The sequence below is a fragment of the Salvelinus fontinalis genome, chromosome 22 (genome assembly GCF_029448725.1).
Source record: "Salvelinus fontinalis isolate EN_2023a chromosome 22, ASM2944872v1, whole genome shotgun sequence".
Taxonomy (NCBI): Eukaryota; Metazoa; Chordata; class Actinopteri; order Salmoniformes; family Salmonidae; genus Salvelinus; species Salvelinus fontinalis.
In genome coordinates, this window is record NC_074686.1 from 27,907,129 (window position 1) to 28,051,307 (window position 144,179).

The following is a 144,179-nucleotide window of genomic DNA, read 5'->3' on the forward strand; positions in this document are numbered from 1 at the left end:
TGCAGTACCTCGTTGACTGGGAGGGGTACGGTCCGGAGGAGAGGTGCTGGGTACCTGGGAAGGATATTTTAGATCCTTCCCTCTTGGCTGATTTCCACCGTCGCCACCCGGATTGTCCTGCGCCTCGCCCTCCGGGTCGTCCTCGAGGCCGGGGTCGGCGCGCTGCGGGAGCCGCGCGTCAGAGGGGGGGTACTGTCACGAATCCCGCCGAGGATGGTGCCTCTTCCTGTTCGGGCGGGGCTCGGCGGTCGTCGTCACCGGCCTACTAGCTGCCATCGTTTCTTTCTTTTTGGTTTCTGTTAATTTGGGCTGATTGGGTGCACCTGTTTTGAGTTTAGTTTGGTGGGTAGGCTATATAAGGTTAGGTAGCCCGCTGGCTGTTGTGCGGGCTTACTTTCTGTTATGTTGGTGTAGGATCTTGTAGTGGATTTTGTTATTTTCCTCGGAACAGTTTAGTCTGGTGTTATTGGACTTTTCTGATGTGCCCGTATGTGTTAGGGCATGATTTTCCCGTGCATTGGAAAATAAATCCACGTACCTTAACTTTGCTCTCTGCGTTTGACTCCATTCCACCCAGCACTCCTAGTAGCTCTGACATTACCCCCTTATCTGAGATATCTACTGCAGCCCTCATCCTCCACATACAACACCCATTCTGCCAGTCACGTTCTGTTAAAGGTCCCCAAAGCACACACATCCGTGGGTCACCCCTCTTTTCAGTTCGCTGCAGCTAGCGACTGGAACGAGCTGCAACAAATACTCAAACTGGACAGTTTTATCTCAAATCTCTTAATTCAAAGACTCAATCATGGATACTCTTACTGACAGTTGTGGTTGCTTTGTGTGATGTATTGTTTTCGCTATCTTTTTGCCCTTTGTGCTGCTGTCTGTGCCCAGTAATGTTTGTACCATGTTTTGTGCTGCTACCATGTTGTGTTGCTACCATGCTGTGTTGTCATGTGTTGCTGCCTTGCTATATTGTTGTCTTAGGTCTCTCTTTATGTAGTGTTGTGTTGTCTCTCTTGTTGTGATGTGTGGTTTGTCCTATTTTTATATTGTGTTTTTATTTATTTTTTATCCCAGGCCCCCGTCCCCGCAGGAGGCCTTTTGCCTTTTGGTAGGCCGTCATTGTAAATAAGAATTTGTTCTTCACTGACTTGCCTAGTTAAATAAAGGTTAAATAAATACTACAGTATAGTCCGCAAAAACACTAATGTAAATGCTTTATTTATACCATGGTATACTATAGTATTTTTTCATGTGGGAAGACACACACAAACACACACTCAGTTCATCTGTTCTGTACGTGAGGCCTGAGCTCTGACCCAGGTGAATTGGGTTCAGTGACCTGTCTCTGTTTGTCCCGTCTCTCTCACACATCTACAGGCAGGGTGATGCAGGGCCCACAGCAGGCGTCTAGGGGCAATAAAAAGACACCCTTGTGTCTGTTAAAAGCCCAGGCTGGCTGAAGATGGCAGATAGTAACGACTGATAGTAATGTCTGAGTTATGGCAGTGGTTCTAATGGAAGTGGCAGTGTCCCAAATGGAACCCTGCACTACTTTTGACCAGAGCCTTACAACCCCGGTCAAAAGTAGTGCACTATAAAGGGAATAGGGTGCCATTTGTGATATAACCAGTATCTGATCCGCAGGAGTCTCACTGTCTGCCTGAATACAGTTATTACAGCAAGATAACTTTTTATTTCCTCTTGGTGGTTCTTGACTCTGTTTCTGTCTTTCCCTTTCTTTCTCTCTCCAGCTCTCATTCTTTGTCTTGGTCTATCTCACTCTGAGTCATCCCCCCACACACACAAACACACATAGAGTGTCTTCTTGACCGGCCCACAAAGTTCCATATGAGGAATAGCAGCTCCAGTATGCAGCCCTGTGTCGTCATCCATACTTCCTGTTTTCATGGTTGCCACAGTCACCACTAGGACAATTAGCATATTTGATTTTGCTTTGAGGTGAGTCACAGAGTCAGAGGGTTCAGTTTGGTTTCACACTTCAGCCACAACAACACAACCTGGGCCCATAGTAATAAAGCCTCCTAGAGTAGGAGTGCTGTTCTGGGATAGGTTATGCCTTTTCAATCACAGTGAATACTATTGCATGGACTGGGGTGAACTGATCCTAGATCAGCACTCATACGAGACACATTATGAATACAGGCCCAAGTCACTCTCTGTCTCTACAGCCGCTGCAGGACATGCAGGAAGGCCTGACCAAATATGGCAAATTAATCCAATTCAAAGTTAGGGTTGAACAAAAATAAATAAATAGCTAATTTCCAGTGGTGTAAAGTACTTAAGTAAAAATACTTTAAAGTACTACTTAAGTCGTTTTCTGGGGGTATCTGTACTTTACTTTTTACATGTTTGACTACTTTTACTTTTACTCCACTACATTCCTAAAGAAAATAATGTACTTTTTACTACATACATTTTCCCTGGCACCCAAAAGTACTCTTTACATTTCGAATGCTGAGCAGGACAGGAAAATGGTCCAATTCATTCACTTATCAAGAGAACATCCCTAATGACTCTGATCTGGCGGACTCACTAAACACACATGCTTAGTTTGTAAATTATGTCTGAGTCTTGGAGTGTGCCCCTGGCTATCCGTAAATTTAAAAAACAAGAAAATCATGCAGTCTGGTTTGCTTAATATAAGGAATTTGAAATTATTTACTTTCATACTTGAGTATATTTTGGCAATTACATTTACTATTGATACTGAAGTATATTTAAATCCAAATACTTTTAGACTTTTACTGAAGTAATATTTTACTGGGTGACTTTCACTTTTACTTGAGTCATTTTCTATTAAGATATCTTTACTTTTACTCAAGTATGACAATTGGGTAATTTATCCACCATGGCTAATTTCCAGACAAGAGTCTTTGATTGGTGAAATCATTATGTTTTTTTTATTGTCGGTAAGGGCATGTTGCAGTTGGTGCCAATCACGAGCTGCCTGTGGCACCTTCATTGGGGAGGACAGGCTCATAATAATGGCTGGAACTGAATATATGGAATGATATCAAACACATCAAACACATGATTTCCAAATGTGTAGTCACGAGCTTGATGTAGTCATTGCATGCTATGAATATGGGACCAAATACTTACATTTGTACTACTTTAATACACATATACTGTACCAGTCAAAAGGTTGAGCACACCTACTCATTGATTCCATGTGTGTTATTTCATAGTTTTGATGTCTTCACTATTATTCTACAACGTAGAAAATAGTAAAAATAAAGAAAACCCTGGAATGAGTACTGTAGGTGTGTCCAAACTTTTGACTGGTAACGTAATTGAATTTGTCCCAATACTTTTGGTCCCCTGTAATGGGGGGATTATGTACAAAACCCACACATTAAAGCTGACAGTCTGCTGGTGTACAGAGCCAAAACAACAAAACTTTTGTCATTGTCTCAATACTTTTGTCTCAATACACTGTATTTATGGCAATCTGAGGTCGCTGTCATTACACCTAATGGAGTCCTGGTGTAATTGTCCCGGCTGCCCTGAGTGGCTCGAAACCTGGTCTGAAACTCTCTCTATTTTGTTTATTTTGTTTTAGAGACGTGGGGTCCTCTACTTTACCACTGGGCTCCGGAATCAATGTGGACTTGACTTCCTGTCTGTTTGATGTGTTTATTGACATAAAAAGCCATTATGGAACCACGAAAGTAACTCGAAATACAATATCTTACTCATTCACATAGCCTACAGCAAATCAACACATTCTGTACAGAGGTAGATCCCGCTGGGACGTCCTGTACGGCTCTGCGCAAAGGCTAGTGACAGATAGACCTCCCCTCCCATCTTCCTCCCCCTTCTCCCCTGATCTCCTTCTCAGCTCCCTCGATGCCTCTGTCCCCAAGGCCTGTCTGGCGTACCGTGGCGTCCCACGCACCCAGTCTCAGGCAGACAGACGGCTGTTGAAGGCGGTGGAGGTTTGAGCGAGATGCCAGCCTACTGTTGCCTATAACACGCATACAGTCGTTCCGAGCCCGGGCTAGTAGTTAACCACGCCCCCTCCGAAGCGGGACCGCAATGATTTAGAAGTTCAGGAATCCCACGTGACGTCACCCTAGGGGTGATGTAATGCTTCTGTAAATAGAATGTATTGTAATCCTGCCTCAGTCCAACGTGGTTCCTCTCAACTCAGTGCCGCTTGTCCGCTCCACTTGTTAGGTAAGTTTATCACAACGAACTTTCTATCGCTGACAACTGTTCGGCTGGATTCAAATCATTTTTAGACTTGAACGAGTTCAGTGTTTGGTAGATTTTGCGATACATTTTTTATTTTGCTTTCTTAAAGTTTGGTGTGTGCAGTGCTGGTCCCGCTTTGGTTCATCAAGGAGAGCTGCATGTCTATTGTGGGGGGTGACCGCAATCCCCAACGGTGTCGGCTTGTTTATGAGGGGCTCAGGTTCATCCATTTAACGCGGGTCATGTTCTTCACATTAGACTGAAGGCTGTCATATTTTTTTGTACGTGAAGTAGCAGTTTCTCCGTCGGGGATTTGAGTTAATTTAGGACTTGGTACAGACTACAGAAAAAGGGGAAGTTGGAAATTGATTGTTTCGAAAACAACTGCTGAATTTTTTGCGCACGACAAGCATTTTGGGCAATCAAACTGGCAGGTGAATTCAGAGTGTGTGTGTGTGTGTGTTTCCATATGATGCCGAGTGATTTGTTAAACGTTATTGTCTTTTGCATTAGTGCAATCATTGTTTAGCCCTAAAACATGACACATCATACTATAGCCCATATTTGAGTTTGTAATACAATTTCAGTAGCCTAGTAACCTAGTCAAAAATAGTATTCAGAATCATATTTCATGGTTGTAGTGATGAAGATTGTGGGGGTGATAATGATGATGATGATGAATGGGGTGGTTGATTTCTTTTTAACAGTGTCACACACATGTGCACACACACACACACCTATGAAGTCACCGCACATGTGGAGCAGGGCGGAATATGGTGACTGCTTCAGAGCAGGTTTCAGCCTGCCCTGCGCTGTTCCTCAGCACACTCCTTCCCTCCGTCTCTATGCGTCCCAGAAGGCAGCTATTCCCTACATAGTGTACTACTTTTGATCAAAACCCTGGTCAAAAGCAGTGCATTTAAGGAATAGGGTGTGTGTCCCCGCAACACTCCCTCCCTCGATCTCCCTCGTCCTCCCTTTCTTTACCACTACCTATTTCTCTCTCTCTTTCTCTCTCTGTCTCTGTCTGTGCTCTAATCCTGCTGTGCCTGTCTTCGCTTTTTTATGTTCCCTCCTATGTCAGTCACTCACGTTTAATATCTCTACACCTCCTCCTATCTCTGTCAGTCACTCACCTTTTATATCTCTACCCCTCCTCCTCTCTCTCTGTCAGTCAGTCACCTTTAATATCTCTACACCTCCTCCTCTCTGTCAGTCACTCACCTTTTATATCTCTACCCCTCCTCTCTCTCTGTCAGTCACTCACCTTTAATATCTCTACACCTCCTCCTCTCTCTCTGTCAGTCACTCACCTTTAATATCTCTACACCTCCTCTCTCTCTGTCAGTCACTCACATTTTATATCTCTACACCTCCTCCTCTCTCTCTGTCAGTCAGTCACCTTTTATATCTCTACACCTCCTCCTCTCTCTCTGTCAGTCACTCACCTTTTATATCTCTACACCTCCTCCTCTCTGTCAGTCACCTTTATATCTCTACCCCTTCTCCTCTCTCTCTGTCAGTCACTCACCTTTAATATCTCTACACCTCCTCCTCTCTGTCAGTCACTCACCTTTTATATCTCTACCCCTCCTCCTCTCTCTCTGTCAGTCACTCACCTTTTATATCTCTACACCTCCTCTCTGTCAGTCACTCACCTTTTACACTGAGTGTACAAAACATTAAGAACACCTTCCTTATATTGAATTGAGCCTCAATTCATCGGGGTATGGACTCACAAGGTGTCAAGTGTTCCACAGGGATGCTGGCCCATTTTGACTCCAATTTGTCCCACAGTTGTGTCAAGGTGGCTGGATGTCCTTTGGGTGGTGGACCATTCTTGATACACACGGAAACTGTTGAGCGTGAAAAACCCAGGAGTGTTGCAGTTCTTGACACCAACCGGTGCGCCTGGCATCTACTACCATACCCTGTTCAGATGCACTTAAATATTTTTTCTTGCCCATTCACGCTCTGAATGGCACACAACACAATCCATGTCCAATTGTTTCAAGGCTTAAAAATCCTTCTTTAACCTGTCTCCTCCCCTTCATCTACACTGATTGAAGTGAATTTAACAAGTGACATCAAAAAGTATCATAGCTTTCACCTGGTCAGTCTATATCATGTTCATAATGTTTTGTACACTCAGTGTAAATCTCTCTATACCCCTCATCCTCTTTCTGTCACTCACCTTTTATATCTCTCAACCCCTCCTCCTCATTTTCTCTTCTCTCCCTCATAACTTGAACATTAGTGTGTGTGTCCGTATATCCCCCCTCAACCAAAACGCCACTTGGGCTGCCAGCGGTCTAAGGCACTGCATCTCAGGGCTAGAGGCGTCACTACAGACCCTGGTCGATTCCAGGCTATATCACAACCGGCCGTGATTGGGAGTCCCATAGCGCGACGCACAATCGGCCCAGCGTCGTCCGGGTTAAGGTTTGACCGGGGTAGAACATCATTGTAAATAAGAATTTGTTCTTAACTAACTTGCCTAGTTAAAGGTTAAATAAAAAAATATCCCCACTCTCTCTCAGGGTAAACCTACCTAAGTGAAGTGTGTCCATGCCCCGACGAATTGAGGCTCAATTCAATTTATATACAAAAGTATGTGTACACCCCTTAAAATTAGTGGATTCGGCTATTTCAGCCAAACAATTGTTGCTGACAGGTGTATAAATTCGAGCACAGTGACTTTTTAATAAAAAATATAAAAAAATGTGCCCCCTTTTTCTCCCCAATCTCGTGGTATCCAATTGTTAGTAGTTACTGTCTTGTCTCATCGCTACAACTCCCGTACGGGCTCGGGAGAGACGAAGGTCGAGAGCCATGCATCCTCCGAAACACAACCCAACCAAGCCACACTGCTTCTTAACACAGCGCGCATCCAACCCGGAAGCCAGCCGCACCAATGTGTCGGAGGAAACACCGTCCACCTGGACACCTTGGTTAGCGTGCACTGCACCCGGCCCGCCACAGGAGTCACTAGTGCACAAGGATAAAACCTCCCTAACCCGGACGACGCTAGGCCAATTGTGCGTCGCCCCATGGACCTCCCGGTCGCGGCCGGCTGCGACAGAGCCTGGGCTCGAACCCAGAGTCTCTGGTGGCACAGCTAGCCTTAGACCACTGCGCCACCCGGGAGCTTAGTGACTTTTCACGTGGCACCGTCATAGGATGCCACCTTTCCAACAAGTCAGTTCGTCAAATTTCTGCCCCGCTAGAGCTGCCCCGGTCAACTGTAAGTGCTGTTATTGTGAAGTGGAAACTTCTAGTAGCAACAACGGCTCAGACGCGAAGTGGTAGGCCACACAAGCTCACAGAATGGGACCACCGAGTGCTGAAGCGCCTAAATCTCATCTGTCCTTCGTTGCAACACTGCCTAACGAGTACCAAACTACCTCTGGAACCAACGTCAGCACAAGAACTGTTCGTTGGGAGCTTAATGAAATAGGTTTCCATGGCCGAGCAGCCGCACACAAGCCTAAGATCACCATGCGCAATGCCAAGTGTCGGCCGGAGTGGTGTAAAGCTCGCCGACATTGGACTCTGGAGTAGTGGAAACACGTTCTCTGGTGATAAATCACATTTCACCATGGAAATAGTTGCCTTAGTGACCGCTGTAATGTGGCTGAATGACAAGTATGGTGGCTAACCTCTATGGCCAACCGATGACCGGTGTATTCTGCATCCATGCTCAGGGCTGGTCATCATGGTCACTGATGTTTAAAGGTGGAATCCACAGTAGGGGAAACAGCGCCACTGTCCGTCCCACAGCCAATTTTATTGTTTTGTTGATGAAGCAGAGCTGGGGAGCATCAAGGTTAAAAATTGCAGTACATATGCTGCTGTTCTATCACACATGCAATGATGTCAGAGGAAAAAAACAGAGTTGGTTGTTAGCAGTCTTTGTTGTTGTAATATCAGAAAGAGATGTAGCAGTTTGACCGTTAAGGACTCCATCTTCAAGGCTAGAGAGACTAAGGTCATAAAGAGCTCAAGCTGAAACCATAATTGCCTTGATATAAAGGGGCCTTACGAAGATCGTTGTGGATCAAAACATTGTCAATAAAGATGGCAATTGGCAGCATAATGTGTGGGTGTTTTTCTGTTATCTTTCTAAAGTTGACAGGAGCAGCCTTCACAGAGGACGCTGCCAGTTAAGAAATAAAACACCTTTGAAGAGTTTTCCAACCAACCAACCCAGCTCTCCTCATAAGACCCAGGCATCAGCTCTCCTGAAAATCTGTGTCCTGACTCAGACACACCTCTGACTGCATCCCAAATGGCACCCTATTACCTAAATAGTGCACAACGTTTGACCAGAGCCCTGGGCCGTGGGACGCATTCGACACGGCCATGGGGAATGTCTGGCGTGTCAGAGTTCACTAGATCCTGGTCTCAGTGGAAAATGAAGGGCTAGCACTTCTAATAGTTCATAATTACCCCCATCAACTCCCCTCCTCCTCCCTCCATCTTCATTTGACTGCTGTTGTAGGGGTCAGCTTGGGGTTGGCATGAACCCTCGGTCCCTCACTCTCAAATCTCTCACAAGTCTTTCTCAAGTCTCAATGCTTGTGTTGTTCAGAAATGGGACTTCTTGAGTGCTCTCTAACAAAGGGAATGACAGCATAGGCCTACAGTCTACTTAAGCTTAAATCACATCTCAAGTCAAGAGATGTGCTGTTCATATCATTACGATAAGTAGCCTATACTAGAAAAATGTGAAGTTTGAAATTAAATAAGTTTGCTAATATTGGTGATTGGCTACAACCATCAATCTAGTAGTAGTAGTTGAAAGTATCATTTAAAGGACAGTTGTGCACATTAATGTTATAAACTTATCCTTCAAGCATCAATTCAGGCAATTTATCGCAATATGAATGTTTGGTTAACACTTGACACCCAGCGTCGTAACACACTATGACATGGTCGTAACCATGTCATAATGTCAGAACAGCAGACATAACTTGTCATAACCTGTCATAACACTGTCATGACACATATTTACACCTGTTGTGACATGCATTGTGTTATTTTATGGCTGGTTATGACACCTAAATAAGTTTCAAAACCCACAAAACCTACCATACAAGGCAAAACATTCCAAAACTTTACACCATAGCCTATTTGTCAACAGTATATTTATGTTATATACCATTTTCTGAAATTGACCATATTAAATTACATTGTAATTGCACACACATTGATGTCAGACATGTACCTACCCCAATGTTCTGTAGCTGATGACTGGGATGAATGCAGGAGCAGATATCAGGAGCAGGACAAGACACACTCTTTTAGACTGATGACTGATATAATGGCATGTACGTAATAGGTTTATCTGGCTTGTATGATTATGATGTCATAATGCTTCTTGACAGTGTCATAAAGTGTATTTTCTACAAGTTATTTAAAATCTGAGGGGAAAAAATGTGACTGTAAAGAATTCATTACAAAAACAACAAAGGAATTAAGAAAAACACTTTCAAACGAAAGGAAACGTCTTGGCAGGGAAAAAACACATCTGAATATATATGGGTTTAAACACTCTTATGAATGTGTCATAATCAGCCATAAAATGACACAATACATGTCACAACAGGTGTAAATATATGGGTCATGACAGTGTTATGACCATGTTATGACAAGTTATGTCAGCTGTTATGACATTTTGACATGATTATGACCATGTCCTAGCGTGTTATGACGCTGGGTGTCAAGTAAAGTGTTACCAATTTTTGTCCATAACGCCCACCTCTACCTAAGAGTAGAGTGTCATTCAGTCAGGTCTAGTAGACATATTAACAGCCATTTGTGTCTGTTTATAAGGCACATTGTTGAAGAAAAGTTTCTAATTAAATCAAGCTGGCAGATTATAATGAGGTTTATGGTCATTTTTGCAGTTTGTACAATTCTTTTGCACTATGAAAATGATGCCCTGAATCTTCTCCATCACATACTGATTGGGAACAACTCAGGGCCCTACGGTGTGTCACACTCACAGTGACCCTGACTGGATCTTTGACTTTGAGATAAGGTTCCGTCCCAACAGTCATCCTTCATCAGTGGGTATGGACCACTAGTGCTAGAATTGAATTGGCTTGAAGTTGTAATAGTCGTGTAAACTGTATATACTGTATAGTCAGTGTTATTGGGATTTGATTATGTCAGATCGCATCTGACTTGATCTAAAACCAAAAGGATGTCCAGACTGTTGCTGACTTTAAGTCAATCTTAAAATGCTGACCATTTGTGTTTGTCTCTTCTTGACTTTCTGACTGTGGGTTTGTCTCTCCTCTTGACTTTCTGGCTGTGCGTTTGTCTCTCCTCTTGACTTTCTGGCTGTGCGTTTGTCTCTCCTCTTGACTTTCTGACTGTGGGTTTGTCTCTCCTCTTGTCTTTCTGACTGTGGGTTTGTCTCTCCTCTTGTCTTTCTGATTGTGGGTTTGTCTCTCCTCTTGTCTTTCTGACTGTGGGTTTGTCTCTCCTCTTGTCTTTCTCACTGTGGGTTTGTCTCTCCTCTTGACTTTCTGACTGTGGGTTTGTCTCTTCTCTTGACTTTCTGACTGTGGGTTTGTCTCTCCTCTTGTCTTTCTGACTGTGGGTTTGTCTCTCCTCTTGACTTTCTGACTGTGGGTTTGTCTCTCCTCTTGTCTTTCTGACTGTGGGTTTGTCTCTCCTCTTGACTTTCTGACTGTGGGTTTGTCTCTCCTCTTGTCTTTCTGACTGTGGGTTTGTCTCTCCTCTTGACTTTCTGACTGTGGGTTTGTCTCTCCTCTTGTTTTTCTGACTGTGGGTTTGTCTCGCCTCTTGACTTTCTGACTGTGGGTTTGTCTCTCCTCTTGACTTTCTGACTGTGGGTTTGTCTCTCCTCTTGACTTTCTGACTGTGGGTTTGTCTCTCCTCTTGTCTTTCTGACTGTGGGGTTGTCTCTCCTCTTGTCTTTCTGACTGTGGGTTTGTCTCTCCTCTTGTCTTTCTGACTGTGGGTTTGTCTCTCCTCTTGTTTGTCTGACTGTGGGTTTGTCTCTCCTCTTGTCTTTCTGACTGTGGGTTTGTCTCTCCTCTTGACTTTCTGACTGTGGGTTTGTCTCTCCTCTTGACTTTCTGACTGTGGGTTTGTCTCTCCTCTTGTCTTTCTGACTGTGGGTTTGTCTCTCCTCTTGACTTTCTGACTGTGGGTTTGTCTCTCCTCTTGTCTTTCTGACTGTGGGTTTGTCTCTCCTCTTGACTTTCTGACTGTGGGTTTGTCTCTCCTCTTGTTTTTCTGACTGTGGGTTTGTCTCGCCTCTTGACTTTCTGACTGTGGGTTTGTCTCTCCTCTTGACTTTCTGACTGTGGGTTTGTCTCTCCTCTTGACTTTCTGACTGTGGGTTTGTCTCTCCTCTTGTCTTTCTGACTGTGGGGTTGTCTCTCCTCTTGTCTTTCTGACTGTGGGTTTGTCTCTCCTCTTGTCTTTCTGACTGTGGGTTTGTCTCTCCTCTTGTTTGTCTGACTGTGGGTTTGTCTCTCCTCTTGTCTTTCTGACTGTGGGTTTGTCTCTCCTCTTGACTTTCTGACTGTGGGTTTGTCTCTCCTCTTGACTTTCTGACTGTGGGTTTGTCTCTCCTCTTGACTTTCTGACTGTGGGTTTGTCTCTCCTCTTGACTTTCTGACTGTGGGTTTGTCTCTCCTCTTGACTTTCTGACTGTGGGTTTGTCTCTCCTCTTGACTTTCTGACTGTGGGTTTGTCTCTCCTCTTGACTTTCTGACTGTGGGTTTGTCTCTCCTCTTGACTTTCTGACTGTGGGTTTGTCTCTCCTCTTGACTTTCTGACTGTGGGTTTGTCTCTCCTCTTGACTGTCTAACTGTGGGTTTGTCTCTCCTCTTGACTTTCTGACTGTGGGTTTGTCTCTCCTCTTGTCTTTCTGACTGTGGGTTTGTCTCTCCTCTTGACTTTCTGACTGTGGGTTTGTCTCTCCTCTTGTCTTTCTGACTGTGGGTTTGTCTCTCCTCTTGTCTGTCTGACTGTGGGTTTGTCTCTCCTCTTGTCTGTCTGACTGTGGGTTTGTCTCTCCTCTTGACTTTCTGACTGTGGGTTTGTCTCTCCTCTTGACTTTCTGACTGTGGGTTCGTCTCTCCTCTTGACTTTCTGACTGTGGGTTTGTCTCTCCTCTTGTCTTTCTGACTGTGGGTTTGTCTCTTCTCTTGTCTTTCTGACTGTGGGTTTGTCTCTTCTCTTGTCTTTCTGACTGTGGGTTTGTCTCTCCTCTTGACTTTCTGACTGGGGTTTGTCTCTCCTCTTGTCTTTCTGACTATGGGTTTGTCTCCCCTCTTGTCTTTCTGACTGTGGGTTTGTCTCTCCTCTTGACTTTCTGACTGTGGGTTTGTCTCTTCTCTTGTCTTTCTGACTGTGGGTTTGTCTCTCCTCTTGACTTTCTGACTGTGGGTTTGTCTCTCCTCTTGACCCTCTGACTGTGGGTTTGTCTCTCCTCTTGACTTTCTGACTGTGGGTTTGTCTTTCCACTTGTCACACTGACTGTGTGTTTGTCTCCCCTCTTGACTTTCTGACTGTGGGTTTGTCTCTCCTCTTGTCTCTCTGTCTGTGGGTTTGTCTCTCCTCTTGTCTCTCTGTCTGTGGGTTTGTCTCTCCTCTTGACTTTCTGACTGTGGGTTTGTCTCTCCTCTTGACTTTCTGACTGTGGGTTTGTCTCTCCTCTTGACTTTCTGACTGTGGGTTTGTCTCTCCTCTTGACTTTCTGACTGTGGGTTTGTCTCTCCTCTTGTCTTTCTGACTGTGGGTTTGTCTCTCCTCTTGACTTTCTTACTGTGGGTTTGTCTCTCCTCTTGACTTTCTGACTGTGGGTTTGTCTCTCCTCTTGTCTTTCTGACTATGGGTTTGTCTCTCCTCTTGTCTTTCTGACTGTAGGTTTGTCTCTCCTCTTGTCACACTGACTGTGGGTTTGTCTCTCCTCTTGTTTTTCTGACTGTGGGTTTGTCTCTCCTCTTGTCACACTGATTGTGGGTTTGTCTCTCCTCTTGTCACACTGACTGTGGGTTTGTCTCTCCTCTTGTTTTTCTGACTGTGGGTTTGTCTCTCCTCTTGTCACACTGACTGTGGGTTTGTCTCTCCTCTTGTTTTTCTGACTGTGGGTTTGTCTCTCCTCTTGTCACTCTGACTGTGGGTTTGTCTCTCCTCTTGTTTTTCTGACTGTGGGTTTGTCTCTCCTCTTGTTTTTCTGACTGTGGGTTTGTCTCTCCTCTTGTTTTTCTGACTGTGGGTTTGTCTCTCCCCTTGTCTTTCTGACTGTGGGGTTGTCTCTCCTCTTGTTTTTCTGACTGTGGGTTTGTCTCTCCTCTTGTTTTTCTGACTGTGGGTTTGTCTCTCCTCTTGTTTTTCTGACTGTGGGTTTGTCTCTCCCCTTGTCTTTCTGACTGTGGGGTTATCTCTCCTCTTGTCTCTCTGACTGTGGGTTTGTCTCTCCTCTTGTCACACTGATTGTGGGTTTGTCTCTCCTCTTGTCACACTGACTGTGGGTTTGTCTCTCCTCTTGTTTTTCTGACTGTGGGTTTGTCTCTCCTCTTGTCACACTGACTGTGGGTTTGTCTCTCCTCTTGTTTTTCTGACTGTGGGTTTGTCTCTCCTCTTGTCACTCTGACTGTGGGTTTGTCTCTCCTCTTGTTTTTCTGACTGTGGGTTTGTCTCTCCTCTTGTTTTTCTGACTGTGGGTTTGTCTCTCCTCTTGTTTTTCTGACTGTGGGTTTGTCTCTCCCCTTGTCTTTCTGACTGTGGGGTTATCTCTCCTCTTGTCTCTCTGACTGTGGGTTTGTCTCTCCTCTTGTCACACTGACTGTGGGTTTGTCTCTCCTCTTGTTTTTCTGACTGTGGGTTTGTCTCTCCTCTTGTCACACTGATTGTGGGTTTGTCTCTCCTCTTGTCACACTGACTGTGGGTTTGTCTCTCCTCTTGTCTGTATGTCTGTGGGTTTGTCTCTCCTCTTGTCTTTCTGACTGTGGGTTTGTCTCTCCTCTTGTCTCTCTGACTGTGGGTTTGTCTCTCCTCTTGTCTCTCTGACTGTGGGTTTGTCTCTCCTCTTGTCTCTCTGACTGTAGGTTTGTAATAGAGATGAATGATGAACAGGACCGGTCCTATAGATGCAGTGCTCCTGGCTGCTCGCAGGTGTGTGTGGACCTCTCGTAAAGAATCTCCTCACTGCATGATGATTTGATATCTAATATCTTATTTTATCATAAGTCAGATCTGATAAAAATCTATGCCACTTAACAAGTCATTCCATAAATCAATGTTTTAACGAGCATGCTAAGTTGATCTCTCTCTCTCTTCGCCCCATACAGCGGTTCCAAACAGAAGACCACCTGATGATCCACAGACACAAGCATGAGATGACCCTCAAGTTCTCCTCGACCAAGGCTGATCCCCTCGCAGGTGAGAATAACATGTATAGATGTAGACAGCATAGAGAGGACATTAGCTTTGTAATGATGATTATTTCTATTCCGTTTCCAGTCAAGGATAACCTCCACTGCCATAGATTGTCCCGCTTTTTCCTTTTCTGTTTCACCCTGACTCTTTCGTTCTCTCTTTCTCTGTCCACCTGTTTCACCCTGACTCCTTCGTTCTCTCTTTCTCTGTCCACCTGTTTCACCCTGACTCTTTCGTTCTCTCTTTCTCTGTCCACCTGTTTCACCCTGACTCCTTCGTTCTCTCTTTCTCTGTCTACCTGTTTCACCCTGACTCTTTCGTTCTCTCTTTCTCTGTCCACCTGTTTCACCCTGACTCTTTCGTTCTCTCTTTCTCTGTCCACCTGTTTCACCCTGACTCCTTCGTTCTCTCTTTCTCTGTCCACCTGTTTCACCCTGACTCTTTCGTTCTCTCTTTCTCTGTCCACCTGTTTCACCCTGACTCCTTTGTTCTCTCTTTCTCTGTCCACCTGTTTCACCCTGACTCTTTCGTTCTCTCTTTCTCTGTCCACTTGTTTCACCCTGACTCTTTCGTTCTCTCTTTCTCTGTCCACCTGTTTCACCCTGACTCCTTCGTTCTCTCTTTCTCTGTCCACCTGTTTCACCCTGACTCTTTCGTTCTCTCTTTCTCTGTCCACCTGTTTCACCCTGACTCCTTCGTTCTCTCTTTCTCTGTCCACCTGTTTCACCCAGACTCTTTCGTTCTCTCTTTCTCTGTCCACCTGTTTCACCCATCTTAACTTATTACCCAGAGTTCTTTATTTGTGTTTCACTAATGTTCTCAGTCTGTCAGGCTTTTTTAGTGTAGAGTTTGTGTGTATGACAATATTTCTCGTCCCTTCGATTGGTAAAATACAAGTGTCCTTATAAGTCTTATCCCTCCCGCTCTCCTCTCTCCTCCCTCCCTCCCCCTTCACCTCTCTGACCGACTGTCTGTCACTCAAGCATAGTGTTGTCTGGTTCAGGCATGTGTGCCTGTGTGTCCGTGTGTATATGTCCGTGTGTGTGTGTGTGTGTGTGTGTGTGCGTGTGTGCGCGTGTGTGTGTGTGTGTGTGTGTGTGTGTGTGTGTGTGTGTGTGTGTGTGTGTGTGTGTGTGTGTGTGTGTGTGTGTGTGCGTGCGTGCGTGCGTGCGTGCGTGCGTGCGTGCGTGCGTGCGTGCGTGTGTGTGTGTATGTGTGTATGCGTGTGTGTGTAACGCCCTGGGTGTCGGGGGGTGCGAAGTCAGACGCAGGAACATCAGAGTTTAAATATGTTGAGTCTTTAATACCCAACTAACAAACGAATATGTCCAACACGGACGTACTGGGTGTCATACACAACGGTCCAATGACACGGTCCAATGACACGCGAAACAAACCCAGTCCACAATAATCATAACCACTCCCGAAAACCCAAAAGCTACAATGAAACAATCCCGCACAATGAAGCGTACGGGCTGGCTGGCTAATAAAGCCACACTAATAAAACTAACTGAACACAGGTGATACAAATAAACAATTAAGGAGGGGGAGGAAAAAGAGTCAGTGGCAGCTAGTAGGCCGGTGACGACGACCGCCGAGCGCCACCCGAACGGGAAGGAGAGCCTGCCTCGGTTGGAGTCGTGACAGTACCCCCCCTCTGACGCGCGGCTCCCGCAGCGCGCCGACACCGGCCTCGAGGTCGACCCGGAGGACGAGGCGCAGGGCGATCTGGATGGAGGCGATGGAAATCCCTTAACATAGATGGATCCAAAATGTCCTCCACCAGTACCCAGCACCTCTCCTCCGGACCGTACCCCTCCCAGTCCACGAGGTACTGCAGGCCCCTCACCCGGCATCTCGAGTCCAGAATGGCCCGTATCGTGTACGCCGGGGACCCCTCGATGTCCAGCGGGGGGGGAGGGACCTCCGGCACCTCAACGTCCTGCAGGGGACCAGCTACCACCGGCCTGAGGAGAGACACATGAAACGAGGGGTTAATGCATTTACATTACATTTACATTTAAGTCATTTAGCAGACGCTCTTATCCAGAGCGACTTACAAATTGGTGCATTCACCTTATGACATCCAGTGGAACAGCCACTTTACAATAGTGCATCAAAATCTTTTAAGGGGGGGGGGTCAGAAGGATTGCTTTATCCTATCCTAGGTATTCCTTAAAGAGGTGGGGTTTCAGGTGTCTCCGGAAGGTGGTGATTGACTCCGCTGTCCTGGCGTCGTGAGGGAGTTTGTTCCACCATTGGGGTGCCAGAGCAGCGAACAGTTTTGACTGGGCTGAGCGGGAACTGTACTTCCTCAGTGGTAGGGAGGCGAGCAGGCCAGAGGTGGATGAACGCAGTGCCCTTGTTTGGGTGTAGGGCCTGATCAGAGCCTGAAGGTACTGAGGTGCCGTTCCCCTCACAGCTCCGTAGGCAAGCACCATGGTCTTGTAGCGGATGCGAGCTTCAACTGGAAGCCAGTGGAGAGAGCGGAGGAGCGGGGTGACGTGAGAGAACTTGGGAAGGTTGAACACCAGACGGGCTGCGGCGTTCTGGATGAGTTGTAGGGGTTTAATGGCACAGGCAGGGAGCCCAGCCAACAGCGAGTTGCAGTAATCCAGACGGGAGATGACAAGTGCCTGGATTAGGACCTGCGCCGCTTCCTGTGTGAGGCAGGGTCGTACTCTGCGGATGTTGTAGAGCATGAACCTACAGGAACGGGCCACCGCCTTGATGTTAGTTGAGAACGACAGGGTGTTGTCCAGGATCACGCCAAGGTTCTTAGCGCTCTGGGAGGAGGACACAATGGAGTTGTCAACCGTGATGGCGAGATCATGGAACGGGCAGTCCTTCCCCGGGAGGAAGAGCAGCTCCGTCTTGCCGAGGTTCAGCTTGAGGTGGTGATCCGTCATCCACACTGATATGTCTGCCAGACATGCAGAGATGCGATTCGCCAGCTGGTCATCAGAAGGGGGAAAGGAGAAGATTAATTGTGTGTCTGCATAGCAATGATAGGAGAGACCATGTGAGGTTATGACAGAGCCAAGTGACTTGGTGTATAGCGAGAATAGGAGAGGGCTTAGAACAGAGCCCTGGGGGACACCAGTGGTGAGAGCGCGTGGTGAGGAGACAGATTCTCGCCACGCCACCTGGTAGGAGCGACCTGTCAGGTAGGACGCAATCCAAGCGTGGGCCGCGCCGGAGATGCCCAACTCGGAGAGGGTGGAGAGGAGGATCTGATGGTTCACAGTATCGAAGGCAGCCGATAGGTCTAGAAGGATGAGAGCAGAGGAGAGAGAGTTAGCTTTAGCAGTGCGGAGCGCCTCCGTGATACAGAGAAGAGCAGTCTCAGTTGAGTGACTAGTCTTGAAACCTGACTGATTTGGATCAAGAAGGTCATTCTGAGAGAGATAGCAGGAGAGCTGGCCGAGGACGGCACGTTCAAGAGTTTTGGAGAGAAAAGAAAGAAGGGATACTGGTCTGTAGTTGTTGACATCGGCGGGATCGAGTGTAGGTTTTTTCAGAAGGGGTGCAACTCTCGCTCTCTTGAAGACGGAAGGGACGTAGCCAGCGGTCAAGGATGAGTTGATGAGGGAGGTGAGGTAAGGGAGAAGGTCTCCGGAAATGGTCTGGAGAAGAGAGGAGGGGATAGGGTCAAGCGGGCAGGTTGTTGGGCGGCCGGCCGTCACAAGACGCGAGATTTCATCTGGAGAGAGAGGGGAGAAAGAGGTCAGAGCACAGGGTAGGGCAGTGTGAGCAGAACCAGCGGTGTCGTTTGACTTAGCAAACGAGGATCAGATGTCGTCGACCTTCTTTTCGAAATGGTTGACGAAGTCGTCTGCAGAGAGGGAGGAGGGGGGGGAGGGGGAGGAGGATTCAGGAGGGAGGAGAAGGTGGCAAAGAGCTTCCTAGGGTTAGAGGCAGATGCTTGGAATTTAGAGTGGTAGAAAGTGGCTTTAGCAGCAGAGACAGAAGAGGAAAATGTAGAGAGGAGGGAGTGAAAGGATGCCAGGTCCACAGGGAGGCGAGTTTTCCTCCATTTCCGCTCGGCTGCCCGGAGCCCTCTTCTGTGAGCTCGCAATGAGTCGTCGAGCCACGGAGCGGGAGGGGAGGACCGAGCCGGCCTGGAGGATAGGGGACATAGAGAGTCAAAGGATGCAGAAAGGGAGGAGAGGAGGGTTGAGGAGGCAGAATCAGGAGATAGGTTGGAGAAGGTTTGAGCAGAGGGAAGAGATGATAGGATGGAAGAGGAGAGAGTAGCGGGGGAGAGAGAGCGAAGGTTGGGACGGCGCGATACCATCCGAGTAGGGGCAGTGTGGGAAGTGTTGGATGAGAGCGAGAGGGAAAAGGATACAAGGTAGTGGTCGGAGACTTGGAGGGGAGTTGCAATGAGGTTAGTGGAAGAACAGCATCTAGTAAAGATGAGGTCAAGCGTATTGCCTGCCTTGTGAGTAGGGGGGGAAGGTGAGAGGGTGAGGTCAAAAGAGGAGAGGAGTGGAAAGAAGGAGGCAGAGAGGAATGAGTCAAAGGTAGACGTGGGGAGGTTAAAGTCACCCAGAACTGTGAGAGGTGAGCCGTCCTCAGGAAAGGAGCTTATCAAGGCATCAAGCTCATTGATGAACTCTCCGAGGGAACCTGGAGGGCGATAAATGATAAGGATGTTAAGCTTGAAAGGGCTGGTAACTGTGACAGCATGGAATTCAAAGGAGGCGATAGACAGATGGGTAAGGGGAGAAAGAGAGAATGACCACTTGGGAGAGATGAGGATCCCGGTGCCACCACCCCGCTGACCAGAAGCTATCGGGGTGTGCGAGAACACGTGGGCAGACGAAGAGAGAGCAGTAGGAGTAGCAGTGTTATCTGTGGTGAGCCATGTTTCCGTCAGTGCCAAGAAGTCGAGGGACTGGAGGGAAGCATAGGCTGAGATGAGCTCTGCCTTGTTGGCCGCAGATCGGCAGTTCCAGAGGCTACCGGAGACCTGGAACTCCACGTGGGTCGTGCGGGCTGGGACCACCAGGTTAGGGTGGCCGCGGCCACGCGGTGTGAAGCGTTTGTATGGTCTGTGCAGAGAGGAGATAACAGGGATAGACAGACACATAGTTGACAGGCTACAGAAGAGGCTACGCTAATGCAAAGGAGATTAGAATGACAAGTGGACTACACGTCTCGAATGTTCAGAAAGTTAAGCTTACGTTGCAAAAAATAAAATAAAAAAATCTTATTGACTAAAATGATATAGTACTGCTGGCTGGTGAAGTAGGCTGGCTAGCAGTGGCTGCGTTGTTGAAAGTGTAGCTGGCTAGGTAACCTCGACAATTTCTCCAAATTTCTCTAAACTACACAATTATCTTGGATACAAGGACAGCAAAGACAACTATGTAGCTAGCTAACACTACGCTAATCAAGTCGTTCCGTTGTAATGTAAGTTTCTACAGTGCTGCTATTCGGTAGAAGTTGGCTAGCTAGCAGTGTTAGCTAGCAGTGTTGACTAGGTAGGAGAACGGCAGCGCGGCGGACGAAAATAGCTGGCTAGCTAACTGATAATTACTCAAAACTACACAATTATCTTAGATACAAAGATAGCAAAGACAACTATGTAGCTAGCTAACACTACACTAATCAAGTCGTTCCGTTGTAATGTAATCGTTTCTACAGTGCTGCTATTCGGTGGCTAGCTGGCTAGCTAGCAGGGTTGACTACGTTACGTTACGTTAGGACGAAAATAGCTGGCTAGCGAACCTCAATAACTACACAATTATCTTTGATACAAAGACGGCTATGCAGCTAGCTAAGTAGCTAGCTAAGATCAAACAAATCAAAGATAGCAAAGACAACTGTGTAGCTAGCTAACACTACACACTACACTAATCAAGTCGTTCCGTTGTAATGCAATCGTTTCTACAGTGCTGCTATTCGGTGGCTAGCTGGCTAGCTAGCAGTGTTGACTACGTTACGTTACGTTAGGACGAAGATAGCTGGCTAGCGAACCTCAATAACTACACAATTATGTTTGATACAAAGACGGCTATGTAGCTAGCTAAGATCAAACAAATCAAACCGTTGTAATTTAAATGACGTTTGGCAAACTCCAAGTGCTTGCGTCTGTGTCTTGGGGTCAGAAAGGGCTTTCTTCTGGCAACCCTTCCAAGAGCCAATTGCCAATAAATAGTAGCATCAGCAATGCAGGGTTTAAACCATTGGATAATGCGATAATAGGAAGGGAGTTTTAATCGATAACACACCTCGTTTATTCTCCTCAGGACTTTGAAGGGCCCTACACACTGCGGCCTCAGCTTCCGGCAGGGCAAGCGGACGGGTAGGTTTCGGGTCGAGAGCCAGACCCTTTCCCCCGGTACAAACACGGGAGCCTCACTGCGGTGGCGGTCAGCGCTCCTCTTCTGCCTACCAGTAGCTTGTTGGAGGGACTCCTGGACGGCCCTCCAGGTCTCTTTGGAGCGCTGTACCCACTCCTCCACCGCAGGAGCCTCGGTCTGGCTCGGATGCCATGGTGCCAGGACCGGCTGGTACCCCAACACACACTGAAAGGGGGACACATTAGTAGAGGAGTGGCGTAGTGAGTTCTGGGCCATCTCGGCCCAGGGAAGGTATCTCGCCCACTCCCCTGGCCGGTCCTGGCAATACGACCGCAGAAACCTACCCACCTCCTGGTTCACTCTCTCCACCTGCCCATTACTCTCGGGGTGAAAACCGGAAGTCAAACTGACCGTGACCCCCAGACGCTCCATGAACGCCCTCCATACTCGGGACGTGAACTGGGGGCCCCGATCAGAAACGATGTCCTCCGGCACCCCGTAGTGCCGGAAGACGTGAGTGAATAAGGCCTCCGCAGTCTGTAGGGCAATAGGGATACCGGGCAACGGGAGGAGACGACAGGACTTAGAAAACCGATCCACAATTACCAGAACCGTAGTGGGGAAGATCAGTCAGGAAGTCCACGGACAGATGAGACCATGGCCGTTGTGGAACGGGGAGGTGTTGCAACTTCCCTCTATGAAGGTGCCTAGGAGCCTTACTCTGAGCGCATACCGAACAGGAGGAGACATAAACCCTAACGTCCCGAGCTAAGGTAGGCCACCAATACCTACCCCGAAGGCTCCCCACTGTCCTCGTCACCCCAGGGTGACCCGAGGAGGGTAGGACATGAGCCCACCGAATCAGTCGGTCCCGAACACCAAGCGGTACGTACTTACGGCCCGCCGGACACTGAGGAGGCGCGGGTTCCGCCCGTAGCGCCCGCTCGATGTCCGAGTCCACCTCCCATACCACTGGCGCTATCAGCCTCGAGGCGGGGATGATGGGAGTGGGTTCGGTGGTCCTATCCTCCGTGTCGTAAAGGCGGGACAGTGCGTCAGCCTTTACGTTTTGGGAGCCGGGTCTGTAGGACAACGTGAACCTAAACCGGGTGAAAAACATGGGCCACCTTGCCTGACGCGGGTTCAGTCTCCGAGCTGCCCGAATATACTCCAGATTCTGGTGGTCGGTCCAGATGAGAAAGGGGTGCTTAGCCCCCTCAAGCCAGTGTCTCCACACCTTCAGAGCCCTGACCACTGCTAACAACTCCCGATCCCCCACGTCATAGTTACGCTCCGCTGCACTGAGCTTACTAGAGAAGAAAGCGCAGGGGCGGAGTTTTGGTGGCGTACCCGAGCGCTGTGATAGCACGGCACCCACCCCAGCCTCGGACGCGTCCACCTCCACTATGAATGCTAAAGAGGGATCCGGATGCGCCAACACGGGAGCATCCGTGAACAGAGCCTTCAACCTGTTGAAAGCTCTGTCCGCCGCCGCTGACCACCGCAACCGCACCGGGCCCCCCTTTAGCAGTGAGGTAATGGGAGCCGCTACCTGACCAAAACCCCGGATAAATCTCCGGTAGTAGTTGGCAAAACCCAAAAACCGCTGCACCTCTTTCACCGTGGTGGAGTCGGCCAATTACGCACGGCCTTTATGCGGTCACTCTCCACCACCACCCCCGAGGTGGAAATGCGGTAACCCAGGAAGGAGACGGCTTGTTTGGAGAACACACACTTCTCAGCCTTGACGTATAGGTCATGCTCCAGCAGTCGGCCAAGCACTTTGCGTACCAGAGATACATGCACGGCGTGAGTAGTTGAGTAGATCAGAATGTCATCGATATACACAACTACCCCCTGCACGTGCAGGTCTCTGAGAATGTCGTCTACAAAGGATTGAAAAACGGCTGGAGCATTCTTTAACCCATATGGCATGACGCAGTACTCATAGTGGCCCGATGTGGTACTAAATGCGGTTTTCCACTCGCCCCCTTTCCGAATACGCACCAGACTGTACGCGCTCCTGAGGTCCAGTTTTGTAAAGAACTGCGCTCCGTGAAATGATTCCACCGCCGAAGCAATGAGATGTAGTGGGTAACTAAACCCCACTGTGATGGCATTTAGACCTCTATAATCAATACACGGACGCAAGCCTCCCTCCTTCTTCTTCACAAAAAAGAAACTCGAGGAGACGGGTGAGATGGAGGGCCGAATGTACCCCTGTCCCAGAGACTCCGCGACATATGTCTCCATAGCCAACGTCTCCTCTTGGGACAAAGGGTACACGTGACTCTTGGGAAGCGCAGCGTTAACCTGGAGATCTATCGCACAATCCCTACCCGGTCGATGTGGTGGTAATTTTGTTGCTTTCTTTTTACAGAAAGCGATTGCCAAATCGGCATACTCGGGGGGAATGCGCACTGTGGAACCCTGGTCTGGACTCTCCACCGACATGGCACCAATGGAAACTCCCAGACACCTTCCAGAACACTCCTCTGACCACCCCTGGAGAACACCACTGGAAACGCAGGCGAATCAATAATAAAGAGACTGATACGTTCCCTATGATTCCCCTGCATCACCATGTCCAGGGGAACTGTGGCCTCCCTGACCACCCCTGACCCTAATGGCCGGCTATCTAGGGAGTGCACGGGAAAGGGAGAATCTAACGGCACAAGCGAAACGCCCAACTTACGGGCGAGTCCGCGATCCATAAAGTTCCCAGCTGCACCTGAATCGACTAGTGCCCTATGCTGGGAAGAGGGGAAAAAATAAAGGAAAAAAATTGAGACAAACATGTGACCAACAGGGGGTTCTGAGTGAGTTTGGTGCTGACTCACCTGGGGTGATCGAGAAGCGTTCCGCCTGACATCTCTACTCCCAGATAGACCCCCCCAGCACCGAACGGCCGTGTGTCCTCTCCGACCACAGCTGGTGCAGGGGAGGCCTCCTCCGATACCCCTAGGCGCAGCCCCTCCCAACTCCATAGGGATGGGAGCCGGGGCGCTGGGTGGTGGAACGCACAGGACCCTCTCCGAACGCCCGTGGGCAGCCAGCAGATTGTCCAGTCGGATGGACATGTCAATAAGCTCATCCAAAGAAAGAGCGATGTCCCGACACGCTAGCTCCCTGCGGACGTCCTCCCGGAGACTGCACCGGTAGTGGTCAATAAGGGCCCTGTCGTTCCACCCTGATCCCGTGGCCAAGGTCCGGAACTCCAGCGCGAAATCCTGTGCGCTCCTCTTCTCCTGCCTGAGATGAAATAGTCTCTCACCCGCCGCTCGGCCCTCTGGGGGGTGGTCAAACACGGCACGAAAACGACGGGTAAACTCCGGGTAGTGCTCCTTCGCTGAGTCCGGGCCATTCCAGACTGCGTTGGCCCACTCCAGAGCACGACCCATTAGGCAGGAGACGAGGACACTCACCCTCTCCGCTCCCGAGGGAGTGGGGCGAACAGTGGCCAGGTATAGCTCCAGTTGGAGTAAGAACCCCTGACACCCTGCCGCCGCTCCATCATAATCCCTCGGGAGCGTAAGACGGAGCGCGCTGGAGCCGGGGGATGGAGAGTCCTGAGGGAGGGGGGCCATTCTCTCCATCATCTGGTCCATGGCTGATCCGATCCGATGGAGGACGGTGGTGTGGTGGAGAACCCGTTCCTCCATCGATGGGAGAGGGTTGGCTGCTGCTCCTGCTGACTCCATTTTTGGTGGTGCGGGATTCTGTAACGCCCTGGGTGTCGGGGGGTGCGAAGTCAGACGCAGGAACAGCAGAGTTTAAATATGTTGAGTCTTTAATACCCAACTAACAAACGAATATGTCCAACACGGACGTACTGGGTGTCATACACAACGGTCCAATGACACGCGAAACAAACCCAGTCCACAATAATCATAACCACTCCCGAAAACCCAAAAGCTACAATGAAACAATCCCGCACAACGAAGCGTACGGGCTGGCTGGCTAATAAAGCCACACTAATAAAACTAACTGAACACAGGTGATACAAATAAACAATTAAGGAGGGGGAGGAAAAAGAGTCAGTGGCAGCTAGTAGGCCGGTGACGACGACCGCCGAGCGCCACCCGAACGGAACGTGACGGAGAGCCTGCCTCGGTTGGAGTCGTGACAGTGTGTGTGTGAGCATGTGTATGCATGTCCGTCTGTGTGTGTGTGTGTGTTTACGTCCTTGCATGCGCGTGTGACCTCTTCTCTGGTTGATGAAAAAACGATGACGTAGAGAACAGTACGGTATACTGATGACTTGTATTGATAACCAGTAGTGGTAAGATACAATAGTATTTGCAGCACATACAGAGACGAGAAGAGAACAGTCGATTCACAGCAGACTAGAGCACTGGTGGCCAAGGCTCAGCCTCAGACAAAACACACTCTCAATCGTGCAGGCCAGACGAAGACCCCGTCTGTCTGTTACCGTGGCAACAGCTGTCTGTCTCTCTGGGCTTAAACATCTCTGTTGACCTTTGACCCACACCAGTCAGGTTCTATCCTGTAGGGGCCTGTAGACACTCAGCCCTCCTGGAGGAAATCTCCTGTCAAAACAAAGGAGTGCCGAGCTTGTGACTCTTGATTCCTGACCTCGCGACCTTTCAACCTTGACAGTTTAGACTATAGGTGAGAGAATCAGTCTCTGTCTGATCGTATCTTGGTTACTATGGTGATCACTCTGGGGTGAAGTTTCCCCTAAGTACAGATATAGGATCAGCTTGCCCACCCCCAATCCTAACCTTAGCTATTAGTGAGGAAGATGCAAAACTGATCCAAGATCAGTGGCTAGGAGCAACATCACCCTACAGCATCGTGATCTGCTCCTGAGCCTGTGGCTGGGAAGGCTGTCATGGTGGTGTAGGGAAGGCTACACAAAACAAGTTGAACATAGTTCCAGTGATGTTGAAACCATGCCAGCTGTAAACTGCCTGAGGTGCTGGTTTAGATCTGTCTCTGACACAACCAAAACCTCTCTGTGTACTTCCATATGCCTAGTGGTTAAGAGCATTGGGCCAGAATCCCTGGACCAACTAGGTGAAAAATCTGTTGTTGTTCTGTTGGTTCAATCTGTTGACACTCAACCCTGATTTGCTCCGTAAATCGCTCAGGATAAATGACAACAATGTAAATGTAGCAATATCATGGTTGTTATGATATCTGTTTGATGCTTGATGTCTGTTTGCTCTCTCTGTGCTGTGTGTGATCAGACCAGACCCCAACGCCAACACGTTTCCTGCGTAACTGTGAGGAGGTGGGCCTCTTCAATGAGATCGAACAAGAGTTCCGCCAGGCACAGGAAGAGCAGAACATTAAACAGGTTACACACGAAAAAACTACATTTCCCATGAAATCTCAGACATATAGAGCCAGCAGATGAGACTTGAACATATGCTAGTTGGAACTAGGAAACTCCAAAATGTCCGACTTTCTGATTCGTTGAACGCGGTACGTGTATAACTACAAGCAGTTAAATGTTTCCGACATCGGAGTTTCCTATTTCCGACTTCCTATTTCCGACTAGCATAGACATTGCATCATTGTATCTGTCCAATTATGGCATTTGTGAGAGCACGGCCAGTGCCATTGAAGGCCATCTCCACTTCTACTACTTCTATGAGTTGGCAAACAAACTGAAAGGGTGCACACTGCCACCTAGAGTGTGTTGTTTGAACTGGTATAAAGCCAAGGTTGGCGATATACCTGCAGTAATGGAATATTTGCTCAAGAGTATAATTCATTGGCTCCTGGTGACCTGGATGGAATTATGTGATCCTTCCTTAACCCATAGCCAGTTGACTACTTCAAAATGGTGTGAGTCCTCAATGGCGCTGCCCATGCTAAAACAGGCTTTTGGGCAATAGAGTTTTTTATCTCTATGTACTTGAACTAACAAAACTGTAATTTATCATAATTTATCACATTAAACAAACACCGTATCCAGAGAGCATACTGATAGTCTTGCATGCTAGGTTTCAAATCAAATCATATTTATTTTTTCGAAAGCCCTTTTTACATCAGCAATTGTCAAAATGTGCTCTACAGATACCCAGAAAGAGCCACCCAAGTTTTGAGGCTGTTGTATGAAACTAGCAAATGGAACAGACAAACAAATAGGAGACCGTCACCAGGGCCAGTGGTGGAAAAAGTACCCAACAGTCCTACTTGAGTAAAAGTCTTAATACTTAAGTATCAAAATGAAATGTAATTGATAAAATATACTTAAGTATCAAAAGTAAAAATATAAATCATTTCAAATTCCTAATATTAAGCAAACCAGACGGCACAATCTTCTTGTTTTTTAAATTTACGGATAGCCAGGGGCACGCTCCAACACTCAGACATCCTTTACAAACGAAGAATGTGTGTTTAGTGAGTCCGCCAGATCAGAGGTAGCAGGGATGTTCTCTTGATAAGTGAGTGAATTGGACCATTTTCCTGTCCTGCTAAGCATTCGAAATGTAAAGAGTACTTTTGGGTGCCAGGGAAAATGTATGTAGTAAAAAGTACATTATTTTCTTTAGGAATGTAGTGGAGTAAAAGTAAATGTTGTCAAAAATATAAATAGTGAAGTAAAGTACAGATACCCCCCCCAAAAACTACTTAAGTAGTACTTAAAAGTATTTTTACTTAAGTACTTTACACCACTGCCAGGTTAGCAGGTATTTTGACTGACGGGGAAGTATTTAGTGACAGGTGAGTGAGAGTCAGATAGACAGACATTCAGGCAGGTTTAGATATCTGACCTGCGACAGGTAAGAAACACCAGGTGATCACGTTCTTATTGGCAGGGTAAGCATCCAGACAGACTGACACATAACGGCCAGACACACACACACATGCGTGCACACACACGCATTGACGCACACACACACTTTGCCGCAGACCCACAAAACACACTAACACACACACACACACACACAATGCCACACACTCCAATATGTAAAATTGGTATGTAGAAGTGTGTATTCATTCAAACAACAACAGAATGCATATTAAAACGAGTCTTCTCTTCCTTGTCTCTCAGACTCAGAGTCTCCCTCAGAATGGATCATCATGTGTGAACCAGCCCCAGCCCCACTCCCAACACCAACCACAGTCCCATGGTGGTATGAGGGGTCTAAGCTGCAGCATGGCTGGACAGCAAGCACTGCCCTCTGCCCAGTCCAACTCAGTCATCACCCAGGCCCACTCCATGCTCACACACTCAGGGTAAGCACACAGAGACAAAGATTCACACACACACACACACACACACACACACACACACACACACACACACACACACACACACACACACACACACACACACACACACACACACACACACACACACACACACACACACACACACACACACACACACACACACACACACACACACACACACACACATCTTGTCAACATGTTACTGTCCTCTACCTTTCACCCCTCTCTCTCACCTTTCTCTCTCTCTCCCTCCCTCCCTCCCTCCCTCCCTCCCTCCCTGTACCTCTCACCCCTCCCCCTCTGCTGTCCCTACCATAACTCATTCTGTCTGTAGCAGGCTGTCATTCCCCAGACAGTCTAATTTATTAGGCCTTAATGTATTAGAGAGAGTGAGAGAGAGGGGGGATGGGGAGATGGGGGAGAGGGAAAACAATTGAAGAGAGAGAGAGAGAGAGAGAGAGAGAGAGAGAGAGAGAGAAAGAAAGAGAGAGGGAGGGAGGGAGAGATGGGAGGGAGAGATGGGAGGGGCTACTGGCTATTACAATACACCATTGGTCCCATTCAACCTCCATCCCCCTTTCTATCCCTCTGTCTTTCCCTTTGCATCTCTTTCTTTCTCTCCATCTCTCCCCATATTTCCCCTCACCCGTCATCTCTCCCTCGGCCGTTGACACAAACCAGTCATATAGTCCCAAGCTCTAGACCCGGGCCCAACCCCGACCAGCCCCGGCCCCAACACCGACCAACTCCAGCCCCTTCTTCAGCCCGGGCCCAACCCCGACCAACTCCAGCCCCTGCTTCAGCCCGGGCCCCAACCCCGACCAACTCCAGCCCCTTCTTCAGCCCGGGCCCAACCCCGACCAACTTTAGACCCTGCTTCAGCCCGGGTCCCAACCCCGACCAACTCCAGCCCCTGCTTCAGCCCGGGCCCCAACCCCGACCAACTTTAGACCCTGCTTCAGCCCGGGTCCCAACCCCGACCAACTCCAGCCCCTGCTTCAGCCCGGGTCCCAACCCCGACCAACTCCAGCCCCTGCTTCAGCCCGGGCCCCAACCCCAACCAACTCCAGCCCCTGCTTCAGCCCGGGCCCAACCCCGACCAACTCCAGCCCCTGCTTCAGCCCGGGCCCCAACCCCGACCAACTTTAGACCCTGCTTCAGCCCGGGCCCAACCCCGACCAACTCCAGCCCCTGCTTCAGCCCGGGCCCAACCCCGACCAACTCCAGCCCCTGCTTCAGCCCGGGCCCAGGGCAGTGTAGTGGTGGTGTGGGTTACATGGCTGTGGTTATCACACTACAGCGCATGGAGATTAGGCATGGCTCTGTCTTTCTTCTCAACTCCAGACATCTGGCCCTGCTTTGTGAAACCTGTCACACATACAGCTACTAACTAGAGCTAGGTAGCTACATGAATCTCTGGTGTGTGAGGCAGCGAGTTGATTTATCTAGTCAGTCCATGTGCTGGAAAGATGGTGTGTTATGGATACCTTCTAACATACCTTTATGAGCCCTTACATTCTCTCTCTGGCCAATAGGTGACGTTCATTGATTGATTCAGAATAAATGTTTCAGAACTTCAAGACACTGCTGCTAGAGGTCTATTCTCAGTCCCTACTGGCACCCTATTCCCTTTAACCAGGGCCCATAGAGCTCTGGTTAAAAGTAGTGCACTATATAGGGAATAGGGTGCCATTTGGGACGCAAACCTAGAGTTTCAGAAGTTCTATGAGCCCTTCAGAAGAGTTAGAGTGGGCTTAGCTACAGCAGAGCACAACACAGCATAGTACAGTTGAGTAGTACAGTCCAGTTGATTACAACATAGTACTGCCTATTAGAGTACATTGACTAAGGAAGGGAAGGGACCATATCACATGGCCAGTTAAAGTCAGACAACGTCTTGCTCTGTAGCCCAGGCCAAGCTAGCAATGAGGTGATCCGTGTTGGATTCCGGGGATCTGACTGTTTCTCCCTGTGTTTACCACTGGTTTCTACGACGACCCCATCTCCGAGTGTCTGGCTGTTGGCCCGGGCGGACTGTTATGGTTACGTTAGGAGGCGTTGTTTTGGTTCGGTTCTTTCTTTTCTTTTTGCACGTTTATTTCGCTGCTTGCTACAGAGTCAGTGGTGACATCACCAGGGATGACCTCAGCGCAGCGAGGGAGGACCACGCAGTCTGATTGGCTGAGGGCCAAAAGCATTACATCATCACATCGCACCCCAGCCCCTTCTGTGGCGCATGTCTCTCCCTCTGCTCAATCTATTACTTTCCCCCTCTACTTTCCATCTTTCTGTCTCTGTCTCACTCTATCACTTTAATTGAACCTCCTCTCTTTCTATCGCTTTATCTCACCGTACTTTCCATCTCTTTCTCAGCTACATCAAACTTTCTCCCTTTACATCTCAATCGCTTTCTTCTCTCTCCCTCATCCTCTCCACTCTACCACTCTCCCATGTTTCTCTCTCCTTTCTCTGTCCCTGATCTGAGACCAGTGTAGAGGCTGGTTACTGAGGTTCTCTGACGTCTGAGTATTTCTTTCTCCCACTGATCTCAGACCTGTCCCTGGGCCCCTCTCCTCCCTACTGCACCTGAGGAACAACAGACAGAGACAGCCCCTGGCCGCCTCCATGCCTGGCACCCTGCCAGACCCAGCCATGCAGGGAGCATCTGCCCAGCATATGTCTGTGAGTACATACGACGTTACTTACACTGGCCTTCTTTAATGAGCCTATACTTGAGAAATACCTATTGCTTGTTACATTGCTATTACCAAGTCCTAGTATTACATTGTAATTATCTAGTAATTCTCATTTGGAACTGATTGAAACAGGAAGCATTTACAGGCTGTACAGATTTCAATAGATTTGACTTGTTTTCAAGGTTAAATTGTGTAGAAATAATAAGTCATTTGTTATGTTCCTCAGATGGAAAGACATATGTCTATGGGATCCAGTATGATGAGCATCCAAGGTCCCGCCCACAACTCTTCCTGCTCTTCACCTCAGGTACTGACCAATCAGAATACTCTTTCATGGTACCGACCTATTAGAAGGCTCTTTCTTGTTTCTAATGATGTTCATGTTTCTGCATGGTTCTCTATGATGACAGAGATTAGAGGAGCTGTTGTTTGGGCTTGTTATCCTGAACTTTTTCTTCCAATACAAACATGGAACAGCTACTCACCTCTTATGTATGTCATGTTTTTCATGCTGCCTATGCTCTTGCACACTCTCTCACCTTTTCCTTCTCACATATGTACGCACGCACACACACACGCACGCACGCACGCGCACGCGCACGCGCACACACACACACACACACACACACACACACACACACACACACACACACACACACACACACACACACACACACACACACACACACACACACACTCTCTCTCTTCTCTCTCTCTCTGTGGGGCCCCATTCACCCTCTGGCTATTCTCATTCCTCCTAGGCTGGAACAGAGAGGAAACGGAGTGTAACTCTACACCTTTACATACACTATCCCCAACCAGAGGAAGTCACAGTTTACATGTTCTCCCTCTAGCCCTCTTCATCCCTGTAATTCACTCAAAAGTTATATATCTCTGATTCTCTGTTTAACTTGACCTTTTTCTCACGTATTCACTTTTTTCGTTTTTAAAGGCTGTCTTGAAGAATTGAATCTAAGTAAAATCCAGCACACAAAACACTTCACAATCTACAACTTTAAACAGGCACTAGACTCTCCAAGACACTCCCCAGCCACACACATGCACAACACACACAGGAAATGGCCTCACGTGCTGACCCTGTGCTTGGGGACTATATGGTGTCATGTTTCTGAACCAGAAAGGTCTCTGGCTAACATCTGACCCACAGCCTGGGGCTGGTTGGCCTTTGTCTTCTAACACTCTCCTCCTCTCGTCTGAGTAGTAGCTCATATCTATACCTGTTTTGACCTGAGGACTTTGACATGGCCAACGTACAACTGTCGCTTGTCTAGGAATTTTATAATGAATTGAATGACTCGTTTCTGGACTTTGTATTGGGGAAAAATATATAGAAATAGTGTTTTCTAAAGTTGATGTATTTTAAACATGTTATTGTTTAGCTTGACAAATGGCTCAGCAGATTAGAGAATGAGACTTGTGGGTTTATTAATTGTATAGCATCTAGGTTAGCTTTACTGAAAGTAGGTCAAGTTAGCTCCGTTCTAGAATTCAAGAACTCTGCAAGTTAAATAAGTGAAATAGTGAGGCCTTCAGTAAGGGGATGTATGCATCCCAAATGGTACCCTTTTCCCTATAAAGTGCACTACATCATTTATGACCAGAGTAGTGCACTATAAAGGGAATTGGTTGCCATTTGGGACGTATGCCATGTGTGAAGCAGTGATGGATATCTGTTTGACTCTGTCACATGAGGTAGAGTACAGTACGGCGTGCTTTCAGGGTGATCAGCCAGACAGAAATATCAACCTGTTGGAGTAATGTACCAGTATAGAACTGTGACGGAATCATAGAACCAGTGTTACAGGGTTTCTATGTAGTAAACAGAACTCCAGGACTCTTATACTGTTGCTGCTGAGTGTGTGTGTGTGTGTGTGTGTGTGTGTGTGTGTGTGTGTGTGTGTGTGTGTGTGTGTGTGTGTGTGTGTGTGTGTGTGTGTGTGTGTGTGTGTGTGTGTGTGTGTGTGTGTGTGTGTGTGTGTGTGTGTGTGCGAGAGAGGAAAGAGAGAGAGAGTGTGTGTGTCTGTGTGGCTGGCAAAACTGGCATAGACAGCTACATGACCTCATCGTTGGCACTCTCTAAATGTACTCCATTTTTTCATTGGTGAATGGAACAGAAAAAATAAACTACTTCTCTTAAAGAAATATTGCATAACCGAGAGCAATAGTAATGTTGGATGATGTCATTCCCCAGAAACACTCTCTGTTTCTGTCCCAAATGGCACCCTATTCCCTACATTTGACCAGAGCCCTATGGCCTGTCTATAGGTTCTGGTCAAAAGTAGCGCACTATATAGGGTGCCAATTGGGACACAAGCTTTGCCCGGCCTCTCTTGCTGAGTGTGAGAGCTCACTGCTATAGCTGTGAACTGACTTGCCTAGTTAAATAAAGGTTAAATACATTTTTTTTTTTATGTGTTGGATTTGCCCTAAACACAAGGCTTTGCATTTTGGCCAAAAAGTGTATTCCTTTGCCGTGTTTTTTTGCAGTATTACTTTAGTGCCTTGTTGCAAACAAGATGCACGGTTGGGAATATTTTTATTCTGTATATTTGTATTGTTATTTTCACTGTGTCATTTAGGTAATTATTGTGGAGTCACTACAATGTTGTTGATCCATCCTCAGTTTTCTACCATCACAGACATTGAACTCCGTAGCTGTTTTAAAATCACCAATGGCCTCATGGTAACATCCCTGAGCAATTTCATTCCAATCCTGCAGCTCAGTTCAGAAGGACGACTGTATCTTTGATGTGTCTGGGTGGTTTAGCACATAATCCACAGCATAATTATTGACCATGCTTAAAGAGATATTCAATGTCTGATTTGTTATTGTACCCAACTACCAATCACTGCCCTTCTTTATAAGGCTTTCGAAAAGCTCCTTGGTTTTTGTAGTTAACTGTGCTTGAAATACAATACTTGACTGAGGGACCTTACAGATGTTGTATGTATGGGGGACAGAGGAAGGGTTAGTAATTCAAAAGTCATGTCAACCCCTATTATTTTACACACTGTGTGTCCATGTAATTTATTATGTGATTTGTTTAGCCAAATTTTAATCCTGAACTAATTCAGGGTTGCCTAAACAAAGGGGCTAAATACTTATGCAACGACAATATTTTATTTATGAATTTATTTATAAAAATATATAAATATCTTCCACTTTGACGTTACAGAGTATTTTGTGTAGATTGTTTCCCAAAAAAATATAATTAAATACATTTGAATCCCACTTTGTAAAACAATAAAATGTAAAATAGCTTGCCTATGTATTATTTATATTCTATTAATTAAGAGTTTCATTACAAATCGCTATATATTCATTTTCAGAAATGTTTGTCAATTTGCTTTTATTGTTTAATGGAATTGTGTGTTTTTATCTAATCATGGCATCATGGGGTTGTTCAATGACAGACATGTATTTGTTTCAAATGTATCACTTGATGGTTTCATTTCAGAGAGACCAATGATCATGTTTTTTTGCAAAATGCCAAATATCCGCCTCACTCTCAGGGAAAAAAGTATTACTATTATGTTTTACACAGTCAAATATAACAAATAACTACATTTTTTATAAAGAACTGTACAAATTATACATTTGTGACAATATATATTTTTTTTATTCAAAAAAATATTTCCAGAGTGACTTGCAGTAAGTGCATTCAGCTTAAGATAGCTAGGTGAGACAACCACATATCAATCACAAATACATGATACGAACTTTCCATTCCAGCTAAACAATGGATATATACAACATGCAACAATTTCAACGATTTTACTGCATTACAGTTCCTGTAAGGAAATCAGTCAGTTGAAATAAATTGGATTTCACATAGCTGGGAAAACAGATATGCATCTTTTGGTCACAGATACCTTTAAAAAAAAGTAGGGCGTGGATTAGAAAACCAGTCAGTATCTAGTGTGACCACCATTTGCCTCATGCAGCTCGACATATCTCCTTCGCATAGAGTTGATCAGCCTGTTGATTGTGACCCGTGGAAAGTTGTCCCACTCTTCTTCAATGGCTGTGCAAAGTTGCTTGATATTGGGTAGGAACTGGAACACGCTGTCGTACATGTCTATTCATGCTGAAACATGAGGTGATGGCGGTGGATGAATGGCACAATAATGGGCCTCAGGATCTTGTCACGGTATCTTTGTGCATTCAAATTGCCATCGATAAAATGCAATTGAGTTCATTGTCCGTAGCTTATGCCTGCGCATACCATAAACCCACAGGCACCATGGGCAATCTGTTCACAACCTTGACATCAGCAAACTACTTGCCCATATGACGCCATACACGCTGACTGCCATCTGCCCAATACAGTTGAAACCGGGATTCATCCATGACGAGCACACTTCTCCAGCGTGCTAGTGGCCATCGAAGGTGAGCTTTTACCCACTGAAGTCAGTTACGACACCGAAATGCTGTCAGGTCAAGACCCTGGTGAGGATGACTAGCACACAGATGAGCTTCCATGAGATGGTTTCTGACAGTTTGTGCAGAAATTCTTCGGTTGTACAAACCCACAGTTTCATCAGCTGTCTGGGTGGCTGTTCTCAGACAATCCCGCAGGTGAATTTTATTTATTTTTATTTAACCTTTATTTACCTAGGCAAATCAGTTAAGAACAAATTCTTATGTACAATGACGGACTACCCGGGCCAAACCCGGACGACGCTGGGCCAATTGTGCACTGCCCTATGGGACTCCCAATCACGACCGGTTGTGATACAGCCTGGAATCGAACCAGGGTCTGTAGTGAAGCCTCTAGCCCTGAGATTTGATATCAGCAACTGCTTGCTGGTATCCCTGCTTGCTAGCTCACTTTCCGTTCGAATCCCAGGTCTGTCGTTGGACCTGGGATTCTAACTCCGGTTTCTGGCTCACCTCTTTAACCGTTAGGCTAACTGCCGCCCCTATAAGGTGATACACACAAGTGATACACTTAACTTAAGATATAAAGTGATACACTGTTAACTTAAGATATGAAGTGTCATTGATGATTGGTACTTCTTGACCTCTTAACTGTTTTCACAGCTGTAAAAGACGAGAAAGAATAAGAAAAGCAATGACGACCTTCAGTTGTATTCCTTTGCTCAGTTCAGTGGTGATGTTTGTTGGAAATGCTTTAATGCCTTTAAACACCAAGTCTGTTTTTTAAGTCTGGATTTTGGACAAAAATAAAATCACTTGGGAGTTGGTAAGAAAGGGCCTGTAGAGATCAGTTTTAATTGTAATTTCTTGGTATTATGTTTTTATTCCTTAGAGAGCTAAAACCGTGGGTCACCACCACCAACACCAACACCCGGGAGCTGTCGCCAACGGCAACATGGGTCCCACCATGGGTAACATGATGGAGATGTCACCGCGCCAACGGCACACTCAACTGCAGCAGCAGCATCATCAGCAACTGCAGCAGGCTCCGCCCATCTCCTACCAGCAGCACTGCCACGCCCCTCCACATCACCTGGGAAACGCCCACAGCCTGGGCCACCAATCAGGGAACGTGCCGCATCATCCGGTTCACCAATCACCTCCCTCGCACCTGCAGGCCAGCCACACCCACCAGACCTCGCCTCACCTGCCCCTCCACTCCATAGCTGCTCAGGTACAGTATTACCTAGGTGTTGACATGACAACCACTCTATATCAAGCTTTGTTAGTTTAGCGTGAGGGTGGTTGCCAATTGCTGTAATCTGACATCTGTAAAATTGCCTGTCATCACCACTGTTGCATCAGCATTATGGCACTATTGCATAGACCTTCTGAGTCCCAAATGAACCCGTTTCCTATGTAGTGCACTCAAAAGTTAATTGGAATTCGGGTGCTATTTGGAAGACAGTCCTTATCACAGAGGATCCAAAGTTTGACAGGTTCTTAGTAAATAGTGTTTAATGACCCGTGTTTGTCTGTTGTGCAGTTGTCTCCAGCAGCACAGCAGATGCATTCATCCCAGCAGACACATTCCCTGCATGCAGGCCAGGCGACTGGAGGACGTCGCAGGAGGTCTGTGGACCAGGACCCAGACGAGCGCAGGCAGAAGTTCCTGGAACGCAACCGAGCTGCAGCCACGCGATGCAGACAGAAGAGGAAGGTCTGGGTGTCTGCTCTGGAGAAGAAGGCAGAGGAGCTGACGCACAACAATATGCAGCTGCAGGTAGGTTTATACGCGGGTTGTCACCATACCAGTACAGCGATACTACCATAACTGATTTTCCCTGGACAAAAGTAAAACTCAAAGCAGACTAAACTCTTTGGTCCTTTAAAAACCAATTGAATGTTAAATATTGTGTGCTAAACGTGATTCAGGGTGACATAAGGTTGTTTCTTTCTAACATTAGGACTTTTTTCCTCTGGTATCGTGGCGACATGAGTTTACACACACATACACACACACATTGTCACTAACGTTTCTGTCCCACATGCCATTCCAGAATGAGGTGACCACTCTGAGGTCAGAGGTTGGCCAGCTGAAGCAGATCCTGCTGACCCATAAAGACTGTCCTGTCTCCGCCCGCCAGAGAGAATCACAGGGGTACCTCAGTGAGTAACACCCCGACCCCGTCCATCCTCATAACACCCAGAGGTATACCCCTACCCCCTACAATACTCCTATCCCAAAACACAGAGTTATACCCCTACTCTCTACAATACTCCTATCCCAAAACACAGAGGTATACCTCTACCCTCTGCAATACTCCTATCCCAAAACACAGAGGTATACCTCTACCCTCTACAATACTCCTATCCCAAAACACCCAGAGGTATACCCCTACTCTCTACAATACTCCTATCCCAAAACACAGAGGTATACCCCTACCCTCTACAATACTCCTATCCCAAAACACAGAGGTATACCTTTACCCTCTACAATACTCCTATCCCAAAACACAGAGTTATACCCCTACCCTCTACAATACTCCTGTCCCAAAACACAGAGGTATACCTCTACCCTCTACAATACTCCTATCCCAAAACACAGAGGTATACCTCTACCCTCTACAATAATCCTATCCCAAAACACAGAGGTATACCCCTACCCTCTACAATACTCCTATCCCAAAACACAGAGTTATACCCCTACCCTCTACAATACTCCTATCCCAAAACACAGAGGTATACCTCTACCCTCTACAATAATCCTATCCCAAAACACAGAGGTATACCTCTACCCTCTACAATACTCCTATCCCAAAACACAGAGGTATACCTCTACCCTCTACAATACTCCTATCCCAAAACACAGAGTTATACCCCTACCCTCTACAATACTCCTATCCCAAAACACAGAGGTATACCTTTACCCTCTACAATAATCCTATCCCAAAACACAGAGTTATACCCCTACTCTCTACAATACTCCTATCCCAAAACACAGAGGTATACCTCTACCCTCTACAATAATCCTATCCCAAAACACAGAGTTATACCCCTACTCTCTACAATACTCCTATCCCAAAACACAGAGTTATACCCCTACTCTCTACAATAATCCTATCCCAAAACACAGAGGTATACCCCTACTCTCTACAACACTCCTATCCCAAAACACAGAGGTATACCTTTACCCTCTACAATAATCCTATCCCAAAACACAGAGGTATACCTTTACCCTCTACAATACTCCTATCCCAAAACACAGATGTATACCCCTACCCTCTACAATACTCCTATCCCAAAACACAGAGGTATACCCCTACTCTCTACAACACTCCTATCCCAAAACACAGAGGTATACCTTTACCCTCTACAATAATCCTATCCCAAAACACAGAGTTATACCCCTACTCTCTACAATACTCCTATCCCAAAACACAGAGGTATACCTCTACCCTCTACAATACTCCTATCCCAAAACACAGAGGTATACCTCTACCCTCTACAATAATCCTATCCCAAAACACAGAGTTATACCCCTACTCTCTACAATACTCCTATCCCAAAACACAGAGTTATACCCCTACTCTCTACAATAATCCTATCCCAAAACACAGAGGTATACCTTTACCCTCTACAATACTCCTATCCCAAAACACAGATGTATACCCCTACCCTCTACAATACTCCTATCCCAAAACACAGAGGTATACCTCTACCCTCTACAATACTCCTATCCCAAAACACAGAGGTATACCCCTACCCTCTACAATACTCCTATCCCAAAACACAGAGGTATACCTCTACCCTCTACAATAATCCTATCCCAAAACACAGAGTTATACCCCTACTCTCTACAATACTCCTATCCCAAAACACAGAGGTATACCTCTACCCTCTGCAATACTCCTATCCCAAAACACAGAGGTATACCTCTACCCTCTACAATACTCCTATCCCAAAACACCCAGAGGTATACCCCTACTCTCTACAATACTCCTATCCCAAAACACAGAGGTATACCTTTACCCTCTACAATACTCCTATCCCAAAACACAGAGTTATACCCCTACCCTCTACAATACTCCTATCCCAAAACACAGAGGTATACCTCTACCCTCTACAATACTCCTATCCCAAAACACAGAGGTATACCTCTACCCTCTACAATACTCCTATCCCAAAACACAGAGGTATACCCCTACCCTCTACAATACTCCTATCCCAAAACACCCAGAGGTATACCTCTACCCTCTACAATACTCCTATCCCAAAACACAGAGTTATACCTTTACCCTCTACAATACTCCTATCCCAAAACACAGAGTTATACCCCTACCCTCTACAATACTCCTATCCCAAAACACAGAGGTATACCTCTACCCTCTACAATACTCCTATCCCAAAACACAGAGGTATACCTCTACCCTCTACAATACTCCTATCCCAAAACACAGAGGTATACCCCTACCCTCTACAATACTCCTATCCCAAAACACCCAGAGGTATACCTCTACCCTCTACAATACTCCTATCCCAAAACACAGAGTTATACCTCTACCCTCTACAATACTCCTATCCCAAAACACAGAGGTATACCTCTACCCTCTACAATACTCCTATCCCAAAACACAGAGGTATACCTCTACCCTCTACAATAATCCTATCCCAAAACACAGAGGTATACCCCTACCCTCTACAATACTCCTATCCCAAAACACAGAGTTATACCCCTACCCTCTACAATACTCCTATCCCAAAACACAGAGGTATACCTCTACCCTCTACAATAATCCTATCCCAAAACACAGAGGTATACCTCTACCCTCTACAATAATCCTATCCCAAAACACAGAGTTATACCCCTACTCTCTACAATACTCCTATCCCAAAACACAGAGTTATACCCCTACTCTCTACAATAATCCTATCCCAAAACACAGAGGTATACCTTTACCCTCTACAATACTCCTATCCCAAAACACAGATGTATACCCCTACCCTCTACAATACTCCTATCCCAAAACACAGAGGTATACCCCTACTCTCTACAACACTCCTATCCCAAAACACAGAGGTATACCTTTACCCTCTACAATAATCCTATCCCAAAACACAGAGTTATACCCCTACTCTCTACAATACTCCTATCCCAAAACACAGAGGTATACCTCTACCCTCTACAATAATCCTATCCCAAAACACAGAGTTATACCCCTACTCTCTACAATACTCCTATCCCAAAACACAGAGTTATACCCCTACTCTCTACAATAATCCTATCCCAAAACACAGAGGTATACCTTTACCCTCTACAATACTCCTATCCCAAAACACAGATGTATACCCCTACCCTCTACAATACTCCTATCCCAAAACACAGAGGTATACCTCTACCCTCTACAATACTCCTATCCCAAAACACAGTGGTATACCCCTACCCTCTACAATACTCCTATCCCAAAACACAGAGGTATACCTCTACCCTCTACAATAATCCTATCCCAAAACACAGAGGTATACCTCTACCCTCTACAATACTCCTATCCCAAAACACAGAGGTATACCTCTACCCTCTACAATACTCCTATCCCAAAACACAGAGTTATACCCCTACCCTCTACAATACTCCTATCCCAAAACACAGAGGTATACCTCTACCCTCTACAATACTCCTATCCCAAAACACAGAGGTATACCCCTACTCTCTACAATACTCCTATCCCAAAACACAGAGGTATACCCCTACTCTCTACAATACTCCTATCCCAAAACACAGATGTATACCTCTACTCTCTACAATACTCCTATCCCAAAACACAGAGGTATACCCCTACCCTCTACAATACTCCTATCCCAAAACACCCAGAGGTATACCTTTACCCTCTACAATACTCCTATCCCAAAACACCCAGAGGTATACCTCTACCCTCTACAATACTCCTATCCCAAAACACAGAGTTATACCTCTACCCTCTACAATACTCCTATCCCAAAACACAGAGGTATACCCCTACTCTCTACAATACTCCTATCCCAAAACACAGAGTTATACCCCTACTCTCTACAATACTCCTATCCCAAAACACAGATGTATACCTCTACCCTCTACAATACTCCTATCCCAAAACACCCAGAGGTATACCTTTACCCTCTACAATACTCCTATCCCAAAACACCCAGAGGTATACCTCTACCCTCTACAATACTCCTATCCCAAAACACAGAGTTATACCTCTACCCTCTACAATACTCCTATCCCAAAACACAGAGGTATACCTCTACCCTCTACAATACTCCTATCCCAAAACACAGAGGTATACCCCTACCCTCTACAATACTCCTATCCCAAAACACAGAGGTATACCTCTACCCTCTACAATAATCCTATCCCAAAACACAGAGGTATACCCCTACTCTCTACAATACTCCTATCCCAAAACACAGATGTATACCTCTACTCTCTACAATACTCCTATCCCAAAACACAGAGGTATACCCCTACCCTCTACAATACTCCTATCCCAAAACACCCAGAGGTATACCTTTACCCTCTACAATACTCCTATCCCAAAACACCCAGAGGTATACCTCTACCCTCTACAATACTCCTATCCCAAAACACAGAGTTATACCTCTACTCTCTACAATACTCCTATCCCAAAACACAGAGGTATACCCCTACTCTCTACAATACTCCTATCCCAAAACACAGAGTTATACCCCTACTCTCTACAATACTCCTATCCCAAAACACAGAGGTATACCTCTACCCTCTACAATACTCCTATCCCAAAACACCCAGAGGTATACCTTTACCCTCTACAATACTCCTATCCCAAAACACCCAGAGGTATACCTCTACCCTCTACAATACTCCTATCCCAAAACACAGAGTTATACCTCTACTCTCTACAATACTCCTATCCCAAAACACAGAGGTATACCCCTACTCTCTACAATACTCCTATCCCAAAACACAGAGTTATACCCCTACTCTCTACAATACTCCTATCCCAAAACACAGATGTATACCTCTACCCTCTACAATACTCCTATCCCAAAACACCCAGAGGTATACCTTTACCCTCTACAATACTCCTATCCCAAAACACCCAGAGGTATACCTCTACCCTCTACAATACTCCTATCCCAAAACACAGAGTTATACCTCTACCCTCTATAATACTCCTATCCCAAAACACAGAGTTATACCCCTACTCTCTACAATACTCCTATCCCAAAACACAGAGTTATACCCCTACTCTCTACAATACTCCTATCCCAAAACACAGAGGTATACCTCTACCCTCTACAATACTCCTATCCCAAAACACAGAGGTATACCCCTACCCTCTACAATACTCCTATCCCAAAACACCCAGAGGTATACCCCTACTCTCTACAATACTCCTATCCCAAAACACAGAGGTATACCCCTACCCTCTACAATACTCCTATCCCAAAACACAGAGGTATACCTCTACCCTCTACAATACTCCTATCCCAAAACACAGAGTTATACCCCTACTCTCTACAATACTCCTATCCCAAAACACAGAGGTATACCTCTACCCTCTACAATACTCCTATCCCAAAACACAGAGGTATACCTCTACCCTCTACAATACTCCTATCCCAAAACACAGAGTTATACCCCTACTCTCTACAATACTCCTATCCCAAAACACAGAGGTATACCTCTACCCTCTACAATACTCCTATCCCAAAACACCCAGAGGTATACCTCTACTCTCTACAATAATCCTATCCCAAAACACAGAGTTATACCCCTACCCTCTACAATACTCCTATCCCAAAACACAGAGGTATACCTCTACCCTCTACAATACTCCTATCCCAAAACACAGAGGTATACCCCTACTCTCTACAATACTCCTATCCCAAAACACAGAGGTATACCCCTACTCTCTACAATACTCCTATCCCAAAACACAGATGTATACCTCTACTCTCTACAATACTCCTATCCCAAAACACAGAGGTATACCCCTACCCTCTACAATACTCCTATCCCAAAACACCCAGAGGTATACCTCTACCCTCTACAATACTCCTATCCTAAAACACCCAGAGGTATACCTCTACCCTCTACAATACTCCTATCCCAAAACACAGAGTTATACCTCTACCCTCTACAATACTCCTATCCCAAAACACAGAGGTATACCCCTACTCTCTACAATACTCCTATCCCAAAACACAGAGTTATACCCCTACTCTCTACAATACTCCTATCCCAAAACACAGATGTATACCTCTACCCTCTACAATACTCCTATCCCAAAACACCCAGAGGTATACCCCTACTCTCTACAATACTCCTATCCCAAAACACGGAGGTATACCCCTACCCTCTACAATACTCCTATCCCAAAACACAGAGTTATACCCCTACCCTCTACAATACTCCTATCCCAAAACACAGAGGTATACCTCTACCCTCTACAATACTCCTATCCCAAAACACCCAGAGGTATACCTCTACCCTCTACAATACTCCTATCCCAAAACACAGAGTTATACCCCTACCCTCTACAATACTCCTATCCCAAAACACAGAGGTATACCTCTACCCTCTACAATACTCCTATCCCAAAACACCCAGAGGTATACCTCTACCCTCTACAATACTCCTATCCCAAAACACAGAGGTATACCTCTACCCTCTACAATAATCCTATCCCAAAACACAGAGGTATACCTCTACTCTCTACAATAATCCTATCCCAAAACACAGAGTTATACCCCTACCCTCTACAATACTCCTATCCCAAAACACAGAGGTATACCTCTACCCTCTACAATACTCCTATCCCAAAACACAGAGGTATACCCCTACTCTCTACAATACTCCTATCCCAAAACACAGAGGTATACCCCTACTTTCTACAATACTCCTATCCCAAAACACAGATGTATACCTCTACTCTCTACAATACTCCTATCCCAAAACACAGAGGTATACCCCTACCCTCTACAATACTCCTATCCCAAAACACCCAGAGGTATACCTTTACCCTCTACAATACGCCTATCCCAAAACACCCAGAGGTATACCTCTACCCTCTACAATACTCCTATCCCAAAACACAGAGTTATCCTCTACCCTCTACAATACTCCTATCCCAAAACACAGAGGTATACCCCTACTCTCTACAATACTCCTATCCCAAAACACAGAGTTATACCCCTACTCTCTACAATACTCCTATCCCAAAACACAGATGTATACCTCTACCCTCTACAATACTCCTATCCCAAAACACCCAGAGGTATACCTTTACCCTCTACAATACTCCTATCCCAAAACACCCAGAGGTATACCTCTACCCTCTACAATACTCCTATCCCAAAACACAGAGTTATACCTCTACCCTCTACAATACTCCTATCCCAAAACACAGAGGTATACCCCTACTCTCTACAATACTCCTATCCCAAAACACAGAGTTATACCCCTACTCTCTACAATACTCCTATTCCAAAACACAGAGGTATACCTCTACCCTCTACAATACTCCTATCCCAAAACACAGAGTTATACCTCTACTCTCTACAATACTCCTATCCCAAAACACAGAGTTATACCCCTACTCTCTACAATAATCCTATCCCAAAACACAGAGGTATACCCCTACTCTCTACAATACTCCTATCCCAAAACACAGAGGTATACCCCTACCCTCTACAATACTCCTATCCCAAAACACAGAGTTATACCCCTACTCTCTACAATAATCCTATCCCAAAACACAGAGGTATACCTCTACCCTCTACAATACTCCTATCCCAAAACACCCAGAGGTATACCCCTACTCTCTACAATACTCCTATCCCAAAACACAGAGGTATACCCCTACCCTCTACAATACTCCTATCCCAAAACACAGAGGTATACCTCTACCCTCTACAATACTCTTATCCCAAAACACAGAGTTATACCCCTACTCTCTACAATACTCCTATCCCAAAACACAGAGGTATACCTCTACCCTCTACAATACTCCTATCCCAAAACACCCAGAGGTATACCTCTACCCTCTACAATACTCCTATCCCAAAACACAGAGTTATACCTCTACCCTCTACAATACTCCTATCCCAAAACACAGAGGTATACCCCTACTCTCTACAATACTCATATCCCAAAACACAGAGTTATACCCCTACTCTCTACAATACTCCTATCCCAAAACACAGATGTATACCTCTACCCTCTACAATACTCCTATCCCAAAACACCCAGAGGTATACCTTTACCCTCTACAATACTCCTATCCCAAAACACCCAGAGGTATACCTCTACCCTCTACAATACTCCTATCCCAAAACACAGAGTTATACCTCTACCCTCTACAATACTCCTATCCCAAAACACAGAGGTATACCCCTACTCTCTACAATACTCCTATCCCAAAACACAGAGTTATACCCCTACTCTCTACAATACTCCTATCCCAAAACACAGAGGTATACCTCTACCCTCTACAATACTCCTATCCCAAAACACAGAGTTATACCTCTACTCTCTACAATACTCCTATCCCAAAACACAGAGTTATACCCCTACTCTCTACAATAATCCTATCCCAAAACACAGAGGTATACCCCTACTCTCTACAATACTCCTATTCCAAAACACAGAGGTATACCTCTACCCTCTACAATACTCCTATCCCAAAACACAGAGTTATACCTCTACTCTCTACAATACTCCTATCCCAAAACACAGAGTTATACCCCTACTCTCTACAATAATCCTATCCCAAAACACAGAGGTATACCCCTACTCTCTACAATACTCCTATCCCAAAACACAGAGGTATACCCCTACCCTCTACAATACTCCTATCCCAAAACACAGAGTTATACCCCTACTCTCTACAATAATCCTATCCCAAAACACAGAGGTATACCTCTACCCTCTACAATACTCCTATCCCAAAACACCCAGAGGTATACCCCTACTCTCTACAATACTCCTATCCCAAAACACAGAGGTATACCCCTACCCTCTACAATACTCCTATCCCAAAACACAGAGGTATACCTCTACCCTCTACAATACTCTTATCCCAAAACACAGAGTTATACCCCTACTCTCTACAATACTCCTATCCCAAAACACAGAGGTATACCTCTACCCTCTACAATACTCCTATCCCAAAACACCCAGAGGTATACCTCTACCCTCTACAATACTCCTATCCCAAAACACAGAGTTATACCTCTACCCTCTACAATACTCCTATCCCAAAACACAGAGGTATACCCCTACTCTCTACAATACTCATATCCCAAAACACAGAGTTATACCCCTACTCTCTACAATACTCCTATCCCAAAACACAGATGTATACCTCTACCCTCTACAATACTCCTATCCCAAAACACCCAGAGGTATACCTTTACCCTCTACAATACTCCTATCCCAAAACACCCAGAGGTATACCTCTACCCTCTACAATACTCCTATCCCAAAACACAGAGTTATACCTCTACCCTCTACAATACTCCTATCCCAAAACACAGAGGTATACCCCTACTCTCTACAATACTCCTATCCCAAAACACAGAGTTATACCCCTACTCTCTACAATACTCCTATCCCAAAACACAGAGGTATACCTCTACCCTCTACAATACTCCTATCCCAAAACACAGAGTTATACCTCTACTCTCTACAATACTCCTATCCCAAAACACAGAGTTATACCCCTACTCTCTACAATAATCCTATCCCAAAACACAGAGGTATACCCCTACTCTCTACAATACTCCTATCCCAAAACACAGAGGTATACCCCTACCCTCTACAATACTCCTATCCCAAAACACAGAGTTATACCCCTACTCTCTACAATAATCCTATCCCAAAACACAGAGGTATACCTCTACCCTCTACAATACTCCTATCCCAAAACACCCAGAGGTATACCCCTACTCTCTACAATACTCCTATCCCAAAACACAGAGGTATACCCCTACCCTCTACAATACTCCTATCCCAAAACACAGAGGTATACCTCTACCCTCTACAATACTCTTATCCCAAAACACAGAGTTATACCCCTACTCTCTACAATACTCCTATCCCAAAACACAGAGTTATACCTCTACCCTCTACAATACTCCTATCCCAAAACACAGAGGTATACCCCTACTCTCTACAATACTCCTATCCCAAAACACAGAGTTATACCCCTACTCTCTACAATACTCCTATCCCAAAACACAGAGGTATACCTCTACCCTCTACAATACTCCTATCCCAAAACACAGAGTTATACCTCTACTCTCTACAATACTCCTATCCCAAAACACAGAGTTATACCCCTACTCTCTACAATAATCCTATCCCAAAACACAGAGGTATACCCCTACTCTCTACAATACTCCTATCCCAAAACACAGAGGTATACCCCTACCCTCTACAATACTCCTATCCCAAAACACAGAGTTATACCCCTACTCTCTACAATAATCCTATCCCAAAACACAGAGGTATACCTCTACCCTCTACAATACTCCTATCCCAAAACACCCAGAGGTATACCCCTACTCTCTACAATACTCCTATCCCAAAACACAGAGGTATACCCCTACCCTCTACAATACTCCTATCCCAAAACACAGAGGTATACCTCTACCCTCTACAATACTCTTATCCCAAAACACAGAGTTATACCCCTACTCTCTACAATACTCCTATCCCAAAACACAGAGGTATACCTCTACCCTCTACAATACTCCTATCCCAAAACACAGAGGTATACCTCTACCCTCTACAATACTCCTATCCCAAAACACAGAGTTATACCCATACTCTCTACAATACTCCTATCCCAAAACACAGAGGTATACCTCTACCCTCTACAATACTCCTATCCCAAAACACCCAGAGGTATACCTTTACCCTCTACAATACTCCTATCCCAAAACAGAGTTATACCCCTACCCTCTACAATACTCCTATCCCAAAACACAGAGGTATACCTCTACCCTCTACAATACTCTTATCCCAAAACACAGAGTTATACCCCTACTCTCTACAATACTCCTATCCCAAAACACAGAGGTATACCTCTACCCTCTGCAATACTCCTATCCCAAAACACAGAGGTATACCTCTACCCTCTACAATACTCCTATCCCAAAACACCCAGAGGTATACCTCTACCCTCTACAATACTCCTATCCCAAAACACAGAGTTATACCCCTACTCTCTACAATACTCCTATCCCAAAACACAGAGGTATACCTCTACCCTCTACAATACTCCTATCCCAAAACACAGAGTTATACCCCTACTCTCTACAATACTCCTATCCCAAAACACAGAGTTATACCTCTACCCTCTACAATACTCCTATCCCAAAACACAGAGTTATACCCCTACTCTCTACAATACTCCTATCCCAAAACACAGAGGTATACCTCTACCCTCTACAATACTCCTATCCCAAAACACCCAGAGGTATACCCCTACTCTCTACAATACTCCTATCCCAAAACACAGAGTTATACCTCTACCCTCTACAATACTCCTATCCCAAAACACAGAGGTATACCCCTACTCTCTACAATACTCCTATCCCAAAACACAGAGTTATACCCCTACTCTCTACAATACTCCTATTCCAAAACACAGAGGTATACCTCTACCCTCTACAATACTCCTATCCCAAAACACAGAGTTATACCTCTACTCTCTACAATACTCCTATCCCAAAACACAGAGTTATACCCCTACTCTCTACAATAATCCTATCCCAAAACACAGAGGTATACCCCTACTCTCTACAATACTCCTATCCCAAAACACAGAGGTATACCCCTACCCTCTACAATACTCCTATCCCAAAACACAGAGTTATACCCCTACTCTCTACAATAATCCTATCCCAAAACACAGAGGTATACCTCTACCCTCTACAATACTCCTATCCCAAAACACCCAGAGGTATACCTTTACCCTCTACAATACTCCTATCCCAAAACACAGAGGTATACCTCTACCCTCTACAATACTCCTATCCCAAAACACAGAGGTATACCTCTACCCTCTACAATACTCCTATCCCAAAACACCCAGAGGTATACCTTTACCCTCTACAATACTCCTATCCCAAAACACAGAGTTATACCCCTACCCTCTACAATACTCCTATCCCAAAACACAGAGGTATACCTCTACCCTCTACAATACTCCTATCCCAAAACACAGAGTTATACCCCTACTCTCTACAATACTCCTATCCCAAAACACAGAGGTATACCTCTACCCTCTACAATACTCCTATCCCAAAACACAGAGGTATACCTCTACCCTCTACAATACTCCTATCCCAAAACACCCAGAGGTATACCTCTACCCTCTACAATACTCCTATCCCAAAACACAGAGTTATACCCCTACTCTCTACAATACTCCTATCCCAAAACACAGAGGTATACCTCTACCCTCTACAATACTCCTATCCCAAAACACAGAGTTATACCCCTACTCTCTACAATACTCCTATCCCAAAACACAGAGTTATACCTCTACCCTCTACAATACTCCTATCCCAAAACACAGAGTTATACCCCTACTCTCTACAATACTCCTATCCCAAAACACAGAGGTATACCTCTACCCTCTACAATACTCCTATCCCAAAACACCCAGAGGTATACCCCTACTCTCTACAATACTCCTATCCCAAAACACAGAGTTATACCTCTACCCTCTACAATACTCCTATCCCAAAACACAGAGGTATACCCCTACTCTCTACAATACTCCTATCCCAAAACACAGAGTTATACCCCTACTCTCTACAATACTCCTATTCCAAAACACAGAGGTATACCTCTACCCTCTACAATACTCCTATCCCAAAACACAGAGTTATACCTCTACTCTCTACAATACTCCTATCCCAAAACACAGAGTTATACCCCTACTCTCTACAATAATCCTATCCCAAAACACAGAGGTATACCCCTACTCTCTACAATACTCCTATCCCAAAACACAGAGGTATACCCCTACCCTCTACAATACTCCTATCCCAAAACACAGAGTTATACCCCTACTCTCTACAATAATCCTATCCCAAAACACAGAGGTATACCTCTACCCTCTACAATACTCCTATCCCAAAACACCCAGAGGTATACCCCTACTCTCTACAATACTCCTATCCCAAAACACAGAGGTATACCCCTACCCTCTACAATACTCCTATCCCAAAACACAGAGGTATACCTCTACCCTCTACAATACTCTTATCCCAAAACACAGAGTTATACCCCTACTCTCTACAATACTCCTATCCCAAAACACAGAGGTATACCTCTACCCTCTACAATACTCCTATCCCAAAACACCCAGAGGTATACCTCTACCCTCTACAATACTCCTATCCCAAAACACAGAGTTATACCTCTACCCTCTACAATACTCCTATCCCAAAACACAGAGGTATACCCCTACTCTCTACAATACTCATATCCCAAAACACAGAGTTATACCCCTACTCTCTACAATACTCCTATCCCAAAACACAGATGTATACCTCTACCCTCTACAATACTCCTATCCCAAAACACCCAGAGGTATACCTTTACCCTCTACAATACTCCTATCCCAAAACACCCAGAGGTATACCTCTACCCTCTACAATACTCCTATCCCAAAACACAGAGTTATACCTCTACCCTCTACAATACTCCTATCCCAAAACACAGAGGTATACCCCTACTCTCTACAATACTCCTATCCCAAAACACAGAGTTATACCCCTACTCTCTACAATACTCCTATCCCAAAACACAGAGGTATACCTCTACCCTCTACAATACTCCTATCCCAAAACACAGAGTTATACCTCTACTCTCTACAATACTCCTATCCCAAAACACAGAGTTATACCCCTACTCTCTACAATAATCCTATCCCAAAACACAGAGGTATACCCCTACTCTCTACAATACTCCTATTCCAAAACACAGAGGTATACCTCTACCCTCTACAATACTCCTATCCCAAAACACAGAGTTATACCTCTACTCTCTACAATACTCCTATCCCAAAACACAGAGTTATACCCCTACTCTCTACAATAATCCTATCCCAAAACACAGAGGTATACCCCTACTCTCTACAATACTCCTATCCCAAAACACAGAGGTATACCCCTACCCTCTACAATACTCCTATCCCAAAACACAGAGTTATACCCCTACTCTCTACAATAATCCTATCCCAAAACACAGAGGTATACCTCTACCCTCTACAATACTCCTATCCCAAAACACCCAGAGGTATACCCCTACTCTCTACAATACTCCTATCCCAAAACACAGAGGTATACCCCTACCCTCTACAATACTCCTATCCCAAAACACAGAGGTATACCTCTACCCTCTACAATACTCTTATCCCAAAACACAGAGTTATACCCCTACTCTCTACAATACTCCTATCCCAAAACACAGAGGTATACCTCTACCCTCTACAATACTCCTATCCCAAAACACCCAGAGGTATACCTCTACCCTCTACAATACTCCTATCCCAAAACACAGAGTTATACCTCTACCCTCTACAATACTCCTATCCCAAAACACAGAGGTATACCCCTACTCTCTACAATACTCATATCCCAAAACACAGAGTTATACCCCTACTCTCTACAATACTCCTATCCCAAAACACAGATGTATACCTCTACCCTCTACAATACTCCTATCCCAAAACACCCAGAGGTATACCTTTACCCTCTACAATACTCCTATCCCAAAACACCCAGAGGTATACCTCTACCCTCTACAATACTCCTATCCCAAAACACAGAGTTATACCTCTACCCTCTACAATACTCCTATCCCAAAACACAGAGGTATACCCCTACTCTCTACAATACTCCTATCCCAAAACACAGAGTTATACCCCTACTCTCTACAATACTCCTATCCCAAAACACAGAGGTATACCTCTACCCTCTACAATACTCCTATCCCAAAACACAGAGTTATACCTCTACTCTCTACAATACTCCTATCCCAAAACACAGAGTTATACCCCTACTCTCTACAATAATCCTATCCCAAAACACAGAGGTATACCCCTACTCTCTACAATACTCCTATCCCAAAACACAGAGGTATACCCCTACCCTCTACAATACTCCTATCCCAAAACACAGAGTTATACCCCTACTCTCTACAATAATCCTATCCCAAAACACAGAGGTATACCTCTACCCTCTACAATACTCCTATCCCAAAACACCCAGAGGTATACCCCTACTCTCTACAATACTCCTATCCCAAAACACAGAGGTATACCCCTACCCTCTACAATACTCCTATCCCAAAACACAGAGGTATACCTCTACCCTCTACAATACTCTTATCCCAAAACACAGAGTTATACCCCTACTCTCTACAATACTCCTATCCCAAAACACAGAGTTATACCTCTACCCTCTACAATACTCCTATCCCAAAACACAGAGGTATACCCCTACTCTCTACAATACTCCTATCCCAAAACACAGAGTTATACCCCTACTCTCTACAATACTCCTATCCCAAAACACAGAGGTATACCTCTACCCTCTACAATACTCCTATCCCAAAACACAGAGTTATACCTCTACTCTCTACAATACTCCTATCCCAAAACACAGAGTTATACCCCTACTCTCTACAATAATCCTATCCCAAAACACAGAGGTATACCCCTACTCTCTACAATACTCCTATCCCAAAACACAGAGGTATACCCCTACCCTCTACAATACTCCTATCCCAAAACACAGAGTTATACCCCTACTCTCTACAATAATCCTATCCCAAAACACAGAGGTATACCTCTACCCTCTACAATACTCCTATCCCAAAACACCCAGAGGTATACCCCTACTCTCTACAATACTCCTATCCCAAAACACAGAGGTATACCCCTACCCTCTACAATACTCCTATCCCAAAACACAGAGGTATACCTCTACCCTCTACAATACTCTTATCCCAAAACACAGAGTTATACCCCTACTCTCTACAATACTCCTATCCCAAAACACAGAGGTATACCTCTACCCTCTACAATACTCCTATCCCAAAACACAGAGGTATACCTCTACCCTCTACAATACTCCTATCCCAAAACACAGAGTTATACCCATACTCTCTACAATACTCCTATCCCAAAACACAGAGGTATACCTCTACCCTCTACAATACTCCTATCCCAAAACACCCAGAGGTATACCTTTACCCTCTACAATACTCCTATCCCAAAACACAGAGTTATACCCCTACCCTCTACAATACTCCTATCCCAAAACACAGAGGTATACCTCTACCCTCTACAATACTCTTATCCCAAAACACAGAGTTATACCCCTACTCTCTACAATACTCCTATCCCAAAACACAGAGGTATACCTCTACCCTCTGCAATACTCCTATCCCAAAACACAGAGGTATACCTCTACCCTCTACAATACTCCTATCCCAAAACACCCAGAGGTATACCTCTACCCTCTACAATACTCCTATCCCAAAACACAGAGTTATACCCCTACTCTCTACAATACTCCTATCCCAAAACACAGAGGTATACCTCTACCCTCTACAATACTCCTATCCCAAAACACAGAGTTATACCCCTACTCTCTACAATACTCCTATCCCAAAACACAGAGTTATACCTCTACCCTCTACAATACTCCTATCCCAAAACACAGAGTTATACCCCTACTCTCTACAATACTCCTATCCCAAAACACAGAGGTATACCTCTACCCTCTACAATACTCCTATCCCAAAACACCCAGAGGTATACCCCTACTCTCTACAATACTCCTATCCCAAAACACAGAGGTATACCTCTACCCTCTACAATACTCCTATCCCAAAACACCCAGAGGTATACCCCTACTCTCTACAATACTCCTATCCCTAAACACAGAGGTATACCCCTACCCTCTACAATACTCCTATCCCAAAACACAGAGTTATACCCCTACCCTCTACAATACTCCTATCCCAAAACACAGAGGTATACCTCTACCCTCTACAATACTCCTATCCCAAAACACCCAGAGGTATACCTTTACCCTCTACAATACTCCTATCCCAAAACACAGAGTTATACCCCTACCCTCTACAATACTCCTATCCCAAAACACAGAGGTATACCTCTACCCTCTACAATACTCCTATCCCAAAACACCCAGAGGTATACCTTTACCCTCTACAATACTCCTATCCCAAAACACAGAGTTATACCCCTACCCTCTACAATACTCCTATCCCAAAACACAGAGGTATACCTCTACCCTCTACAATACTCTTATCCCAAAACACAGAGTTATACCCCTACTCTCTACAATACTCCTATCCCAAAACACAGAGGTATACCCCTACCCTCTGCAATACTCCTATCCCAAAACACAGAGGTATACCTCTACCCTCTACAATACTCCTATCCCAAAACACCCAGAGGTATACCTCTACCCTCTACAATACTCCTATCCCAAAACACAGAGTTATACCCCTACTCTCTACAATACTCCTATCCCAAAACACAGAGGTATACCTCTACCCTCTACAATACTCCTATCCCAAAACACAGAGTTATACCCCTACCCTCTACAATACTCCTATCCCAAAACACAGAGGTATACCTCTACCCTCTACAATACTCTTATCCCAAAACACAGAGTTATACCCCTACTCTCTACAATACTCCGATCCCAAAACACAGAGGTATACCTCTACCCTCTACAATACTCCTATCCCAAAACACCCAGAGGTATACCCCTACTCTCTACAATACTCCTATCCCAAAACACAGAGGTATACCTCTACCCTCTACAATACTCCTATCCCAAAACACCCAGAGGTATACCACTACTCTCTACAATACTCCTATCCCAAAACACAGAGTTATACCTCTACCCTCTACAATACTCCTATCCCAAAACACAGAATCCTACTCCTATCCCAAAACACAGATTCCTACTCCTATCCCAAAACAGACTCCTACTCCTAACCCAAAACACAGACTCCTATCCCAAAACACAGAATCCTACTCCTATCCCAAAACACAGAATCCTACTCCTATCCCAAAACACAGACTCCTACTCCTATCCCAAAACACAGACTCCTACTCCTATCCCAAAACACAGATTCCTACTCCTATCCCAAAACAGACTCCTACTCCTAACCTAAAACACAGACTCCTATCCCAAAACACAGAATCCTACTCCTATCCCAAACACAGACTCCTACTCCTATCCCAAAACCCACAAGGATACATACTGTACCATGTGTACCATCTACATGGTCCCATGTGAGTGTGATGGGCCTGCTACACAGGACACTTTTGCAGAGTGAGACGCTCCTATTGTTTTTAATGAAACCTGGGTCTTAGCAGCAACTCACTGGTTGAATCAACGTTGTTTCCACATCATTTCAATGAAATTATGTTGAACCTACAGGAGGTTGGTGGCACCTTAATTGGGGAGGATGGGCTTGTGGTAATGGCTGGAGCAGAATCAGTGGAATGGTATCAAATACATAAAAGACATGGTTTCCATGTGTTTGATGCCATTCCATTCGCTCCGTTTCAGCCATTATTATGAGCCGTCCTCCACTCAGCAGCCTCCACTGGTTGAACCAGCGTAGAATAGACGTTGAATTGTGCCCAGTGGGATGGCCCTGTGAGAGACTTGTGCTGCTCTGCGTAAAACTTTCATAAATTCAAGGTATGATTCACTCCCAAGAACACTTGATGAAGTGCCTCGCACACTGGCAAAATGTTACATGTCCAGTATAGCAGCTTAAAGCCTCAAGTTTTCTAGACGCTCCAGTGTAGCTCCCCTGTCAGAGGGTCTCCCCAATTCAAGAAACATCCAGAGTCAAAATACAGGTATCAGAAACACAGCGCTACAGTCTCGCAATGGTTGGTGTATGAGGTTGAAAAGTGAGATTGAAAACCCCTTTGCACCTTGATGACTGAATTGAAACATCTATGATGCCTATTCTTGTCAAAATGATAATTGATGTCACCAGCAAGCACATTCTTGGGTGTTACAGACAGATGTACTTTATTGGTATATTTCAATTTTTGCTCTATTTGCTCCACAGTAATGCAAATGTCAAAATAAAATAGCTATTTTCCTTATATGAACTGTACATGAGTTGTCATTAATTGTATAACATATGACTGCTTTATTTCTAGTGACATTTTGTTATTTTTATATATAGTGTTTTTATTGTAGACTTTCCTCTGGACCCAGATCTTAAACAGAGAGAGAGAGGGAGCTGTCAAACAAGCCAGGTCAATTTGATTGACAGCTGTCTCTGTGCCCCAGGTCCAGGGAGTTCGACAGGAAGTCCCTCCCCCCTGTGTCCCGGGTCGCAGCAGCAGGCCATCCAATCCAACAGCATCTCCACCTCCTCAGCTGGAGGGGGCGATGGAGCGCACAGCAATTAAAAACTAAAGCGCGGGTGGGTGCGCATGTGGTTCGGAACATAGAGTTGGATAGAGAGCTTCCAATAATGTCCCAGGAGACAAACTCTCTAGTACATCTCTATGGTTCAGAATCAACCCCCCTCCAATTAAGTACAGGATGTAGTTCCTCCTAAACACTGAGCTAAAGTCAGTTATGTGTTTCCCCCCTAATGGTTAAGGTTAGGATGGGGAAGGGTGAGCTGATCCTTGATCTGTGGTTAGAGGCAACTTCTACCTGGAATCAGGGATTAAACCCTAGGTGGGTGCATCTCATTAGTCTTAAATGGCTCCCTCTCCTGGTCTCCTAGCCTCTATGGACACATGTATAGCAGAACTGGACTGGTCTCTATAAGCCTTACATCTCCAGTAGGTTTGCAAAATTCCGGTAACTTTCCCAACCGTGATTTCTGGAAAACCTGTGCATTTTGGGAAAGTTACCAGTGTTTTTGCAACCCTAGTCTCTGTCTCTCTAACTGTGTGATCATAGTCACCTGTGAACTGGATCGTATTGTGTCTGGGGGAATCAGTCGACCAATGTGTCTCAGTTAGTGGGAAATCAGACATCCAAGTACTGTGCTATCTATTCCAGGACTGCTTCATGGTGGTGTGTCTGCAAACATACTTGTTATCATATCACCTTTTTCTTAGTGGCAGTTTTTTGTTGTTGTTGAATGCGTCGGAGTTGGGTCTTGTAACTTACACCATGACTAGGACCAGGAGTTTCTCCAGGAACAACTCTGGGGCTTAAAAATAGCCTGTTACTATGGACCAGAGTTTTACCTAGTCAGGTCACTGGGTCAGGTTAAACTCCTGGCTCTAACCATGACTAAATAATGTTACTACATTGCGTATGTGTTTGTGTGTGGTTGTATGTGTAACATAGGCCTCTCTGAAATGCAGAACGTGAACGAAAACTAATACAAATGTACATTTTATACAAATTTATATCAAGTCCTATGAATAGGATGCCCTTGTTTTGTAACAATGTAATGCAAAGCTTCTTTTCCCTTTGAAAGTATTACAATGTTTGTACATACATTAAGTTGGGCCTAGGGTTTTCCTTGACCATGTCACTTGACCAAGATAACTCCTGGCCCTTTGTTTAACCTCTGTAAAGCACTTACTAGTTTCCAACAGTGTATTTATCATGTAAACTAGGCTCACACAGTACGTTGGCCTAAATCCTGTATCTATGTTTCCTTCTGTGTCTGAATTGTGATTTGTGTTTTGTTTCATGTTTTTTTTTGTACAGATATTGACAATCGCTACAAACCTAATACGAAAATAAAAGCACTTATTCTCTGGTATCTTATTGTGATTTTTACTCAAGTTCGGTTGCCTCCATCAGGAGATCTGAGGAGAAAATGTAATTTGATCTAATGGGCCTGTCAGACGAATGGTCTAGTCTGCCCCCTAGCGATATCTTCTGGAACTGAAGACAGTTTGAGCCACCCTGATTGAATGAGTCAAAGGTCAGCGATCACAGATTTATTTACCTGTCTGTAAGCTTTAGCAGGTTAAGTGAAAGAAAATGGATGTGAGAGGGCCAAGAACTAGCCAAAGTAAATAGTGATGACTTTTATTCACTATCAGTAGGGGGCAGGCCCAATCCACTATAGTTTAACAAAAACTTAAGAAGCAACATATCAGTCTCAACCAAATATGACTAGGATATTGAAGTGGATTATGCTGTTTCTGTTTCATATCTCAGACCGTGTTTCCTGGTCTATATGTGTCTGTCTGTGTCTGCTGTTGTTATGGTAACACACTGTTGACAGGCTTGGAGTGTAGAGCTGATCAAGCCTGAGTGTTGGAGGTACTGTACCCGGTCTACCCCCCAGAAAAACTAACTATTGCCAGACTTTCTGTCTTGAAACACACGCACACACACACACACGCTTTAAGGACATGATGAAACACACACACACACACACACACACACACTTGCAAAAACGCAGGCATACATTACACACACAAACATGTTTTCTAATGAATGAATATGCAGTATTACTACAAATGTTAAACTTACTGCCTTTCTGTAAAAATACCAAAACTGTAAAATTGGTTTCTTTATATGTATCGGAGCCAAATGAACAAAGGACTTACACCATTATTTGCAAAGGCATCGTTTTTTCTTTTCATACAGACAAACGGACCGTTATGTCCAACAGTCACACAGTCAGGAAATGCATGGATACTTACTTGTGCTCATAGCACAATACATAGTTGAGTATAAAAGTATAAAAACATATAAAACCAAATAATTATTTCTGCCAACCAGCAGCCATCTTTTCTTGCATTTTCAAGCACATTACAAATGACATTTTATACACAATTTAATGTCTATTAGTCTAATATTAGCACCAGATGAAATCAGGTAATTCTCTCTCTCTCACACACACACACAAGGCAATGGAACAGGAAATGTATGAGGCTTAGAGGAAGTCTGTGGGATTGACTTCCTGTAGTGTCTGAATCAGCCCTGATGAGCTCAGCTATTTGGTCACCCATAAAGACAGCTTTGGTCATAACACATCTATAACTGTGGTCATAACCCATGAACAGAACTATAACTGTGGTCATATTGCCTGAACACAACCTTACTGTGGTTCTGTAGTCATGAATATAACCTTGTGGTTCTATGGTCATAACTCAACCCTGGCGGTGGTCCTGCTATGGTCATAACTCAACCCTGGCGGTGGTCCTGCTATGGTCATGAAGTGCTCCAGAGTGCAGGTTAAATACCAGTCCACTTCTGTCTCGGTCTCTGCAGCATCTTACACATTCTCCTGAGGATGTTCCTTCCTGGTGATGGCATCTTGGTGTTCTCAGGTTCTAAATATGGATTATCTAATGCTCACAATAAAAAATATATATTCTAGCGCTTAAGTGGGTCACAGCGCAAACATGTTTTCAAGTTCCAGGTCTCTGGTGTTTATTAATCTGAGAACCTCTGCATGTCACTGTTGTCTCTACGGGTGGGGCTGATGTCAAGGAAACGGTCGCAGGGGAACTCTATAAGGTCGCCCCCTTCCTCCAGGGTTCCGAGCCGTGGCGGCCGGCTGCTCTGGAAGCTTGTGAAGTCTGTTGACACCGCCGCCGTTGTTGTCATGGAGCTGCGGAATGGTCGTCGCGTGGAGTACATGTGACGCACATGCACTGCTGACTTCCTCCTTTTCAGCTTCCGCCTCAAACTTCGCCCCAGCCAGGCTCCTCCAATCACCAGAAGAAGGACGGCGTTGCCGGCCAGTGTTGCCACGGTGACCAGCTGGAGGTCAGAGGTCAGTGTCTCTTGGTGATGAGCCTCTTCTGGGAGAGTGACCAATCCGGCGCAGTGGTCCCTGGGCGCCACCTCACACACGGACCCTCCCACCACACCCTCAACACAAGCCATGTAGGTGCAGTCTGGGCTTAGTTCTCGTAACATCACCGACCGCGCAACGCCACGGGCGTACACGTACCGAGGAAAACGGTCAGATGATCCAAAGCGGTCAAACAGCACTCGGTAGTGGACCTCTTCTAGTCCCGGTCCGGCTCCCGGTGTAAAGCGGCGGCTGTGGTCGCGTGTGGTCCAGTGGACCGTGGCCGTGCTGGAGGCGACCTGGTCGACGGTCACGTTGGTGATGAAGTGGCGGTTGAACACACAGGGGTCGGTCACTGCATGTATAACGTCCTCCTGACCGCCTCTGAACAGGTCAAACCACTCCTCTTTTTGAGGGGTGGGAGGAGAGGAGGTGAGGAGCTCTGTGATTGGCCCACTGAGATGGTTACCATGGCTATTTTGCTGGTCAACTGTCTGAGGCCAGGTTGTGGTTGGAGGCATGGGGTTGCTCAGGAGAGGGGCTTGTGTTTGAGGAACGCTGCGGCCCGGAACGGAATCCCACCTCCCTTTCTCACGCTTCCCAGAAGCCTCAGCAGAAGGTCGCGACCTAGGGCTGGCAGATATTTTCTTCCTCCTCTTCGACGACAGGGATTTGTCCCGCTTCTCTTGTCCTCCCTGGTCCCCTTGGATACCCACCTCCTCCTCTCCCTCCTTCCTATCCTCTCCCTCTCTATCCCTGCTCACCTTCTTTATTGCCTTCATCTCCACTCCCTCTCTACTCCCAATTTCGCTATGCTCTTCTCCATCCTTCCTTTCCTCTGCCTCTATTCCTCTCCTCTCCCCCTTTGTCTCCTTCCTTACCTCTCCCTGCTCTCTCTCCCTCTCCTCTATCTCCTTCTCCAGGATACCCCCTCCTCTGCTCTCCTCAGGCCCAGTCTGGGTCTCACACAAGTGGCTCCAATTCCCTGGGGGCTGCAGCTGGGAGCTGTTGATATAATCTAGATACTTCCCCCTCAGTGTCGCTGGGTGATGACACTGCAGGAAAACGGTCAGCAGCTTCCCCTGAGAGTGCGCCGACTTCATCCACTGCTTCAGCTCGCCCAGGCGGCAGTCACACGTCCAGTTGTTGCCATGGAGATCCAAATCGTAAAGGCCGCTGTTGAGGGCGAATATGTTACCGGAGAGGCTCGTGAGCCTGTTGTCTTTGAGTTTTAAAACACTCAGATGCTTCAGTTGTTCAAAAGCCGAGGGGTCCACCGTGGAAATTTGGTTGCAACTAAAGTCCAGCTCCTCGACTCTCTCCAGCGGGTCGAGAAGTCCTGCGGGAAGATTCTCCAGCACGTTCCCGTCAATCAGAAATTCTGTCAAGCTCGACAGTCCATTCAACGACTCGCTTTCCAAATGGTAGATGTTGTTATTGCTGAGGGATAGTTTAGAAAGCTTTTTCAGATTCTGAAAGACGTGGTTTCCGACGTGTTGTATTTCATTTTCAGAGAGCAGCAACGTATTCAGTGACCTGAGCTGGGAGAACGTAAACACATTACGCACGGCTGTCAGTTTGTTCTGCGCCAGGTTGAGAAAGCGCAGTTTGGTGAGCTTGGAAAAGGCGTTTCTGTGGATTTGACTCAGCTGGTTCGATTCTAGATGGAGATAATGCAGATTAGTCAAGCTCTTGAACACCGAGTCCTGTAACAGTTCTATGGCGTTCCCATCCAACCTCAGCTTCACAACGCTCTCCAAGTTACCAAACAGCTCTGGAGTTATCTTCTTAATGTCATTGTTATTGCCATACAAAGTTGTCAGTTTTGCCAGTGACTGTAAAGTTTCTGGGGGTATTGTTGATATCAGATTGTTGCCCAAATACAGCTCCTCCAATTTGGAGAGCTTTTCAAAGGCTTTTGGGTGAATGGTCTGTATTTGATTATACTGTAAGTTCAACCTTATAAGATTTCCATACCGTGTGAAGTCGAAGGCGGAGATGTTACCGATGAAGTTTCCCCCGAGGCTGAAGACAAGCACGTCCTCTGGGACCCGCGAGGAGTGCACCTTGGGCACCGCGCGCAGCCCCCGGTTTGTACAGAGGATGTGCTGCGCTTGCTGGCAGTCGCAGCGCTCAGGACAGAAGCCGCTGGCGGGTGAAGGCGAGAGGAACCCGTCACAAGAGAAAAGGAGAAAGCAGATGACACCCACGAAATTACCGGTATCCATTCCAAAACGGCAGTTGGCACAAGCTTCTGATGCGGCATTCCCCCTTTGTGTTCAAGTGCAGTTACCCCGACTCTCCACTCTCACTTTGGTGTCCGATACATATGTCCATTATTCACTTGTTGCTCCGTCATTGTGGAGAAAAGTTGTCCTACACTTAGTTTAGTGTGAAAAGGTGTCTGGATCCATGGCTAAAAACTGCTGTTCATAGAATACATTTATTTGTGCGCTGGGCTGTCATGCCGTGTGAGGAAACGCTCACCTCCCCAGAATGATCCATATCCCGGCCCCAAGTGGTCATCTGGAGCAAATTACAGACCTCCGCAAAACGCAGGGTTCACGCGCAGAACACACACACACGCGCGCTCAGCCTCTCCCCCGCATCTCCCGTCCCCGCCACCACCATTCGTGTACAGCGCCTGGCGCACAGGATTCAGAGCTGCGCGTGCATGAACACACACACACACACACGTCCTCTAAATCTAATCAAATGCGTGAAAGATAGGACGCATATACTGTATCTTGTTTTATTCGAGGCATAGAGAGAGAGAGAGAGAGAGAGAGAGAGAGATACGTGGCTGAACCCTTTGACCGAGTTTTCCGCGTGCCCCCGCACCCCCTGTGGCTCGCGAGGTGAGATTCGATACTCGGTATGGAGAAAGCAGACGGGAAGCCTTCCTTCCCACGAGGGTCCCCCGGGGGACCCTGGACTGAGTGACTCAGTCTTGGACTCCCTCCTCACACACGTTTCAAAGTGCACAATGGATCTCTCCAGACAGCAGAGGCCTAGCACCAGAGGAAGACAGTAAAATAAAACGTTCTCATTCCACAGGATCTCAAATGTTGCACTGAAGAAAAACACTTAATTCGGTGTGTTACTGCTAGAATTCAAATTGCTTGCAGACAGTCATTTACCTCCATGCCATCATCAATGCACACCAATGTATTCAAGATAGCTGGTCAGTGGTACCTTAGGGAGGGTTGGGGCTCAAACACACATGGTTCACATTAATGCAAGAGGAATTCAGGTCATGGTGCCTGTGTTAAGACTACAGAGGCGGGGTGCCAAATCTTTGATTAGGATCTCTACTTGAAAGGCTGGGTACAAAGTATGATCTATGTAGTCAGGGTTCAGTGCAGTGAGCCATGTAGTGGACTGTAGGTTAGACTGTAGGTTAGTCTAGTCTGTATACTGTCAACCTGGGCTCAGGGGTCGACGTAACATAGTAAATGCTTCACTCCAAATAGTATATGTTACATTTCCTATGTATTAATTTGTGGATGTCCATCATCCATTTTGTATCATGTTATGATTTACAATTTGTATGATGTGTTACAAATTGAAATTCGTACAATACGTTTCGAATTTTCTAAAGTTATATGTTACGAATTCCAAGTTGTTGTGGCCAACGTTAACTAGATGGCTAGGTGGCTAACGCTAACGTTCGCTAGGCTAGGGGTTAAGGTTAGGAGTTATATTAAAGGGTTAAGGTTAGGAGTTATATTAAAGGGTTAAGGTTAGGAGTTATATTAAAGGGTTAAGGTTAGTGTTAGCTAACATTCTAAGTAGCAAGTAGTTGTAAAGGTGCTAATCAGCTAAAATGTTAAAGTTGTCCGTGATGCGTGATGAGTTGAACATGCAACCTTTGGGTTGCTAGACATTTGTGTTATACACCAACCCAACTACCCAACTTTCAGTATTATGTAACCATATCAAACGTAACATATCTTACTAATTTGAGAGTCTCAGATTTACATTTACTATGTTACGTCTAGTCTATGAGACCAGGCTGACTGTGTAATGCTCCCTACTGTGTGTAAGAGCCCTACAAGCGTCGCTTCCCCTATAAGCTGCGTTTACACAGGCAGCCCTATTCTGATCTTGGGCCACTAAATTGGTCTTTTGACCAATCAGATCAGATCTTTTGCTAATAAATTTGGTCATAGGTCTGGATATTGATGGCACACGAGGTTGTGCACTTGCAATGTAACCACAACATCTTGTAGAAGACCAGAGTGAAAGAACATTCCAGTAAATCCTACAGGAGCACTGACTCTGGAGACAAGGTTGCAGATTTGTCCTAAAATAGTGGTCACACGCACACACCCAGCCAGTTGTGCACATGCACCACATGCATTTACATGTTTACATTGTAGTCATTTAGCAGACACTCTTATCCAGAGCGACTTACAGTCAGGGAAACTCCAGCACTCCACTTTCAAACTCATTTTCATCATCCCCAGCACATTACCAGTGTAAACGTGTGAAAATGGCACATTTCTACACTTTGTAGAAAAAAAATCTGTAGTTAAAAAGTTGTACCCAATACCATCATCTAAAGTTAAAACATTTGAAAAACAGTGATTTTCAAACACTGAAATTCACGCTTAGATACTCATTGCAGATTTGTGATTTCCTTTTAATCCTATCCTGTGATGTCACAGAGAAGCATTTTTTTAAGGATCTTTATTATATTTTTAACTGCAGATTATAGAAAAGCAAGTGATGCAATTTTTCCAGGACAATACATTTTTTCTGACTATTGTAGCGGTAAATTCCTAGGATTCCCTTACAGTGAGGGAGAACCCAGAGTAAGAGAAGAGCATTATACCCGTTCTCATGCATTGTTAGAGATCACAGTGTGTCATGACTCTCCACAGAACTAGGATCAGGGGCGCTCTGTTGTGAGTGAGTAACTGTGTGTATGTGAAATGCAGCTGTGTGTGTGTGTGTGTGTGTGTGTGTCAGAAATGCAGCCCATCTGGGAACCCCCCTGCCCCAGCGAGGTCATTTCCTGTCTGGCCCTTCATATGAATTTCTCTCTCAGTCTGACAGACCGATGGGAGGAATATCTCTCCCTCTCTCTCTCTCTCTCTCTCTCTCTCTGGATGCATTTTTGTAAGCCCAGTTCTCTCTGAGAGCCAAGATACAGCCCTGGATCAGTGGAGACACACACAATGTCCGTGAACACTCGCAGAGTTACACTGTCAGTCAGTCTATGTAGTGTCATGCAATAGAATTGGATTTTTCACACTCATTTATAATCACAGTTTTGCACAGATCCTATGTAATTGCATGGTTTTGTAAATTACACACAAATTAGTGTAGTTGTCTTATATGAAAGTCTCTTCGTAATGTAGAGCTAGTCAATGTTAGTTATGAGAGGAAACAGATATTCAGTAAAGAGAGCTGATGAGAGGGGGGAGTGAAAAGGAAGAGACGGAGAAACTTAGAGATAGAAAGAGGGAGAAGGCGTGAAAAAGAGAGAAAAGGCAGACATGCTTGTAAACAGAGAACCTCTTTTCAGTGAGCTATAGTCTTCTGGAGTTGATCCAATTCCAGACTTTCACAAAGAGGTCCATTCAGGACCCCGGACAGAGTTGTCTGTCAGTATGCCTGAGCACAAAGACGGATGCAGTCTGGTTTCATCAGCCATTCTCTCCAATCACCCCTCTATTCCCCACAGCCTTGGACCATCCAGCGCAGATGAAGTTTCACTCACTCAACACACAGAGAAGCCTCATTCTGTCAGAAAGAGAGAGAGAAAGAAAAGTTGTTTCTGTGAATGTGGCAGTAAGTGTGTAAGTGAGATATCATCTAGGTTATTTAATGTTTGTGTGCGAGTGCATGCGTGTCAATGTTTAGGTCATGAGGGTGTGTGCGTATATGTGAATGAGACAGTGCAGTATATAGGTTGTCTAGGGAGGGTTGGCTTTCCCGGCTGTACAGCTCAGGTTTGAAAAAGCCCACCGAGGTCAGCACTCGTGTGTGTGTGTGTACCTGTGTTGAGTGATTCTGCAGGATCTGTATGTGTGTGTGTACCTGTGTTGAGTGATTCTGCTGGATCTGTGTGTACATGCATCTGTGTTGAGTGGTTCTGCAGGATCTGTGTTGAGTGATTCTGCAGGATCTGTGTGTACGTGCATCTGTGTTGAGTGATTCTGCTGGATCTGTGTGTACATGCATCTGTGTTGAGTGATTCTGCAGGATCTGTGTTGAGTGATCCTGCAGGATCTGTGTGTATGTGCATCTGTGTTGAGTGATCCTGCAGGATCTGTGTGTATGTGCATCTGTGTTGAGTGATTCTGCAGGATCTGTGTTGAGTGATCCTGCAGGATCTGTGTGTATGTGCATCTGTGTTGAGTGATTCTGCTGGATCTGTGACTGTGTGTGAGACAAGTAGAGCATCTCTGTTTGTGTGTTTTGAAAACCTTATGCATCCGAATAACACATCTATCATTATCTAACAGAACTGTGACAGCTTGAGTTGAACTAGTTCACGAAGCAAAAAAAGGTAGTCTTTAGGTCTGTAACAGCTTTAGTGGCCTTTGGTCTTCCCGGGATGACAAATATACACATATAAAAACACAGAGGGTGATATGGCCTTGAAGTGATGATGATTTACCACCCAGCGTAGGGCTCTCTGAACACACACACACAGCGGGGGTGAGAGGGGGCTCTGAAGTAATGATCTGCCTCACACACACACAAAGCGGCGGAATTCCCCTAATTGGACACACATGCTGTTTTTTTGTCTGAAAACAGTTTTGCAATCACAACAGCTTGTTTTCTCAGAGGACCTCGAGACTCAATAGGGATTAACTGCATGCGAAACAGACCTCCATGCAGACCAATGTAAATGCCACATGCAACAAGATGCATCTCTTCAACCTGGACTCAGGGGTAGAAGTAACATAGTAAAAGTACATTCGGACCACTCCAATTAGTATATGTTACGTTTCCTATGGTATGTATGTAATTTGTGGATGTCCATCTTCCATGTCAAATGATATGTTACGAATTACAATTCGTATGATACTGTATGTTACGAATTGCAATTGATATAATATGCTACGAATTTGCTCAAAGTATGATATGTTACGAATTCCAATTTGTTGTGGCTAACGTTAGCAAGGTGGCTAAGGCTAACATTAGCAAGGTGGCTAACATTAGCTAGGCTAGGGGTTAAGGTTAGCTAACATGCTAAGTAGTTACAAAGTAGTGCAAAAGTAGTTGCAAAGTAGCTAAAATTCTAAAGTTGTTTGTGATGATAGTTTAACAGGCAACCTTTGATTGCTAGATGTTCACATTACGCCTACCCATCCACCCTACTTTTGTTTTTGCCTTAAGTAACCATACCAAACGTAACATATACTCATTTGAGTGTGCCGGATTTATGTTTACTACAGTATGTTACATCTAGTCTATGAGACCAGACTGATCTCTTTGGGCTTATGACAATCAACAGAGATGATAGTACAGGAAGTGGATAGATGATCCCTTTGTGCTTTTGGTTAGTCTTCAACAGGCAGACTAAGCAATGGAGAAAACTCAACCAATAACAGATACTCCAATACTCCATATATGTTGGGTGTATTTGTGTACATCTAACCAGCTTGAGAAAATGGAGAGCAAAAGATTTTGGTAGAAGGAAGTTACAGAGATTTAGAGGGAGAGAGAGGGGGAGAGGTAGCTGGAGAAAGAGGGGGACAGGGTGAGCGAGAGAGTGAGACAGACAGAGAGAGAGGAGGGAGAGAGGGTTGGAAAGTTTACATGAGCAGCAGCTGTTTGGATCGTTAAGTGCTTTAACCCAAGCCAGAGATTACAGATCTAAACCACACCAACTATCTCTGGTCCCACTGGCTCAGTGAGCGTGTTTGTGTGTATGTATTTGTGTTTGCTTGTGTGTTACTGTGTGCAAGACAAAACCAGTGAGTGTCTAAACTTGCATGATAGTGTGTGTGTGTCTGTGTTAGATCTGTATATGAGCGAAGGGAGAACCTGGGCCCCATGCCTGCTCTCCATCCAGCCGCCTCTCCCTCTCTATCCCACCACACATCCCCCAGTTAGGCCCAGCTGGTTCCCATCGAGGGAGGGAAGAATGGGAAGGGGTGAGGAGAGAGGGGAGGGAGAAAGAGAGGAGGAGGATAGGGTGAGGAAGACTTTGCTGGGCTATCAGTCTCATCTCACATGCAACACTCCTACAATGTTACAATGACTTCGAAAAACCCAGAAAAAAAATCCAAAAGGGTTTATAACATTACTGCAACATGGGAGTCATTCTCACAAAACTGACCCAAAAAAATTCTTAAGTGTTATGTTTCACAGAATTTCCTCTTGAATCACTGAGATTAGGATCTTGATTTATCTATTTTATAATGACTATTGTGTTTTTTTTATCAGATATTATGCATTTGATCAAAATTTTGACAAAATTAGAATTACTGTTAAGTCCCCAAAAAGTATTAAACAAATCAATATTTCTAATATTTTTTAACATTGCTCCCCTAATGAAAAAGCCTGAGTTAAACATAATACTGAAAATAATTTTCTAATGAAATTATACAATTATAAGATTAAATCTGACTTTTCCCAATTTGAGCTCTTTAGCCATTTCAGTAATGAGAAGGCCAAGACAAAGGAGATGATTGTGGACTACAAGAAAAGGAAGACCGAGCACACCCCCATTCTCATCGATGGGGCTGTAGTGGAGAGCTTCAAGTTCCTTGGCGTCCACATCACCAACAAACTAACATGGTCCAAGTTCACCAAGACAGTCGTGAAGAGGGCACGACAAAACCTATTCCCCCTCAGGAGACTGAAAAGATTTAGCATGGGTCCTCAGATACTCAAAAGGTTCTACAGCTGCACCATCGAGAGCATCCTGATTGGTTGCATCACTGCCTGGTATGGCAACTGCTCGGCCTCTGACCGCAAGGCACTACAGAGGGTAGTGCGTACGGCCCAGTACATCACCGGGGCCAAGCTTCCTGCCATCCAGGACCTCTATACCATGTGGTGTCAGAGGAAGACCCTAAAAATTGTGAAAGACTCCAGCCACCCTAGTCATAGACTGTTATCTCTGCTACCGCATGGCAAGCGGTACCGGAGCTCCAAATCTAGGTTCAAGAGGCTTCTACCCCCAAGCTATAAGACCCCCCCCACTCTTTAAGCTGCTGCTACTCTCTATGCATAGTCACTTTAATAACTTTACCTACATGTACATATTACCTCAATTACCTCGACTAACCGGTGCCCCCGCACATTGACTCTGTACTGGTACCCCCGTATATAGCCTCTCTGTTGTTATTTTATTGCTGCTCTTTAATTATTTGTTACTTTTATTTCTTTCTTTTTGGGGGTATTTAAAAAAACAACTGTTGTTGGTTAATTAAGGGCTTGTAAGTAAGCATTTCACTGTAACCTGTTGTATTCGACGCATGTGACAAATACAATTTGATTTGAGGTAAAGTTTTTTTTTTTATACAAACCTGATTCTGAAGCCATATAAGCTAATAACTTAACTTGTGCTCATCTAAGGATGACTCCACTGGATGATGCATCATGGGTGAATACAACTTCATTTAAAAACTGATTGGAGTTTTTACAGGAACTTGAAAAAGTGTTATGGTAATGAGACATGTCCGCAGACACTGTGTTTGTACGTAATAAATAGTATAGTTTAATGTCAACTTCAACTAGTATACCATTGTTATGATTTATGGACAAACCACAGCAACATACTTTGAGTTTTATTCAAATAAGTTAGGTTTTTCAGAATAATTGTTTAAATAAAGGAACCTGAGACTTTAACCCTGACACATTTTGGTCATGAGAATTTGGGGTGAAAATGTACAAAACTCAGGGGAAAATGTAAAATGTATTTAACATAAGACACTTTCCCAACTAGACATTGTGGTCATTAGAATGATTGTTGATTTTTGAAAATGAATCGTATTGTAACTCAGCTTGCTACAGACATTTTAAAACTGGTTTCATGAGAATCACCCATATGGAATAGGCATTTACTAATCTCTCAATATTGTTTTGGGGGAACTCCAGTCACCCTTGACGTTTTGGGTACCATCTCACATATACAGGAGGAGGGGAAGGGGGCGGCGTGGTATGTGGGGTGGCCAACCTATCAGGACTTCCGTCAGCCTTCTGAGAACCCAGAGTAGGGAAGGGTAGAGGGAGAGGTAGAGGGAGGTTGACATCTGGAACACATTATGGAGCACACTATTTCTCAGTTGAAAGGGAGAAAGCGATACAGTACAGAGAAACTGTTCGGAGCGATAGAGAAATGAGGGGAAGAGAAAATGCAGTGAGAGAGAGAGGAGCGGTTAAATAAAGGGAGAGGTGGAGAATGAAGAGAGAGGGCTTTAGAAACCTTTCACTGCATGTGTTTGATATAACATCTGAACACGTAACGGAGTTCAATCACATAATTACACTAAAGGGACATACACTCTAGACTCCATTCCATTGTTGTTTGAGACACGCATACATACTGGAAGAGAAGACAGCCTCCTAGACACACTCACACATTCACACCCTCATTACTTAAGTACAAGCTGTAACAGTATAGACCAGTTGTGGTTGATTACAGAGAGAGGAGTATTTAGCCTTGATATCATTGTGTTTTCAACACTGAAGCAAGCTACTATGTAGGTTAGTTAGGGACCATAACATCTGAAGGGCAGCTGTGAATGATCTCTGCTTTCACTGCTACAAGCCTGACAAGCAAGCCTAATACACATGCTAGGACTGACCTGGTACAACAGCACCCTCCACTGACTCTGTGAGAAACACTATGGGGAAGTGGCACAGAATTGGAATCTAGACTGCAATGAACATGTAGATGACACCCTTTCCTCAATATACAGTGTACAAAACATTAGGAACACCTGCTCTTTCCATGACAGACTGACCAAGGGAAAGCTATGATCCCTTATTGATGTCACTTGTTAAATCCACTTCAATCAGTGTAGATTAAGGGGAAGACACAGGTTAAAGAAGGATGTTTAAGCTTTGAGACAAGGACTGTGTATGTGAGCCATTCAGAGGGTGAATGGGCAAGACAAAATATTTAATTGCCTTTGAACAGAGTATGGTAGTAGGTGCCAGGCGCACCGGTTTGAGTGTCAAGAACTGCAACGCTGCTGGATTTTTCACGCTCAACAGTTTCTCGTGTGTATCAAGAATGGTCCACCACCCAAAGGACATCCAGCCAACTTGACACAACTGTGGGAAGCATTGGAGTCAACAAGTGGCAGCATCTCTGTGGAACGCTTGACACCTTGTAGAGTCCATGCTCTGACGAATTGAGGCTATTCTGAGAGGGGGGCGGGGGGGGGGGGGTGCAACTCAATATTAGGAAGGTGATCTTAATGTTGTTCCTAATGTGTTAAACACTGTGTACAGGACACCTGTGTGATCTTGGGCTGTTTTATTGTAGATGAGTGTGTCTGATCAGTCACAGTAGTTTAGGATGAAGGGGTGCATCTTAACAAAGAACACAGGATAGGTGACACAAATGTGGTGGCTGTTGATTGGTTATTGGCACAGTCCAGGAAGGAAGCCACCATAGACTTTTGAAATGGAGCCAATCTATCTGATAATGCAGATATGTTTGTAACAATAGTAACGTATGTGCATAGGTAACAATGCCATGTCAACGCTCTGACGAAAGACTGAGGAGTTGGTTGGAGGGGATGGTGGATGAGAGGGGATAGGGGCCCTTACAAAAAAAGATTGCAATCAGAGTGCATTATAACTGCACTCCACTGTAGTATAACTGCAGTTAGAGTGCAGTACCCTGCAGTTATTCTGCAATTACTGCATCCAACATGCCACAGTCGACTGCAGTTACTATACTTTTACTGCTGTTTTTTGTTTTGTTGGTTATAACATTGTGTGTCTTCATCACCAAAACACATCAGAAAGAACAGGTAGTACATAAATAGATGCCATTCATAACTTAGTTCACTATGTGTGTGTGTGCGTGTGTCTGTGTGTAGACAGATGTAGCTGAGGGTGTGTCTACTCTGCATTAGGCGGTGGTTAGGCTGTGTCTTTACCATTGGGACAATCATTCTGGTCAGGTATGTTATGTGGAGATTAACCACGGTGAGTCTGGAGAGTGATCCGATTTGCGCTCGCACAAACACACACATCCATAATAATAGCTATGAACACAGGGATCACCAGTCCACCATTAGACCAAGCCAAGGGTAGGCTAGGGCAGCGGCCCCACCCAACAGCGGCGAGCCTTTCAGACAATGTTTTTTCTGCTTTTTGTTTTCCCTGTCTGTGTTGTCATAGCAATAGGCTAGGGCAGGAAGTGTCATTCATGTCATGCAAAGGAAGACATGTTTTGTTGAGTAAACAAATCTAGAATTGAGGCTGAGTCAAGCACACTAAACCACTGTAGGAAAATATGTGTGCTTGGGAAAACCCCTAATTTGAACAGTGTGGGTTATTTCCCAAAAGAGAAAGTCCTAAAGAAACTGCTTGTCAAGAGTATAAAGTATGTGTGCCCACTTCTCAACATGTGGCACCGTCTTATACAAGTAGTACAGGTTCTCACTTCTCTCTTACACAGACACTTTGAGTATATAATCGCCATCACTCTGCCCTATCCCACCTGGACAAGAGGAATACCTATGTAAGAATGCTGTTTATTGACTATAGCTCAGCATTCAACACCATAGTACCCTCCAAGCTCATCATTAAGCTCGAGGCCCTGGGTCTGATCTAGAGGTCGACCGATTATGATTTTTCAATGCCGATACTGATTATTGGAGGACAAAAAAAGCCGATAGCGATTAAATCTGCCAATTTATTTTAAAACACTTTTTTTATATATATCATACACACACACATTTTTGTAATAATGACAATTGCAACAATACTGAATGAACACTTTTATTTTAACTTAATATAATACATAAATACACACACACACAGCTCTGAAGTGACAATGATACTGAAGAGTCTGCTTAGGAGACAAATACTCTCAACTGTTTGAATAAAAATAGAGTTTAAGTTACCTGTGATGAATGTTGAAAACAAAAACTTTAATTTCTATATGCAAGAAATCCCATTTTAATAATGGGCATGGTAAGAATTGACAACCAAAGTGCGAGTCATAATTCCCATGACACCTTCTAGCAAAATCTGAAAAGCGGTTCCTTCATTTATTCCATAGGATATTTTTTAGATTCACTTAAAATAAGGTCTGTGTTGTGTAGGCTTACATCACCGTGACAATTTTATAACTGTGTAGATATCCATAGGACAAGGTAACTCTGATCAATATTGGCTAAATATAAGCGAAGATATATTTTTTTTGTAGAGTGGATTTATGAAAATATGTTGACAAACGTTACCTTATCCTAGTGAGATTTACACGGGTATCAAAACGTCGAGGCGGTTTAAGCCTGCACGAAACACAGACCTTATTTGAAGTAGATCAAGACATTCTCTATGGAAAACATGAACGGTAAAATAACGAAGGAGCCCCTTTCAAATTCAGCCGCAAGTTATTACAGGAATTATAACGCATCGACTATTTCTCTCTAAACCATATACCTTTGACTAATCCGGAAACTATCACCTCGAAAACAAAACGTTTATTCCGTTCCGTATTTTATCTAACGGGTGGCATCCATGAGTCTAAATATTTCTGTTACATTGCACAACCGTCAATGTTATGTCATAATTACATAAAATTCTGGCAAATTAGTTCGCAAAGAGCCAGGCGGCCCAAACTGTTGCATATACCCTGACTCTGCGTGCAATGAACGCAAGAGAAATGACACAATTTCACCTGGTTAATATTGCCTGCTAATCTGGATTTCTTTTAGCTAAATATACAGGTTTAAAAATATATACTTGTGTATTGATTTTAAGAAAGGCATTGATGTTTATGGTTAAGTACACATTGGAGCAATGACAGTCATTGATTGATTGTTTTTTATAAGATAAGTTTAATGCTAGCTAGCAACTTACCTTAGCTAACTGCATTCGCTAACAGGCAGGCTCCTCGTGGAGTGCAATGTAATCAGGTGTTAGAGCATTGGACTAGTTAACTGTAATGTTGCAAGATTGGATCCCCCGAGCTGACAAGGTTAAAAATCTGTCGTTGAGGCAGAACGTTCCTAGGCCGTCATTGAAAATAAGAACGTGTTCTTAACTGACTTGCCTAGTTAAATAAAGGTGTAAAAAAAAAAAAAAGTCAAATCGGCGCCCCAAAATATCGATTTCCGATTGTTATGAAAACTTGAAATTGGCCCCGATTAATCGGTCGACCTCTAGTCTGACCCCCGCCCTGTGGAACTGGGTCCTGGACTTCTTGACGGGGCGCCCCCAGGTGGTGAAGGTAGGAAACAACACCTCCACTCCGCTGATCCTCAACACTGGGGCCCCACAAGGGTGCGTTCTCAGCCCCCTCCTGTACTCCCTGTTCACCCATGACTGTGTGGCCAAGCACGCCTCCAACTCAATCATTAAGTTTGAAGACGACGCAACAGTAGTAGGCTTGATTACTAACGATAACGAAACAGACTACAGGGAGGAGGTGAGAGCTCTGGGAGTGTGGTGCCTGGAAAACAACCTCTCACACAACATCAACAAAACAAAGGAGATGATTGTGGACTTCAGGAAACAGCAGAGGGTGCACCACCATCGACGGGACCACAGTGGAGAAGGTGGAAAGATTCAAGTTCCTTGGCATACATATCACTGACAAACTGAAATGGACCACCCACACAGAAAGTGTGGTGAAGAAGGCGCAAAAGAGCCTCTTCAACCTCAGGAGGCTAAAGAAATTTGCTTGTCACCTAAAACCCTCAAACTTTTACAGATGTACATTTGAAAGCATCCTGTCAGGCTGTATCACCGCCTGGTACGGCAAAGGCTCTCCAGAGGGTGGTGCGGTATGCCCAACGCATTACCGGGGGCAAACTACCTGCCCTCCAGGACACCTACAGCACCCAATATCACAGGAAGGCCAAAAAGATAATCAAGGACCTCAACCACCCGAGCCACTGCCTGTTCACCCCGCTATCATTCAGAAGGCGAGGGCAGTACAGGTGCATCAAAGCTGGGACCGAGAGGCTGAAAAACAGCTTCTATCTCAAGGCCATCAGACTGTTAAACAGTCATCACTAACACATTAGAGGCTGCTGCCTATAGGCATAGACTAGAAATCACTGGCCACTTTAAGGAATGGAACACAAGTCACTTTAATAATGTTTACATATCTGGCATTACTCATCTCATATGTATATACTGTATTCTATACTATTCTACTGTATCTTAGTCCATTCCGCTCTTCCATATGTATATAGTCTTAATTCATTACTACTTAGATTTGTGTCTATTGGGTATATGTTGTGTAACTTGTTAGATATTACTGCACTGTCGGAGCTAAAGCCCAAGCATTTCGCTACACCCGCAATAACATCTGCTAATCACGTGTATGTGACCAATAAAATTTGATTTATAGATGACTGATGGACAATCCCAGAGATATTGTACATAATGATGAGATGTATTCCCGTGTGGACAGATTGACGGGAGTGAACCCTCTCGCGTCGCCTCTTCCTCTCTGACAATCCCTGTAGGGGCACTTTGCCATGGGGTTATAGGCCACAGGTCACATGTTACACAAACCGGTGACCAGGAAGTGTTAACACAGGTGAGAGGAGAGCATGCGGTTCTTACCGTCTCACTCGAACGCACTTTATCACATTTGTATCGTAATCAAATGTAGCCCTAATGGAACGCTGTATTTTATACCCTGCAATAGACCTAAATGGGAACAAAACCAACAAAACAACAAAACCATTTCTATGCGGACATGTCAAGAACTGCTCTCAACCTGTGCAAGATGGGAATCGCTACAATCACATCGCTACAATTTCAGTTGAATCCCCATTATGAATATCTAAACTTCCAAACACCAACATATGTTTTACCAGAAATTCAAGGTTTTAATGAAATTTGTTAAGTAGTGCTAGTGCTAATGCAGCTTGATACCTTGCCGGGCTGGCCCCAAGGGGCCAGGGTTCCGGTCTAGAAGCACGATTTGTACGGCTCCTACAGTTTAACTGACACCCAGCCCAGAAAGACCATTTCCATACTGTAGATGGCCACATGTATTTATTATTTATCCTTTATTTAACTAGGCAAGTCAGTTAAGAACAAATTCTTATTTACAATGACGGCCTACACCGGCCAAACCCAGACGACGCTGGGCCAATTGTGCACCGCCATATGAGACTCCCAATCACAGCTGGTTGTGATACCCTGGTTTGAATCCAGGCTGTGTCTGTAGTGACGCCTCTAGCACTGAGAAGCAGTGCCTTAGACCGCTGAGCCACTAGGGGGCCCTAGAGAAGTCAGATTTGAAAAGTCCTAATAACACACTTTAGTCATGACTTAGTGCACAAAACATCCATTAAATTATTAAAATAATTCACGCTGAGGACAATTTAAAAAAAACTTTTTTTATCACTCACAACGACGATATTAACATTTTATATTCATCCAAATAATGTCTCAAGTTTTTAGATGACGTCGTCGCTGCTTGCGCTGCTCCCTGTGCGCGAATAGTAATTCATTTATTTTATATTGCGCTTTTCATTAAAGAGAATCTCAAAGACCCTGTAAAAACAAACAAAACAAATGTAGAGATCTGTCAGGTCTTGGGTGATGGTCTTCCACAGATTGACGATAAGGTGTTGTTCAGACAGGCAGTTCAGAAAGGCTGGGCAGTAGCTTAAGCGGAGGGAGATTCGATGGCGCAGAGTTAGGGAGCAGTGTCAGTCAGTTACTTAGACAAGCCCAGAGATCTTCATCAGGCACCTCGTCTGTTGTCTCCTCCTCCTCCTCCTCTGTAGGTAGGCTGGATAGTCTACTACTGAAGTGTAGCATCCACCTGGGTGATGCTTGGCAGCTATAAGCGCCAGAAAGACCATCACACCTAGGCAGTAGTCAGGAAACAGTTCCCTATGAGGTGGACCTCTCTCAAGTTTAAAATGTTTAACGTCACATGCACAAGTCCACATCGTTGATGCAACCAGCAATAAAAAAAAGCTTGTGCTGTATTGATGCATCATTCAAATGATTGAATAGCCAGCTATCGAACTACCTAGCCGAAAACAAAGTCCAGCAACTCCATTGGACAAAACCACCCAATATTAAAAACATTTTTTTTTGTCAAAAACAAATAGTTGCTTAAATGCAATCAAAATACTTAAAAACAAAATATTTACAAATGTACAGGAGCCCTCTGCCTAGTCTTCCTCACCGCGCCACAACGGAATGTTGGTCAATATACATTTATGCGAAGACTTTACGACAACGTGAGTAGATTTCCTTGAAAACAACGGTCGGATATGTTGCATGCAGTCTCCAGTTCTTAAATTACTTCAATATTTGGCCGTACCACCTGGAAATGTCTACGCTTTTTTACCACGTCACTGCCGGTTGAGTGCCGTTTCCTCGTTTTACTCGCGAGTCATTGGACCAAAAGGCATCCCAGCCTCAGCATTCATTCACGCACACAACAAGCCATGGAGTAATACTTCCTTCAATTTGTGCTGGATTTCATTCACTGCAGTTTTCATCTCAAACGTGTAAGCGATTGTTGTATTCAATTTACTATTTAGGCATATCCAAATGTTGTTTACTCTCTGAATTGTAGCGACAGAGTTGTATATTCTCGCCTCGTCTCTTGCTTTTGTTCCCGGCATTTATTAATTTGCAACATATCCCTTTCGATATAATTACTAGTGGGTGAGACTACGTTAACTGCTTGGATCATCTTTCAAACAAGTCCAAAGGACAGAGCTCAGTTTCTGTAATGATTAATCTGTTATATTTGCAAGGAATATTTCCAAACATGGAACGTTTCTGAACATTCTCTTTGCAATGGATCAAGTTGGCATCCTCATCAGAATTAATTTCACACTTTTTAGACATAGGCTTACTACATTTTAATTGATTCTAGGCTACATTTGACTAAATTGCTTAATTTTAGTTGAATAACTTTGGATTGTATTGGCATGTCATATATATATATACACACACACACACACACACAGTGTGTATGTAGGAAGCCTAAAGACAAATTATGGGGATAGCCTGAATTTGTAAAACGCAAATTCCAACAACCAATTTGGACCATATGGTGCGCGCTGTCCTTATTGAAATATTCTCAATGGTATGAATGAACATTCCTGCTGCGCTGAGTTGCTCCTTGTAGTTCCGAGGTAGAGACTGAAAGCGAGAGAGATGTGAAAGACGAGCAGTCTTGGCGGTAAAAGGTGACATTCGCTGTCAATTGCGGTTTTAATGACCTAGTCAGTTCCTAGTTCCGACATTTACGACTTGCTAACTGGATATAGTTCCCTTGTTCCGAATAGCACATAAACGCTACATTAGTTACGGGACTATTTAATTAGCATTCTCAGATGACACTTTGGTTGATTTTGGTTCGTCAGTGCCTCGTTCACATGCTAGTCGGAAGTCGAACATTTCCGACTTGTTAACGGGTTGTAGCTATACATGTGCGGCGTTCAACTAATCAGCAAGTCAAATTTCCGCGTTTCCTAGTTCAGACTGGCATATGAATGCAGTGTAGGTCTGTCTTAAATGATCAGTAACACCTTATCAGTCACTTTTCATTGAGACATGTCTAGTGCGGAAATATCCAACAGTCTGAAAGCCAATTTATGCTTGATCTGTATGTATACAGAGGCTCCGTATGGAGGGTGTGATGCAATTGCGGAACCTCCCGAGGCACACAGAGGCCAAATTGAGCTCTGTACCGCATCGCAGTGCGCCTCTCACATTTTGTAACAATGCTGAGTGCGCCATATAGCTCCGCATTGACCTGATTGGTTGATGGTAGGTGTGTGTGGGAGGTCCAGTATAAACACATACTCACTTCCTTGACAACCTCCTTCACAACAGTTTTGCGGAGCACAATAAGTATGAATGCCCTGACTTGTGGAGAGGCCGTATCGCAGTAAATGCTGTACGGTCACTGCAGAAGTCCGATTTACCATGCAGAGCCTTTTTATGACGCTATTCCCGAACTCGATCCTTGGGACCCAACCGGGTGCAAGTTTTGGGGTTTTGTCAGCTGATTCAAATAAAGTAATCATCAAGCTTTGATTATTTGAATCGGCTGTGTAGTGCTAGGTCAAAAACCAAAACGTGCACCCCTCCCCAGGACCGAGTTTGGGAAACACTGGCCTAATGACTCATTTCTCTTGACAGAACACCCTTTTGATTGTGGTTTCCTTGACTAATGTAGGCCTATAGACTAGTCATTCTAACTCTGTGAGCTCTAAATTAGTAACTGTCCAGTGAAAATCTCACTGTTAACTCGTAGCCAAATAATGTTGACTTGTCCTTTATTCGTGTTTGTGTGCAAAGCATAAATTATAGAAGAAAAAAAAACACCTCAAGCTTGAATCTCAAGCAGGCTGTTTAAAAAAAAAAAATGCTTGCTGTTTCCTCATACAGTGGTTATTAGAAAGTATTCACACCTCTTAACTTTTTCCACATTTTGTTGTTACAGCCTGAATTTAAAATTAATACAATTTAGCTTTTTTTGTTCACTGGCCTACACATAAACCCCATCATTTAAAAGGGGAATTATGGTTATTGAAATGTTTACAAATTACTTAAAAACAACGCTGAAATGTCTTGAGTCAATAAGCAATATGGCAAAGCCTAAATAAATTCAGGAACAAGTCACAGAGTAAGCGGCATGGACATAATCTCTGTACCCCTCACATACAATTATCTGTAAGGTCCCTCAGTCAAGCTGTAAATTTAAAACTGATTCAACCACCAATTCCTTGCAAAAAAAGGGAACCTATTGGTAGATGGGTAAAAATAATAATAAAAGCAGACATTGAATATCCCTTTGAGCATGCTGATGTTTTTAATTACACTTTGGATGGTGTATCAATACACTTAGTGACTACAAAGATACATGTGTCCTTCCTGACTGTTGCCTGAGAGGAAGGAAACCGCTCTGGGATTTCACCATGAGGCCAATGGTGACTTTAAAACAGTTACAGAGTATAATGGCTGTAATAGGAGAGATGCTGAAGTTGCTGGATATTGGTGGAAACTGGAACATGCTGTCGTACGCGTCGATCCAGAACATCCCAAACATGCTCAATGGGTGACATGACTGAATATGCAGGCCATTTTCAGCTTCCAGGAATTGTGTACAAATGCTTGTGACAAGGGGCAGTGCATTGGCGGATGAATGGCACGACAATGGTACTCACGATCTCGTCACAGTATCTCTGTGCATTCAAATTGCCATCGATAAAATGCAATTGTGTTCGTTGTCCGTAGCTTATGCCTGCACATACCATAACCCCGCCGCCACCATGGGGAACTCTGTTCACAACATTGACATCAGCAAACCGCTCGCCCACACAACGCCATACACGCTGTCTGCCATCTGTCCGGTACAGTTGAAACCGGGATAAATCTGTGAAGAGCACACTTCTCCAGCGTGCCAGTGCCCATCGAAGGTGAGAATTTTCTCACTGAAGTCGGTTACAATGCCGAACTGCAGTCAGGTCAAGACCCTGGTGAGGATGACGAGCACGTAGATGAGCTTCACTGAGACTGTCAGAAACAGTTTGTGCAAAAATTCTTTGGTTGTGCAAACCTACAGTTTCATCAGCTGTCTGGGTGGCTGGCCTCAGACGATCCCGCAGGTGAAGATGCCGGATGTGCTATTGTCCCCAGTACATGGTGCACCTGTGCAATGATAATGCTGTTCAATCAGCTTCTTGATATACTACACCTGTCAGGAGGATGGATTATCTTGGCAAATGAGAAATGCTCACTAATAGGGATGTAAACAAATTTGTGTACAAAATCTGAGCAAGATATGTGCTTTTTGTGCATATGGAAAATTTCTGGGATCTTTTATTTCAGCTCATGAAACATGGGACCAACACTTTACATTCTATTTTCGTTCAGTGTACTTGAAAAACTATGGCAAGACCTGAATGGTTGTCTAGCAATGATCAACAACCAATTGGACAGAGCTTAAAGAATTTTGAAAAGAATGTGCAAATGTTGCACAATCCAGGTGTGGAAAGCTCTTAGACTTATATATTTCTGTATTTAACTTTCAATAAATGTAACTCGTTTCAGGAAATTAAGCGTATGTCACGCGTCACTACTTCACAGGTGAGGCATTTGAACGTCATTTTCTTTTTTTTAATCAATCACTTTTTTTGTCAGATGCTTTCTGGAACATGTGAACTTACAAGTTTAATTAAGGCACATGAATGCCATCTGTAAATATGAATAAAATTGTTCAATTAGGAGCCTAGTTGTTTTAGCCATGGAAAAAGTCAGGAACCTTCCCACTAGCCATGATTGGCTGAGATAATGGCTAGGCTGGACATGCCAAGAGAAGATCTCGGATTGGTCTGCCTTGTAGCATGCTTCTGTCTAGAAAATGAGCTGCTCAATATGTGTAGTTAATCCTTTCTAATGCAGATTTTTTGGAAGTTTACATACACTTAGGTTGGAGTCATTAAAACCTGTTTTTCAACCACTCCACAAATTTCTTGTTAACAAACAACCGTTTTGGCAAGTCGGTTAGGACATCTACTTTGTGCATGACAAGTAAGTTTTCCAACAATTGTTTACAGACAGATTATTTCACTTATAATTCACTATCACAATTCCAGTGGGTCAGAAGTTTACATACACTAAGTTTGACTGTGCCTTTAAACAGCTTGGAATATTATGTCATGGCTTCAGAAGCTTCTGATAGGCTAATTGACATCATGAGGCAGGAAAATAAACAGCCACAAAAAGTATAGCTGAGAACTCTCTAGGCAAGTAGAGGGGCCTGCAATTTATCACAATATACTCTACTTCAGGTGAGCAAAATCTAGAGACTTCCTTAGATTTCGTGCACCAGCTGTTGTTTACAAATATGCACAGACCGGCCCCCCCTCGTCTTACTGTGCTGTTCTATCCTGCCGGTGCAGCGTATATCCCGCTAGCTGAATATCCATGTCGTCATTCAGCCACGATTCCGTGAAACATAGGATATATAGTTTTTGATGGCCCGTTGGTAGGATATTCGTGATCGTACCTCGTCCAATGATTGAACGTTGGCGAGTAATATTGACGGTAACGGCAGCTTTCCTACTCGCCTTCTGCGGGTCCTGACGAGGCATCCGGCTCTTCGTCCTCTGTACCTGCGTCGCTTCCTCTTGCGAATAACTGGGATGTCGGCCCTGCCGGGTGTTTGGAGAATATCATGTGAGTCTTGCTTGTTGTTGAAAAAATCTTAGTCTAATCCGAGGTGAGTGATCACTGTCCTGATATCCAGAAGCTCTTTTCTGCTGTAAGATAAGGTTGCACAAACATTATGTACAAAATAAGTTACAAATAACGTGAAAAAAACACATAATAGCACAATTAGTTGGGCGCCCGTAAAACTGCTGCCATTTCTTCTGGTGACATTTTAAGGCTAGTTGCCTGGTTTGCTAGATTGACGTAAACTTAATTCAGGTTTAAACGGATGTTTTGCTATTTTGGACCACAAGGCTGCTGATGTCATGCAGCCTGTCGTTTTTGTGTTTATACTTTTTCACAAGGACAAGTTTGATGTCGGACGACAATAGAATGTTCATGATGTCACTGCAACAACTGTCTACAGACATGTGGATAGACGTAGTATAAACCAGCCTTTATATCTTTGGTTGTTTAGTACACTACCGTACTCACTCTGTTTAGCACGTTGCCTCGTGAATCTGTAAAGAGATGGGTGTGGGAGAGCGTGAATAATGCTGAATGAGTGTAGACAAAGAGCGCTCCAATAGGTGTACCAAAACATTCAAGGACCATTTTCTCAAAAGTGGGGCTACAAGTTTAGCAACTTTCAAAGCAGAATTGCTTTCCTGTTGTTCCTTAACTGTAGTGTATTATATAACATTTTCTAGCTCAGTCTCTACTTTTATCCAATGTAAAAAAAAAAATAATAATTCAAATGTTGCCACATAAGATCGAGTCGGTCAGTCACAAATTAGCAATAAATTCTAAAAACGTGTTGCCAATTTGTCATTATGGGGTATTGTGTTTTTAGATGGAGCGGGGTGTATTTAATCAATTTTTAATTCAGGCTGTAACACAACAAAATGTGGAATAAGTCAAGGGGAATGAATACTTTCTGAAGGCTCTATAATATAAGGTAACATCAGGTTGGCTCATTGGATGAGCTGGCCAATCAGCCATTTACTGAATATTGAATATTTCTAATGACCGGTATACTCCCACACCGTTCTGTTTTTGGGGTATGCCCACACCATTCAATCAGGGGAAAAAATCTGCGGAAGATGATTGGGGGTGGGGCTGCTGCACTATAGACGGCTATATCGGTCTGCTAATACAGGCCGAGTAAAGGCCCTCTGCTTTTGTGAAAAACTTCAATTTTGTTTTTATCAACCAACAAAAGATGATGTTTTTACAGGGGGTGCTGCAGCACCCTAATTCTTGCGGCTGGATGTGACCGTTGTTCTTAATGTTTAGACTGCCATTTAAAAAAAAAGATATGTTTAAAGGATAAGAAAAATTATCAAAAGACAGGAGTTCAGATATGGTCCTGCGTATGACCCAATGATGTATATAAACCATTGGTATGACCGCTACGAGGGCAATGCAGTTCAGTGTAACGCAGTCTTGGCTACCTAATAGACAATGCTCACTTTACGACAGTCCCCCATCCACTCAGCAATGATGGTACTTAATGCCGTTTTCAGGTTCTCTGTGGTGTCCCTCTCCTCCATGTTGTCAGTACATGGGACTTAATGTTTTACTTCTCATCTAGGTGAAGGCTCGTTGCAGTGATGTATGACGGTGTATTCATAGACACATTTTTTGTTTACACCACGTATGGTGTTTGAGAGCTCGTGCTTTGTACTTGCAGAGCAATCATTGTACAGTTTCTCCATCCAGGCCGTCGCGGTTATTCAACATGGCATCTTGTAGTCTGAGTTCTAGATATACCACCAGGAGCAGTGAAGCTGACATCCTCTACCATTGACAATGTCTGCATATCAACTGCAATCATTTCTGTTATCAGCGCTGTGATTTTCTCACTCTGCCCTTTTATCGCACTCTCTGCCATTTGTCCAACTGTCAACAACGATGTGCGGAGCGCTTTATATCCGTAACAAATAACTTTAAAGATTCATATCTCCTCCTCCTAACGTTACTGAATTGTTGCATGAGGTATTTGTTAATAAAAATAGTTCCCCTTGATGATAACTAGGCATGTTGGTAGTGGTAGTGTTGTGATCAAGTTTTTGTTTAGGGATTTTTTCTAAACATTAACGATCCCAATGTCGTTTAAACGTTCACATCCCTACTTTTTAACGTACTTAACTTCTCACGAGTCACCATCCCGGATCCGGGAGCACCCTCATCAGTAAAAAAGCTGACTAGCATAGCCTAGCATAGCGCCACAAGTAAATACTAGCATCTAAATATCATGAAATCACAAGTCCAAGACACCAGATGAAAGATACACATCTTGTGAATCCAGCCATCATTTCCGATTTTTAAAATGTTTTACAGGGAAAACACAATATGTATTTCTATTAGCTAACCACGATAGCAAAAGACCCAACCGCATATTTCCACCATTTCTTTTACTGCATAGGTAGCTATCACAAATTCGACCAAATAAAGATATAAATAGTCACTAACCAAGAAACAACTTCATCAGATGACAGTCTGATAACATATTTATTGTATAGCATATGTTTTGTTCAAAACATTTGCATATTTCAGGTATAAATCATAGTTTTACATTGCAGCCACCATCACAAAATCTCACCAAAGCAGCTAGAATAACTACAGAGACCAACGTGAATTACCTAAATACTCATCATAAAACATTTATGAAAAATACACAGTGTACAGCAAATGAAAGACAAACATCTTATGAATACAGCCAATATTTCAGATTTTTTAAGTGTTTTACATCGAAAACACAATATAGCATTATATTAGCTTACTACAATAGCCTACCACACAGCCGCATTCAATCAAGGAACGTTAGCGATAGCGAATAAACCAGCAAAAGATATTAATTTTTTCACTAACCTTCTCAAACTTCATCAGATGACAGTCCTATAACATCATATTACACAATACATATATGGTTTGTTCGAAAATGTGCATATTTAGCGGTACAATTCGTGGTTGAACAATGTGAATACTAGCCAAACTGCCCAAAATAATCCGGACATATTTCTGACACTCACATCATCTAATCAAATAACTAATCATATACTTTACTAAAAAATACAGGTTGGACAGCAAATTAAAGATACACTAGTTCTTAATGCAACCGCTGTGTTAGATTTTAAAAAATGACCTTATTACGACATACAGCTTACGTTACAGCGAAACAGTGCCCGAAATCTGGGCAGAATATAGTCTAAACATTTTTCGACAGAAATACGAAATAATATCATAAATGGTTCCTACTATTTGATGAGCTTCCATCAGAATCTTGTACAAGTTGTCCTTTGTCCAGAATAATCGTTGTTTGGTTGTAGAATGCCCTCTTCATCTGTAGAATTAGCAGCCAAACCTAGCCATGTGGCGCAGCAGTGTCCAACGCACCATAACGCAAGACAAAGAAATTCCAGAAAATCGCAATCAACTGATATAAACTGCTATAAGTCGGTTTAATATAACTAGTTTATGATGTTTAAAATCAGAGCCGGATATATCTAAGGCCTATAACGACAGCTTTTCAGAAAGCAATCCTGAGGTCTGTCTCGCTCCAAGACGAACGGTGAAAAGACTACACCCCTGGTTCCAAGAGCTCTTGTTCGGCCTCAGATCTAGCTAGACACCCCATTCCAATTCTCACTGCCTACTGACATCTAGGGGAAGGCGTATGCAGTGCATGTAGACCCATAGATTCCATGCAAATTTATAAACTGACCCTGGAACAGAGCCCTCGATTTCAGATTTCTCACTTCCTGACAGGAAGTTTGCTGCAAAATGAGTTCTGTTTTACTCACAGATATAATTCAAACTGTTTTAGAAACTAGAGAGTGTTTTCTATCCAATAGTAATAATAATATGTATATTGTACGAGCAAGAATTGAGTACGAGGCAGTTTAATTTGGGAACGATTTTTTACAAAGTGAAAACAGCGCCCCCATATTGATTAATAATGTTTAATAAAACATGTTTTGGAAGGAACTTTTTCACTTATATTGTAATTATATGTCATATTTCATAGAAATCTGGAAACACTGGACCGTTACTTTAAATCCAGCTACACTGAGAGAAAGAGAAATCCCGTTTGTCAGTAACAGCCCGGTACTATAAATAGACCCATGTTTTATGCCCTCAGATTTTCCTTGAAGCCCAAACAAACGGAATACATCCCCTCCCATGCAGTCGGTCGTTTCCATGGCAACCCTGTATGGCATGAGGGTTGGCTTCTTTCTGTATGTCTCAGCTTAGCCGATAGAGAGTAATATAGTAGAGTGGTTATTCATTGAGTTTCATAACATGGCTTGGTCTAAATTCGGTCCCTCAAATTATGGGTACATAAGTCTGGCCCTGTCTCTCAGGTTGGTGTGTCTGAGCGAGAGAGCGATATTTCTCCTGATCCTTTCTAACAGGCATAGCATATTTGTGGTGCATTGGAATGACAGCAGAATGACTGGTCAGGCTAGACTTCTCAGACAGGTAGCTATACACTTCCTAACTAGTGATTGGGGGGGTCGATTTATTATTTTGCGATGATAGCATTAGCTAGCGCTTCCATTTTCTTTGTAAATAGTGAGCCAACATGTTTTCTTGTGCTCTCTCGTCTCTCTGCAGCTGACATAGTGAGCAATATGTTTGGAACATCAAATCGCAGTATCGAATCGCAATACATATCGTATCTGCTCCTAAGTATTGTGATAATATTGTATCATGAGGTCCCTGGCAATTCCCTGCCCTATTCCTGACCCAGACTCAACAGCCTTGGTTTCTCTAATGACTGCCTCGCCTGGTTCACAATCAGAGTTCAGTGTGTCAAATCGGAGGGCCTGTTGTCCGGACCTCTGGCAGTCTCTATGGGGGTGCCACAGGGTTCAGTTCTCAGGCCGACTCTTTTCTCTGTATATATCAATGATATCGCTCTTGCTGCGGGTGATTCCCTGATCCACCTCTACGCAGACGATACCATTCTGTATAAATCTGGTCCTTCTTTGGACACTGTTTTAACAAACCTCCAAACGAGCTTCAATGCCATACAACACTCCTTCAATGGCCTCCAACTGCTCTTAAATGCTAGTAAAACGAAATGCATGCTCTTCAACCGATTGCTGCCAGCCCGCCCGACTAGCATCACTACTCTGCACGGTTCTGACTTAGAATATGTGGACAACTATAAATACCTAGGTGTCTGGCTAGACTGTAAACTCTCCTTGCAGACTCACATTAATCATCGCCAATCCAAAGTTATATCTAGAATCGGCTTCCTATTTCGCAACAAAGCCTCCTTCACTCATGCTGCTAAACATACCATCGTAAAACTGACTATCCTACCGATCCTTGACTTCGGCGATGTCATTTACAAAATAGCCTCCAACACTCTACTCAGCAAACTGGATGCAGTCTATCACAGTGCCATCCCTTTTTGTCACCAAAGCACCATATACTACCCACCACTGCTACCTGTATGCTCTCGTTGGCTGGTCCCCGCCACATATTCGTCACCAAACCCACTGGCTCCAGGTCATCTATAAGTCTTTGCTAGGTAAAGCTTCGCCTTAGTTCAGCTCACTGGTCACCATGGCAACACCCACCAGTAGCACGCGTTCCAGCAGGTATATTTCACTGGTCATCCCCAAAGCCAACACCTCCTTTGGCCGCCTTTCCTTCCAGTTCTCTGCTGCCAATGACTGGAACGAATTGCAAAAATCACTGAAGTTGGAGACTTATATCTCCCTCTCTAACTTTAAGCGTCAGCTGTCAGAGCAGCTTACCGATCGCTGCAGCTGTACACAGTCCATCTGTAAATAGCCCATCCAACCAACTACCTACCTCATCCCCATTTTTGTTTTTCTGCTCTTTTGCACACCAGTATTTCTACTTGCACATCCTCATCTGCACATATCACTCCAGTGTAAATTGCTAAATTGTAATTACTTCACTACTATTGGCCTATTTATTGCCTTACCTCCTTACTTAATTTGCACACACTGTATACATATTTTTCTATTGTGTTATTGACTGTACGTTTGTTTATTTGTAACTCTGTGTTGTTTGTGTCGCACTGCTTTGCTTTATCTTGGCCAGTTGTAAATGAGAACTTGTTCTCAACTGGCCTACCTGGTTAAATAAAGGTAAAATAAAAATCAGGGTAAACAATCACAGCTGTCATCCATTAGAATTAGAATGAATGGATATAGCTGTACTATTCTAATTATGAACCAGGGCTCTTTGGCAGATCAAAGCTGTTGGATCTGTTGGTGGCAGGGCTACAGATGATGTCAAGGAAATATGCCGATAGGAGGAAGAGTTACAGATGGCCCGCTTGGCTTCTGTAATATTAGAGATTGTGGGGCTCTTTGACTGATCTTTTTTTCACAAATTGGTATTTTGACCAATCAGATCAGCTCTGAAAAAGATCTGATGTGATTGGTCCAAAGACCAATTAGTGGAAAAAATATATGAACTGGGCTGCCTGTGTAAACGCAGCCATTCTCTCGATCATTAACAGAGATGGTTGAGCTTTTATTTTAGTCTAATGCATTTATTGAAAAGCATCATCTAGCTAGAGATGACCCATCCAAGGTTCTACTCTGGAAACCCTGGCTGCTGTCATAGTAACAGTTTGTCATTGGGTGTTTTTTATAATGAGCGTTTTCTTATGCATTAAACATTGGGGCAGAGGTTTTCACTTTTCCCTACCACTTCCTTATCTGAAATCTCAGAAAGATGATTGGCCTGCACATGTTGTAAAACACTGTCGTAACTCTACCTCCTCAGAGCGATAAAGCGATAAAGGTCATTGCATTGGCTTAGTACATGTCCTCTTGGAATTTGGTAGAACATTTAACGTTAGCTAGCAACTGATGGGAGTAGGCAGTTGCCTCTGTGGAGGACTGTTATGGAGGACTGCTATCCCAGGGGGCCGAGCGAGTAGTAGCCGATTTGCTGCTGGAGAGAGTTAGTCACTGATCCTACATCAGTGCCAAGGCCAGCACTAATATCTATACAGTGTCACCTCAGGCAGATTCTCCAAGTGTTCCAGAATCCAAGACATTGGATGTACAGAACTGACACGTCTACACTACAACTGTGACTGGTTTGCTCAGTTCATTCTATTTCTATCTGAAGCATTTCGGGATAGCATGCCAAATGAACACTCCCTTCCCCATCTTAATCAGGGAGATTGTTGTGTAAATGGAAATGTCCTTGTATGGCCCTGAGCTACCTGGCTGACTGGTTTTGCATAGCAGGGATGCCTTTGCCCTGTCAACTCTGTGACGTGTCAGAAGAAACACTATGGGGATTTATGAAGCTTTTTTTATTGTAAAATAAAATCACTTATATATCCTCAGTGTTTCTCGGGACAGTAGCTTTGACCCTGTCATGACTTCAACCAGGTCATTTTACAAGGTGTAATAGCTTTAATCATTGACTTGGTTACATAAGACACAAGGACACCCTAGAACTTCCAGTGCCGAACCAGACACGCCTCAAGGAGTGTACAGTACTTAGCAAATAGCTGAGGTAAATAAGTTGTTATTTTCTGTTGTCAAGGTTCTGTAGAGCACAATGAAGACTGTGCTCTGGAATCTAGGTCTACCTGTTACTATTAGCAACCTTTTGTGTTGAGGTATTCAACCCAGTTCTACTGCAATTAACTAGCCTGGAAATCTATACTGTTTCGCTTCATTTTCTTTTCGGTTTCAGTTCACTAATAAGAGTGGAGTGGTATTGGTGTGGTAAATGATGTGGTACTGTGTTTTGGTGTTCCTCTTCCTCCCAGTCTCACCCTCACTCTGTCTGACTCAGTGTTTCTTCAGTATCTATGGAACCTGTTGGAGGGTAACAATGCTGCTGGATACAGCTCAGTGAATTTGGAGAAGGGTTTCACTTTTTTCTGTGTAGAAGATATGTACACTGACCCAGCTTTTTAATGGGAAGTGTTGTGATAGTGTTTCTGTTCAGCAGGCCTGAAGCAGTTTCAAAGTATTCTGCCATAGTAAAGGGTATCCATGCAGTGTAAGAATCTATTCTGATATATCAAATCTCAGTGGTTACCTCGCAAATGGCACCCTAATCTATCTAGAGAGAAATTGCATAACTGTGGGCTCGATTTTATACACCTGTCAGCAACGGGTGTGGCTGAAATAGCCAAATCCACTAATTTGAAGGGATGTCCACATACCTTTGTGCATGTATAGTGTATATATCTAGGGAGTTTTTCTTAGCCATCGTGATTCTACATCAGCATTACTTGCTGTTTGGGGTTTTAGGCTGGGTTTCTGTACAGCACTTTGTGACATCAGCTGATGTTAAAAGGGCTTTATAAAACATTTGATTAATCGATAGGGGAACCAGACAGTATAAACTGACACACACACAGAACACTCTATAGAGCTTTTGGAGGAACTAGACAGCATGTTGAGGAAAATTCTGCTGCATACACAGACACATGCATTCATCCACACATGCATTTACCCCATAGGCACTCAAACAGAACATTCCATAGTATTCACTCTATAGCCGTGGTTCTCTACTCCGGTCCTCCAGTAACCTCAACAGTACATATTTTTGGGGGGCCCCAGACGATCACACCTGATTCTACTTGTCAACTAAATAGGGCTGACCCCAATTAGTCGACTGGTCGATTGTTTGATCGATAGACTGTTGAGCAGTAGCATATGTGGCTCAGTTGGTAGAGCATGGCACTTGCAACCCCAGGGTTGTGGGTTCGATTCCTACAGGGGACCAGTATGAAAATGTATAAACTAACTATTGTGCGTCGCTCTGGATATGAGTTCTGCTAAATTATTATTTATTTTTTTATATACAGTGCCTTCGGAAAGTATTCAGACCTCTTGACTTTTTCCACATTTTGTTACGTTACAGCCTTATTCTAAAAAGGATTAAATAGTTGTTTCCCCCTCATCAATCTACACACAATACTCCACAATGACAAAGCAAAAACGTATTTTTTTAAATTGTTGCTAATTTATTTACATTTTTTTTAAACTATTACATTTACATAAGTATTCAGACCCTTGACTCAGTACTTTGTTGAAGCACCTTTGGCAGTGATTACAGCCTCAAGTCCTCTTGGGTATGACGCTATAAGCTTGCGACACCTGTATTTGGGGAGTTTTTCCCATTCTTCTCTGCAGATCCTCTCAAGCTCTGTCAGGTTGGATGGGGAGCGTCGCTGCACAGCTATTTTCAGGTTCAAGTCAGGGCTCTAGGCCTCAAGAACATTGAGACTTGTCCTTAAGCCACTCCTGTGTTGTCTTGGCTGTGTGCTTGTCCTGTGAGCACTCTGGACCAGGTTTTCATCAAGGATCTCTGTACTTTGCTCCGTTCATCTTTGCCTCGATCCTAACTAGTCTCCCAATCCCTGCCTCTGAAAAACATCCCCACATCAGGATGCTGCCACCACCATGCTTCACCGTAGGGATGGTGGCAGGTTTCCTCCAGACGTGTCGCTCGGCATTCAGGCCAAAGAGTTCAATCTTGGTTTCATCAGACCAGAGAATCTTGTTTCTCATGGTCTGAGAGTCCTTTAGGTGCCTTTTGGCAAACTCCAAGCGGGCTGAGGAGTGTCTTCCATCTGGCCACTCTACCATAAAGGCCTGATTGTTGGAGTGCTGCTGAGATGGGAGAACCTTCCAGAAGGGCAACCATCTCCACAGAGGAACTCAGTCACTCTGTTAGAGCTCCAATCGGGTGCTTGGTCAGCTCCCTGACCAAGGCCCTTCAACCCCAATTGCTCAGTTTAGTCGGGCGGACAGCTTTAGGAAGAGTCTTTGGAACCACAAACGTCTTCCATTTAAAGATGGAAGCCACTGTGTTCTTGGGGAACTTCAATGCTGCAGAAAGGTTTTGGTACCCTTCCCCACATCTGTGCCTCGACACAATCCAGTCTCGGAGCTCTACGGTCAATTCCTTCGACTTTATGGGTTGGTTTTTGCTGTGACATGCACTGTCAACTGTGGGACCTTATATAGACAGGCATGTGCATTTGTATATCATGTCAAATCAATTGAATTTACCACAGGTGGACTCCAATCAAGTTGTAGAAACATCTCAAGGATGATCAATGGAAACAGGATGCACTTGAGCTCAATTTCGAGTCGCATAGCAAAGGGTCTGAATACTTATGTAAATTAGGTATTTTTGTTTTTAATAAATTTGCTAGCATTTCTACAAACCAGTTTTTTGTTTTGTCATCAAAAAAGTGTTGAACACTGCACACTCAATGTATGTCATGGAAAGAGCAGGCGTTCCTTATGTTTTGTACACCCAGTGTGTGTGTGTGTGTGTGTGTGTGTGTGTGTGTGTGTGTGTGTGTGTGTGTAATACATAGATCTATATCACACACATGCTCAAAGTTGTTGGTACCCTTACAGCTCATTGGAATAATGCTTCATTCCTCCTGAAAAGTGGTGAAATTAAAAGCTATTTTATCATGTATACTTGCATGCCTTTGGTATGTCATAGAATAAAGCAGAGAAGCTGTGAAAAGAGATTAATTATTGCTTATTCTACAAAGATATTCTAAAATGGCCTGGACACATTTGTTGGTACCCCTTAGAAAATATAATAAATAATTGGATTATAGTGATATTTCAAAGAAATTTGTTTATTTTAATTAGTATCACACATCTCCAATCTTGTAATCAGTCATTCAGCCTATTTAAATGGAGTAAAGTAGCCACTGTGCTGTTTGGTATCATTGTGTGCACCACACTGAACATGGACCAGAGAAAGCAAAGGAGAGATTTGTCTGAGGACATCAGAAAGAAAATAATAGACAAGCATGGTAAAGGTAAAGGCTACAAGACCATCTTCAAGCAGCTTGATGTTCCTGTGACAACAGTTGCAAATATTATTATGAAGTTAAGGTCCATGGAACTGCAGCCAACCTCCCTGGGCCGGCCGCAAGAGGAAAATTGACCCCAGATTGAACAGAAGGATAGTGTGAATGGTAGAAAAAAACAAGGATAACTGCCAAAGAGATACAAGCTGAACTCCAAGTTGAAGGTACGTCAGTTTCTGATCGCACCATCCGTCGCTTTTTGAGCGAAAGTGGGTTCCATGGAAGAAGACCCAGGAGGACTTTACTTTTGAAAGAAAAACATAAAAAAGCCAGACTGGAATTTGGTAAAATACATATTGACAAGCCACAATCCTTCTGGGAGAATGTCCTTTGGACAGATGAGTCACAGCTGGAGCTTTTTTGGCAAGTCACATCAGCTCTATGTTCACAGATGAAAAAGTGAAGCTTTCAAAGAAAAGAACAACATACCTACAGCGAAACATGGAGGAGGCTGGGTTATGGTCTGGGGCTGCTTTGCTGTGCCTGGCACAGTGTGCCTTAAATCTGTGCAGGGAACAATGAAATCTCAAGACCATCAAGGCATTCTGAAGCGAAATGTACTGCCCAGTGTCAGAAAGCTCTGACTCAGTCACAGGTCATGGGTCCTCCAACAGGATAATGACCCAAAACACAGCTAAAAGCACCAAAGAATGGATAATAACAAAATATTGGACTATTTTGAAGTGGCCTTCTATGAGTCCTGATCTGAATCCTATCGAAACATCTATGGAAAGAGCTGAAACTTGCAGTCTGGAGAAGGCACCCATCAATCCTGAGACAGCTGGAGCAGTTTGCTCAGGAAGAGTGGGCCAAACTACCTGTTAACAGGTGCAGAAGTCTCATTTGAGAGCTACAGAAAATGTTTGATTGCAGTGATTGCCTCAAGGTTGTTTAACAAAATATTAGGTTATGTGTCCCATTTTTGTCCATGCCATTTTCATTTGTTTTATTATTTACAATATGTTGAGTATCCCATATTTTAATAGAAATCAATGGTGGATGCCAATTACTTGGTCAGTTTCAAGTTATTTCAGAGAACATTGTGCATTCTTCATTTTTTTTTGGAGGGGTACCAACAAATTTGTGTGTGTGTACCAGTCAAAAGTTTGGACACCTACTCATTCCAGGTTTTTTCTTTATTTTTACTATTTTCTACATTGTAGAATAATAGTGATGACAGCAAACGATGAAATAACACATATGGAATCATGTAGTAACCAAAAAAGTGTTAAACAAATCTAAATATATTTGAAATTATTCAAAGTAGCCACCCTTTGCCTTGATTACAGCTTTGCACATGGTTGGCTTTATCTCAACCTGCTTCACGGGATTGTCACCTGGAATGCATTTCAATTAACAGGTGTGCCTCATTATAAATTAATTAGTGGATATTTTTTCCTTCTCAATGTGTTTTAGCCAATCAGTTGTGTTGTGACAAGGTAGGGGTGGTATACAGAAGATGGCCCTATTTGGTAAAGGACCAAGGACATATTTCAAATCTTTTTAATACATTTGCAAAAAAATTGAAACCTGTTTTCGCTTTAACATTATGTGGTATTGTGTGTAGATAAAAAAAAAAAAAATTTTTTAGAATGAGGCTGTAAAGTAACAAAGTGGAAAAGGGGAAGGGGTCTGAGTACTTTCCGAATGCACTGTAGGCCCATAGGCTACCTAGCCTTCGCGCAAATTTAGGCATATAAATGTGCCCATTTGGGGATCTGATAGTATTTCTGATTTGGCTTAACGCACCACCACTAATGAGCTGTGAAGCTTCTCAAAGTAATGTTCTCTTCACCTCAAACAGCAAGCAAACAAAGTCTGTTTTTACATCTGAGAAGGACAATAGTTCCTCAATGTATTTTAAAATCTTTCCAGCTCTCTCCCTTTCAATAACCTCTCCGTGCTTGACTAAGACTGAAATAGGTTCTGCTACTCATTTTGGGTGCTGGTACTGTTTTTATATTTAGGTACAGAAGATCCACAATACTTCTGAGCTAATATTCTATGAGGAACAGGAGCTCAAGCAGTAGAACATTTTAAGGTGCTGGCACTCAGCTCTGCTGCGCTCCTGCCCAAGTCAAGCAATGCTGCTTATCCCTTGCGCAAATAACCTACAGCTGTGTCTGTCCCGAGCTCGCTGGCGGGGAAACTCTGAGGGCCCAGAATATTTTATACAATGTTGCAAGTTCGCTATTGGCCCAAATGTAAGAGTTGATATAATGTTTCAAGTTTGGCTACGCAATGCCTGTCTGCAAATGTGATTTATAGTAATACAAAAAAATGATGATATGTTCTACCTGCAGGCTGCAATGTTTTTATTTGTTGGCTTTATGTAGGCTGGCAATGGGAATAGAAGTTACCTATTAGGTTTGTATAATCTTCATTTAGTTTTGGATATAATTGTGATTAACCACCTGACAATGAGATTATGTTATTATAAATTAAATGAAAATGTGCATATGAAAACCATAACTGGCACGCAGATGGTAGAAATGGTAAGATAAATTGGCATTCCACATGAGAAAAGTTTGCAGACGACTCGTGTAGCCTACTGTATCACCGGCAACTTCAAGAGCGTAACGGCAGAATCTGCGAAAGCCAGCAGGAGCGGGAGAAAAATGGTTGGGTCAGGTTATCTAGATTTCTGGCTCCCTCTTGAGCCATTTGTGTGTTTATTTCATCAAATGGTAAGCCTAAAGAGTCAGACAAGCTCAATGCATATACAGTTGAAGTCGGAAGTTTACATACACTTAGGTTGGAGTCATTAACCTGTTTGGGCTGCAAGCCCGAAATCGGACGAAAATGACAACAGCTGCAGGGCGCGAAATTCAAAATCTATTTTTTTTTAAATATTTAACTTTTACACATTAACAAGTCCAATACAGCATTTGAAAGATAAACATCTTGTCAATCCAGCCAACATGTCCGATTTTTTAAATGTTTTACAGAGAAAACACCACATATATTTATGTTAGCTCACCACCAAATACAAAAGTGGACAGACACGTATGGATATGATTATGAAGTATGAATTATGATTCAAGTAGCATGCACAAGCCAACCGAAATAAACTAAAACCAACCTAAAGAGCCCAGAAAAAACTACCTCAGATGACAGTCATATAACATGTTACACAATAAATCTATGTTTTGTTCATAAAAAGTGCATATTTTAGCTATAAATCAGTTTTACATTGATGCTACCCAAAAATGCTAACACATAGCTAGAGTCTGAATCCAGACGGGAGTAGCCAGAGAAAATACATACACCAACGTCGGCTACTAATTACACCTCATAAAACATTTCAGAAAAACATATGGTGGATAGCTAATGAAAGACAGATATCGTGTGAATAAAGCCAACATTTCCGATTTTTGAAGTGTTTTACAGCGAAAACACAATATATCGTTATATTAGCTAACAACATAAGCTAGCATAAGTCAGCACTAGCATTGGTCAAGCGCTAGCCTAGCACAGTTAGCCCAGCACAGCTCAACAGATATATGAAAAAGCATCCCAAATTGGGTCTTATCTTTGTTGATATTCCATCAGAATGTTGTAACGGGGTCCAATGTCCAGTAGAGTCTTTAGTTGGGTTCCAGAACGAATTATTTCCCTCTTTGGTTAGCAAGCACAATAGCATTGCGGCGCTACACAGCGTTTCTTCAAAAAATTCTTCCGTCGTATCACATCTAAAGTCCAGAATAAATTGCAATAATATAATTAAAGTATATTGAAAAAACATACTTTAGGATGATTTTGTGACATGTATCAAATAATATCGTAGTCAGACATCATATTCACCGTTATCTACCTTGTTCCAGAAGCCGAGACCAAATTCTGCTCCGCGCCCGGAATTTTTTTTTAACTGCGCAGGTCTCACAAGAAGGTGTGTTATTCAGTCCATGGACGAGATATTCGACTCCTTTCAATTCTCACTTCCGCATTACAGCCTGACGAAGGCGTGTGACGTGTTCCTATGGTCCCAAGTCAAAGGGCCTTTTATAGAGAAGGTCTTAAAGAAACACATCGCATTTTGGAAATCTCAATTCGGCTGGGAAAATGGCTGTAAAAATTTTCTGTTCGACTTAGAGAAACAATTCAAACCTTTTTAGAAACTATAGACTGTTATCTATCCAACAGTAGTAAATATATGCATATTGGAAAATAAAAAGTTTCTTAGGAGGCCGTTTGAAAATGTGCACACATTTTCCAGTTTTTTCAATATTCAGCTTGCAGCCCAAACAGGTTAAAACTCATTTTTCAACCACTCCACAAATGTCTTGTTAACAAACTATAGTTTTGGCAAGTCGGTTAGGACATCAACATTGTGCATGACACATGTAATTTATCCAACAATTGTTTAGACAGATTATTTCATGGATAATTCACTGTATCACAATTCGATTGGGTCAGCAGTTTACATACACTAAGTTGACTGCCTTTAAACAGCTTGGAAAATCCCAGAAAATTATGTCATGGCTTTAGAAGCTTCTGATAGGCTAATTGACATAATTTGAGTCAATTGGAGGTGTACCTGTGGATGTATTTCAAGGCCTACCTTCAAACTCAGTGCCTCTTTGCTTGGCATCATGGGAAAATCAAAAGAAATCAGGCAGGACTGCAGAAAAATAAATAATTGTAGACCTCCAAACGTCTGGTTCATCCTTGGGAGCAATTTCCAAATGCCTGAAGGTACCACGTTCATCTGTACAAACAATAGTACGCAAGAATAAACACCATGAGACCACACAGCCGTCATAGCGCTCAGGAAAGAGACGCATTCTGTCTCCTAGAGATGAACGTACTTTGGTGCGAAAAGTGCAAATCAATCCCAGAACAACAGCAAAGGACCTTGTGAAGATGCTGGAAACAGCTGCAAAAGTTTCTATATCCACAGTAAAACGAGTCCTCTGTCGACAACCTGAAATGCTCCTCAGCAAGGAAGAAGCCACTGCTCCAAAACCACCATTAAAAATGCCAGACTACGGTTTGCAACTGCACAAGGGGACAAATATCGTACTTTTTGGAGAAATGTCCTCTGGTCTGATGAAACAAAAATAGAACTGTTTGGCCATAATGACCATCGTTATGTTTGGAGGAAAAATGGGGAGGCTTGCAAGCCGAGGAACACCATCCCAGATGCGAAGCACGGGGTGGCAGCATCATGTTGTGGGGGTGCTTTGCTGCAGGAGGGACTAGTGCACTTCACAAAATAGATGGCATCATGAGGTAGGAAAATTCTGTGGATATTTTGAAGCAACATCTCAAGACATCAGTCAGGAAGTTAAAGCTTGGTCGCAAATGGGTCTTCAAAATGGACAATGACCCCAAGCATACTTCCAAAGTTGTGGCAAAATGGCTTAAGGACAACAAAGTCAAGGTATTGGAGTGGCCATCACAAAGCCCTGACCTCAATCCTATAGGAAATTTGTGGGCAGAACTGAAAAAGTGTGTGCGAGCAAGGAGGCCTATAAACCTGACTCAGTTACATCAGCTCTGTCAGGAGGAATGGGCTAAAATTCACTCAACTTATTGTGGGAAGCTTGTGGAAGGCTACCTGAAAGGTTTGACCCTATGTTAAACAATTTTAAAGGCAATGCTACCAAATACTAATTGAGTGTATGTAAACTTCTGACCCCCTGGGAATGTGATGAAAGAAAATATTAGCTGAAATAAATAATTCTCTCTACTATTATTCTGACATTTCACATTCTTAAAATAAAGTGGGGATCCTAACTGACCTAACACAGGGACTTTTTACTAGGATTAAATGTCAGGAATTGTGGAACTGAGTTTAAATGTATTTGGCTAAGGTGTATGTAAACTTGTGACTTCAACTGTAGTTGAGTTTATTAAAACACCATAGCGTGTGTCTATATATGGAAAAATACATGTTTTAAAAGATTTCGAACAATTGATTGGTTGAAAGAACAGACCACTTTCGGTCGACCAAGATTTTTTTCTTAGTCTGGGATAGCCCTACAACCTAATCATCAAGCCCTTGACAAATTGAATCAGTTGTTTTTGTCCGGAACTACAACAGAAATGTATGCTGCTGTGGGGACTGGAGTTGGGGTAACACTGGTATGCAGTGTGCATTTTGTCTGTCATCAGGCTCTAACACACAGAGACACACAGGAGGAATGTGTGTTGTTACATCACAGTAAGAATGTGGACATATTGTTCACTTCTCATTGACATGCTGTGTACATTAGGGTTGGGTGGTATCCAGATTTGGCTTCTTTCATACTGTTCTTGTACCATACTGGGTTGCAAAACCAGCCTTGCAAAAAGCAGAGGTGTATTCATTAGTGCACACCGTCAAAAAAACATTATGCAACGGAAACAAAAACTAGCCAGTTCCGCCAGTCCCTCCCTGTTTCCTTCCATTTGGTGTTTGGGTAAATACGACCCAGGTGTTCGCAGTGCTGTAAGCCAAGGTAATGTCTACAAATGTAAAAAAAGGGAAAAACTCATACTATGCAAATATATTTAAATATTTTGGCCTAGGTCCTTTGTCTACAGAATGTAAACATTGAGCTCATATCACACTACTTGCGCTGCCAGAACCTACCCAGCATGCCTTGTTGTCTCCATATGTAGTAGACTTAATAATATAGGGCAGGGATCGTCAACGGATGGCCTGCGGATTATTTTATTTGACCCCCCCAAAAAAAGTTTTGGGACTTGACACTAGGAATTCACCTCCAAAATTATTTTAGTTTAGGTAATATATTCCCAAGTATTTCCACTCATAAATAGACATATGTGATCATGGACCAATGTAATCATGGCTTTTAAATTATTTGTTTTTGTCAAATACAATATCTGTCTGGGCTTCTTGCAGCAATTTGCAGAGTACAAATGATTTATAATTGTTTCGGCCCCCGACCATCCGCTCAAGAAAAAATTACCCCGTGGCTGAATGACTCCTGGTCTGGCATATCACGTGACTGTGACTGTCCTGGAATTTTGCATAGTGGTTTTGGTCAGCCAAATGACCACGGTCACTGTTATAATTGTTTGAATAGCTTGTTTTATGCAAATTTTCTTATGCGCTATTCTTATGCGCTATTTGGTTGCTAGGCAACCAAATACTTGTTTGCTACACACCTTGTTTGTTTCAGCAAGGAGCAACAAAGTCTCATCACGTTGCAGAGTTCATGTGTAACTGCGGAAACGCACTCAAACGCACGAATGCCCGGCTGTCTTGTCTTCAGTCAGCTGTTCGTTATTTTCTTTTCATGACTGTCTTAATCCACAATCATCAGTTACACGATTTATACTGTCATTGTGCCAGCCGTAGTATCACAGAATGTGGAGATTTTATTCACATCCGATTGTGTATGCTTCTAGCAACTACCTAGCAGCAGAATTCCAATTCCCAGTCACTCCCAGTGTTGGCGTGTGTGGCTACCAGCTAGCTTAGTCCTCTGCTGTGATTTTGAAGGGCTTGGCTGGGACTGATTGTATAACCCAGTATTGATGACTCATTTGTTGTGGACTCTGCTGGTCAGCACAGCAGCAATGACTGACTGTGTTTGGGGTCATGTGGGTTTTACAGTGCTGCTGCCACTGGCTCACTGGCCTTTCCCCATACACAAGGTGTATGCTGCAGGAAGTGTGTGTGTGTGTGTGTGTGTGGACTGTGTCGGAGTTCATGCCCACATAAAGAACACGTGATGATCTCATGCCTAACCTACAGTAAAAAGCACTCCTAGTTTTATTTGGGCGTAGAATAGTTTGTCTTGAGAGAACAGTCACACCTAATTGTTATGTCCAGCTGCTTCACTAAAGCAACACAACAGTGGTATGCAGATTTAATTTCTCTAAGTTCACCTGTTTGTGTCTCCAAACGTGCAGAAAAAGAAATAACTGAATGTTGTCTTTCTCGCTGCTTCCTGTTTCTCTCTCTCTCTCACAGTGGTAGTCATGGTGACAGTCTCTTGATGTCGGAATGCTAAGTAACAGGAAGATGACATCAGTGTCCCCTACCCACAGTGACGGCAGCGCCAGCTCGTCCAAACATGACAACCATCAGGTGTGTGTGTGTGTGTGTGTGTGTGTGTGTGTGTGTGTGTGTGTGTGTGTGTGTGTGTGTGTGTGTGTAACCCCATGAGTCTCTCTCTACAGGACAGCTGGGAGATCATCGAGGGCCTGAAGGGTAACCCTGGCAACATCCAGGAGCCAGAGAAACAGGAGGGCTTCCTGCTCAAGAGGAGGAAATGGCCCATGAAAGGATGGCAAAAGGTGGGTACTACCTGCCTTACCCCTGACCACCTTCTCACCCCTAATCTGTGAAGGGATGGCACAAGGTGGGCACCTCCCTTAAAGGTTGACTTTGGGCAAAAACTCTAAAGTAACGTCTTAAACTGTATAAGTGATGAATACATCCTCGTACCAGGTCATTTTAATGCTTTAAAAAAATATATGAATATAATATTTGGCTACAGAAGTGTCTTTTCTAACCGATCTCTACAGTTTCCGTCCAAAAACAAATCCTGTGAAATGGCATCAACACACATTGGAAGAGTTGCTGGCTAGCTACAGTGGCTAGCTGAGCTAATGGACTAACTTCGTCCGCCGACTTTTAACTCCTTACCTCTCACTGCAGGTGAATCTCAAATGTCTTTCCTTGAATCCTCCAAATGCATTGGAGGAGAAAATGAGGTTATTTTCAGACCTTCTCCTCTTATGGACTTAAGGAGATGAGGAGAGGACGTGAGGAATCAAGGAAAGGCACTTGATACACCCTGCCCCTCCTTTAACTCCGCAATTACCTGAAGGGCTGGCACATGGAAATGTGAGAAGTGTGCTACCCGACACTTACCTGGTGTTTATCTAAAGCTCTGATAAGACACTTGTTAAGCTGGAGGTGACATTTGAATGGAGTGTTTGAATGGATACTATGTTATTCATGTAAAAAGCGTTTGTCCACAGCAGTAAGTTGTGAAGATATTTCCTTGGCACAAAGCAGATAAAGTTTGAAATGTGACAGAAGGGCGGCTGAAACAGTTGCTATTCGGTCTCTTGTTATACAGAGATACTTCTTGCTGGAGAAAGGCATTCTGAAGTACTCAAAACGTGGAGCTGATGTAAGTACCTATTCAAAAGGATTTCAGGCAGATGCAACACACACACGCACATAATTTAGTTAATGTACAATATGTGTCATTGATGAAGGAGAAAGCATTTGCTCATTTAGTCAATTAAACACACACACACACACACACACACACACACACACACACACACACACACACACACACTGACCTTTGCTTTTGTTTCCTGCTGAAGAAGGGCAAGCTGCATGGCTGCATTGATGTGGGGCTGTCTGTCATGTCAATCAAGAAGAAAACCAAGGCCATAGATCTGGACACCAACAACAACATTTATCACCTCAAGGTGACTGTCTCTCTCTTTCTGTTTCTCTCTCTCTCGTTTATCTAGTTTTATCGTGTTTCTCTCTCGTTTTATCATTTCTCTCTTTCTTGTTTATCTCGTTTTATCGTTTCTCTCCCGTTTATCTTGTTTCTCTCTCGTTTATCTCGTTTTATCTTGTTTCTCTCTCTCTTCTACTTGAATGACAATCTCTCTGTTCTATAGGTGAAGTCTGACAAGTCTCAGGAAATGAAGTCACAGCAGCTGTTTGATGATTGGGTATCAAAGCTGCGACATCACCGTGTCTTCCGTCAAAACGAGATCGCGATGTACCCCCACGAGAGGCTTCTATTCCACCCCTCCTCACACCTCTCTCCCAACCCCAACGACTCCATGAGACAGGTACAGTTCTCCCTAGACACTGATCCATAATCATTGTTCTGTGCCTAAAAGCAATGTCTTCCTGGAGCATCTTAATTGACCAATCATCAGTTCATTATTGTACTGTATAGCGTAATTGATAGGCTTCTGTCTATGCACATTCCATCTCCTTGTCTTTCACTCTCTCCACTCTCGGTCTCTCTATCCTTCCCCCACTCCATCTCTTAGCGCCACTCCAGTCTGGCTAAGCAGGCGTCAGTTGTCCAACAGGCTAAGTTCAGTGCCTGGCTCCACTCCTCAGAAGACATGGAAAAGTGCTGCAGAGGTATGGAGGTGAAACCTCTCACCTGTCTGTCCCATACATTTTCTGGATCTCACCTTACTTGTTGTCTGTGTCCCAACTGGCCCCCTATACCATACATGGTGCGCTACTTTTTACCAGAGCCCATAGGGCACTATATAGGGAATAGGTTTGCCATTTGGGACACAGCCTTAAGGTGTCAGCATGCTTCAGTCCAGCTGCCGGCTAGCCGAAGTCGGCTAGGAGACCCAAACTAGTGTGCTCGCATAGTCTCCGACAAGACATTCACCCGAAACATTTGAAAAAAGCAGCAAAGGTACTGTTTATCCATTTTGAAACGCCGTAGTCAGTATACACTTTCCTAAAATATTCAGAATGAATATAAGATAACTCTATAAATCTGTCATTTATTTTGACTTTTTTGCCGAGGAGTTCTTAGTCGCGCAATTTTACATCTAACTAAGATGTTTGGTGCATGAAAAAGTTTTCATGAAAACTAGTAATCTCTTGTTGAATGACAAATACTTTACTGAAGAATCCATACTGTTGACCAATCACCGACGAAGGGGTGTAGGCTTTAGCTACAGACCTCAGCTTGCCTTAAGACAAAATGTCATCATAAAATAGGCATGAACTCTTCAACTGTTTTGGCCTTTACTGTCTCTATTTTGATCCTCCCTCAACGTCTGCCATTCATCTGTCATCCTTCTCTCTTAGATTTAGAGGAGTGTGAGTCTTACCTGTTGGAACTCAACCTGTTACTGAAGAGTATGGAGGTTCTCCACCGCACTTACTCTGCCCCCGCCATCAGCCTCATGGTAACACGTGACATTTGCCCTTTAACCTACTACCCTAGCCTACACTACACTTACTCTGCACCACCATCAGCTTCATGGTAACACATAAACTATAACCTTGACCTACACTACACTTACTCTGCCCGGCCAGCAGCCTCATGATAACACATAACCTTTGACCTTTAACCCTAACCCAGTACACATACTGTAGTCAGCCCCTTTAAAGTTGCAATATGCAGAAATCACACTGCAATTTCCTGGTTGTTAAAATTGTAATAGTTTGCCTAATTTTCCGTTTGTGACAAAACAAGCTATGTATAATGTAGCAAATCATTGTACCATCTAAACCGCTGTGAAATATATTTTCAAATACCAAAAATATTGTATTTTCATCTGTTTGAAGCTGGTGTACAAAACAAAGTAAAAGACGCAAAAACAAAACTTAAGAAGGGAAGCATGGAAATAGTGCATATAGAACATATCCACAGCTTATTAGACTTGCTTTCAATGAGAATGATAGATATAACACACACTTTTATGTTTGGTTGGGTCGCCCAAAATGTTACATAGTGCAGCTTTAAACTATACCTTTGACCTACACTTCCTCTGCCCCTGCCATCAGCCTCATGGTAACACGACCTATAACCCTGACCTACAAAACACTTCCTCTGCCCCAGCCATCAGCCTAGCCTCATGGTAACACGACCTATAACCCTGACCTACACTTCCTCTGCCCCAGCCATCAGCCTCATGGTAACACGACCTATAACCCTGACCTACAAAACACTTCCTCTGCCCCAGCCATCAGCCTCATGGTAACACAACCTATAACCCTGACCTACACTACACTTCCTCTGCCCCCGTCATCAGCCTCATGGTAACACGACCTATAACCCTACACCTACACTACACTTCCTCTGCCCCCGTCATCAGCCTCATGGTAACACGACCTATAACCCTGACCTACACTACACTTCCTCTGCCCCAGCCATCAGCCTCATGGTAACACAACCTATAACCCTGACCTACACTACACTTCCTCTGCCCTCGCCATCAGCCTCATGGTAACACAACCTATAACCCTGACCTACTCTACACTTCCTCTGCCCCCGTCATCAGCCTCATGGTAACACAACCTATAACCCTTACCTACACTACACTTCCTCTGCCCCCGCCATCAGCCTCATGGTAACACGACCTATAACCCTGACCTACACTACACTTCCTCTGCCCCTGCCATCAGCCTCATGGTAACACGACCTATAACCCTGACCTACTCTACACTTCCTCTTACTCTGCCCCTGCTATCAGTACACTGCAGGTATGCACATCTCAATTTACCACAAGACTTTAACCCTAACCTCTACGTTTTCTCTCTATGGTAATAGTTGTCTGTTCCTTCCCTCTCTCTGTTACCCTCTCTGGGACACCAGGCCTCAACATACGACATTCCCAAGAAGGAGAAGAGGGGTCCCAGGAAGTGGCGTTCAAAAAATACCAAAGATACCAAAAAAGATATCATAGCCACGCTACAGGTACACACTGTTTTATTTTCTCTCAAAGCAATACCTGCTACCGGTCCATGTCACACCTCCGACCACTGGAGAGAAGTGTTGCATTGACGACTACTACTGTAATACTATCTTATGGAGTTTGTAATACTGTGGCAGGATATACACTATATATACAAAAGTATGTGGACACACCTTCAAATGAGTGTTTGCTATTTCAGTCATACCCGTTAATGACAGGTGTATAAAACCGAATACACAGGCATGCAATCTCCACAAACAAAAATTGTCAGTAGAATGGCCTTACTGAGAGCTCAGTGACTTTCAATGTGGCACTGTCATAGGGTGCCACCTTTCCAACAAGTCAGTTAGTCAAATTGTCCTGCTAGAGCTGGCCCGATCAACTAAGTGCTGTTATTGCGAAGTGGAAACGTCTCGGCTCAGCCGCGAAGTGGTAGGCCACACAAGCTCACGAACGGAGTGCTGAAGTGCGTAGAGCATAAAAATGGTCTGTCCTCAGTTGCAACACTCACTACCGAGTTCCAAACTGCCTCTGGAAGCAACGTCAGCACAATAACATCATCGGGAGCTTCGTGAAATGGGTTTCCATGGCCAAGCAGCCACACATGCCTAAGATCACCATGCGCAATGCACCCATCGGCTGGTGTAAATCTCGCCGCCATTGGACCCAGGAGCAGTGGAAACGCATTCTCTGGAATGATGAATCATGCTTCACCATCTGGCAGCCCGACAGACAAACCTGGGTTTGGCCGATACCGCGACCTGCCCCAATGCATAATGGGAACTGTAAAGTTTGGTGGAGGAGGAATAATATTCTGTGGCTGTTTTTCATGGTTTGGGCCCCTTATTTCCAGTGAAGGGAAATCTTAACGCTACTACAGTATACAATTACATTCTAGACAATTCTGTGCTTCCAACTTTGTGGCAACCGTTTGGGAAAGACCCATGCCTGTTTCAGCATGACAATGCCCCCATGCACAAAGCGTAGTCCATAGACAAATGGTTTGTCGAAATCGGTGTGAAAGAACTTGACTGGCCTCCACAGAGCCCTGACCTCAACCCCATCGACTACCTTCGGGATGAATTGGATCGCCGACTGCAAGCCAGGCCTAATCGCCCAACATCAGTGCCCAACCTCAACTCTTGTGGTTGAATGGAAGCAGGTCCCTGCAGAAATGTTCCAACATCTAGTGGAAAGCCTTCCCAGAAGAGTGGAGGCTGTTATAGCAGCAAAGGGGGGACCAACTCAATATTACTACCCATGATTTTGGAATGAGATGTTCGACAAGCAGGTGTCTACATAAACTCAGCAAAACAGAAACATCCTCCCACTGTCAACTGCATTCATTTTCAGCAAACTTAACATGTGTAAATATTTGTATGAACATAAGATTCAACAACGGAGACATAAACTGAACAAGTTCCATAGACGTATGACTAACAGAAATAATGTGTCCTTGAACAAAGGGGGGGGTCAAAATCAAAAGTAAGTCACTATCTGCTGTAGCCACCAGCTGCATTAAGTACTGCAGTGCATCTCCTCCTCATGGACTGCACCAGATTTGCCAGTTCTTGCAGTGAGATGTTACACCACCTGTAAGTTCCCAGACATTTCTGGGGGGAATGGCCCTAGCCCTCACCCTCTGATCCAACAGGTCCCAGACATGCTCAATGGGATTGAGATCCGGGCTCTTCGCTTGGCCATGACTGAACACTGACATTCCTGTCTTGCAGGAAATCACGCACAGAACGAGCAGTATGGCTGGTGGCATTGTCATGCTGGAGGGTCATGTCAGGATGAGCCTGCAGGAAGGGTACCACATGAGGGAGGAGGATGTCTTCCCTGTAACGCACAGCACTGAGATTGCCTGCAATGACAACAAGCTCAGTGCGATGATGCTGTGACACACCGCCCCAGGCCATGACGGACCTTCCACCTCCAAATCGATCCCGCTCCAGAGTACAGGCCTCGGTATAACTCTCATTCCTTCGATGATAAATGCAAATCTGACCATCACCCCTGGTGTAACAAAACTGGGACTTGTCAGTGAAGAGCACTTTTTGCCAGTCCTGTCTGGTCCAGCGACGATGGGTTTGTGCCCATAGGCGACGTTGTTGCCGGTGACGTCTAGTGAGGACCTGCCTCTCTCAGCCTATTGTGGAAAGTCTGAGCATTGATGGAGGGATTGTGCGTTCCTGGTGTAACTCGGGCAGTTGTTGTTGCCATCCTGTACCTGTCCCGCAGGTGTGATGTTCAGATGTACCAATCCTGTGCAGGTGTTGTTACACGTGGTCTGCCACTGCGAGGACAATCAGCTGTCCGTCCTGTCTCCCTGTAGCACTGTCTTAGGCGTCTCACAGTACGGACATTGCAATTTATTGCCTGAAAACATCTGCAGTCCTCAGGCATGCTGCAAGGAGGCATAAGGCACATTCACGCAGCTGAGCAGGGACCCTGGGAAAGGCCTCTTTAGTGTCCGAAGTTTTCATAACTGTGACCTTAATTGCTGTTAGTGTCTTAACGACCGTTTCACAGGTGCATGTTCATTAATTGTTTATGGTTCATTGAACAAGCATGGGAGGAAAAAAAAACTTGTACAATGAAGATCTGTGAAGTTATTTGGATTTTTACGAATTATCTTTGAAAGACAGGGTCCTGAAAAAGGGACATTTCTTTTTTTGCTGAGTTTACTTTTGGTCATGTAGTTATGTGTGTGTTACATAGGCCTGCAATTTATGTTGACTACAAATAAGTAGGGGAGTGTACATACATGTCAACTGTTGTTTAAAGAAGTTTTCTGTGCACAGTGTGACGCCAAATGAATCCCCCACCTGTAATTGTCTTTAACCTGGATTTTTCTCTCGGCTCACACCAGGTTCCTGGCTGTGTCTCCCCACCTGCCTCTCCTCATCTCCATACCTCCCACCCAAATCTCTCTACTGTTGAAGCTAACATCCAGGAGGCCTTTGCTTTCCTGGACTCCCCAGACTCACCTACTGATGCCAACCGCCTCCAGGAGGACTTCTGCAGGCTCGCTAACAACAGTGAGTCCCTGGTTTCAGATCGGCCCCCTGGTTCAGTATTAGGTATTTTAGAGTTTCCAGAGGAAGGCTGGGTATGGTGGTTAACACTGACACTCTCTCACACACACAACCCTCTCCACCCCTCCCCCAAACCACCCTCTTTCTTCCTCTCTGTCTCCCTCTCTAGTTCACTCCACTCTGCGGTCAGCCTATAGTTCTCTGTCAGCAGAGAGAGACAGAGTGAGACATACTATTGACCTGAAGGCTCCTCCTCCAGCACAGGTCATGGGCCTCAAGACTGACTATGGCTCAGTGAGTAAGGTGTGAGAGTGTGCATGGGCTGTTTTCCACAATATTGCACATATCATTGTATTGTAAAATGTATTGTCAAGTTGATTTCCAGAGATTGTGTTTATATACCAAACATGCCATTGGGACTGACCTAAACCTAAACCCAATCAGGATCTCCCAGATGGATCCCGCCCCCTTGTCCACCAGGTGTCCAATGAGAGTCGAGCGTCCATCCCTGAGTCCATGTCCGAGTTCTTTGATGCTCAGGAGTACCAGCTGACCTCCAGCTCCTCTGAGAACGAGGTGAGCCCTAACCACAAATCTGGGAGCAGATTACCCAACCCCAATGCCAACCAAATCCATTAGGGAGGTTATCAATAATCTGACCCTGAGTCAATTTATATACATTTTCTGTCTCCAGGCCTCTGATGATGACTCATATATCAGCGACGTCAGCGACAGCCTTTCCATGGACAACGGCTACAGCAATGAGAGAGGAAGCGAGAGACATGACTCAGGTATCCCACTCGTGTGTGTGCGCGCGGGTTTGTATGAGTATTTTCATGACGAGCATAACGATTTGTATGAGTGAGCAAATGTCTGTCCAGTTTCCTATGTACATCAATTTTAAGACCAGCACCTCTACCCCCTCTCCCTCCCCCAGCAGGCTCAGGAGGAAGTGGTGTTCAGGTGGCCCGCAGGCGGACTACCCTCCCCTCCCCCCAGCCCAGCAGCAGCAGTGTCAGTCTATGGAACATCCTCAAGAACAACATAGGGAAGGACCTGTCCAAGGTAGCCATGCCTGTTCAGCTCAACGAGCCTCTCAACACACTACAGAGACTGTGTGAGGAGGTGGAGTACTCTGAGCTGCTGGATACAGCGAACCACACACAGGACCCGTACCAGAGAATGGTGAGGGTATAGGATGCAGGTACACAAGCACTCGCAAACATAATGCACACACACACACACACACACACACACACACACACACACACACACACAGTCCCTTGCAGCGCATGGTGAGAGAATTGAAACATACTCACAACAGGATTCTTATGATGCATTGTGAGAATCCACACACCATCGCAACCTCTACCTGCACATGGTGAGTAACACACCTCTTTCTTTCTCTCTCCCTCACTCACTCTCACTGTGTGTCCTGTGCAGGTGTATGTGGCGACGTTTGCGGTGTCTGCGTACGCCTCCAGTTACCACCGGGCAGGAAGTAAACCCTTTAACCCCGTCCTAGGAGAGACCTACGAGTGTGACAGACCTGACAAGGGCTTCCGGTTCATAGCAGAACAGGTAAACCGGAACAAGTTAACGTCACTCGCATACAGTAAACCAAGAACCACTGGGCTAATTAATTTTCTGTTCCAAATTACAACCTATTCCCATTTAGTCTACAACCTTTGACCAGGAGCCACAGTGTTCTTGTCAAAATGACTGCACTATATAGGGTGCTATTGAGGACACAACCATTGTGTAGGATAACTGTCATTACATTGTCAGTTACTTTGTACCCCCTGTCCTTAGGTGAGCCATCACCCACCTGTGTCAGCATGTCACTGTGACTCTAACAACTTCACTTTTTGGCAAGGTAAACATATCACCACCGTTTTTCTCTATTTGGGATTCTTACTGTGAGGGTTACCTCCCCCACCGACCTGCTTACATCTGTCTGCCTCCTCTCTGTCTCCCTCTCAGATGTCCAGTGGAAGAATAAGTTCTGGGGGAAATCCATGGAGATTGTTCGCATTGGAACCACTCATGTGACCCTGCCAGCGTGAGTCTCTTTGATCTACAGAGTCTGTGCGAGTGTGTGTGTGTGTGCGTGGGGGGGGGGGGGGGGGGGCGGGCGGGCGTGCGCACCAGTGGAGGCTGCTGTGGGGAGGACGCTTCGTAATAATGTCTGGAATGGAGTAAATGGAATGGTATAAAAGATGTGGTTTCCATGTGGGTTGATACCATTCCATTGACTCCATTCCAGACATTATTATGAGCCGTCCTCCCTTCAGCAGCCTCCACTGCTACGGACGTGTGTGTGCATCAAATAACTGCTTTAATGCAGAAGAGAGTGGGGTGGTGGCGTTGTAAAGGGTTGTGTGACAGGTCTGGTGTCGTGTGATGTGACAGGTCTGGTGTCGTGTGATGTGACAGGTCTGGTGTCGTGTGATGTGACAGCTCTGGTGTCGTGTGATGTGAAAGAGGGGTGGGTGGTGTCACGTGACAGGTGTGTTTGTCATCCTCAGGTTTGGGGACCACTATGAGTGGAACAAGGTAACTTCCTGCATCCACAACATCCTGAGTGGCCAGCGCTGGATAGAACACTACGGAGAGATGTCAATCAAAAACACCAGCAGTGACGACTGCCAGTGTAAAGTGACTTTCGTCAAGGTGAGGAGAGGGACTACATACAGTGAAGCCCATACCTGTGTGCGCACAGCTACACTGAGGGTGTGTCCCAAATGGAACCCTATTTCGTATATAATGCACTACTACCCATAGGGCTCTGGTCAAGAGTAGTGCGCTATATAGGGAATAGGGGGTTATTTGAGACGTACATAACATGTTAATTGGGCAACACATATGAACCCCTAGGTGTAACAGCACCATCTGCTGAGGGACAGGAGGAACAGCATCCTGGAGACATTTTTTCTTGGAAAGCTGATGAGTGGTGGATGGATTAATGTGTTAGATATAGAATTGTATGGACTTTTTATTAAATCATTTATAACATGATTTAACAGAGTTTGACAGTTTCAAATTGACCTGACGTTTTGTGTCCTTGGTTTGTTAATTAATTAGTCAATTATTAATACGTTTTGCGTATTTAACCCACAGGCGAGATCGTGGAGCTCAACGGTTAACGAGATAGAGGGCATGGTCACGGACACAGGGGGGCGTGTCATCCACTCCTTCTTTGGCAAATGGCACGAGGGCGTGTACCAAGGAGTCCCACCTTCTGCTATTTGCATCTGGAGAGCAAGTGAGTGACTGGCTCTTTGGACTGTCCATCAAAACTCAACCCTACAGTAAATATAATAGCTTGATATGTTGTCCGTCGCCATAAGAGTTGACATTTTTTTGTGTAATATTATAGTGTGTGTGTGTGTGTGTGTGTTTGTGTAGACCCCATGCCTGTGGACCAGGACCAGTACTATGGCTTCACTCAGTTTGCTGTAGAGCTGAATGAGCTTGACGCTGCCCTGAAGCCCCTCCTACCCCCCACAGACACACGCTTCCGTCTCGACCAGAGGTACGACACACCCGGGACTATCTCTCTCATGATCTTTCTCATGCTTTTTCTCATGCACTCACTCACTCACTCACTCACTCACTCACTCACTCACTCACTCATGCTCTTTCAGGTGTTTGGAAGAAGGAAACGTTGAGGGGGCTGAGGAGCAGAAACGGAGGATAGAGGAGCTCCAGAGGGGGAGGAGGAAAGTCCTGGAGGAGAACAATGTGACACACAAACCACGCTTCTTCAAGTACGCAACCGTGTGTGTCTCTTCCTGTCTGACTTTAGCAGACAAGGGAGTTCATTGGTCACACATTTGTCCTCGAACACAGAACAAGTCAGTCTTCCTTCTTAGCTGCATAGTATCCTATACAATATGGAAAAGGTCTGACGGAATGGCGTCTGTCTATAGAACTTACCACACTGTCACTGGTGTGCATAGCACTCCATTAGCCTCAGTGTCTGACTGGTCAAAACAACACCATTAACAGCTGTTCTCAGTGGATTCAGGAGACCTCAATTTTACTTTTTAGCTTGTACTGGGGGTTAGGGTTATACAGTTATCCTTTTTACATTTTAGTAATTTACCAGACTCTCTTATCCAGAGCGATTTACAGACTGTCTTAATTAGGGTTAAGTGCCTTGTTCAAGGGCACATTGACTGATTTTTCACTTAGTTGTCTCAGGGATTCGAACCAATGAACTTTCGGTTACTGGCCCAATGTTGTTAACCGCTAGGGTACCTGCCTCCCTGGGCGCATTATGACATATGTGTTGTGTGACTATTGTTTTGTTTATTTATCAGGAAATCAAAGGATGACACGTGGCTGAGCTCTAATATATACTGGGAGCAGCGGAAGAACCCCAGGTTCAGCAGAGAGGACTTCCCTGTGCTGTGGTGACCTCTGACCTTACCTATAACCCTGTGACCCCATGGGAGCACAGATCTAGGGTCAGATTATTTTCGCCTACAACAAACCTTAACCAATACAGGGAAAACTCAAAACTGACCTTAGGTCAGCACTTGGGGACAACACTCTGTCCTGTTGACTATGGACCGCTGAGTGTCAGGGCCCACGGCCAAATTTGGGCTTCCTGCTTCTGTAGGTGGAGACGGAGACGGAGCTTTCACTTGACTCTGTGTTTAAAAGAAAAGAGCTTCCTGTTTTGTTTTTGTCATTACTTTAGTCTATCTTCATTCAATGTCATCCTTTTCTCTGTATATTTGTCAAATGTATATTTTATGCTGTCACTTTAGTACGGATGCAGTCCAGCCACCAAAGTGTCTTAATCGAGCAATAAGGCCCGAGGAGGTGTGGTATATGGTCAACATACCACGGCTATGCGGAGTGCCTGGATACAGCAATTAGCCAGGGTATATTGACCATATACCGCAAACCCCCAAGGTACCTTATTATTATTATAAACTGCTTACCAATGTAATCAGAACAGTAAAACTTTTATTTTTTTTCTCATACCCATGGTATACGGTCTAATATACCACAGCTTTCAGCCAATCAGCATTCAGGGCTCAAACCACCCAGTTTATAATATGGAATGATTTACTACTCAGGGAAACCTGCTGTAGATGATTATGCAAATCCTCACTCACAGTTGGTGAGTTAAAGTGCCTCATTGCACTTTTATGATGTCATACCACTCTTATTAATGTAGTCTAAAGAAGCACACCGATGGAGTCTTGTAACTAGGAGATTGTACTTTTTCTAAAGGTCAAACACTTTACTGTACGATTCTGTCCAATCACAATACAGACTGTCTTAACTCCTCAACCATTGGCTGACAGAACTTATGAAATAAGGCCACATGGAAATTCATAAGACTGAGTGTTAATGCCTGTGTGCTGCCCTGTGATAAGATTATATGTACTGTATATCAGTAAAGTAGTAGAGCATTATCTATGAAGATGAACAATAAAACAGTGGAACTGTTATAATAGAGTCAGAATGACAACTTTGTGTGTGTGGTCATGTGTTCGTTTGGCATGTACAATGCTTAATTTGAGACAAATTTTGTTCCGGAACCTACGTGTATTTGGTCAGATCCGGTTACTCTCATGGCATGAACAATTATTTTCAATGTACAAATTCTAATAAAAGCAATCAAAGTTCCTTAGAGTTGCTTCTTCGTTAATGCTCCTGCCCCCACAAAAAAAAAAAAAAGTGAAAAAGTTGATTTTCAGCCTGGGCCTATATTCTAACAGCTGATTGGGGTTGGTCCAGCTCGAGTTTATGGTTTGCGCAACATTGTAACCTACTGTATGTGTGAAACCAACTGGTGACCGTGGCTGTGTGAGAAGCACGCCTGTATCTCTCAAGTAAATAGAATGAGATTCACTTTCTAAGATCTCTCTGCTCTGATAGACAGGAGCCTGCTACTCTCATCTCTCTGCTCTGATAGACGAGCCTGTTACTCTCATCTCTCTGCTCTGATAGACAGGAGCCTGCTACTCTCATCTCTCTGCTCTGATAGACAGGAGCCTGCTACTCTCATCTCTCTGCTCTGATAGACAGGAGCCTGCTACTCTCATCTCTCTGCTCTGATAGACAGGAGCCTGCTACTCTCATCTCTCTGCTCTGATAGACAGGAGCCTGCTACTCTCATCTCTCTGCTCTGATAGACGAGCCTGTTACTCATCTCTCTGCTCTGATAGACAGGAGCCTGCTACTCTCATCTCTCTGCTCTGATAGACAGGAGCCTGCTACTCTCATCTCTCTGCTCTGATAGACAGGAGCCTGCTACTCTCATCTCTCTGCTCTGATAGACGAGCCTGCTACTCTCATCGCTCTGCTCTGATAGACAGGAGCCTGCTACTCTCATCTCTCTGCTCTGATAGACATGAGCCTGCTACTCTCATCTCTCTGCTCTGATAGACAGGAGCCTGCTACTCTCATCTCTCTGCTCTGATAGACATGAGCCTGCTACTCTCATCTCTCTGCTCTGATAGACGAGCCTGCTACTCTCATCTCTCTGCTCTGATAGACATGAGCCTGCTACTCTCATCTCTCTGCTCTGATAGACAGGAGCCTGCTACTCTCATCTCTCTGCTCTGATAGACAGGACCCTGCTACTCTCATCTCTCTGCTCTGATAGACATGAGCCTGCTACTCTCATCTCTCTGCTCTGATAGACGAGCCTGCTACTCTCATCTCTCTGCTCTGATAGACAGGAGCCTGCTACTCTCATCTCTCTGCTCTGATAGACAGGAGCCTGCTACTCTCATCTCTGCTCTGATAGACATGAGCCTGCAACTCTCATCTCTCTGCTCTGATAGACGAGCCTGCTACTCTCATCTCTGCTCTGATAGACATGAGCCTGCTACCCTCATCTCTCTGCTCTGGTAGACATTAGCCTGCTGCTCTCTTCTCTCTGCTCTGATAGACATGAGCCTGCTACTCTCATCTCTCTGCTCTGATAGACATGAGCCTGCTACTCTCATCTCTGCTCTGATAGACATGAGCCTGCTACTCTCATCTCTCTGCTCTGATAGACATGAGCCTGCTACTCATCTCTCTGCTCTGATAGACATGAGCCTGCTACTCTCATCTCTCTGCTCTGATAGACGAGCCTGCTACTCTCATCTCTGCTCTGATAGACATGAGCCTGCTACTCTCATCTCTCTGCTCTGATAGACGAGCCTGCTACTCTCATCTCTGCTCTGATAGACATGAGCCTGCAACTCTCATCTCTCTGCTCTGATAGACGAGCCTGCTACTCTCATCTCTGCTCTGATAGACATGAGCCTGCTACTCTCATCTCTGCTCTGATAGACATGAGCCTGCAACTCTCATCTCTCTGCTCTGATAGACGAGCCTGCTACTCTCATCTCTGCTCTGATAGACATGAGCCTGCTACCCTCATCTCTCTGCTCTGGTAGACATTAGCCTGCTGCTCTCTTCTCTCTGCTCTGATAGACATGAGCCTGCTACTCTCATCTCTCTGCTCTGATAGACATGAGCCTGCTACTCTCATCTCTGCTCTGATAGACATGAGCCTGCTACTCTCATCTCTCTGCTCTGATAGACATGAGCCTGCTACTCATCTCTCTGCTCTGATAGACATGAGCCTGCTACTCTCATCTCTCTGCTCTGATAGACGAGCCTGCTACTCTCATCTCTGCTCTGATAGACATGAGCCTGCTACTCTCATCTCTCTGCTCTGATAGACGAGCCTGCTACTCTCATCTCTGCTCTGATAGACATGAGCCTGCAACTCTCATCTCTCTGCTCTGATAGACGAGCCTGCTACTCTCATCTCTGCTCTGATAGACATGAGCCTGCTACCCTCATCTCTCTGCTCTGGTAGACATTAGCCTGCTGCTCTCTTCTCTCTGCTCTGATAGACATGAGCCTGCTACTCTCATCTCTCTGCTCTGATAGACATGAGCCTGCTACTCTCATCTCTCTGCTCTGATAGACATGAGCCTGCTACTCATCTCTCTGCTCTGATAGACATGAGCCTGCTACTCTCATCTCTCTGCTCTGATAGACGAGCCTGCTACTCTCATCTCTGCTCTGATAGACATGAGCCTGCTACTCTCATCTCTCTGCTCTGATAGACATGAGCCTGCTACTCTCATCTCTGCTCTGATAGACATGAGCCTGCTACTCTCATGTCTCTGCTCTGATAGACATGAGCCTGCTACTCTCATCCCGCCAGCGTTGCACTATCATTTATTTCCTTATAGAGTCATTGCCACTCGAACAGCATCCCTGAATAATTTAAATACATTTGACAAAGTTAAAGAATTACTGTCCAGAAATGAATGAAATCATTCAAAATATCCTACTCCACCATGAGAAGGCCTATCATTTAGCTGCAGAGGATAAATAGCTTCTTGTGGATTGTAGCCCGATAACAAGGAATGGCCTACAGTTGGGAATGCGTGGCAAATATGTCAGTGAACAAACAGCATGCAGGCAAAACAGGCTTTTCGCAATATTTCAAATACAATCGAGGGAAAACACAGACTGGATAGCAAATGGCTCCGGCTGAAAAGAGAAGAGACTATGCTGTAGGCTACCAACATATTTGATCAACTTCCAAATATTTTCTTCAAGTAAAACAAGAGCGAGACAGGCTTTTGGCACGAGCGCATCACCACCAGCGAGTGAACTGAACGTCATTGTGTGAGTCAGTGAAACTGGAAAGCATTTTAAAGACAATTTCCCCCGCATTGTAGACTACAATATGCGTCTCTCCACACCTAGACTATTGATGTATTCAGGACAAGGTCATTTTTATTGATCTCAGTTTCAGTGTCAAAGTGGCCTGCCATTTCGATCATTTGTGCTGTATTAAAAAAGATTATGCCAAAGTCTCCAGTCGTGTAAAATGACGTAGAATTGCATGAAATACGTTTATAAAAGGCCACATTTCTATGCGTTTATAAGTGGCCACATTTTTCCCAATGTGTGCAACTTCTGTTAGAGCAATACAGCAGAGGCACTATGTGACTACGCAAATGCGATGATAGGCATGCAACGCTTTAATAAGGTGCATTTGTTTTCTGTCTTTTTTATTTATGCGTTTCGGTTTCTCAGAACTCCCCCACCCCCTCTCGTGCCCACATGTTGTCCTGCACCTCTGGAGTTACAAATTAAACACTGGGAATGTACAGCAGTGGAGGAAAAAGTACCCAATAGTCATACTTGAATAATTGTAAAGATGCCTTTTTTAATAGAAAATTACTCTAGTGAAAGTCACCCAGTAAAATACTACTTGAATAAACTTCAAAGTATTTGGGTATAAATATACTTAAGTATCAAAAGTAAAAGTATGAATAATAAAAATTCCTTATATTAAGCAAACCAGACCGCACAATCCCTTTCTTTGTTTTTCACGGATAGCCAGGGTCACACTCCAACACTCAGACATAACTTACAAACGAAGCATTTGTGTTGAGTGAGTCCGCCAGATCAGAGTCATTAGGGATGACCAGGGATGTTCTCTTAATAAGTGTGTGAATTGGACCATTTTCTGTCCCCCTAAGCAAGACTGTGAAGCAACACAAACATAGGCACAGACACATGCTGTGTACTTTTTGTGTACTTTACTAACATGTGTACTTTACACCACTGATGTACAGTGCATTTGGAAAGTCAAACACTTTTTTCAACATTTTGTGACATTACAGCCTTATCCTAAAATGCATTTAAAAAAATGTTTTCTCATCAATCTACACACAATACCCCATAATGACAAAGTGAAAAAACAGATTTTGAGAAATTGTTTTATTAAAATTTAAAAACCGACATACTTGATTTACATAAGTATTCAGACCTTTTGCTATGAGACTCAAAATTGAGCTCAGGTGCATTCTGTTTCCATTGATCATCCTTGATGTTTCTTCAACTTAATTGGAGTCAATTGATTGGACATGATTTGGAAAGGCACAAACCTGTCTATATAAGGTCCCACAGTTGACAGTGCATGTCAGAGCAAAAACCATGAGGTCGAAGGAATTGTCCGTAGAGCTCCGATACAAGATTGTGTCGAGGCACAGATCTGAGGAAGGGTACCAAAACATTTCTGCAGCATTGAAGGTCCCCAAGAACACAGTGGCCTCCTTCATTCTTAGATGGAAGAAGTTTGGAACCACCAAGACTCTTCCTAGAGCTGGCTGCCCGGCCAAACTGTGCACTCGGGGGAGAAGGGCCTTGGTTAGGGAGGTGACCAAGAATACGATGGTCACTCTGACAGAGCTCCATGGGAGAACCTTCCAGAAGGACAACCATCTCTGCAGCACTCCAACAATCAGGCCTTTATGGTAGAGGGGCCAGACAGAAGCCACTCCTCAGTAAAAGGCACATGACAGCCCGCTTGGAGTTTGCCAAAGGCAACTAAAGGACTCTCAGACCATGAAAAACAAGATTCTCTGGTGTGATGAAACCAAGATTGAACTCTTTGGCCTGAATGACAAGCGTCACATCTGGAGGAAACCAGGCACCATCCCTACGGTGAAGCATGGTGGTGGCAGCGTCATGCTGTGGTTATGTTTTTCAGCGGCAGGGACTGGGAGACTAGTCAGGATTGAGGCAAAGATGAACGGAGCAAATTACAGAGAGATCCTTGATGAAAACCTACTCCAGAGTGCTCAGGGCCTCAGACTGGGGCGAAGATTCACCTTCCAGCAGGACAACGACGTTAAGCACACAGCCAAGAGAACACATGAGTGGCTTTGGTACAAATCTCTGAATATCCTTGAGTGGCCCAGCCAGAGCCCAGACATTCCTGATTGAACATCTCTGAAAATAGCTGTGCAGCGACGCTACCATCCAAGCTGACAGAGCTTGAGAAGTTCTGCAGAGAAGAATGGGAGAAACTCCCCACATACAGGTGTGCCAAGCTTGTAGCGACGTACCCAAGAAGACTCGAAGCTGCAATCGCTGCCATAGTACAGGGTCTGAATACATATGTAAATGTAATATTTCCGTATTTATTTATTGCAAAAAATTAAAAAACACTTTTTTTTGCTTTGTCATTGTGTGTAGATTGATGAGAGGAAAAAACAATTTCATCAATTTTAGAATAAGGCTGTAACTTAACAAAATGTGGGAAAAGTCAAGTGGTCTGAAAACTTTCAGAAGGTACTACAGTATGTTGGTGATAAGTGGTTATTGGTGGTGATTGGGTCACGGGAGGGAAGGGTGTGGTCATTGAGATCTAGAGATAGGCTATTGACCTATTTCTGTGCACAACAGGCACACACTTTCACAATAACACACTGTTCTCTGACGTTCACATGGTCAATATAACTGGAAAATATACAATTTATTGTCGATGTTATGACACTGTTGTAAAAAGTGTTCTTCCCACTCTGAAAACAGAATAAGGCTCGACTTCCCTCATATTTAAAGTCATAGTACAAAGAAGAAGTTATGCTTGGGTTCCCATTATGTAATGGACAAATCCTGATTTGAGAAACACTGTGGAATTCACTTGACTTGATGTGTGTTAAGTCAGGACTGTGTGTGCCCATGTTTGGGGGGAAAACTCAAGATTTCGTCATTGTCACATTGACATGGGCGCAATATTAGGCTATAGCATTTACAGCACAGAGTAGGTCTACATTCTCTCACACTAAATCCCTATGTTCAACCACTACTGCCCTCTTAAAGTCTGGTACAACCATTGCTTCCTCTAATGCATAACCAACACACGCACACAGTCTTTCACCGCTCATGGTGACCTCTTATCCAGCTTGTTGAATAATAGTCATGTTATGCTCTAAATAAATGTATACCGGTTAAAATATATGGAATGAATCAATGACGAGGGGCAAGTCCGCGCTTGTCAGAAAAGTACACACACGCACACACACACTGCTCATATGATAGCAATTACCCCCGCACAACCCCCAGAATGTGGGGGTGTGGTGGCAGCAAAATCCGCTGCCCCCCGTTTACAGAAGTAGGACCCAACCCACTCTGTCTGACTGATAACTCTCTGCTCCAGTCGATACCATACAAATCTTTGGACAGCCTATAGTGTCGTTGTGGGTGTGTAGCGGCACTCATTTCAACATAATGTAATATAATCCATAAAGTAGCGGGGTTATTATCAATAGTCTACTATCTGTATAACGGAGTACAACAGTTGAAATGTAAATTGATAAGAACAGGGAATTTAGATAGTTTTACATTTTCTTGCGCTGCTGTTTGGAGTGACTACGGTGAGTTTTACGCGTGTCAGAACCGACATTCCAGAAGTGACAGGCCACGGGACTGGTGCTTTTTTGGAGGCGCTACACGCGAATCCTGTTATCAATCCAGACTACGAAAAGGTAGGCTAATAATAAACCTGTGTTTTTTGTGTTAAATAGCCTGCCCAATGAAAACCTTTTTTAAAATAAATTATAGTGTTTGTGTTTTACAGACTTCTCTTCCCACATTATTGAAACCTCACAGCATATATGAAATAAAACGTCTTGGATCATGTATTTATTTCCCCCCTGGTGCCACATATCATTGTGTAACAGTGTAGCTTCCGTCCCTCGCCTCGCCCCAGGGACCTTCTGCACACATCGACAACAGTCATGATCGAAGCACGGTTACCCATGGCTCCACAAAAGCAACGGCCAATGCAGAGCAAAGGAAACAACTACTTCAAGGTCTCAGCGAGTAACGTCACCGATTGAAACGCTATTAGTACGCACCCGCTAACTAGCTAGCCATTTCCCACCGGTTACATTTGTAACCTCAAAATTCACATTGCTTTTATATACCTTTTGTCTACTGCTGTTAGTGATGGCTTTCTGTCAATAACAGCAATGATTAACTTTTTATTGGAATTCCTAATCCGAGTCATGCGTTATTTGCTTATTGCGCAGAAGAGCGTGCTAGTGATTATGTAGTGGGTGGGTGGGCAGTATAAGAGATGGGGAGGAGGTCCTCTATTTACCAAATTGGGATTTTCCTGCCCACTATATGAGCCAATACACTGAAAGAACCTGTATTCAGGGTAGAGTTATAGTCAGTGGTTTGAGGGACTGAAAGGAAGGCGGTGTTGTGATTACACGTTTCCATATCTGTTTACTGATATCTACCTTCCCCTCATGTCTCTCTCGATCCCTCCCTGCTCTCTCCTCTCTCTTGATCTCTCTCCCTGAACAGTCTTTCCCTCTCTAGTCATTATTCATTCCTTCTCCTATCCTGCATGTTTTTCCCCCTTGTTTATTTTAAGTATTCCACACTTCTCTTCATCTCTCTTTCTCTCTCTCTCTCTCTCTCTCTCTCTCTCTCTCTCTCTCTATCTCTCTCTCTCTCTCTCTCTCTCTCTCTCTCTCTCTCTCTCTTTCTCCTCCCTCTTTTCTCTCCCTGTTTTCTCGCTCTCCTCCCTCTCTTTCTCCCTTTCTCTGCCCTGCTCTCCCTCTAGATTGCTTTAAATATTTATACTTTGAAAACTGAGCTGCTAGAATGTGGAGGGCGAGGGATGGAGTTAGGGGATGGCGTGTTGTTGCTAATGGTGTTAACACTCAGGGGACTTCCCTCTTGTCCAATCAGTGAGTCATACAGTACTACGATCTATGTTTGAACACACTGTTGGTTGACAGTGACATAGTAGGACAACACACACATGCACCTGCTACACATCTGAAGGGGAATTCTAAGGGGAAATTTGGGGAAATACAGTATGAGATTTGGAGATTACAAAAAAAACAGAGCAGTCATAAAATAAATTGTATGATTCATTTTTGTAGGGAATAGGGACGCAGGTGGGAGATATAGATGAGCCAGGGGCAACTTCATCTTACTCCTGTGTTACTGTGACTCTGCCTTCCTCCAGGTGTTGGGCCCCACCCCTTCATAGGTGATGTTTGCCAAGGCAACTGCAAAATTTGTTCGTCAGATCGACCCAGATGGAACCCTGATCTCCGTCTCCCGCCTTAATGACTCAGACAAGTTGGTTCCCATGGCGCTGGTTGTCAAGCGCAACCGTTTCTGGTTCTGGCAACGGCCCAAGTACCTGCCCTCTGACTTCACACTCAGTCACCTGTTGCTAGGAGACAAAGAACTCACTCCAGGTAAAGTAGGGCCATGGTTACTCCTCATATACATCTCACAAACTGTACATCTCATCTTTTTCCCCACACACAACTGTCTAAAATATAGAGCCATTCATAACTAACATACATTACCTCTCTGACTCCTACTCTATCTGTCTGTCTTCATACGGCACTTGTCTTTGTACTCTCTCAGACGTGTCTGAATCAGACTTCCTGTCCTATGAGGGGAGGTTTGGAGACAACCTGAGTGGGAAGCTGGATGCCAAGGCTGGATACATCAGTGTCAGTATGGAGGGGCGAGGCTCCTCAAAGCTCCAATTATCATTCGGCAAGCTGAAAAAGCAAGATGTTGACGTACAGAAGCTACTGCTGGCCTCCAATGACAGGTACTGTACTGTAAATAGACATACACATTAGAGGTCGACCGATTAATCGGAATGGCCGATTAATTAGGGCTGATTTCAAGTTTTCATAACAATCGGAAATCGGTAATTTTGGACGCCGATTTTGCCGTTAAATTTTTTTTTAAATTTCTATACCTTTATTTAACTAGGCAAGTCAGTTAAGAACACATTCAGATTTTCAATGACGGCCTAGGAACGGTGGGTTAACTGCCTTGTTCAGGGGCAGAACGACAGATTTTTACCTTGTCAGCTCAGGGATTCAATCTTGCAACCTTATGGTTAACTAGTCCAACGCTCTAACCACCTGCCTCACGAGGAGCCCGCCTGTTACGTGAAAGCAGTAAGAAGCCAAGGTAAGTTGCTAGCTAGCACTAAACTTATCTTGTAAAAAACAATCAATCAATCCTAATCACTAGTTATAACTACACATGGTTGAGGATATTACTAGTTTATCTAGCGTGTCCTGCGTTGTATATAATCGATGCCGTGCGCATTCGTGAAAAAGGACTGTCGTTGCTCCAACGTGTACCTAACCATAAACATCAATGCCTTTCTTAAAATCAATACACAGAAGTATATATTTTTAAACCTGCATATTTAGCTACAAGAAATCCAGGTTAGCAGGCAATATTAACCAGGTGAAATTGTGTCACTTCTCTTGCGTTCATTGCACGCAGAGTCAGAGTTTATGCAACAGTTTGGGCCGCCTGGCTCATTGCGAACTAATTTGCCAGAATTTTACGTAATTATGACATAACATTGAAGGTTGTGCAATGTAACAGGAATATTTAGACTTATGGATGCCACCCGTTAGATAAAATACGGAACGGTTCCGTATTTCACTGATAGAATAAACGTTTTGTTTTCGAGATGATAGTTTCCGGATTCCACCATATTAATGACCTACGGCTCATATTTCTGTGTGTTATTATGTTATAATTAAGTCTATGATTTGATAGAGCAGTCTGACTGAGCGATGGTAGGCACCAGCAGGCTCGTAAGCATTCATTCAAACAGCACTTTTGTGCGTTTTGCCAGCAGCTATTCGCAATGCTTCAAGCATTGCACTGTTTATGACTTCAAGCCTATCAACTCCCGAGATAGGCTGGTGTAACCGATGTGAAAAGGCTAGCTAGTTAGCGTGGTGCGCGCTAATAGCGTTTCAAACATCACTCGCTCTGAGACTTGGAGTAGTTGTTCCGCTTGCTCTGCATGGGTAACGCTGCTTCGAGGGTGGCTGTTGTCGATGTGTTCCTGGTTCGAGCCCAGGTAGGGGCGAGGAGAGGGACGGAAGCTATACTGTTACACTGGCAATACTAAAGTGCCTATAAGAACATCCAATAGTCAAAGGTATATGAAATACAAATTGTATAGAGAGAAATAGTCCTATAATTCCTATAATAACTACAACCTAAAACTTCTTACCTGGGAATATTGAAGACTCATGTTAAAAGGAACCACCAGCTTTCATATGTTCTCATGTTCTGAGCAAGGAACTTAAACGTTAGCTTTCTTACATGGCACATATTGCACTTTTACTTTCTTCTCCAACACTTTGTTTTTGCATTATTTAAACCAAATTGAACATGTTTCATAATTTTTTTGAGGCTAAATTGATTTTTATTGATGTATTATATTAAGTTAAGATAAGTGTTCATTCAGTATTGTTGTAATTGTCATTATTACAAATAAATAAAGAAATCGTCCGATTAATCGGCATCGGCTTTTTTTGGTCCTCCAATAATCGATATCGGTATCGGAGTTGAAAAAGCATAATCGGTTGACCTCTAATACACATAGATGAATACACACACACACACACACTCATTCATACATGCTGTACAAGCATCCGCATCTCTCTCTCTTTCTCTCTTCCTAAATCTCTCCATCTCTGTTTCTGTTTCCTTCTTCTCACCAGACCCAGTCTCTCCAGTTTTGGTCATTCAGTCAAGTCCAAAATGATTGGTACCCTTGATAAAGATGAACAAAAAAGACTGTATGGAATAAATACACTGAACAAAAATATAAACGCAACATGTAAAGTGTTGGTCCCATATTTCATGAGCTGGAAATAACATACATTTTCCATACGCATTTCTCTCAAATGTTGTGCTCATTTGTTTACATCCCTGTTATTGAGCATTTCTCCTTTACCAAGATAATCCATACACCTGACATGTGTGGCATATCAATAAGCTGATTAACCAGCATGATCATTACACAGGTGCACCTTGTGCTGGGGACAATAGAAGGCCACACTAAAATGTGCAGTTTTGTCACACAACACAATGAATGCCACAGATGTCTCAAATTTTGAGGGAGCGTACAATTGGCATGCTGACTGCAGGAATGTCCACCAGAGCTGTTTCCAGAGAATTGAATGTTCATTTCTCTATCATAAGACACCTCCAATGTTGTTTTAGAGAATTTGGCTGTACGTCCAACCGACCTCACAAGCGCAGACCACGTGTAACCATGCCAGCCCAGGACCTCCACATCCGGCTTCTTCACCTGCGGGATCGTCTGAGACCAGCCACCCAGACAGCTGATAAAACTGTGGGTTTGCACAACCAAAGAATTTTTGCACAAACTGTCAGAAGCCATCTCCGGGAAGCTCACCTCTGTGCTCGTCGTCCTCACCAGGGTCTTGACCTGACAGCAGTTCGGTGTCGTAACCGACTTCAGTGGGCAAATGCTCACCGTTGATAGCCACTGGCACGCTGGACAATGAACACAATTGAATTTTATTCGTAGTCATTTGAATGCACAGAGATACCGTGAGGAGCTCCTGAGGCCCATTGTCGTGCCATTCATCCACCGTCATCTCCTCATGTTTCAGCATAATAATGCACGGCCCCATGTCACAAGGATCTGTATACAATTCCTGGAAGCTGAAAATGTCACAGTTCTTCCATTGCCTGCATACTCATCAGACATGTCATCCATTGAGCATATTTGAGATTCTCTGGATCGTCGTGTACGACAACGTGTTCCAGTTTCCGCCAATATCCAACAACTTCGCACAGCCAGTGAAGAGGATTGGGACAACATTCCACAGGCCACAATCAACAGCCTGATGAACTCTATGCGAAGGAGATGTGTCGCCCTGCTTGAGGCAAATGGTGGTCACACCAGGTACTGACTGGTTTTCTGATCCACGCCCCTACCATTTAAAAAAAAAGTTATCTGTGACCAACAGATGCATATCTGTACTCCCAGTCATGTGAAATCCATAGATTAGAGCCTAATTACTTTATTTCAGTTGACTGATTTCCTTCTATGAACTGAAATCTTTGAACTTGTTGCATTGATCTTTTTGTTCAGTGTAATAATATACTGAGCTATATTGTATGCAATTGGTTTTTGGAAAATAATGTTATACTAATACAATAGAAAAAACAAAGCTATTTTGTTTAACAAGTAATACAAAAAATATACATAAAAAAGAAAGGGGTCAAAATGATTGGCACCCCTGTTTTCAATACCTACCCTTGTGAGGATAACGGCACTGAGCCTTTTTCTGAAATGTTTAATGAGTTGGAGAACACATTGGGAGGGATCTTAGACCACTCCTCCATACACAATATATCCAGATCCTTGATATCCTTAGTATGTGCTTATGGACTGCCCTCTTTAATATAAACCTCAGGTTTTCAATGGGGTTTAAGTCCGGAGACTGAGATGGCCATTTTAAAATGTTGATTTTGTGGTCAATGAACCATTTCTTTGTGAGTTTTGATGTGTGCTTGGGGTTATTGTCTTACTGGAAGATCCACTTGCGGCCAAGTTTCAAGAGGCAACCAGGTTTTTGGCAAAAATGTCCTGGTACTTGGTAAAGTTCATGATGCCGTTGACCTTTGGAAGCAAAATATCCCCATAACATCCAAGATTCACCACCATATTTTACAGTAGTTATGGGGTTCTTTTCTGCATATGATTCCTCTTTTCGATGCCAAACCCACTACTGGTTTGCGTGACCAAAGAGCTCTATTTTAATGTCATCTGACTATAGAACCAGATAGAGGTCTACCTGTGCTCAGCACCTGCCCCTTTGCCCTCCCACTCACTAAGTACCCTTTTGGGTGGTGGTATATATATTTTTTGGTGTATAGTTTTGGTCATCGTTGTCCAAAACCCATTACCCCCAAGTCGTTGTGACGTTGTCAAGTTTGCCACCCCTAGCCCTACGTCGTCCTTTGGCCTGCCCTGTATGGAGCTCATGTGTGCCATCTTGTCTTTTTCTTTCCTGTATGCACATTGTGGTCACCCAGTATCCAAACATGCACGGCTTGAAATGCAGTCACCGGTTAAGTGTGTATAGCAAGCTACCTAGTTTAAATATCAACAGCACTGCCACAGCAGCATAACATTTGATTAACACCTGATAACACTTGATTTACATCATCCTTAATATTCCGTCTGGTTGGCTGATAGCCTATGCACAGACTGCAGCACTTAATCATTGCCACTGAAGGGTGCTGGAGGTGCTGCAGCACCCATGATGAATTGAAATACATTTACATTACTGCTCTCTGTTCAGAAAGAAATGAAACAATTCAGAATAGTCTACTACACCATGAGAATGACTATAATTTATCCACAGACGATCAATAGCTTCTTTTAACAAATAACCTAGCTGTTGATTGTGTGTAGCCCAATAACAAGGTTTAGCCTACAGTCAGGAATGTGTGGCAAATCTGTCAGTGGACAGCATGCATACAAAACATTGTTTGAATATTTGAAATACAATCGCGGGAAAACACAGGTTAGAAAGCAAATAGCTCCTGCTGAAAAGAGAAGACTCAACATTTTCTGCTATAGGCTACCAACATATTTTATCAACTTATTACAACAGAGAGATAGGCTTTTGGCACGAGTGCATCGGCCATCACTTCCAAGTGAGCTGCGCATCATTCGGTGAGTCAGTGAAACTGGAAAGCTCTTCCCAGACCCTAGACTACTAAAAATGGTCGCCATTTCTACCACTTCTGTAAGCGCCTCTACTCTATGCCAGACTCTACAGCTCTATGCCAGGCTCTACAGCTCTATGCCAGTCTCTACAGCTCTATGCCAGTCTCTACAGCTCTATGCCAGTCTCTACAGCCCTATGCCAGACTCTACAGCTCTATGCCAGACTCTACAGCTCTATGCCAGTCTCTACAGCTCTATGTCAGACTCTACAGCTCTATACCAGCATATACAGCTCTATACCAGACTCTACAGCTCTATGTCAGACTCTACAGCTACATGCCAGACTCTACAGCTCTATGCCAGTCTCTACAGCTCTATGTCAGACTCTACAGCTCCATGCCAGACTCTACAGCTCTATACCAGACTCTACAGCTCTATGCCAGACTCTACAGCTCTATACCAACCTCTACAGCTCTATGCCAGACTCTACAGCTCTATACCAGACTCTACAGCTCTATGCCAGACTACAGCTCTATACCAGACTCTACAGCTTTATTCCAGACTCTACAGCTCTATTCCAGACTCTACAGCTCTATGCCAGACTCTACAGCTCTATACTAGACTCTACAGCTCTATGCCAGACTCTACAGCTCTATAGCAGACTCTACAGCTCTATGCCAGACTCTACAGCTCTATGCCAGACTCTACAGCTCTATACCAGACTCTACAGATCTATACCAGACTCTACAGCTCTATGCCAGACTCTACAGCTCTATACCAGACTCTACAACTCTATACCAGACTCTACAGCTCTATGACATTACACAAATGCGATGATATACATGCAATTATTTACCTTTATTTTAAAGATAAATAACATCTCATGCATTCTGGTGTCTCAGAGCTCCCCAGGTGATCCCCCTCTCACCTTTTGATCCGGCACCTCCCAATTTTGACTAATTAACACTTAACACAGGTAGTATAGACAGGCTAACCACCATACACTAAAATATCCACACAATCAACTAGCCAGCCAGTCATATATCATGAGTTAGAAGATTAAGAATATTAGACTATATTTACATTTTTAGTCATTTAGCAGACGCTCTTATCCAGAGCGACTTACAGTAGAGTGCATACATTTTATTACATTTTACATACTGAGACAAGGATATCCCTACCGGCCAAACCCTCCCTAACCCGGACGACGCTATGCCAATTGTGCGTCGCCCCACAGACCTCCCGGTTGCGACAGAGCCTGGGCGCGAACCCAGCCCAGCCGCGAACCCAGAGACTCTGGTGGCGCAGCTAGCACTGCAATGCAGTGCCCTAGACCACTGCACCACCCGGGAGGCTATATTATGACATTATTATTTAAGAGCGTTGAAGATAAATCACAAATTACAAGCTAACTAGCAGATTTACATCAATCATCAACATCAATGATCATTTCCCAATGACAATCATGAGGCACTCTGACTTGCTTACAATTTGTGATGAGTGAAATAAATATCAATAAATAGGCCTATGCTAAAAAAACATATGTAAATATTTTGCTACAGAGGCAGTTAGTATGTTATGAATTTATAAATTCTGAAATTCAATCAATTTTTTTCAAGGTGGGGGGGGTGCCCTTTTTCATATTTCATGAACACCTGCCCCCTGAAAGGTCTGTGCACCAGTTCCTATCCAAGTGTGAAGGCGTTTCCATTGGTTCCTATCCAAGTGTGAAGGCGTTTCCATTGGTTCCTATCCAAGTGTGAAGGCGTTTCCATTGGTTCCTATCCAAGTGTGAAGGCGTTTCCATTGGTTCCTATCCAAGTGTGAAGGCGTTTCCATTGGTTCCTATCCAAGTGTGAAGGCGTTTCCATTGGTTCCTATCCAAGTGTGAAGGTTGTTTCCATTGGTTCCTATCCAAGTGTGAAGGCGTTTCCATTGGTTCCTATCCAAGTGTGAAGGCGTTTCCGTTGGTTCCTATCCAAGTGTGAAGGCGTTTCCATTGGTTCCTATCCAAGTGTGAAGGCGTTTCCATTGGTTCCTATCCAAGTGTGAAGGCGTTTCCATTGGTTCCTATCCAAGTGTGAAGGCGTTTCCATTGGTTCCTATCCAAGTGTGAAGGCCTTTCCATTGGTTCCTATCCAAGTGTGAAGGCCTTTCCATTGGTTCCTATCCAAGTGTGAAGGCGTTTCCATTGGTTCCTATCCAAGTGTGAAGGCGTTTCCATTGGTTCCTATCCAAGTGTAAAGGCGTTGTAACGGTCGTCCTCCTCCTCTTCAGATGAAGAGGAGGAGTAGGGATTGGACCAAAGCGCAGCGTGATAGTTTGACATAATGAATGTTTATTAAAGTAAAGACGAAAACCGAAAACACTTCAACAAACTACAAAATAACAAACAAACGTAGACAGACCTGAACTATGAGCACTTACAAAATGACGAAGAACGCACGAACAGGAACAGACTACATACACGAACGACAAAACGAAACAGTCCCGTGTGGTGCACATACACAGACACGGAAGACAACCACCCACAAACAAACAGTGTGAACAGCCTACCTTTATATGGTTCTCAATCAGAGGAAACGTCAAACACCTGTCCCTGATTGAGAACCATATAAGGCTAATTACAAATGACCTAAACATAGAAACACAAAACATAGAATGCCCACCCCAACTCACGTCCTGACCAACTAAACACACACAAAAATAACAGAAAACAGGTCAGGAACGTGACAGGCGTTTCCATTGGTTGGATGAAAATGAAAATAGTGCTCTTTGCACACCTGGTGAGCTATTGAAAGGAATTGAAAACTGGGGTGCCAATAATCTTTACCACTGTTTTTTTTGATGAAAAAAAGATTACTGAGTACCTCAGTTGATAGAAAAGTATAAATCCAATAATTATTATTATTAAATTATAATTATTACTTGTTAAACAAAATCTCCTTCTCTGAGCAATTTATATTACTTGTTAAACAAAATCTCCTTCTCAGAGCAATTGTATTAGTATAAAATAATATAATTTCCGCTTATTTGGTTGAGTACAATACAGCTCAGTATTTGTATTATTTATTTGATCCATCTGTGTGTGTAGGATGGTGGACATGCAGCATGTGCTGGTACAGCAGAGTCAGAAGCATGCAGAGGTGTTTGCTGTGTTGAAGGAGAGGATCCTGACCACCACCCCCTGCTCCATCTCAGAACAGGTCCAGGAGCAGGGCACCTGCCAGGGGGTTCTGGGACTACTGGGCAAACTGGGGACACACTCTGTGAAGGTGGGTTGGGGGAGAGAAAAGGAGATACGGAGAGAAAGTGAGAGGAAGAGAGAGAGAGACGGAGAGAAAGTGAGAGGAAGAGAGAGAGAGACGGAGAGAAAGTGAGAGGAAGAGAGAGAGAGACGGAGAGAAAGTGAGAGGAAGAGAGAGAGAGACGGAGAGAAAGTGAGAGGAAGAGAGAGAGAGACGGAGAGAAAGTGAGAGGAAGAGAGAGAGAGACGGAGAGAAAGTGAGAGGAAGAGAGAGAGAGACGGAGAGAAAGTGAGAGGAAGAGAGAGAGAGACGGAGAGAAAGTGAGAGGAAGAGAGAGAGAGACGGAGAGAAAGTGAGAGGAAGAGAGAGAGAGACGGAGAGAAAGTGAGAGGAAGAGAGAGAGAGACGGAGAGAAAGTGAGAGGAAGAGAGAGAGAGACGGAGAGAAAGTGAGAGGAAGAGAGAGAGAGACGGAGAGAAAGTGAGAGGAAGAGAGAGAGAGACGGAGAGAAAGTGAGAGGAAGAGAGAGAGAGACGGAGAGACTGGGAAGGGTTGTTACATGTTTTAACATGTTAGTTGTGCCAGGTGTGTGTTATTACACGTCTTTTCTATGTGTTATTGAGTATATATTTGTTTTGTTTGTGTATCACACCAGGTGTGTGTTATTACATGTTATTACACGTGTGTATATCAGGTGTGTGTGCAGGAGAATAGCAGTATAGAGATGGACAGTGACGTTTCCTTGGAGATTCCACCTCTCACTGTCATCGCCTACAGCCTCATAGAGCTAGAGGTCAGGAAAGACGGACACTATGGTGAGTGTGTATGTGTGTGTGTACGTGTGTGTGTGTGTGTGTGTCACCCACTCTAAGTACTATTACGTTGCAATTCTACAAGGTGAATTACTTATTCTCCTTCTCTCTCCCTTTCTCTCCCTTTCTCTCTCTTTGTCTCGCTCTCTGTCTCTCTCTCTTTCTCTCTCTCGCTCTTTCTTTCCCTCTCTCTCTCTCTTTATCTCTCTCTGTCTCTCTCTCTCTCCCTCTCTCTTTTTGGCTATTTTTCTCTCTTTCTCTCTCTCTCGCTCCATATTTTCTCTGTATTTTCAGAGCTGTGTCTACAGCATGGTACTCTTGGAGGATTCGAGGCAGACTCTGGGAAGACCTCGCCTTCCCAGGATTCCTTTGATACCCTGTGTGTTGTCGACGGGCTGGAGTGGGCGGAGGAGATTCCTGAAGGAGCACCACTCAGTGCACTGCAGAAGAGTATGTGTGTTTGTGTGTGTGTTTCATTCATCCGTTCATTCATTTATTGTTGATTCAGGAATGTCAGTTGAGAGTTTAGTTCCCTTTTTTGTTGACGTTTAGGTATACGGCAGTTGATTTGACCAACATGTCAGTGTGTTTGTGTGTGATAGTGTGTCAATATGCCCTATGTATAAAAGAGGAATTGAAATCTGTAGACAGCTATTCTACAGCAGAAATTGAGAATTGACTCTTCCTCTTTTCATCAAATGAATGATACTGAGAGAGGAAGTGCAGTGCTGAGTTTGCCTTACTTTGGATCAAAGCATTTAACATTGGGGAAATTTTCACACAGAATCAGACTGAGAGGAATGTCTCTGTTAGCATCATACAGTGGTCTATTCATCATATTGTGAATGATGTGTCATGAGAAAAGTGAGTATGGGAGGCAAGCTCTGATTGGTTATTTATCTCCCTCTATAGACTTGCAGGACTTGGAGGTCTATCTACATCAGTTAGTGGTTCTCCCAGAGTCTACCCGTTCCACTCTGTTCCAGAGACTCCGTGAGGTTCTAATGGACAGAACCACACTCACGGTTCTGGAACACACGGTTAGTGGCACTGTGGCCAAGGTCAAAAGTAGTGCACTATAAGGGAATAGGGTGCCATTTGGGATGCAGCACTTGTCTGAAAGCATTGTTTTGTGGACCTTTTAGATCAGGCACAGTCATATCTGTCACAGTATGATTTGGTTATATTTGTTTTCATTGCTTTCTCTCTCTCTCTCTCTTTCTCCCCCCCCCCCCCCCCCCTCTCTCTCCCTCTCTTTATCTCTCTCTCTCTTTATCTCTCTCCCTTTCCCTCTCTCTATCTCTCTCCCCCCCCTCTCTCTCTCTCTCTCTCTCTCCCTCTCTTTATCTCTCTCTCTCTTTATCTCTCTCCCTTTCCCTCTCTCTCTCTCTCAATTCAGTTCAATTCAAAGGGCTTTATTGGCATGGGAAACATGTTTACATTGCCAAAGAAAGTGAAATAGATAGTAAACAATTAAAAATCTACAGTAAACATTACATCTCTCTCTCTCTCTTTCTCTCAGTTGGAGGGGTTGTGTAGAGGTGAGGACCTTGACCCTACAGAGGTAAAGGGGTTGTCTGTTTCTCAGATCAAATCTGTCTCCGCCCTATCGGACCTGGTCCAGAAATTCCCAACAAATGAGATACAGGCTGAAGGAGCCTCCATCCCCCTCCATCTGACTGCCACTCACCTGCTGGTTAGCGCCTTGGAGGGTGAGAGTGTGTGTGTGTATATGTATATATATATATATATATGTATGTGTGTGTATGTTGCATTCTCTAACCCCTGTGTTTTGTGTTTCTGTAGCGTTGCCTGATGCTGCTCTGACTCTGCTGGGAGAATCTAGCCCTGATGTCCTGGAAGCTCTCAATACTCTGGTCAGTCTGATTCAATTCACTATATGATTCACCAGACACTATACATGACTCAACATTCACTACTGAAACCCTCAATACTCTGGTCAGTCTGATTCAATTCACTATATGATTCACCAGTCACTATACATGACTCACCATTCACTACTGAAACCCTCAATACTCTGGTCAGTCTGATTCAATTCACTATATGATTCACCAGTCACTATACATGACTCAACATTCACTACTGAAACCCTCAACACTCTGGTCAGTCTGATTCAATTCACTATATGATTCACCAGTCACTATATACGACTCAACATTCATTACTGAAGCCCTCAACACTCTGATCAGTCTGATTCAATTCACTATAAAATTCCCCAGTCACTTTATATGATTTTACGATTCACGACTCCTGATTCATATCAACTAAACCACTCTATCACAAATAAAATACTTTGATATGAATACTCTGATCCAATATTAGTTCATAACTGTGTAATACAAAGACAGTAGTCATGATGAATTCTACTATAGACTGATCCAATATTAGTTCATACCTGTGTTATACAGACAGTAGTCATGATGAATTCTACTATAGACTGATCCAATATTAGTTCATACCTGTGTTATACAGACAGTAGTCATGATTAATTCTACTATAGACTGATCCAATATTAGTTCATACCTGTGTTATACAGACAGTAGTCATGATGAATTCTACTATAGACGGATCCAATATTAGTTCATACCTGTGTTATACAGACAGTAGTCATGATGAATTCTACTATAGACTGATCCAATATGAGTTCATACCTGTGTTATACAGGCAGTAGTCATGATAAATTCTACTATAGACTGATCCAATATTAGTTCATACCTGTGTTATACAGACAGTAGTCATGATTAATTCTACTATAGACTGATCCAATATTAGTTCATACCTGTGTTATACAGACAGTAGTCATGATGAATTCTACTATAGACGGATCCAATATTAGTTCATAACTGTGTTATACAGACAGTAGTCATGATGAATTCTACTATAGACTGATCCAATATTAGTTCATAACTGTGTTATACAGACAGTAGTCATGATGAATTCTACTATAGACGGATCCAATATTAGTTCATAACTGTGTTATACAGACAGTAGTCATGATGAATTCTACTATAGACTGATCCAATATTAGTTCATACCTGTGTTATACAGACAGTAGTCATGATGAATTCTACTATAGACTGATCCAATATTAGTTCATAACTGTGTTATACAGACAGTAGTCATGATGAATTCTACTATAGACGGATCCAATATTAGTTCATAACTGTGTTATACAGACAGTAGTCATGATGAATTCTACTATAGACTGATCCAATATTAGTTCATAACTGTGTTATACCCAGACAAATAGTCAGGATGAATTATACCGTAGACTTTGCCCTGTACCTTACTTGTTGTCTGTCCCACAGCTAAAGGTAAATGGTCAGTCCCTCCCCTTTGAGTCACTGCCCCTCCCCTTGCAGGAAGAGGGGGCATTCCATTGGGCAGAGCAGCTCCTCCTCTCCTCTAATGTGATGCTGCGGAGAGAGACTGACAGGCTGTGGGCGGAGACTGGAAAAAAGCCAGGAGTGTTTCCATTGGTCATGTGCATCGCTGTGCAAGGACTTACGTCTCTGTACACTGGGAAGGGGTAGGATTTGTGTGCATGGATCGGTATGTTTCAAATATTACATTTTGTGTTTTCCCTATATGCACTCAATGAATTCTGTATTTTTGGTGGCACTAACAATTTTTTTTACAAACTAATTCTCAATGTAACTGTTTGAATTTGAAAAGCTGTAAAACAATCCACTCCAGAATATGAAGTAAGACTTGTGTTCGAAGAAACACTTTTCAAGAGCTGGACAAGCAGACTTTACCTTACTGTGATTGGAAAGAAACGCCTCAATCTCAATACACTAAAATGTTGCTCTTACACCCTAGTATTTCACATAAGCTTTCAAAATAAGCTTTACATTATTTCTGCATGCTCATACAGATAAAACGTGTATACAGAAGATTTTGTTATTGCAAAAGAGAAATGTACAGTATATGCTTATTTTAATATATAATGTTGCTTAAATGCCATTTTAAGCTATGTGTAACCTACAGTACCAGTCAAAAGTTGACACACCTACTCATTCAAGGGTTTTTCTTTATTTTTATATTTTCTACATTGTAGAATAATAGTGAAGACATCAAAACAATTAAATAACACATGTAGAATCATGTAGTAACCAAAAAAGTATTAAATTAATTATTCAGAGTAGCCACCCTTTGCCTTGATGACAGCTTTGCACACTCTTGGCATTTCTCAACCAGCTTCACCTGGAATGCTTTTCCAACAGTCTTGAAGGAGTGCCTAAATATTCTGAGCACTTGTTGGCTGCTTTTCCTTCACTCTGCAGTCCAACTCATTCCAAACCATCTCAATTGGGTTGAAGTTGAGTGATTGTGGAAGCCAGGTCATCTGATGCAGCACTCCATCATTCTCCTTCTTGTTCAAATAGCCCTTAAACAGCCTGGAGGTTTTGGGTCATTTTCCAGTTGAAAAACAAATGATAATCCCACTAAGCGCTAACCAGATGGGATGATGTATCGCTGCAGAATGCTGTGGTAGCCATGCTGGTTGTGTGCTTTGAATTCTAAATAAATCACTGACAGTGTCACCAACAAAGCAACATCACACCTCCTCCTCCATGCTTCACGGTGGGAACCACACATGCGGAGATCATCCATTCACCTACTCTGCATCTAAAAAAGAAATGGCGGTTGGAACCAAAAATATGAAATTTGGACTCATCAGACCAAAGGACAGATTTACACCAGTCTAATGTCCATTGCTCATGTTTCTTGGCCCAAGCAAGTCTCTTCTTCTATTTGGTGGTATTTAATAGTGGTTTCTTTGCAGCAATTTGATTATGAAGGCCTGATTCACGCAGTTTCCTCTGAACAGTTGATGTTGAGATTTGTCTGTTACTTGAACTCTGTGAAGCATTTATTTGGGCTGCAATCTGAGGTGGAGTTAACTATAATGAACTTATCCTCTGCAGTAGAGGTAACTCTTCCTTTCCTGTGGCGGTCCTCATGAGAGCCAGTTTCATCATAGCACTTGGTGGTTTTTGCGACTGCACTTGAAGAAACTTTCAAAGTTCTTGACATTTTCTGGATTGACTGACCTTCATGTCTTAAAGTAAAGATGGACTGTTGTTTCTCTTTGCTTATTTGAGCTGTTCTTGTCATAATATGGACTTGGTATTTTACCAAATAGGGGTCTCTTCTGTATACCACCCCTACCTTGTCACAACACAACTGATTGGCTCAAACGCAATAAGGAAAGAAATTCCACAAATTAACTTTTAACAAGGCACACCTGTTAATTGAAATTCATTCCAGGTGACTACCTCATGAAGCTGGTTGAGAGAATGCCAAGAGGGTGCAAAGCTGTCATCAAGGCAAAGGGTGGCTACTTTGAAGAATCTCAAATATAAAATGTATTTTTTGATTTGTTTAACACTTTTTTGGTTACTACATGATTCCATATGTGTTATTTCATAGTTTGATGTCGTCACTATTAGTCTACAATGTAGAAAATAGTAAAAATAAAGAAAAACCATTGACTGGACTATATATAAACAAAATATTTATTCCGTTTATGAACATACCACTCACTATCTACAGACAAGATATTCTATAACTCCTTGTGAGATTATGGACTCATAGATTTCTGCTAATTTCGGGTGAGTCATCCCGGTTGCTGGTACTGTTAGATCTAGTGGTATGGATTAGTCAGAATGTGTATGTATGTAGATGTATTACCTCTGTAAAACATCAAGTCATAGCATATTGCTATTTGTTAGGACAATATCATTATGGTGCATTCTGCAATTTCACAATTCTACATAGTTGCAATGCTGCCACAAAACTATGCATTCTGTGTTTTTAATAAAATATACTGTATATTTATGAACCATCCATTGTCTCTGAATGGCTTTAAATATTACTGCATTTAATATAAACTAAACATAACCATTACCCAAAACAAAAAAGGACAACTTTCCAGCTGAATTTTGGTTAATTTATTGTAACAATGTATTGCTATTAGAGATGTCTGTTATTGGTCACAAGTTGGGAAATCTTTCAGAGTGACCACAGGAAACAGAATGTAGTATTTCGGTTACAGTGCAGGAGGGTTTTGGAGCTTTGTGATACTGGAGGAGAGGACCGTGGGATAGCAACAGATTCAAAAACAACAATAAGCACCTTACATACAGATTAGGGTAGATGGTGAGTGGTATTCTGACGGTCATGCTGTCGACACAACACAGACAGAACGCTTCAAAACAGGATGTAGTATTTGTTCAATATTCGAAAACAACTCAAAGCAAAGGATCATGCGAGACAAAAATGTCACTTAGCTAAAAAGATCACCGTAGCAACAAAAGACAGTGAATCCTACGGTACTAAAATAAAAGTAGAGACAACTCAAAGAAAGACATGAAACACAGAGAGTGTTTGATCCTGATCTTCAATACTACAATGTAAAATGTAAAGCTTTTTCCCTTCCTTCTCTTTGTAGGATGTGTGAGGGATAGATATTCAGACAATAAGTACATATTTTCTTAAGTCATAATTCTAAAGAGGTAAACACAAACCAATCAAGGGGTAGCCAACTACAGTACATACTACAGGGCACTGTAGGGGATTTTCTTTGGAGTGGGAGGTCCTACGACAATCACAAGGGTGGGCTTCACAGGATTTGGACTGAGACACGGTAGTTGTCATGGCAATAACGAGCGCTGTAAACAGGTTTCCTTGGCAACACTGCTCAGAGTTCTGGAATATTCCATAGTGTCGTTCTTGAACTTGGTTCTTGAACTGTGTTGATATAACAATAATAATAACTCTTGCTAGAGCAGTCCTCGGAGAAGAAAATAAACATCATTACTTCTCAGAGGAACAACTACAAAAAACAAACATAACAACAACAAATAAATATGGCCTTCATGTTTGGCCTTTTTATTTTTTTCATGTTTCTGAATTCCACGTTGGTATGAATAGAAAGATATTTCGTAAAAAGTTACAAATATTAAAATAAATAAGAACTATTTGCCTTTGAGTTTCGAGTAGAAAAAATGTGCATTGTGTGCAGGAGGAAGGGAGAGAGGGACGAGGTGGTGGGCTTGCGTTTTCCCCGTCAAAGTCCCTCACATGACGAACACCCTTTCTCCTTTCTTTCCCCTGTCTCTGTGGTCGAACACATGCACGGTCAAGTTGACCCGTCAGACAGTGTCCGGTTGGGGTTCAGTAGACCCAGTTGACGGGGACCCACTGTGGTTCGGAGCAGAGTTTGTCGACGGCAGCCTGTAGCGTTTGGAAGGCGCGGTCCAGGTTGTCGTTGGTGATGGCGAGGTCAAAGTAGTGGTTGTAGGTCCTCTGGATACGAGCACTCTCATCAACAGTCTTCCTCAAATCCACATCCTGACAGGGACAGAGACAGAGGGTGAGTGTGTGTGTGTGTCTCTCGGTTTGTGCATGTTTCTGAGAAGCAGTGGCTAACAAGCACAGTACACTATGTGAGTGTTGTGTGTTCTAGCGAGAGAATGTTCCATAAAAAACTACATAATGCCCTAAAATCACATAACAATGGAAGGATACCAGAAAGCAACATGTGAAAATACTCTGGGAATAAGTGGCTGTGTCTATGCCCAGGAAAAGGTCCTGACCGTGAGTTGTTTGGTGGTGATTCCAGCGTCCACCGTAGCTTTGTGCATGGCCTTGAGCGTCTCAAACTCTGGTGCTGCGATGAACACCACATACGGCATGAACTCTGCTGTCTTTAGTACCTTCAGAGCCTACTGTCCAGACAGAGAGGGTCAGTGAACCAGCTAGAGATGACAAACACAGACAGACAGACAGACAGACAGACAGACAGACAGACAGACCATGTAGAGTATCTCATACTGGGATTCTACCCTGTTGTTTTTGTTGTTGTGCTTTTTAAATGCACTTTAAATAAAGTTTGATTTGATTGTGACCTGTGGGTTGACGTCCAGGATGCAGGTGCGCCCCGTGTCCACCACCTCATGGATGGAGTCCATCTTGGTTCCGTAGAGGTTCCCGTCGTACTCGCCGTGCTCTAGGTAGCCGCCCGCCTTCACGTCCGCCTCCATCTCCGTCCGCGTCACAAACCGGTACGACTTACCGTCCAGCTCATCGTCACGGGGACGCCGGGAGGTGACTGAGGGAGGAGCAGGGTGGGAGGAGAGACAAGAAGAGAAAAAGGGTTAGAGAGAAGAGAAAGGGATGTGGGAGAGAGATGGAGAAAGAATGAACAGGAATGTAAGAAGAACAGTGGAGCAACGGGGAAGATCACGAGACAAGCTGACTTAAAGCAGCCAAATTAAACGTACTCCAAGGGGTTCTGTCTGTTCAGACAGTGTCCTGAGAGTACAGTGGGCCATTAGGTTCTAGAGGGGGGTTCTAGAATAGAAATAGAATTGAAACGGTATGGGTTCTAGACTCACAGGGGATGGTGGTTCCGAAGCATGTTGGGTTAAGGACCACCAGTCGGTTCTTGAGGCTGCGTCGGCCCACCCCCTGGGCTCCAATCAGAACCAGAGTCTTCCTCTGGAATGGGGGCATCTTGGCCACCTCCTCATAGATTTGCAGCTCGTGCCTGTCAAACTCTGCTCTCAGCCAATCACAGAGAGGAACACACAAGAGTAAGCCAATCACAGAGGAGAATGTAGTGTTGTCAGTCAATAAAAGAAGGGAATGTGGATGTAAAATGCTGATTAGTAAATGAGGGAACTACACAGTCAGGAAGCCCCAGCACAAGACCAATTAGAAGAATGAGCCATGACAGTATCAACCAATGAGAGACGAGTATGAATGCTCACCTGCATTCCTGGCCGTTAGATACATCATCTTTTTCTTCTTCTTTCCAGTTATCGTACCGCACAGGATCCCTGTTGCATACACAAACACACATATTCACACATCAATACAGGTGAAAGCGTCTTCCCTATCTGTCTTTGCATCCGAAGGCCAGAAGGGGGCACCATAACCCATTCTATGGAGCGCTACTGAATAATTATCTCATGACCTCATTGCCCTCAGCCTGGCAGGCAAGGCTACCTCACAGTGGCAGACCAACTAAACAATTCAAAGTAACTGCTCTCCACTGATTCAAATCTAAGCAGTCACTGGCTCATTATGTAAAAGGTCCACTCAAAGTTGCCAGTCAGCTCAGTTTAGCTCATCTAGCTGAGAATGGAGCTAGGAGGCAAAGTCAAGCCGTACCTGAGCCATCAAAATCTCTTGGGACGAAGGCTTTCCTCTTCTCCTCCAGGAACTGACTGGGGATCAGTCCAGTGGCTCCACCAACCACATGACACGCCTATCACAGGAGAGCACACCAGACATTAGAACAACTGTCTCACCCAACCAGTAGAAACCAGTAGAAAACCAGTAGAAGTTACAAACCAATAAAAAAACAGTAGAAATCAGTAGAAGTTACAAATCAATATGAAACCAGTAGAAATCAGTAAAGTTACAAACCAGTATAAAACCAGTAGAAATCAGTAGAAGTTACAAACCAATATTAAACCAGTAGGAATCAGTAGAAGTTACAAAGCAATATTAAACCAGTAGAAACCAGTAGAAGTTACAAAGCAATATTAAACCAGTAGAAACCAGTAGAAGTTACAAAGCAATATTAAACCAGTAGAAACCAGTAGAAGTTACAAAGCAATATTAAACCAGTAGAAACCAGTAGAAGTTACAAAGCAATATTAAACCAGTAGAAACCAGTAGAAGTTACAAACCAATATTAAACCAGTAGAAACCAGTAGAAGTTACAAACCAATATTAAACCAGTAGAAACCAGTAGAAGGTACAAACCAATATTAAACCAGTAGAAACCAGTAGAAGTTACAAACCAATATTAAACCAGTAGAAACCAGTAGAAGTTACAAACCAATATTAAACCAGTAGAAACCAGTAGAAGTTACAAACCAATATTAAACCAGTAGAAACCAGTAGAAGTTACAAACCAATATTAAACCAGTAGAAACCAGTAGAAGTTACAAACCAATATTAAACCAGTAGAAACCAGTAGAAGTTACAAACCAATATTAAACCAGTAGAAACCAGTAGAAGTTACAAACCAATATTAAACCAGTAGAAACCAGTAGAAGTTACAAACCAATATTAAACCAGTAGAAACCAGTAGAAGTTACAAACCAATATTAAACCAGTAGAAACCAGTAGAAGTTACAAACCAATATTAAACCAGTAGAAACCAGTAGAAGTTACAAACCAATATTAAACCAGTAGAAACCAGTAGAAGTTACAAACCAATATTAAACCAGTAGAAACCAGTACAAAACAGATGTATTGTTGTTGTTGAGGATCACCACCATCATCACCTGCCACCAGTTGGGGTCCTCCCTGTTGACGATCTGAAGGAGGTCCCCCCTCTTGAAGCCAATCCCCGCCTCTCGGCACGGGATCAGATGGTCATTTGCTGGATCGTAGTCAAAGTGGGGTTGCACGTACACCTGAGAAAAGGGAGGTTTGATGTTAATCAAAGGTGATTCGACAACCAAACTATAACTATATACAGTCAATATAGTGTTTTCCTACACACAACAGGTAGGTAGATAAGGTTAGTGGAAGGATTAGTGTTTTGCTACACACAACAGCTAGGTAGATAAGGTTAGTGGAAGGATTAGTGTTTTCCTACACACAACAGCTAGGTAGATAAGGTTAGTGGAAGGATTAGTGTTTTGAAGTGTTAGAGAAGTTTGGGTTCAAAGCAGCACTAAGTGCATATTTATACTGCACACACACACACACACACACACACACACACACACACACACACACACACACACACACACACACACACACACACACACACACACACACACACACACACACACACACACACACACACACACACACACACACACACACAAGAGATATCTAGTGAGGACAGACTACAGGGGTTCACATCCTGCCAACAGAGGTTTTTGCCAAGAGAGGTACGTGGTCTGGGCACTGTCAGCTTACACTGGCAGCCAGACAGAAACACTGGAACAAGATCCAGACTGGATGTGTGTGTGTGTGTGTGTGTGTGTGTGTGTGTGTGTGTGTGTGTGTGACATTTGAGATAGTGTGTGTGAGTATGTACATTGTTGGTGTGTGTGTCTGTTCAGTAAGAGCATGCATGTGTGTGCGTGTATGTGTCAGTTGGTGTGTGTGTGTTTCAGTTGGTGTGTGTGTGTGTGTGTGTGCTTGTCTGCACTACTTGTAGAGCAGGTGTCAGGATAGATGTGAGTGTGTGTACAGTGCATATGTGTGTGTGAGCATGCATGCCAGAGTACAGTAATTGTTTAATGTGTGTGTGTGTCTGTGTGTGTGTTTTTCTGTGTGTCTGGGTCTATGTGCATGCCGGCGTATGAGCGTGTGTGTGTCTGTACGTGTCTACATTTGTGTGTGTGTGTGTGTGTCTCCCTGGCCCAGATATCATGTGGAGGGTTATTAATAGGGCTCTCAGCCAGGGTTCAGATTCCAGAGCAGTGCATTCTGGGACAGCCCCAGGACTCACTTCACCACCAGTCCCCCACCACCACCACCAAACATCTGCAGCTGTTACACAGCCAAATAGGAGCAGTCTGTGAGTGTGTGTGTCTGTGTGTGGACCTGCATGATTATATCCATTCATGTGGCTGTTTAAGTGATGGAGTATGTGTGACGGGTGAGAAAGAAAGAGAGAGAGAGAGGGAGAGGGAGAGAGAGCGATAGGGAGAGAGAGTGAGAGAGAGAGAGAGGGAGACGGGGAGAGCGAGAGCGAGAGAGAGAGAGATAGAGAGAGAGGGAGGGAGGGATAGGGGGAGAGAGGGAGAGAGAGAGAGAGAGAGAGAGAGCATGAATGCTTGAGTGTGAGAGGGCACACATGTACGTCCATGTGTGTGTCCCTGCATGTGCTGTGTTTGTATGAGCATGTGTGTGTGTACCTGTGGTGGGGCGGGTGCATCTCTATAACTAGGCAGTATCTTCAGAGTGATTCCTCCGCTGCAGTCCTTCAGCATCTCCTGCAGCTCA

General features: G+C 44.0%; 5 protein-coding genes across 15 annotated transcripts in view; 3 read left to right on the forward strand and 2 right to left on the reverse strand.

The window, feature by feature from the left end:
- The first annotated feature begins 3,918 nt into the window (after positions 1-3,918).
- LOC129820124 (cyclic AMP-responsive element-binding protein 5-like) lies at positions 3,919-58,128 on the forward strand. The gene is made up of 11 exons (XM_055877027.1): positions 3,919-4,209; positions 14,325-14,391; positions 14,568-14,658; positions 26,180-26,289; positions 27,997-28,181; positions 30,731-30,860; positions 31,101-31,181; positions 36,169-36,510; positions 36,823-37,059; positions 37,337-37,445; positions 56,682-58,128. Exons 2-11 carry the CDS (start codon positions 14,338-14,340, stop codon positions 56,801-56,803), a joined length of 1,461 nt encoding a protein of 486 aa, XP_055733002.1. The 5' UTR covers positions 3,919-4,209; positions 14,325-14,337; the 3' UTR covers positions 56,804-58,128.
- A 727-nt stretch (positions 58,129-58,855) lies between these two features.
- Positions 58,856-62,817, reverse strand: LOC129820125 (TLR4 interactor with leucine rich repeats-like). Its single transcript, XM_055877028.1, has one exon. It carries the CDS (start codon positions 62,349-62,351, stop codon positions 59,760-59,762), a length of 2,592 nt encoding a protein of 863 aa, XP_055733003.1. The 5' UTR covers positions 62,352-62,817; the 3' UTR covers positions 58,856-59,759.
- A 14,827-nt stretch (positions 62,818-77,644) lies between these two features.
- On the forward strand, positions 77,645-114,396 carry LOC129820126 (oxysterol-binding protein-related protein 3-like). Of its 5 annotated transcripts, none has more exons than XM_055877032.1 (22): positions 77,646-77,774; positions 101,238-101,354; positions 101,447-101,563; positions 102,355-102,408; positions 102,611-102,718; positions 102,920-103,096; positions 103,304-103,400; positions 104,094-104,194; positions 105,607-105,708; positions 108,582-108,750; positions 108,917-109,050; positions 109,192-109,323; positions 109,442-109,538; positions 109,685-109,932; positions 110,191-110,328; positions 110,560-110,623; positions 110,731-110,809; positions 111,276-111,420; positions 111,868-112,012; positions 112,156-112,282; positions 112,395-112,517; positions 113,073-114,396. In XM_055877032.1, the coding sequence occupies exons 2-22, from the start codon at positions 101,271-101,273 to the stop codon at positions 113,167-113,169; spliced, it is 2,538 nt and encodes an 845-aa protein (XP_055733007.1). In that variant the 5' UTR covers positions 77,646-77,774; positions 101,238-101,270; the 3' UTR covers positions 113,170-114,396. The 5 variants fall into 5 exon arrangements, with proteins under 5 accessions (XP_055733004.1, XP_055733005.1, XP_055733007.1 ...); XM_055877033.1 differs by having other exon boundaries at positions 108,917-109,041; XM_055877029.1 differs by lacking the exon at positions 113,073-114,396 and having other exon boundaries at positions 77,645-77,774; positions 112,395-113,066.
- Positions 114,397-120,739: 6,343 nt separating this feature from the next.
- Positions 120,740-138,041, forward strand: LOC129820128 (gasdermin-E-like). Of its 2 annotated transcripts, none has more exons than XM_055877041.1 (10): positions 120,740-121,070; positions 122,573-122,810; positions 122,986-123,178; positions 131,202-131,382; positions 132,050-132,170; positions 132,462-132,617; positions 133,080-133,207; positions 133,690-133,879; positions 133,974-134,044; positions 135,497-138,041. In XM_055877041.1, the coding sequence occupies exons 2-10, from the start codon at positions 122,600-122,602 to the stop codon at positions 135,719-135,721; spliced, it is 1,476 nt and encodes a 491-aa protein (XP_055733016.1). In that variant the 5' UTR covers positions 120,740-121,070; positions 122,573-122,599; the 3' UTR covers positions 135,722-138,041. The 2 variants fall into 2 exon arrangements, with proteins under 2 accessions (XP_055733016.1, XP_055733017.1); XM_055877042.1 differs by having other exon boundaries at positions 135,551-138,041.
- Positions 138,042-138,130: 89 nt separating this feature from the next.
- Positions 138,131-144,179, reverse strand: part of LOC129820127 (protein PALS2-like) — a 57,592-nt gene continuing 51,543 nt past the window's right edge. For all 6 annotated transcript variants that reach the window (XM_055877039.1, XM_055877038.1, XM_055877037.1 and 3 more), the window contains 8 exons: positions 144,092-144,179; positions 142,499-142,630; positions 141,372-141,468; positions 140,969-141,037; positions 140,594-140,755; positions 140,105-140,307; positions 139,793-139,921; positions 138,131-139,547 (listed from right to left, as the gene is read on the reverse strand). The exon at positions 144,092-144,179 is cut by the window's right edge and continues 140 nt beyond it. In XM_055877039.1, the coding sequence (XP_055733014.1) occupies positions 139,371-139,547; positions 139,793-139,921; positions 140,105-140,307; positions 140,594-140,755; positions 140,969-141,037; positions 141,372-141,468; positions 142,499-142,630; positions 144,092-144,179 (1,057 nt within the window). In that variant the 3' untranslated portion in view covers positions 138,131-139,370. The remainder of the gene's footprint in view (positions 139,548-139,792; positions 139,922-140,104; positions 140,308-140,593; positions 140,756-140,968; positions 141,038-141,371; positions 141,469-142,498; positions 142,631-144,091) is intronic.

Coding starts and splice junctions, on each gene's coding strand:
- LOC129820128 (XM_055877041.1), top strand. CDS start 122,600: ATGTTTGCCAAGGCAACTGCAAAATTTGTTCGTCAGATCGACCCAGAT. Junction 131,383..132,049: donor TGGGGACACACTCTGTGAAG/GTGGGTTGGGGG, acceptor TGTGTATATCAG/GTGTGTGTGCAGGAGAATAG. Junction 132,618..133,079: donor ACTCAGTGCACTGCAGAAGA/GTATGTGTGTTT, acceptor CTCCCTCTATAG/ACTTGCAGGACTTGGAGGTC.
- LOC129820125 (XM_055877028.1), bottom strand. CDS start 62,351: ATGGATACCGGTAATTTCGTGGGTGTCATCTGCTTTCTCCTTTTCTCT.
- LOC129820126 (XM_055877029.1), top strand. CDS start 101,271: ATGCTAAGTAACAGGAAGATGACATCAGTGTCCCCTACCCACAGTGAC. Junction 101,355..101,446: donor CCAAACATGACAACCATCAG/GTGTGTGTGTGT, acceptor CTCTCTCTACAG/GACAGCTGGGAGATCATCGA. Junction 109,933..110,190: donor AGGACCCGTACCAGAGAATG/GTGAGGGTATAG, acceptor TGTCCTGTGCAG/GTGTATGTGGCGACGTTTGC.
- LOC129820124 (XM_055877027.1), top strand. CDS start 14,338: ATGAATGATGAACAGGACCGGTCCTATAGATGCAGTGCTCCTGGCTGC. Junction 31,182..36,168: donor CTTCCTGCTCTTCACCTCAG/GTACTGACCAAT, acceptor TTTATTCCTTAG/AGAGCTAAAACCGTGGGTCA. Junction 37,060..37,336: donor ACAACAATATGCAGCTGCAG/GTAGGTTTATAC, acceptor ATGCCATTCCAG/AATGAGGTGACCACTCTGAG.